Source organism: Hemitrygon akajei, unplaced genomic scaffold (genome assembly GCF_048418815.1).
Source record: "Hemitrygon akajei unplaced genomic scaffold, sHemAka1.3 Scf000092, whole genome shotgun sequence".
Classification (NCBI taxonomy): domain Eukaryota; kingdom Metazoa; phylum Chordata; class Chondrichthyes; order Myliobatiformes; family Dasyatidae; genus Hemitrygon; species Hemitrygon akajei.
Window position 1 is genome coordinate 34806 of NW_027331978.1, and position 144179 is coordinate 178984.

The 144179-nt window shown below is 44.1% G+C and overlaps 3 protein-coding genes and 2 long non-coding RNA genes across 6 annotated transcripts; 2 read left to right on the top strand and 3 right to left on the bottom strand.

Annotated features, from left to right (window-relative positions):
* Window positions 1-11832: 11832 nt before the first annotated feature.
* On the bottom strand, window positions 11833-22680 carry LOC140722866 (uncharacterized). The gene is made up of 2 exons (XM_073037505.1): window positions 22599-22680; window positions 11833-17246 (listed from the first exon to the last, which is right to left on the bottom strand). Exon 2 carries the CDS (start codon window positions 16841-16843, stop codon window positions 15737-15739), a length of 1107 nt encoding a protein of 368 aa, XP_072893606.1. The 5' UTR covers window positions 16844-17246; window positions 22599-22680; the 3' UTR covers window positions 11833-15736.
* A 19482-nt stretch (window positions 22681-42162) lies between these two features.
* On the top strand, window positions 42163-71595 carry LOC140722904 (uncharacterized). The gene is made up of 3 exons (XR_012097767.1): window positions 42163-42301; window positions 46027-46199; window positions 69221-71595. It is a non-coding gene; the product is annotated as an uncharacterized lncRNA (long non-coding RNA).
* Window positions 59844-62373, top strand: LOC140722906 (uncharacterized). Its single transcript, XR_012097770.1, has 2 exons — window positions 59844-60169; window positions 61735-62373. It is a non-coding gene; the product is annotated as an uncharacterized lncRNA (long non-coding RNA).
* A 6587-nt stretch (window positions 71596-78182) lies between the features above and the next one.
* LOC140722896 (uncharacterized) lies at window positions 78183-104294 on the bottom strand. Of its 2 annotated transcripts, none has more exons than XM_073037530.1 (4): window positions 104131-104294; window positions 100376-100548; window positions 99010-99182; window positions 78183-85294 (listed from the first exon to the last, which is right to left on the bottom strand). In XM_073037530.1, exon 4 carries the CDS (start codon window positions 84883-84885, stop codon window positions 83578-83580), a length of 1308 nt encoding a protein of 435 aa, XP_072893631.1. In that variant the 5' UTR covers window positions 84886-85294; window positions 99010-99182; window positions 100376-100548; window positions 104131-104294; the 3' UTR covers window positions 78183-83577. The 2 variants fall into 2 exon arrangements, with proteins under 2 accessions (XP_072893631.1, XP_072893630.1); XM_073037529.1 differs by having other exon boundaries at window positions 99010-99186.
* A 28587-nt stretch (window positions 104295-132881) lies between these two features.
* Window positions 132882-134039, bottom strand: LOC140722870 (N-acetyllactosaminide beta-1,3-N-acetylglucosaminyltransferase 3-like). Its single transcript, XM_073037507.1, has 2 exons — window positions 133647-134039; window positions 132882-133439 (listed from the first exon to the last, which is right to left on the bottom strand). Exons 1-2 carry the CDS (start codon window positions 134037-134039, stop codon window positions 132882-132884), a joined length of 951 nt encoding a protein of 316 aa, XP_072893608.1.
* Window positions 134040-144179: the final 10140 nt, after the last annotated feature.

Consider the following 144179-nt stretch of genomic DNA (forward strand, 5'->3'; position numbering starts at 1 on the left):
ATATCTCTTTATGTCATCAGGCACGCACCTTTTGAATTCTTCAATTAGAAGCAACACTTTCAAGCTGTTAAAATCATCATTTATATTTTTATATGTGCACCAGCGGTCAGAACACACAAACTTCTCATAAGCAAGTTCCATATAAGTTTGGTTCACAGCCTTCCTCAAATTTCTAAACTTTTGCCTGTATGATTCTGGGAAAAACTCGTAAGCTTTGAGCACAGCCTGTTTCACAATGTCATAATCAGCTGCTTCATCAACTGTCAAAGCAGAATAGGCTTGCTGAGCCTTCCCCTTAATTACACTTTGTAAGAGAATAGGCCAACCCTCTTTTGGCCACTTTAATCTCTGAGCAACCTTCTCAAAATGCTGGAAGTATTTATCAACCTCTGCTTCGTCAAATGGAGGTACCAACTTAACTTCCCGACTGGCCTTAAACTTATCACTAGAGTCTAACGCTCAACCCCTTAGCTGCAATCTCTCTGTCTTTTCCAGCTCGAACAGCCTCTGCCTTTCTGCTTCCTCCCTGTTTTCCTGCCTCTCTAGCCTCAAACTGCCTCTGCCTTTCCGCAGCCTCCGCATTTAATTTTCTCACTTGTACGGGAGCTCAAGCTCACGAGGTTTACTTTCAGGAAACACGTCTAACTCCTCCACTTTAAACACACCCTCAGATACATAATGTTCAGCTATTACACTCTGCATCTGTGCCCACCACATTGTCGTTTTCCCCTTAGCAAGTTTTAACCTTTTAGCAATACATAACAACTCAACCCTTCTGGCGTCCTCCAATGCCTGGCACTTCGAGACATCTATCAACATCCATTGCTACTGATTTTCCACACATAAATAAATCAAAAGGTATTTCCCCAATTAAATCGATAATTAATGACTACGCCGCCTAATCTGTTCGTATCCCAGACGCAGGCCCAAATTTTGTTATGAATTGTGACGCTTTAGAAACGACCAGCAGCAATAGGCTACACCTGGAGTCTGTTTTAATGTTAAAACTATCTTTATTAGAATCTACTTATAATATAGTAACTTAAACAAGAGAAACAAATGTGTTAAGTGTATATATGTGTGTACTTATAACTCCCAGACTATTGAGCTCGGGAGAAACAAGACTTGGAATCTTCAGATGGCAAAGTAGGAAAGTTCAGTTCAACCATGGAATAGGTGATGAGAGAGATATTTGTAATCCAGCGTAAATGTTGAGAGAAGGCAATTATGTCGAATTACACAGGTTTCATGGTGGTAAAACGAGACAACAGTTGCTGTAGATTTTATCCGTCATCATTCCAAATCCACATACGAATTATCACGGAAAGTGACTTGTCACAAGGGGTATCGTCTTCAAGTGAATTACCCCACCACACCCAGGCAAGGGTTAACACATCAGTGGTCTTCACAGGATACCCCAAGTCAGATCCACTCCTACGGATCAAACGAGGTGACAACCACACATTTGATCGATAATTAACCCACCCTTGGGGGCATAGGAAAGTTGCGATCAGTGACACTTGGTCACTAGTTCCCTGGTTGCCATCCTTTCATTTTTCCTCCTTCGTCTCCGTCTGACTCTGAGTGTCTGTGTCCTCGGTTAAAACTAAACAAGCTGCGAACGATGTAAAGAAGCTGCAAGTCAAACTGATTTAAATTTTTAATTTCACTCTCTTAAAATGACAGTCCACAGCAAACGAAATCTAGGGATTCATAACAACGGCAACTCCCCATTGTGAACTGACTGATGAGCCAGTACTTGGGATGACTGAGTGAATCCTTTCCCACATTCTGAGCAGGTGAACGTCCTCTCCCCAGTGTCAAATCGCTGGTGACTCTGTAGGTTGGCTGACCGAGTGAATCGCTTCCCTCATTCTGAGCAGGTGAACGGCTTCTCCTCGGTGTGAACTCGCAAGTGACTCTGTAGGTGGGATGACTGAGTGAATCCCTTCCCACAGACTGTGCAGGTGAATGGCTTCTCCCCGGTGTGAACTGGCTGATGTCTCTGTAGGTCGGATGACCGAGTGAATCGTTTCGCACATTCTGAGCAGGTGAACAGCCTTTCTCCTGTGTAAGATGACAGGCGTGCCAGTTGGTCAGTTGACCGAATGAATCCCTCCCCACAGTCTGAGTAGGAAGGATGGTCGATTGAGTCCCTCGCTCCACTTCTTAAATATCTAGACAGAGAGAGCAAAACTGGCGTGCTTTGTTTGAGATTCCTGGAGACAAATTCCTTCTAATTTTTAACCTGTAAAAAGATTTACAAAATTCGTCAATAACTGTAGGACAACATTTCAGATGAGATTACATGAGTTGCCAACGTTTGATTTGGTATCACATTGTTATATTGACGTTAATCCCAAGTTGGAAGAGAAACCATCTCCTGACTGGCAGAGTGCTGGTATCTGGAATGACCATCAATTCTCTGATACTCTTCCTGTCTCTATCAGAATGGGGCATTTCTGCCGTCTCCAATTTGAGCATTGTTTTGATCGGTGGCCTTCACAGGATACCCCAAATCAGATCCACTCCTACGGATCAAACGAGGTGACAACCACACTTTTCAGTACGCTGAATCGATAATTAACTCACCCTTGTGGGCATAGGAAAGTTGCGATCAGTGACCCTTGGCCACTAGTTCCCTTGTTTTGATCTTTCCATTTTTCCTCCTTCGTCTCCATCTGACTCTGAGTGTCTGTGTCCTCGGTTAAAACTAAACAAGCTGCGAGCGATGTAAACAAGCTACAAGTCAAACTGATTCGCCTTCTTAATCTCTCTTAAAATGACAGTCCACAGCAAGCGAAACCCAGGAATTCATAACAACGGCCACTCCCCATTGTGAACTGACTGATGTGCCAGTACTTGAGATGACTGAGTGAATCCTTTCCGTCATTCTGAGCAGGAGAACGGCTTCTCCCCAGTGTGAACTCGCTGATGAGTCTGTAGGTTGTCTGACCGAGTGAATCTCTCCCCGCAGACTGAGCAGGTGAATGGCTTCTCCCCACTGTGAACTCGCTGGTGTCTCTGTAGGTTGGAAGACTGAGTGAATCCCGCGCCACAAACTGAGCAGGTGAATGGCATCTCCCCAGTGTGAACTCGCAAGTGACTCTGTAGGTTGGCTGACTGACTGAATCCCTTCCCACAGACTGAGCAGGTGAATGGCTTCTCCCCGGTGTGAACTCGCTGATGACTCTGTAGGTGGGATGACTGAGTGAATCGCTTCCCACAGACTGAGCAAGTGAATGGCATCTCCCCGGTGTGAAGTCGCTGATGTACCTGTAGTAAGTCTGACCGAGTGAATCTCTCCTCACAGACTGAGCAGGTGAATGGCTTCTCCCCTGTGTGAACTCGCTGGTGTCTCTGCAGGTTGGAAGACCAAGTGAATCCCGCTCCACAGACTGAGCAGGTGAATAGCCTCTCCCCAGTGTGAACTCGCTGGTGTGACATTACGTCAGATGATTGAGTGAATCCTTTCCCACAAATTCAGCAGATCACCAGCCTTTACCCGATGTGAATTGACTGGTGTGTCGGCAGGTGGGAAGACCAATTGAATCCTTTCTCACACACAGAACAGGTGAATGGCCTTGCCCAGTGTGAACTTGCTGATGTACCTTCAGTTGAGAGGACCGAGTGAATCTATTCCCACTGTCTGAGTAGGTGAACGGCCTTTCTCCTGTGTAAAATGACGGCCAGTTGGTCAGATGACCGAATAAATCCTCCCCCCTCCCCACAGTCTGAGTAGGAAGGATAGTCGATTGAATCCTTCACTCCACTTCTTAAATATCTGGACAGAGACAGCAAAACTGGTGTGCTGTGTTTGAGATTTCTGGAGACAAATTCCTTCTTGTTTTAACCTGCGAAATGATTTACAAAGTCCATCAATGGCTGTCGGACAATATTTCAGATGAGATTGTTGGAATCGCCAAGTTTTGATCTGGCTGTTCCTCACTGTTACAATGAGGTTCAACCCAAGTTGAGAGAAATCATCTCCTGACTGGGCAGAGAGCTGGTATCTGGAATGACCATCAATTCCTTGATGCTCTTCCTGTCTCTATAAGAACGGGGCATTTCTGCCATCACCAATCTGTGCCTTGGCTCAGTTTGACTCTCTCCATTGATATTATTCCCTGTTTCTGCTGAGCTGCATGGGTCCTGGCCCCACAGTAACTGAAACACTCTCACACAAATAGTCTTTCTTGACGTGCATCTGGGATTTTCTTTGACGTATTATTACCTTAAAGTTCCACAATTTTAACGCCATATAAAAAATCCCTGCTGAGGTGAATGGTTGGTCTGCACAGCTGTTAAAAGGACTTTGAGTGAACTTCAGGTTCTTGTGGAAAATTACAATACAGAAACAGGTCATTTGGGCCATCTGGTTTGTGCTGAACTAATTAAACTGCCCACTCCCACATCCCTACCATCCAGGTACCTGCACGAACCGCTTAAATGTTGAAATTGAGCTCGCATGCACCACTTGTGCTGGCTGTTCATTCCACACCCGGATGACTGTCTGTGTGATGAAGTTTCCCCTCATGTTCACCTTAACATTTCAACATCCACCCTTAACCCATGGCCTCTGGTTGTAGTCCCTCACTATCTCAGTGGTAAAAGCCAGCTGAAGGGAGTAGGGGGCGACCGTGGATGACAAGGGAAGTCAAGGACAGTATAAAAATAAAAGAGATGTATAGCATAGCAAAGATGAGAGGGAAGCCAGAGGATTGGGAAACCTTTAAAGAGCAACAGAAGATAACTAAAAAGGCAATACGGGGAGAAAATACTAAATTCTAAATTCTCCTTCTAAATTCCTGTGTAAACAAGCCTGGCTTTCCCGGCTCCTGTTTAATTCTTACAGGGAGGGAGAGAGAGAGAGAGAGAAGAGAGAGAGAGAAGAGAGAGAGAGAGAGAGAGAGAGAGAGAGAGAGAGAGAGAGAGAGAGAGAGAGAGAGAGAGAGAGAGAGAGAGAGAGAGAGAGAGAGAGAGAGAGAGAGAGAGAGAGAGAGAGAGAGAGAGAACTATTTGACTATGCAGCGTGTTTACACTTGCTCGCAGCTTGTGTTTACATAGCTCACAGTTTGTTTTATTTAAGCAAGGACACACAGTCAACCGGAGAGAAAGAAAGAAGATGGAAAGTTCGAAACAAACGGCCTAGTGGCCAAAGGTCACTGTTTGGACTCTCCTGTGCCGACAAGGTGGGTTGACTATTGATGCAGCGTAAACCGAATGTGTGATTGTCACTTTGCTTGATCCATTGGAGTGGATCTGTTGGTTTGGGAGTATCCTGTGAGGACCACTTGTGCTAACCCTTGCCTGGGGGTGGTAATTCACTGGAAGAGGTACCCCTGTGACCAATCACTGTTGGTGATGATTCGTATAATCCATCTGGGGATTTTGTTGGAGTATCCCGTGGCTACCACTTTTGTTAACCCTTAGCTGGATTCGGGTGTGTTATGTGGTAAACACTTGTGAGAAGGGATATTCTGTTGAAATCACTGTCGGTAATACTTTGTGTGTTGGGTCTGGATTGGGAGTACCCTGCGGAATAAACCTGTATGTTAACCTTCTGAAGACAGTACTCCTGTGATAAGCTACTTCTGGTGATAATTCGTATGTGGATTTAGAACAACGACGGATAAGACCTACAGCGACTGTTATCCTGTTTTACCACTGTGGAATTTGTGGAATTCAACGTAATTGCCTTCTCTTGACATTCACCTTAGATTACAAATATCTCTCTCTCGTCATTGATTCCGTGGATGAACTGAATTTCATACTTTCCCATCTCAAGACTTTAAGCTTGGTATTCCCTGAGCTCAGTGGTTTGAGAGTTATATTTACACATATGTGTCCTCATAACACTTTTAGCTTTTGATTATTTTGCTTAATTTGTTATATTATAAGTAGATACGAATAAAGACAGTGGTTTCAACATCAAAAGCACACTCCAGGTGTGGTCTATTGCTGCTGATTCATTTAAACCGTTACAGGAATGTAACAGAGGTGTTCGTGTTTATGTCTTTCTGGGGGCCCCCATGTTAACACCTTTCTGTCTCTCTGTCACACCTTGTCAAACAGGTAGAACTAGGGGCCTGCTGGGTAAAACTATGATTCCAATGTCTGTAATCCTGCTAAACCAGATTGAGGAACTCTCAGCCTGGGCTTCCTCAAATAACACCTGGGGAAGAGAGTGAGTAACTGTGGTCCAGTCAGAGATGACTGTGGCTGTCGGTGTTTTGAGGGATGGTATCGCGGGCCCCCACCAAACTGAACTTCCTATACTGGGAAACATGCATCTTGGCCAGAACCGCAGGTGCCAACAACCGAGAGGAATAACTGAGACTGAGCGATTTTGGATGATCGCTTTTCTCTCCTATGGAGTAGCCAGGAATTCACGAGAGATAATCAATTTGGCTACAGCACTTGAGGAGCCGGCCACAATACTGCAGGGGCCCTGACAGAAACACAGTCCCAAGTATCAGAAACATCCACTGAAATGATTGCAATCTGGCAAACAGTCATGCAGAATTGTACGGCTTCAGATTTTGTCCCAGCGTTGAAAGGGAAACCTGTGCTATTACTGACACAGAATGCTGCACCTATATCCCTGAGAAGTCTACTAACGTTACATCCCTCTCCAAGCACAAGAGAGACTGTGACTGCATCAAGAGAGTAGGGCAGGATTTACACGGGTTCACCGAAGGATCGAAATTGTGATCTTCGAAGAACTGTCGGTAATATGTGGGGCATGATATTGCATTATGTCCAAATGGTTGTACATATCATTGTTATAATTACTGATGTATGCCGTTTTTACCCACTGAGAAGCCAATGCTATACTTGGTTGCTTTCTCTGTAAAAATTTACTGCTTTGGTGATCATGTAATGATCTAAAGGAGGGAATGATAAAGTATGTACAAGGGTTAACAATTCGTTAAACAATAGTTCTCTGTTTTTCTGATAGAAACTTCTGATGATCTAACAATGTGCTAAGCCATGCTGAGCCATATTTCTTCTTGAGGGTAGCTAGCTAGGGTTTCAGGATGCTTATCTCCTTGTGCACTCATGTGTAGAGATAGGACAGCTTCTGTCTGTTCTGTGTGTGTAAGCCATTATGACTATTTTGTAATTTGTCTTTAGGGTCTGTCATGTAGTAAATATTTTTGGCTCCAGTCTGTCTTGTGTGGGGTGTATCTGGACAGATATATCTGTGGTGTAAGGGGAATTGGTGAACTGGGTGAGAGCATTCACAGACTGTTCCTATCTGAGTGACTAACTAAGTAAGTCCCGCTCGGAGTGGATAGTTCAAAGGTTAATTTATTATTAAAGCAGGTATCCATAAATAACGCTGAGTGTTTTCTTCTTCTCCGGAGAACCAGGAAACAAATAAAACATGAAATCGTTCAGAGAGAAAAAAAAGAAACTCCCTCCCCACCCCCCGCATCAAAAAGGACAGCATCACGATCATCAACCCCCAAAACCCACCCCTCCCGCACAAAAGGGAAGAAAAATATCGACACCCGTTAAAAAACATTCTGACCCGGCACAACTGCGGAGGAGCCGGTGTCACCAGTGTGGAGGCGGCCGCATCGGGAGCAGCGGACACAACGGGCGACCTCGGAAGATTCACAGGTGAAGTGTCGCCTCAGCTGGAAGGATGTTTGGACAACGTAGAGAGTTCGGACCTCAGGCCCTTTCACTGTGACACCCCGAACACCACATGAAATCCGTCCAAACGAATCTGGGCGAACTTTAATGACCAATAAATCTAGACGATCAGCTGTCTGAATGATTCCCTGACTCTGAGAGGAAGGGGTATCTATGGTCCACACTGTCAGGGTGTTGAGTTTACCAGGAGACAAAGACTGCAGGGACGAGAGGTTTTCTATTGCCTAATACACTGTGTGTGGACCCCGCTGGCAATTCTGGTGTTGTGACCCGAATCGAGACAAACACCACGCTGCCCACTCCACCAACAACACGGCACTGCCGGACACATAACAGGGGACTTTACATCCCAGAACACTGGATTCAGTGATGAAACCCGTGATTAATGTTGTTATCCCACTGAAAAGTCCATTAACCCTAACCCTAAACCTGCAATATGGTGTAAAACCCCGCTCCCCATACTAACACGGGTTACACAGACCAAAGAACAAACTGCCGGAGGAACTCAGTGGGTCGGGCAGCATCTGTGGAGGGAAATAGACGGTCAACATTTCAGGCCGAGACCCTCCCTCTGAACTGAGTGTGGACGGGAAATAGTCAGAGAATAGGTGAGGGGCGGGGATGGGGCAAGAGCTGGGGAGTGAGAGGTGGATCCAGGTGAGGGGGAGGTGGGAAGTTGGAAATAGTGACGGGGTGGGAGGTGAGTGGTTGGGGCAACACGGGGCTGCAGAAGATGGAAATTAATTCCATAGGGTATTAACAAAGAGGTTAGAGAGCATTTGTTACAGAAAGTGCAATGAAGATTCAGCTGACTGATCCCTGGAGTGGTGGGGTCATTATATGAAGAAAGATCAAATGTGATAACCCTTTCATTTAGAGAATCGAGGACTGAGATGTGAACACATTGAAATGGACAACATCATTACCGGTTGAACCAGCGATCCCAGTCTCTGAAAAAGGGGGTGGGCTGTCCCGGACTGTGATGAGGGAAAAAGTCTCCATTCCGAGGGTGATGAATATCTGTAAATCCCCTCCACAGAGGGCGGTGAAGACTCGGTGATCATCCTGATGTAGCAAAGAGGCCGGCAGATGTGTGGAGACCGAAGGTATCGAGGAAACGTTGCTGAGATGGGAGAGCAGCCGCCATCTTGTTGATGGTTAGAGGGGCCGAATAGCCACCTCCTGCTGTTTCTCACTTGATGTTTCAGTGTTCTTGTCCACTGAAGCCGGAGGAATGTGAATAGAAATTAGTGTTTATAAACACAGAACTGATTTAAATGAAACGTGAACACGTCCTGTTTGGGCTTGAATTATGTTTCGGACCGGGATGGGAATCGAGCCCGTGACTCTGTGACCTGGGGGTGGAGGGAAATGGATCGGGGTAGATATGGTGTGGAAGAGCAGACATGTATCTGGTGTAAATATGGAATAATGTGGGGAATGCGGCGGATGGGTCGGACAGTGTGTGATGGGCGAGGAGCAGAGTCACCGGTTCAGGTGGGAGACCCTCCACCCGTCACCTGATCCCGTGTCCTGTTCACGTTTTTCTGCAGATCTGCAGCATCTGCGGGTCACTGCTCTACGTGTACGTGTAGCTTCACCTTTCCCCGTTCAGACAAGACAGTGAGATCCGGATCTGTCACGTCCTCTCATTGTGGGTGGACAATGTTTTTTTTTCCTGTAATATTTTCTGCATTTTTCATTCCACTGTTTCGACGTGCTGAAGTGCAGCCGATGTTTCTGGGTGTCTGACCCATTTATGTGAGAATTTAGCTTTTTGTATTTATTTGAGCTTCTCATAAATGTGTAAAGTTTAATTCAGCTTCACTTCAGAATTTCCGAAGCAACGACACAGTCAGTCAAATAGTTCCACACAATTAAAATAGTTTATTACATTTACACAATTAAAATAGCTTATTACATTATTATTTTTTATATTTTTGTACTATATACCTATACTTATTTTTAATCACAAATGTTAAAATCTACTGTTATGAATTAGGTTCTACTGCTACCGCAGAGACAACGAATTTCATGACATATGCCGGTGCTATTAAACCTGATTCTGATATTGATATGGGAGACCCGCCATCGGTCACCTGATCCCAGTTACCGCAGATCGTAATGTGAGATTGAAGCATTTTCCATATATTTGCTTTCCACAGAAATGACAACAGTTCAGTTTCCTTCTGTGGTTCCGCAGCAGAAGCTCAGTCTGTCTAATATTTCGACACAATTAAAATGGGGAAATTTGTTTATTATCATCACGTACTGAGCTACAGTGAAAATCTTGCCTGATGTACCATCCACACAGATCGATACATTACAACAGTACATTGAGCTGATATATAACAAAAAAAAATAAACTGTAAGTAAGCATTATGGCTGCACAGAAAGTGCAGTGCAGATAGACATATGTTGCAGGGTCACGTCGAGTTACATTGTGAGTTCGAGTCCATTTTATCATTCATTTGGCTTATAACTGCAGACAGGAAGCCATCCTTTAGCCTGGCGTTACGCACCTTACGGCTTTTGCATCTTTCCGCCAATGTGGGAGCGGATTTGCAGCAAGAATGTCCAGGTTATGAGCTTCTTTGTGTACATGGCCTGCTTTTCCGGGGGAGGGGAAGTGTAGGGAGAGTCCATGGAGTGGAGGCTTGTTTCCCTGATGTCCTCTGCTCTCCAAAGTTCTCTGCAGTTCCTTGCAGTCATGGGCAGAGCAGTAGCCATACAAAGGCGTGAAGTATCGACAAGGAGCTCAGAGACCTCGGCTTTCACCCTGCCTTGTGTAGCTGGCTCCTGGACTTCCTGTCATATCGCAGGCAGGTGGTAACAGTGGGCTCCATCTCCTCTGTCTCTCTGACCCTGAGGACACATAACCCACAGGGCCCTCTCTTTGCCCCTCTCCTTTACTTTCTGTGCACCCATGACGTGTTGCCACCCACAGCTCCAATCTGCTAATTAAATTTGCTGACAATACTACATTGATTGGCCTAATCTCAAATAATAACTTTCAACCAATCAATTGCCTCCTGAGAAGAATCGGTCCAAACAAACTTTTCACCCTTCTTCAGGAGATTAGTCGGAGGAAGGGCAACACCAGCAAAGTTCTTACAGAACTTACGATAATATCCATCCATTCCCAGAAACCTTCTAAGAGCCTTCTTAGCAGTCAGAATAGGAACTTAAGAAATTGTCTGGACTTCTGCCCGAACAGGAGCCAATTTGCCTTGACCTACAACATAGCCAAGACAGGTCACGGTGGCATGGCCAAATTCACTCTTAGCCAAGTTGGCCTGTCAAACAGCTTTTCTACTGCAGAGAAATGCTCTTCCCAAGTGTCACTCCCTGAGACTAAGTCATCAATATAGGCATCTGTGTGTTCTAACACTCGAATTACAGAATCATTCATTCTATGGAATGTTCCTGGAGCAACCCAGATGGTGTCACAAACTCAGAAATTTCTCTATGTCTGCCCGTCAATGGAACACACCAATACCCTGTCAACCGATCAATCTTTGTAAGAAATTTTGCTTCTCCAACCTTATTGATGCAATCATCCACCCTAGGGATAGGATAGGCATCTATTTTTGTTACTGCATTTACCTTCCTATAATCAGTGCAAAATCTAACACTACCATCAGGTTTGGGACAATAATGCAAGGTGATCTCCAATCTGATGCTGAATGACTAATAATACCATTCGTCAGCATATTTTCTATTTTTTGCTCAGCCAATTTACACTTTTCTACGCTCATGCGATATGGCTGTTGTTTAATCGGTTTTTCTTGACCAATATCTACGTCATGTACTGCGACCGTGGTTTGCTTGGGAACATCGGGAAATAAATCTTTAAACTTCAGAATTAATTCCTTCAGCTATTGTTGTTGCTTTGGCTGCATATGAGCCAACTTGTTATCAATATTTTCTAGAACAACCGAGTTCATTAGCTTAACTGGGACAATGTTTGGTTTGTGAAAAGTCTCAGACGAGTCAATTGTTTCATTCTCAGGGTTACCAGATTCATATGTTTTGACAACAACACTCACAGACGGTGCCTGCTTGTCAAAATAAGGCTTTATTATATTTATCTGTACCACCTGTGTTAGTTTACATCAGTCGGGTGTTTTGATAACATAATTCACATTATTAATTTGAACGACTATTTCATACGGTCCATTGAGTTTCGCATGAAGTGGATTTGTCAGCATTGGGGATAAGGTAATCACCTTATCCCCTACCTGGTATTTTCTTTCGCAAGACGACTTATCAAACGAACACTTCGTTTTGTTTTGACAAATCTTTAAGTTTTGTCTCGCTAGACTACAGGCCTGGAGTAGTTCATTGTTGAACTTCAAAACTTAGTCTAACAAGTTAACATGCACATCCCCATCAATTCACTGTTCCTTTAACAAGGTCAAAGCTCCCCTCACTCTATGACCAAATACAAATTCAAATGGACTAAAGCCCAGTGATTCCTGTACCAATGCTCGTACTGCGAAGAATAGTAAATATATTCCTTCATCCCAGTCTTTTCCATTTTCAATACAGTATGTGTTTTTTTGGCATGTGCGTCCGTGCGTCCGATGATGTATTTTTCAAGCCTTTACAGAGCACAGAGTGAGAGAGAGAGAGACATTGTGGAACACATTATGTCTTAATCATTGTTTTGAGGGTAGAATGAAATCTTTCGAGAACCCATCGTAATTCTGGATGGTACGCAGACAATTTAATTTGTTCAGCTCCCAGTTCATAAACTACCTGCTGGAATAATCCAGATGTAAAATTATTTCCTTGATCAGACAGGATTTCTTTACACAAACCAAATAAAGTAAAAAAACGTGGTAAGAGCCTTCGCCACAGATTTAGCTTTAATATTTCTGTGAGGTATTGCCTCTGGGAATCTGGATGCAGTACACATAATAGTTAGCAGATACTGATGGCCAGCTTTAGTCTTTGGCAATGGGCCAACACAGTCCACTATAATTTTGGAAAAGGGTTCACCAAATGCAGGTATATATAGACTGCAGTGGGGCACTGTGGAGACCTGATTAGTTTTACCCACAACTTGACCAATGTGACAGGTTCTGCAAAAGGTCACACCATCTTTCCTCAGATTAGGCCAGTAGAATTATTTCATAATCCTGTTTACAGTTTTATTCACTCCAAAATGGCCACCTGAGGGCAAAATGTCGGCCAAAGTTAAAATTTCAGTCCTATAAACTTTAGGAACTTTAGGAAATAGTTTTGGTGAACTATTGCCGATTCCTCACTCGCTGGTATAGTAGGTGGCCTCCACTTCCTCATTAACACTCCATCCTTGGGATAACACCCAACTGGCACTTTCTTAATCTCATCATCTGAGAAAGCTGTTTCTTTTAAAACTTCAATCTAAGGGTCTTGGTTCTGTTCTGCTATAAACTCGTCTGCATCGGCAGACATTTTAGCCATACTTCGAGTTACTGTGCAGGAAGGATAAATGTTAAAATCCATCTGTGGGTCATCAGTGGCTGGCTTAGTTGTCAACTGCACTGCAGGAACAACTTTACCATCTGCCAGGTCATTCCCTAACAGCAAAGTAACATCTCCAACCGGTAAACTGAAGCATAATCCAATCTCAACAGGTCCCGAAACCAACCCTGACAGTAAAGTAACCTTGTGCAATGGCACGGAAACCATGTCGCCCCCAATGCCTTTAATAAGATTTACCTCACCAGTGTTAGACTCATCAGCAAACTTTAGAACGCTGTCTGATATAAATGACTGAGGATCCCCAGTAACTCGAAGAATTTTCACTGGTAACGGGGTTGATCCTTCCTTTACTAATACAAACCCATCTGACATAAAATGATCGAATCCCTTCTTAACTCGGTCAGACCTCTCAGACCTTAACTGAGCCGCAAACAGAATGTTCAGAACCCTGTGGGTTGATAGGTGCTTCAACATACTGAACACAGGCATTCGGGACTGCCTCCTTTTCCTTTTTCTTCTTCAGGATGGAACAATTAGCCATCATATGATTAGCATTCTTACAATAGTAACAAGCAAGACCAGAATATTTCTCCTTCAACTGCTTCCCTTCATCCTTACTCTTGTCACTAGTCCCAGCTTTAATTTCTGGTTAACCCTGGTTATCCTTGCTACTATTTTGGAAGCTCTTATTTGGGATAAACTTAAACTTAAGAGTTAAAACAAACTCCTCTGGTAATCTAGTAGACTCCTGCAAAGTGGCAGCATCCTTTTCATCTAAATACGTCTTTATTTCATCAGGGACACACCTTTTGAATACTTCAATTAAAAACAACACTTTCAAGCTGTTAAAATTATCATTTATATTTTTACATGTGCACCAGCGGGTAAAACACACAAACTTCTCAAAAACAAATTCCATATAAGTCTGGTTCACAGATTTCCTCAAATTTCTAAACTTTTGCCTGTATGATTCTGAGACCAACTCGTAAGCTTTGAACACAGACGGTTTCACTATGTCATAATTAGCTGCTTCGTCAACTGTCAAAGCAGAATAGGCTTACTGAGACTTCCCCTTAATTACACCTTGTAAGAGAATAGGCTAACCCTCTTTTGGCCACTTTAAACTCTGAGCAACCATCTCAAAATGCTGAAAGTATTTATCAACCTCTGCCTCGTAAAATGGAGGTACCAATTTAACTTCCCGACTGGCCTCAAACTTATCACCAGAGTCCAACGCTAGATCCCTTTGCAGCAATCTATCTTTTCCAGCTCGAACAGCCTCTGTCTTTCTGCTCCCTCCCTCTGTTTTTCTGCCTCTCTAGCCTCAAACTGTATCTGCCTTCCCGCAGTCTCCATCTTTAATTTTTCTCACTTGTACTGGAGCTCAAGCTCACTAGGTTTACTTTCAGGAAACACCTCCAACTCCTCCACTTTAAACACACCCTGAGATACATAATGTTCAGCTATTATCCTCTGCATCTGTGCCCCCCTCATTGTCAATTTCACCTTAGCAAGTTTTAACCTTCTAGCAATACTCAACAACTCAATCCATCTGGCATCCTCTAATGCCTCAGAGGCTGGCGCTTCCAAACAATAATCAGCATCCATTGCTGCAAATTTTCCACACACAGATAAATCAGAAGGGATTTCCCAAATGAAATCGATAATTAATGAATACAAAAATCTGTTCATATCTCAGACGCAGGCCCCAATTTTGTTATGAACCGTAAAGCATTAGAAATAAATCAGCAGCAATTGGAGTCTGTTTTTGATGTTAAAACAGTCCTTATTAGAATATACTTATAATATAGCAACTTAAGCAAGATAAACAAAAGTTAACAGTGTTATGTGTATATATGTGAATAAATAAAACTCACAAACTATTGAGCTCAGGGGAAATAATTCTTGGAGTATTGAGATGGCAAAGTATGAAACTTCAGTTCAACCACGGAATAGGTAATGAGAGAGAGGTATTTGTAATCCAGGCTAAATGTCAAGAGAAGGCAATTATGTCAAATTCCACAGGTTCCATGGTGGTAAAACGAGAGAGAAGTTGCTGTAGATTTTATCTGCCGTCATTCCAAATCCACATATGAATTATCACCAAAAGTGACTTGTCACAAGGGGTATTGTCTTCAAGTTAATTACCACACCACACCCAGGCAAGGGTTAACACATCAGTGGTCTTCACAGTATACCCCAAATTAGATCCACACCTATGGATCAAACAAGGTGACAACCACACAATCGATGTACAGTGAATCGATAATTAACTCACCGTTGTGGGCATAGGAAAGTTCTAAACTGTGACCCTTGGCCATTACTTACCTTGTTTCGATCCTTCCATTTTTCCTCCTTCACCTCCATCTGACTATGAGTGTCTGTGTCCTTGGTTAAAACTAAACAAGCTGCCAGTCAGACTGATTCACCTTCTTAATCTATCTCTCTCTTAAAATGACAGTCCACAGCAAACGAAACCCAGGATTCATAACAACGGCCATTCCCTAGTGTGAACTGACTGTTGTGCCAGTAGTTGGGATGACTGAGTGAATCCTTTCCCACATTCTTAGCAGCTGAACGGCTTCTCCCCAGTGTGAACTCACGGATGTACCTTCAGTGTAGATGAGCAAGTGAATCCCTTCTCACAGACTGAGCAGGTGATCAGCTTCTCCTCAGTGTGAACTCGCTGATGTCTCTGTAGGTTGGATAAATGAGAGAAACCCTTCCCACATTCTGAGCAGGTGAACGGCTTCTCCCCAGTGTGAACTCGCTGATGACTCTGCAGGTTGGATGACTGAGTGAATCCCTTCCCACAGACTGAGCAGGTGAATGGCCGCTCCCCAGTGTGAACTCGTTGGTGAGCCATTAGGTCAAATGACCGAGTGAATCCCTTCCCACATTCTGAGCAGGTGAACGGCTTCTCCCCAGTGTGAACTCGCTGATGACTCTGTAGGTTGAAGGACTGAGTGAATCCCTTCCCACAGTCTGAACAGGTGAACGGCCTCTCCCCAGTATGAATTCGCTGATGTACCAGTAGGCGGGATGACTTAGTGAATCCCTTCCCACAGACTGAGCAGGTGAATGGCCTTTCCCCAGTGAGAACTCGTTGGTGACGCTGTAGGGTGGATGAATCAGTGAATCTCATACCGGAGACTGAGCAGATGAACGGCTTCTCCCCAGTGTGAACATGCGGATGTGTCAGTAGCTTAGATGACAAAGTGAATCCCTTCCCACAGTTCAAGCAGGTGAATGGCCGCTCCCCAGAGTGAACTTGTTGGTGAGCCATTAGGTCAAATGACCGAGTGAATCCCTTCCCACATTCTGAGCAGGTGAGTGGCTTCTCTCCAGTGTGAACTCGCTGGTGACGCTGTAGGTCAGATGACTGAGTAAATCTCTTCTCACAGACTGAGCAGGTGAACGGCTTCTCCCCAGTGTGAAATCGCTGATGAGTCTGCAGGGTAGAAGCGTGAGTGAATCTCTTGCCACATTCTGAGCAGGTAAACAGCTTCTCCCCAGTGTGAACTCGCTCATGACTATGCAGGTTGGCTGACTGAGTGAATCCCTTCCCACAGACTGAGCAGGTGAACGGCCTTTCCCCTGTATGAACTCGCTGATGTACCAGTAGGTGAGATGACCGAGTGAATCCCTTCCCACAGACTGAGCAAGTGAATGGCCTCTCTCCAGTGTGAACTCGCTGCTGAGCCATTAGGTCAGATGACCGAGTGAATCCTTCTCCACAAATTCAGCAAATGACCAACCTCTGCCCAATGTGATCTGACTGATATGTCCACAGGTGGGATGACTGACTGAATCCTTTCTCACACACAGAACAGGTGAATGTCCTTGACCAGTGTGAACTTGCTGATGAACCTTCAATTGTGATAACGAAGTGAATCCATTCCCACTGAGCAGGTGAACGGCCTTTCTCCTGTGTAAAATGATGGTCTTGCCAGTTGGTCAAATGACCGAGTGAATCCCTCCCCACAGTCTGAGCAGGAAGGATGGTCGATTGAATCCCTTACTCCACTTCCTATATATCGAGACACAGACAACAAAACAGGCGTGCCATTTTTGAGCTTCCTGGAGACAAATTCCTTCTCGTTTTTAACCTGTAAAAAGATTTACAAAATCCATCAATGGGCTTAGGACAACATTTCAGATGAGATGACATGAGTTGCCAAGGGTTGATTTGGTATCACAATGTTACAGTGAGGTTCAACCCATGAACAGAGAGAAAGCATCTCCTGACTGGGCAGAGTGCTGGTATCTGGAATGACCATCTATTCCCTGATGCTCTTCCTGTCTCCGTAAGAATGGGGCATTACTGCCATTTCTAATTTGTGCCCTGGCTCAGTTTGACTATCCATTGGTATTATTCCCTGTTCCTGCTGAGCTGCATGGGTGCCTGGCTCCACAGTAACTGAAACAGTATCACGCAAATAGTCTTTCTTGACGTGCAGCTGGGGAATCGTTTCATGTATTATTAACTTAAGGTGCCACAGTTTTAATACCATATTAAAAAATTCCAGCTGAGATGCATGGTTGGTCCACACAGTTGTTATATGGACAGAGTCAATTTTTGTATTATTTCAGGTTCTTGTAGAAAATTACAACACAGAAACAGGCCCTTTGAACCATCTAGTTTGTGCTGAACTATTTAAACTGCCCACTCCCATACCCCTACCATCCAGGTACACACACAAACCTCTTAAATGTTGAAATTGAGCTCGCATGCACGACTTGTGCAGGCTGCACATTCCACACCCGGATGACTGTCTGTGTGATGAAGTTTCCCTTCATGTTCCCCTTAACATTTCACCGTTCACCCTTAACCCATGGCCTCTAGTTGGAGTCCCAACCAATCTCAGTGGAGAAAGCCAGCTTGCATTTACACTATCTATTCCCCTCTATCACAATCAAATCTCCCCGCAATCTTCTACATTCCAAGGAATAAAGTCCTGATTTGTTCAATCTTTCCTTCTAACCCAAGTCCTCCAGACCTGGCAACATCCTTGCGAATTTTCTCTGAACTCTCTGAACCTCTTTTACATCTTTCCTGTAGGTAGGTGACCAAAACATCACACAATACTCCAAATTAGGCCTCTTTTACAAGTCAACATAATATCCATCCATTGTCAGTATTTGGTTCATGAAAGCCAATGGGCTAAAATCTATTTTTCCCGTCACTATCTAACTGTGATACCACTTTCAGTGAATTAAGGACTTGTATTCCCAGGTCCCTTTCTTCTACAACACTCCTCCATGCCCAACCAGTCACTGTGAAAGACCTCCCTTGGTAGGTCAGACCAAAGTGCAACAACTCACACTTGTCTGCATTATTCCATTTCTCAATCCATTTTTCCCGTCGGCCCAGATTGCACTGCAAGCCATGATAGTCTTCTCGCAGTCCGCTAAACCCCCAGTCTTGTTGTCATCCACAAATTTGCTGATCCAGTTAACCACACTATCATCCAGATTACTGATATAGATGACAAACAACAACAGATCCAGCACTGATCCTTATGGCACACCAGCAGTCACTGGCCTCTGGTTAGAGAGGCAACCATCTGCTGCCACACTCTGGCTTCTCTCAAAGCTGGTGTCTCATCCAATTTACTGTCTAATCTTGAATGCACAGTGACTGAACCTTCTTGACCAGCGTCCCATATGAGACTTTGTCAAGTGCCTTGCTAAAGTCCATGTAGACAACATCCACTGCCTTGCCTTCATCCACTTCCCTGATAACTTCCTCGAGAGACTCTATAAGACTGGTTAGACATGACCAGTCCTCATCTATCCAATACTTATATATCCAGTTCCTGCACATACGTTCCAATAACTTTCCCACTATTGATGTCAAGCTCACCAATGTACAATTTCCTAGTTTATTTTTAGATCCTTTCTTGAAACAGTGGAACAACATTGGTTGTCCTCCAATCCTCCAATAGCTCACCTGTCACTAAGGATGATTTGAATATCTGTGCTTGGGCCCCGATAATTTCTGCACTTGTCTTCCGCAGGGTCCTAGTGAACAACTTGTCAGGCCCTGGGGATTGATCCACACTAATTTGCCTCAAGACAGCAAACTCCTCCACCTCTGTAATCTGTACAGGGTCCATGAAGTTGATGCAGCTTTGCCTCACTTCTACAGTCTCTTTGTCCATCTCCTGTGTAAATCCGGATGCAAAAATAATCTCCCCAAATCTATGTTATCCCTTCATATGAATTACCATTCTGATCTTCCAGAGAATTAATTTTTACCCTTGCAGTCTTTTTGCTTGTAACATATCTGCAGAATCCGTGAGGATTCTCCTTCACCTTGTCTGCTGGGGCAACCTCATGCCTTCTTTTATTTCTTTCATAAGTGTTCACTTGAATTTCCTGTATTTCCTAAGTACCCCCATTTGTTCCTATCTGCCTGTACCTGGTATGCACCTCCTTTTTATTGATCTGGGAGAGGAAAGCCAAAGGGGTGATAGAGCTGCATGCTGGGAGGTGGGGTAACGGGGGTTAAACTAAAGTTGCAGGGGGATTGGGAGCCTTAATAACAGAACAGATAGTGGAGAGGTTTTGGAGACAGATGTTGTTCAGGCCTCAGACAAAGTCAGGAATGAAAAAGTTGATCATAGTGCAGTGAATATGCTGAGCCCTGTATATTTCAATACAAGGAGCAGCGTAGGAAAGGTGGATGTGTTCAGGGCATGGATCAACACCTGGAATCAACACTGGGATCTGGCAACTGTGGATTGGGACAGGCTGCTTTATGGCAAAGGTGTGCTTGGTAAATGGGAGGCCTTCAAAGCAAAATTTTTAAAGTACAAACTGGGTATGTGCATGTCAGAATAAAAGGTAAAGATAGAAACTGTAGGGAAGCTTGGTTTTCAAGAGATATTGAGACCCTGAAGCACAAAATGGAGTTGCATAACAAGGATAGGCAGGCAGTTTCTTATGGATTATAAGAAATGCAAGAGAACACATAAGAAATATATCAGGATGGCTAAAAGAAGGCATGGTTGCTGTCACAGAAAAGGTGAAGGATAATCCTCAGGGATTCTAGAAATAGGATTACAAGGCACAAAGTTGGTCCTCTGGAAGACAGGAATGGCAATCCACGTGTGGAACGAAAGCAGATGGAGGCAATCTTAAATAATTTTTCATCTCTCTATGGGAGAGTGGAAAAGAGGCATTAAAATCATGAACCCTGTACAGTTTAAAGAAGAGAAGTTACTTCACTGTTCAAAATAGAATGTAGAATTCGACAGCATATTCCAGGCCATTCAGACTAAAATGTTGTGCCAACCATGTAACCTACTCTAGTAACTGCCCAGAATTTCCCCAGCATACCAGCCTCTATTTTTCTAAGCTCCATGTACCTATCTAAGAGGCTGTTAAAAGACCCTGTTTTATCTGCCTGGACCACCGCAGCTGGCAGCGCATTCCACGCATTTCTGTGTAAAAAAAAACTTAACCCTGACATCCCTTCGGTATCTATTTCCAAGCACCTTAAAACTCTGCCCTCTCGTGTCAACCATTTCAACTCTGCGAAGAAACCTCTGGCCACCAACACGCTCAATACCCCTCATCATTTTATGCACCTAAAAATGTCTCTAAATATAAAGAAGGAAATTATCCATTGCACAATATACTTTCCACAATTCTGTACATTTACACAGACAGGTGTGTAAAAATGGCCCAAAGAATATCAGGGACAAACAGGCCCAATTCACCAGAACCACAAACTATTCCTGCTGCTACCATCCAGGAAATGGTACCACAGCAAAAGGATCAACAGGCTCCGGGTCATCATCTTCCACCAGGCCATCAGACTGATTAATTCATGCTGATACAATTGCATTTCGATGTTATATTGACCGTCCTATGTGCAAACTATCTACTATAAATTACACATTGCACATTTAGATGGAGATGTAATATAAAGATTTCTACTCCTCATGTTTATGAACTATGTATCTAATAAAGTCAATTCAATTCACCCTCTCCACTATCTGTTCTGTCATTCTAGCTCCCTTTCCCCCTACAACTTATTTTAACCACTTCACCCCCTCCCCTGCTCACTACCATTAGCAAGCCTTACCACTAGGATATTCGTCCCCTCTTGTTCTGTTCCTCTAACTAACGAATCCCCTATCAGCCTTTTGACTTTGCTCTGCCAGGTAATTCCCCCCAACAGCTTCTAAAGTGGTCCACCTGTTGTTGTGGGGGATGGCCACTAGAGTACTCTGCGATGGATATTTAACCTCATTCCCCTTCCTGATTCTCACCCAGTTTCCTGTGTCCTGCACCTTGGGTGTAACTCACCTCTCTTCATGTCATATCTATCACCCCCTCCAACTGCTGGATGATCTGGAATTCACCCATTTCAAGTTGCAGCTCATTGAAGTGCAGGGTTACAAGCTGCAGCTGGATGCACATCTTGTAGGGGAGGGCATCAGGGACACTGGAGGTCTCCCTTCCTTCCTTCCAATATCCCCTATAATTTGTAATAATCTCCCCTCTAATTTGTAATAACCAGTGTGCAGATAAATTTTGTACTGTGCATTTTTTACCCAGTGACAAGATGTGCACAGTGAATTTTATATAGAGAGGTATTCATTCTAACAGCTGGCAAATCACTGTCAATAGGAACTCTGATCTCCTCTGGGTTTGATCCAGTTCATCTGCACTCTCACACAACCTATGTAGCAGGCCTGGAAAGGGTAACGGAGGATTTTCTCACCAAAGCTTTTGCACATTGTCCATATGTGGTTTGCTTGCTAAACTATGCTTTAAAAAGTCAGATTTCCAAATATCACGCCACTTCTTCCCACTTGCAAATTCTCTAGTAACTTTTGTATCACCAAAATGCAAACAGGCATCACTAGTTTCTGTATTCTATATAAATATTCCCCCGAACCCTCCCAAATGACTGACGGTGGTGAACTCAGTGATGGCAATGCCAATGTCTATGAAGGGAAGGGCAGTAGTCTGTCTCACTGGAGTCTGGCACATTTGTGATGTGAAAGCTACTTGTTGTGTTGCAGGTAGAACAAGCAACACACACAAAATACTGGAGGAACTCAGCAGGCCAGGCAGCATCTATGGAAAAGAGTACGAATGCTGAGTTCCTCCGGCATTTTGTGTGTTGCTTGGATTTTCAGCAGCTGCAGATTTTCTCTTGCTGCGGTTGGAGGCAGAACAAAGGTGATTCTCTCAACAGCTGATAGAAAGATTTTGTTCTCTTTTTCCGAGTTCCTAATCTTTGCATTCAGATTGCTCGAGCTCAGCTCTGTCTGTGAGATCTATCTGCTCCCATTCCCTGATTAGCCGGAAGCTCTCCGGGGCCCGTATACGGATCGTGGGGCTCAGAGAGAGGAAAAAGACCTGCCTGTGCCGAGTTTGCGGGCCACAGTCTCCGGTTCTCACAGCAATCGTCACTCAATTAGAGTCGAAAAAGCCCTTACCTTTCCGCTCCTCCCGACATTTTGTATACTGCGCGCATGCGTAATTATCGGAGACGGCTGCAATCCTGACGCCTGCGCATTTAATCGGTGCTTCAAACGACTGCGAAATTTTAACCGCGGGGCGCTATGGGTAATCATGGTGCCATTAATAATTTCTGCAAGCATTGGTTCCATGTCCATATCTCAGGGTTTTTTGTGTGTAGAAAACTCAGCAGCTTTCTTAACGCAGAAAGCGGCTCCCATAAACGATACACTCATTATCAACATGCATTTCGTGTACCTAATGCCAAAGTACAATCCTCTTACAAATGCAGATGTAAAACAAAAGAGATTCTGCAGTTGCTGGAAATACAGACAGACAGACAGACAGACACACACACACACACACACACACACACACACACACACACACACACACACACACACACACACACACACACACACACACAATACTGGAGAAACTCTGCAGTTCAGGCGGCAACTAAGCAGAGGGGTACACAGTCTAGACATGCTGAAGGGGCTTGGCTTAAATGCTGCCCATTTATTTCTCTCCACATTTGCTGCCTGATCTGCTGATTACCTGCAATGTTTTGTAGAAATTAACCATTTTGTTTTTCAATTAACCAGTTTCCAAATGTTTCTCATCTTTCATTCATAGCCACATCCTGCTGGTCTGGTTCCTATTCCTCCTCCTGCTCGTAACCTCCAGACCCCATCTCTTTCCAGAGCCCCAAAGCCCTGATTGGTGCTGGTAACTCTTTGGTTTCTGACTCTGCTGCACTGAAGATTCACTCGCTAGTCTGCTGTCAGGCTTTAGAGGTGCATTGCAGCAACCCAACTGTCTGAGGCACAGTCCTTTGAAATTGGTGAAATATGACACAAAATTTGAAAAGAGCAGGGAAAAAGGAGTTTAACCACCTTAGTCCAGAGCCATGGGGAAGGTCAAATACTCACCGAGCTCATCGTGTTAATTAGCCTGGGGGAAATCATGCAGGAAATTCATGCAGGTGTACAAGACGATGAGAGGCATTGATCGTGTGAAAAGTCAGAGGCTTTCCCCCCCCCCCCCCCCCAGGGCTGAGATGGCTAACACGTGGGGGGCATAGTTAAGGTGCTTGGAAGTAGTTCAATGGAGGTGTCAGAGATATATTTTTTTATACAGATGGTGGTGGGTGTGTGGACTGCACTGCCAGCGACGGTGTACTGCGACTGCATAGACGGGTACAATTGAGTCTTTTAAGAGAATCTTAGATAGGTACATGGAGCTTAGGAAAATAGAGGGTTCTGTCGTAGGGTAATTCTAGGCATTTTCTAGAGTTGGTTGCTGTGGGCCGAAGGGCCTGTAATTTGCTGCAGATTTCTCTGATTCTAAGAAATTCAAGGGAAATCTCTTCTCCCACCGAATGGTGACAAGTTGCAACAGGGAGAGTGAGAGATAATTTTTAAAATACGGATATGGAACATAAACCTGGGCAGAGAGCAGATAGACCGAGTGGCCTTTCTGGTGTACATTGTGAGTTTGGCAGTGACAGTAAGTACCTGCGACATGGGATTTGATACAGAATTGATTTATCTTTCACAGATCCACAATATTAAACGCCAATGGGGCGCTGTCTTCTCCCGCATCTCTAACTCCACATTCAAGGATCGGTGGCATTCAAACGCTGGTAAAGGCAACACGTACAACACACTGGAGGAACTCAGCAGGTGGGGCAGCATCCATGAGAACGTTGTGTAGAGGGGGTTTCTTATTAATATAAGGGGGTTTCTTCTTTGTGAGGGTTTATTTTTCTTTTTTTGTGACTGCGTATGTTAATCAAATGGCTTCTTAGTTTTGTTAAAAGTAGGAATGCTTCTTTGTTGCAAGGGAGTGCTGGAAGCTTATTTGAGTTAAATTTACTGATAACGGGAATTGTATTCATTTGTTAACCAATTGGAATTAATGTTATTCTCTCTTCTGGGTCTGTAAGCTATTGTTGGCGGGCTTTTGGGGAGATCGCCGCGAGGGGGTGACAGAGAGAGAGGACGCGATGCTGTAAACTGGGTGAGGAACGGACCCCGAGTGGGGCTCCGAGGCCAGGATGTTCGGCGAGGAGAGAAGACGAAGATAGATGTGCTTGGTTGATCACTTCGGGTGGTCCTGAGCTACGAGTCGAGGAGTTCGGAGGGGATCAAATGGTGGCCAAAAGACTTTGTTAATTGAGCTCCAACGGTTGTACACGAAGTGGTTTGGACTTTGATAAGTCTTGGCGCCTTTTCTTTATTTTCTTTTCCTTTATATATATTGTATCATTATTAATCTCATAGTTCTAGTAATATCTATAAAGTGTTATCATTTAATCGCATATGGTGTACTGTCTATTATTATATATTAAACCCAGAGTTTCGAGCTGCTTGGGAGGACTTGTGTAATAGTCACGGGCCGGTACCGAATTCAAACGAGAGCCGGTGGTGGTACGGCCTGGGGCAAGTATCTGAGGGTGAGACCCTCTTAGTGGACGCTCCGAAATACCACGAGGGAGGGGGAGTTGACCGCTGAAGATACCTCGGTGAGAGAGAGAGGTCGCGGCGACTGGGCCCTGAAGCCGTGGGAGACGTAGGCAGCGTGAGTGTGGAGTATAGTGCGCTGAAGAGGCGCAATGTCAGTGACCAGAATACGGCCCTGAGGGCCGAAGAGGCGATGGCCTGTCTGAGTGGTGCGAAGTGGTTCAAGGTGCTGGATCTGAGGAGTGGATGTTGCCAGATCCCGATGAGCAAGGCCGACAAGGAGAAGACGGCCGTTATAGGTCCCCTAGGATTCTTCCCGTCCGGAAAGATGCCACAGGGCATATCCGGAGCCCTTGCAACCTTCCCGCGGGGCATGTGGAAGACCATGGGGGATGTGGAGGTGTCTGGAGTTTTGGCGTATGTGGATGTTCTCCTGGCATTTGGATTTGCCTCGGGAGAATCTGAAGCGAGACTGTTGCAGGAGCGACTGAGAACTAAAGAGCTGAAGCTTTCTCTGGTCACGTGTCAGGTCTGGCGAAGGTCGCAGCTCGTGAGTGACTGTCTCTACGGAATCAAGTTTGATGTGGAGATGCAGAGGCCGAATTCTCAGCAGAGACCGGAGAAAGTGATCCGGTATCAGTTGGGAGAACAAGAAAGTTATCTGATTAAGAGTAACAGCAAACCGAGAGCCCGGAGAGGGGAGTTTGAGGAGGTGAAGCAATTGCGGACAGATCTTGGAAGAGGGAAGCGGAAGCTTGAAGCGAACGTGAAGATGACCATCGACAGTCCAAATGAAGTGGAAACCCTGAAGGTTGACCTTGAAGAAGTCATCAGGAAGGAAAAGCTGGAGATAAGTGCAGTGAATACAGAATTGTTGAGACTGTGGCGGGAGTCGGAGGAGCCAGAGAGGAAGCTGATGTTTCGATTGCGGGAGGTTGAAGAGGCTGGGGGAGCAGTGCAGGCCACGTGCTTCCGTTTGGAGAAGATCAAACAGCAGCTACCGATCGCAGAAGTGAGGAAGAATACGGATTCGAAGGATGATGCGCTGGATTTGTGGTACATGCTGCCGTTTGCCAACTTCCCCTCGATTGAGGAAGAGACCTTTGGCCCTTCTACCACTGAGTCAGGTGTAGCGGGGAGGGTTAGCCGTGGACAGCAGGCGGATCAGAGTTGCAAGGGGTTATGAGTGAGAGATTGAGAGAGGAGTTGGCAAGCGAACCCGAGGTATCCCCGGTTGTGTCCGAGCCTGGATGGTTTCGGGGAGGGGTTACGAGGTCTCGGAGGGTTAAGGAACTCCCAGATAAGTTGACCTATATAGCGCCTGAGGAACAGGGCGTGAGGTCTACTGTTTGGGGAGCAATGTCACTGTTTGTGCCTGGGTTAGGATGTGTATTGGCAGGAATGGTTGGGGAGTTATTTAGAAGTCATGAGGACATGACTTTTATCTGGAAGCTTGTTTGGGTTAAAATTTACTGATAGCGAGAATTGCATTCATTTGTTAACCAATTGGGATTAATGTTATTCTCTCTTCTGGGTCTGTAAGCTAGTTTTGGCGGGCTTTTGGGGAGTCGGCCCGAGGGGATGAAGGAGAGAGGACGCGATGCTGTAATCTGGGTGACGGAACCGAGGCCAGGTTGTAGATGTACATCTGTACAAAAATGACAGGAAAAATATAAATGGACCGTGAGCAATGGCTACAACCGCGACAGCGCAGGGATCTACCTGCAAATTAACTGTGATTGTGCAGGTAGCTCATTGCATTAGTTTCCATTCAATAGTACCGATTACAGAAACAACATACCAACTCGATTTCAGACAAAACCTAGGTTCAGCAGCAGATTCTATTGGTGCCAGATATTGTTACAATCAGAAACCATTTCTGCCCAATCAATTCTAAGTGCTGACTATAGACAGCGCAATGCGACAGATTATGTGACCACAGGACAGGGCCTTTCTGTGAAGTTTCTGTCCATATTCTACTTCAATCGACCGGTTAAACGTCGAAGTTTTGCAATTCCCGCGATGTGCTCTTCGGTGAGATTAAAGAATGTTTCAGTGTCGTCAGGGACAGTGAATATGGAGCACAGAAACAGGTATAACGGGAGGTCTGAAATTATTTATTTATAAGTGAATTTGCCAGATATTTAAAATATCCATTTTAGTAAGACAGTGAATAATGTTCCATGTTTGCCAGCGCATAGAGAGCAGGTGTTACTGAGGTTAAAGTAATGGAGAGCCCTGTCTGTTTACCTATGTCAGTAACCGAGGGATATACTGTGCCCATGATTGTAAGCAGGTTCCTCAAAGTCGTTCTGCACAGCAGCCGCTTCATGTGACGTCACCGCCGACTGTGCGGTGAAGCTCCTGAAGTTTTGAGAGGTAGTTATGTCTCTCAGAATGCAGAATTCTGAGCAGCTCCAGTGTGACCACGGAGTTAATGTTACCATCCGCAGCCGCTTGCCATACTACAATTACCTATCATGGAGCATGAGAGTCTGTGAAACGCTCTGCTACAGTCTGCGGTGGAGGACAAGTCTTGCTTACATCTCAAGCGCAAGTCTATCGTTTCCTGAACGGTCAGGGCATCAAAGGATATAGTGTGAAGACAGGTGTATGGGGTTGTGTGGAATCCGGGATCAGCCATGAACTGGCGGAGCAGACTCGATGGGCTGAATGGCCCAATTCTGACATTTCGTCTTCTGATCTTATGGTCCTCTGGAGCTAGAACTGGAATATGGAGAGTCCTCCATATCCCTCCCGTCCATGTGTATTTGGTATTAGATTAATAAATCGGGAAGATGGGGAGTTAGAATCTCTGCTGAAATTAGAGAAAACACGTTCGGTAATTAACTCCCACTCAACAGGAACAAATGTTGGCAATTATTTTCTCAGTGATTCTAGAACTAAAGGAGTCTATTCACGTTCATTATTTAACACTAACATTAAGAGATTATTGCCATACCATCCGGGCAACTGCTGTCGCAAGAAACCCCCTCCTCCACGGTAAACAGCGGGTTTTATTTCACAAGCAGGGGTTGTTGACCCCACCCAACCGGAATCATCTGTGGAATTTGTCTCCCTGAAAGTCCACAAGACAAAATGACCATAAGACATCGGTGCAGAATCAGCCCATCAGATCCATCGAGTCTGCGCCGCCATTTCATCATGACTGATTCCGTTTCCGTCTGAGCCCCAGTCTCCTGCCTTCTCCGTGCATCCATTCATGCCCTGACCAATCAAGAGACGATCAAACTCTTCCTTAAATATACATAAAGATTTGGCCTCCACAGCAGCCTGTAACAAAGAATTCTACACATTCACCGCTTCCTGGCAAAATAAATGCCTTCCAGAAGGACGCCTCTCCATTGTGAGGTTGTGCCCTCTGGTCTCAGACTCTCCCACCAGAGGAAACATCCTCTCCACATCCACTCCGTCAAACTCTTCGGTCAGGCTGCAAAGACGTCACCTCTTATCCTTCTGAAATCCAGTGAATACAGGCCCAGAGTCAAACACTTTTCATATGACAAGCCGTTCAATCGCAGAATCGTTTTCGTCCACTTCGTCTGAACTCCTTCCAGGTTCACAGCACTTTTTCTAAGGTAATGGCCTGAACTGCTGACAGTGTGGCCTCACCAGTGCTTTACAAAGTCTCAACAGGACATCTTTGCTTTTATATTCTATTCCTCTTGAAATGAATGCTAATATTGCACCTGCCTTCCTCACCACGGACTCACCCGGAAACTCACCTTTAGGGAATCCTACACAAGGACTCCCAAGTGCATTGGCGCCCTCGTGTTTTTTCGTAATTTCCCTCCGTTTCGAAAATACCCAATCCTTCCACTTCTTCAACCAAAGTGCCTGACAGTACATTTGCAGACACCGTGTTCCAACTACCATTTCTTTGTCCACTCTCCTAATCTGGCTGTCCGTCCCCCCGTACCTCCTCTACTTCCTCAAAACTACCTGTCCCTCCACCCTTCTTCATATCACCTAAAACTTTTCAACAAGGTAATCAGTTACATCATCCAAATTCTGGCATACAACGCAAAAAGCAGTCCCAACACCTGTCCCTGTGGAACACCACTGGCCATCGCCAGCTAACCAGAATAGGCTCGATTTATTCCCGCTCTTTGCCGCCTACCAATCTGCCACTGATTTATCTATGCCAGAATCTTTCCTGTAATACCACGAGTTCGTAACTTGTTAAGCAGCCTCACTATAGGAAGGATGTGGAAGCATTCGAAAGAGTACAGAGGAGATTTACCAGGATGCTGCCTGTTTCAGAGAGTATGGATGATGATCAGAGATTAAGGGAGCTAGGGCTTTACTCTTTGGAGAGAAGGAGGATGAGAGGAGACATGATAGAGGTGTACAAGATATTAAGAGGAATAGATAGAGTGGATAGCCAGCGCCTCTCCCCCAGGGCACCACTGCTCAGTACAAGAGGACATGGCTTTAAGGTAAGGGGAGGGAAGTTCAAGGGGGATATTAGAGGAAGGTTTTTCACTCAGAGAGTGGTTGCTGCGTGGAATGCACTGCCTGAGTAAGTGGTGGAGGCAGATCCACTAGTGAAGTTTAAGAGACTACTAGACAGGTATATGGAGGAATTTAAGGTGGGGGTTATATAGGAGGCAGGGTTTGAGGGTCAGCACAACATTCTGGGCCGAAAGGCCTGTAATGTGCTGTACTATTCTATGTTCTATGTATGGAATCTTGTCAAAGGCCTTCTGAAAATCCGAGTACACAGTTTCGATCGATTCTCCTTTACCTCTCCTGCTTGTTATGTCTTCAGATAATTCCAACAGATTTATCAGTCGAGATTGTCCTTTGAGGAAACCATGCTGACGACGGCTTATCTTACCATGTGATTCCAAGTACCGTCAGAGCTACTTAATAATAGACTCCAACACCTTTCCAACCCGAGATCAGCCTAACTGGCCTACAATTTCCCTTCTGGAAGAGTGGAGTGACACATGCAAAATTCCAGTGTTCCAGAAACTTTCCAGAACCCAGTGCTTCTTGAATGATCATTACTAATGCTTCCACAATCTCTTCAGACACCTCTTTCAGAATCCTGGGATCTACACCATCTGGTCCAAGTGACTTATCTTCCTTCAGACCTTTTAGTTCCCCAACAACCTTCGCTCTAATGATGGTAACTTCACACACTTCATGAACCATGACACCCGGAAATTCCACCATATTGCTCGTGTCGTCCACAGTGAAGACTGATGCAAAACACTCAATCAGTTCGTCCGCCATTTCCTTTCCCCATTACTATCTCTCCAGCGTCTTTTCCCAGCGTCCGACACCTAGTCTCGCATTTTGTTTTCGACTGTACGTATCGAAAGAAACTTTCGATGTCCTCTTGGAATGTCGCTTATTCCAAAGGGCCGGATGATTTAACACGGGAAAGAGTGATGGGCTGATCCAAAATGGGAACCATGGAGGGAGTGAGGCAAGAACTTCAGTAAAAAATTGTTGTCAGAATGTCGTCTGGGAGGGAGAGATGCATTCACTGAAAATTTTCACCTGTGTTAAAATGCCCGAAGGGAGTTTATGACGACCTGATTGACAATCAGAGAAGGAGTGAGCCGCGGATTGAAAATGGCCACCTGTGATGAAATGCACTGACCTCTTCAGGCTGTAGAGCGGGGAAGGTGTCTTCAATGGATTTCTGTGCCAACTGGAGGCGAGGTTTAAAGGTGCGAGTTGGTTAACGTCAATCAAGACCACCTTCTGCAGGGGACATGGAGAGCGGGAGAGGGTGATGGGAAGAGATTGGGGAAGAGAGTGGGGAAAGCGAAGTGTAGAAGAGGAAAGATGAGTGAAACCATCATCACCCCTGTGTGCTCCAACTCCACTTACCCTTCACATTTCTGTCCCTCTCTCCACCAGTCTTTCCACTCACTCTGCACTCTCTCAACCCCCTCGCTCTCCGTCCACACTTTCGCCTCTAGCTCTGCACCGCTCCGTCAGCACCCCCCTCACCACCACTATACTCTCCTCTGCACATCCTTTGCCCTTCATTCCCCTTTCCCCCGGTCTATCCCTCTCTTCCCATCCCTCCGTTCCATTAACCCTACCTGTAAGCCTCATAATTTGTATAATCTCTATCAAATGTCCCGGAAATCTACATTCCAAGGAATAAAGTCCTAACCTATTCAATCTTTCCTTATAACGTAGGTCCTCCAATCGCGGCATCATCCTTGTAAATTCTCAAAGTATTCTTACAAACCTATTTACATATTTCATGCAGTTAAGTGACCAAAACTGCAGACAATACTCTACATTAGACCTCACCAACTTCAACATAACATCCCATCTCCTGCACCCAGTACATGAAGTCCAATGCGTCAAAACATTTCCTTACGACCCTATCCACATTGGACGCCAGTTCCAACGTATTCCCCGAACCCATTGTTGTACACATCATCAGTGTCCTACTTTTAATCTGTAAACCCTAGCCTCGTGGTTCCTACCGAAGGTCCATTTGCTATTTATCCAGCTGATCCAAATCCCTCTGCAAGATATGATGGCCTCCTTCGCTGTCCAATATACACTCACTCGGTGTACATACAGAAACTTGGTTAAGTACATGGATGGGTGGGCATGATCTGACGGATTTACAGTTCGACACAGTGATCGGGAGCAGTGCATGGAAATCGTAATACCCCCAACCCCCGCCTCACCCCACAACGCCCCCTATCCCACCCCAGCGTCGGGTTGCAGAACCGGGGCCATGTGCGGTAAAAGTTTCGCTGTGGGATTCCGAGACGAGGGCCACAATCTCAACCATGACTAACATATTCGCCACTGTGGATAAATAACTGGTTAGTTTAATCGTTCTGACCAGACGCACCGCCTCTCACTCATCCATGACTCCTCACTGCCGCTCCCCTTCGCAGTGGACTCTTCTTCCAGCCTCTCCCTCTTACCTTCCAAATCGCTCCACTCTCCTCGCCACCCGAAACACTGAACCCTCCTTTCTATGAACCCGGGCAGTTTACCACACCCTCCACACTGTACTTATTCACTCATTTACGCTGCAAACTTGTCTCCCGCTCTCCTTTCTCTTGACACCATTTTCACTCACTTCACCTTCCTCGCCACCCCTATAGCTCACCCCCACCACCTCGGTATCCTGCACACCCATCCTTCCTCACCCCTTTCTGTAGCCCACCACGTCGCCTCCCCCCCCCCCCCACCAATTCCACCTTTCCATCCCAGTCTCCGTAAAAAAAACCTCCCACTCCCTTTCTTTTAGCCCTCTATCCCTTTCTCTCTACCTCGCTCTCCTCACTCTCCAGCTCTCTCCCCTTGGTCCAACCATCTCTAAATCCCCCTCTCTATATCCCCCGTGACTGTCCACTCTCAACATCATACATTGCCAGGTATGATGATGCGGCCATCACTGAATCGTGGCTGAAGGATGATTGCAGCTGGGAGCTGAATGCCCAAGGTTACATGTTATATCAGAGGGATAGGAAGGCAGGCAGAGTGGGTAGTGCGGCTCTACTGGTAAAGGCAGGGAGATGTTACATAGGACTGGAAGATGTTGAATCCTTGTGGATTGAGTTAAGAAACAGCAAGTGTAAAAAGACGCTGATGGCAGTTATATAGAGGCCTCTAACAGTGGCTGGGAGGTGGACCACAGGTTACAACAGGTAATAGAAAAGGCGAGTCAAAAGGGCAATGTTATGGCAGTCATGGGACATGTTAACATGAAGGTCAACTGGGAAAATCAAGTTAGTAATGGATCTCAAGGGAGTGAGTTTGTTGAATGCCCGAGGGATAGCCTTTCAGAACAGTTTGTCGTTGAGCCTACTACGGAATCAGCTGTACTGGATTGGGTGCTATACAATGAACGGGAGGCGATTAGGGAGCTTAAAGTAGAAGAACCTTTGGAAAATGTGATCGCAACACGAGTGCGAGCAACTAAAATCATTAGAAGGGAAAAGATGAAATATGAAAGCAAGCTGAGAAATAATATCAAAGTAGAATATAAAAGTTTTTCCCCAAGTGTATATTAAAAAATAAAAGAGAAATTGGAGTGGATCAAGGACCGCTAGAAAACGAGGCAGGAGAAATAATAACCGGGTACAATGAGATGGCTGATGAAACTAATTGAGTATTTTGCATCATTCTTCACTGTGGAAGACACTAACAACACGCCTGATGTTGTGGTGTGTGAAGGAAGAGAAGTGGGTGCAGTTACTATTACAAGAGAGAAGGTGCTCAAAATACTGAAAGACCTAAAGGTACACAAGTCACCGTGACCAGAAGAACTGCACCCTGGGGTGCTGAAAGAGGTAGCGTTAGAGATTCTGCTGGCATTAGAAATTACCTTTCAAAATTCATTAGACTCCAGCATGGTGTCGGAGGACTGGAAAACTGCAGATGCCACTCCACTCTTTAAGAAAGGAGGAAGGCAGCAGAAAGGCAACTATAGACCAGTTAGCCTGACCTCAGTTGTTGGGAAGATGTTAGAATCAATTGTTAAGAGTGAGGTGATGCAGTACCTGGTGACACAGGACAAGATAATACAAAGTCAGCATGGTTTCCTTCAGGGAAAATCCTGCCTGACGACTCTTTTGGAATTCCTCAAGGAGATTACAAGTAGATTAGATAAAGGTGATGAATTGGATGCTGTACATTTGGAACCCCAGAAGCCCTTTGACCAGGTGCACACACATGAACTGCTTACCAAGTGAAGAGTCCATGGTATTACAGGAAATTCACTAAAGTGGTTAGAGCATTGGCTGATTGGCAGGATGCAGGGAGTTAAAATAAAAAGGACCCTTTTCTGGTTGTTTGCCAGTCACTAGTTCCGCAGGGGTCAGTAATGGGACCGCTTCTTTTTATGCTTTATATAAATGATTTAGATGATGAAATAGATTGTTTTGCTGCCAAGTTTTCAGATGATGCGAAGGTTGGTGAAGGGGCAATAGTGTTGAGGAAACAGGATGGATGAAGAATGATTTAGTTTAGGAGAATGGGGAAGAAAGTGGCAAATGAAGTACAATGTGGGAAAATGCACGGTCCTGCAACTTGGTAGCAGAAACAAATGGGCGGACTATTTTTTAAACTGTGAGAAATTCCAGCAATCTAGAATGCAGGGGGAGATTGGAGTCCTTGTGCAGAACACCATGAAGGTTATCTTACAGTCTTAGTCGGTGGTGAGGAAGGCAAATGCCATGTTAGCATTCATTTCAAGAAGTCTAGCATACAAGAGCAAGGATCAGATGCTGAGGCCTTATAAGGCACTGGTGAGGCCTCACCTTGAGTATTTTGAACAGTTTTGAGACCGCACATCTTAGAAAAGATGTGCTGCCATTGGAGAGGGTCCAGAGGAGGTTCACAAGGATGATTCCAGGAATGAAAGGGTTATCACACGAGGAGCGTTACATGGCTCTGGTGCTGTACTCGCTGGAATTCAGAAGGATGAGGGGGAATCTCATTGAAACCTTTCGAATATTGAAAGGCCTGGGCAGAGTGAGTGTGGAAAGGATGTTTCCATCGTGGGACAGTCTAGGACAAGAGAGCACAGCCTCAGGATAGAGGGGCGCCCTTTCAAAACAGATCCGGAAAAATTTCCCGAGCCAAAGTATGTTGAATGTGTGGAATTCGTTGCCACATACAGCGGTGGTGGCCAGATCGTTGGGTATGTTTAAGGCAGAGATTGTCAAGCTCTTGATTAGACATGACAATGAACATTACGGGGAGAAGAGCGGGAACTGGGATTAAGGAGGAGGGAAAAGGTTTAGTCATGATTAAATGGCGGAGCAGACTCGATAGGCCAGATGGCCTCAATCTACTCCCGTGTCTTATGGTCTGTCTTTCTCCTCCTCTCTCTTCCCCCCATCTCTCCACACACTCACTTTCATCTGCAGCTACCCGCTCTCCACTTTCCACACACAACTTTCTCAACACCTCACTCTCCTCCCATTCCTCAGCAATGGAGGGAGGTAGCGTTCTACCTCTACCTCCACCCTCATATAAAGATCACTTAACAAGTCAGTAGCTCTGTAACCGCGAACGCTGCAGATTCCAGATTCTCGGTAATGTTCGTTATATTGAGGAAATCACAGTTAGGAACGCCACGGGCTGGTTTATGTATGTTGCCGGGGGTGGGGGGGGGGGGGTGCTGGTAGCGGATCCAAATGCAAGACACAGACACTGAAGTACTGGGAGCAGGGCTAAGATTATCATGAAAGCAAGGGAAGTCAGGAGGAAAGAACGCTGGACATGGATACAAGCCCTGGACGAGACACGCACACTGAGCCTGGTCTAGGACTCAGACTGTGAAAGCGGGACCTGGATGAGGAACTTGGAACTAGATGTCTGGACTAGGACTCCGAGTCAGAGACTGGACAGGGACCCGGGACATGGGTCTTGACTCGGGCTCGGAACCCGGATGCAGTCGAGGACTCGGGACTAGGAACAGACTAGACACAAGATAGCACTGGGATCACAGGGACGTGGCTTGGACTAGACCAGGATCTTGGATGTGGCTAGGACTGGGCGAGGAATCTCCAGCACCAGGCTGGGCGAGGTACTCCTGGGCTCAGTGAGGCACCAGAACTGGATGAGGACACGAAGCTCAGACTTGGACGGGGCTGGAACATGGCGCCCTGACTTGATCTTGGAACACAGAGCCTTGGTGTTGGAGTACAGGGTCACAGAGTCGGGACCCCTCCTTTGGAACAGGTCTGAGAGTCGGGGTTCTACACAGAACACAGAACCAGGACCCCTCCTTGGGAACAGGTCTGAGAGCCGGCGTTCTACACAGAACACAGAACCAGGACCCCTCCTTGGGAACAGGACTTAGGGCCGGGGATCTATACAGAGTCAGGACCCCTCCTAAGGCCGGGACTCTTCCCTTGACGGACACTAAACACAGGGACACAAAGAGACAGATCCAAACTCAGCAATAGATACATCCATATCTTGGCATGGCGAGGCTCCAGCCTCACTCCGGCGGTTGAACTTGACGGCGATACAGGCAAGGACGCAGGCGAGGTTACAGGCAAGGTAGCAGGCGAAGGAAACTGACGAAGGTTAGTGCCAAAATAACTGTTTTTTAAAAAACTTTTTTTTATTGTGTTTTCAGATAATTACAGAAAGAAGAAAAAAAATACCCTTCCCCCTCCCCTTAGCCCCTCCCCCCTATCATCCCTATAGAAAAAGCAAGAAAGAAAGAAAGAAAGAAAGAAAGAAAGAAAGAAAGAAAGAAAGAAAGAAAGGAAGAAAGGAAGGAAGGAAGGAAGGAAGGAAGGAAGGAAGGAAGGAAGGAAGGAAGGAAGGAAGGAAGGAAGGAAGGAAGGAAGGAAGGAAGGAAGGAAGGAAGGAAGAAAGAAAGAAAGAGTGCCTGGATATCAGAAGATCCCCACATGCTTCACGGAGTTCGTAATAACTTTAGTATGTATATTTCTTTCTTTCCCCAAATAGCCAATTACTTTATCTTCAGAGCACCTATATATTTAATCCTGTCTTTTGTAAATGAGGGCGCCAAACGTTCAAAAATGTTTCATATTTATCTCTTAGATTATAAGTAATTTTTTCAAGTGGAATACAGCTGGAAATTTCATTCTTCCAACGATCTATACTGAAGTATGCATCCGATTTCCAAGTAAATGCAATAGCCTTTTTGGCTATTGCCATTCCATTTTCATAAATTCTTTCTGATATTTATTCAATTTGGGTTTCGATTTTATCCCTTCAATATCGCCTAATAAAAATAATATTGGATTATGTGGAAGTTGTGTTCCAGTAATTTGGTCCAATAAAACTCTTAAATTTGTTCAAAAAGGTTGAATTTTAGAACAAGACCAAGTAGAATGTAAAAAAGTACCAATTTCTTGGTTACATCGGAAACACTGATCAGATAAATTTGGGTTTAATTTATTTATTTTTTGTGGTGTAATATATAATTGATGTAAAAAATTATATTGCACTAATCTTAACCGGACATTTATTGTATTTGTCATACTATCAAAACATAGTCTTGACCAAGTTGTTTCTTCAATTTTAATGTTCAAGTCACTTTCCCATTTTTGTCTTCACTTATGGACTCCTTGTTTAAATGCCTGTTTTTGAATCAAGCTATACATACAAGAAATAAATTTTTTAGTTTTTCCTTTCTGAATTAAAGTTTCTATTTTATTTAGATTTCGGCAATAACATTGTTTGACCTAATTTTTCTCTTAAATAAGCCCTTAATTGGAAGTAACAAAAAAGAGTGTTGTTTGATACTTTATATTTATTCTTTAATTGATCAAATGACATTAATATACCTCCTTCAAAACAATCTCATATATATCTAATCCCTTTTTGAAACCAATTATATAAAAGTTGATCATCGATTGTAAAAGGAATAAGTCTATCTTGAATTAAAGATCTCTTTGCTAATAAAGATTTCTTTGTCTCATCATCAACATTTATCTTATTCCATTAGTCAATCAAATGTTTTAATATAGATTCTTTCTTTTCCCGTATCCATTTAGATTCCCATTTGTATATAAAATCTTCTGGTGTATTTTCTCCTATTTTATCTAGTTCTATTCTAATCCATGCCAGTCTATCTTTCTCCAAAAAAGATGCAATAAATCTAAGTTGATTTGCATTATAATAATTCTTAAAATTTGGAAGTTGTAACCCTCCTAGATCAAGTTTCCACGTCAATTTTTCCAACGATATTCTTGACAGCTTACCTTTCCAAAGAAACTTCCTCACATATTTATTTAACTCTTGAAAAAACTTCTGGGTTAATTGTATTGGTAGTGATTGAAATAAGTATTGTAGTCTAGGGAATATATTCATTTTTACGGTATTTACTCTACCTACTAATGTTATTGGTAATATCATCCATTTATCAAGATCTTCTTGAATTTTTTTCAATAATGGTAAGTAATTTAATTTGTATAAGTTCTTTATATCATTATCAACTGTTATACCTAAATATTTTATACCATTTGCCGGCCATCTAAATTGAGTTATTAATCGACATTGACTATAATCTCCTTTAGTAAGAGGTAAAATTTCACTTTTGTCCCAATTTATTTTGTAACCTGATATTTTCCCATATTCTTCAAATCTATAGGATAATTTACGCAACGAGTGCAATGGGTTTGTTAAATAAAGCAGAACATCATCAGCAAATAAGATAATCTTGTATTCTTCCTGATTAACTCTGAAACGCTTAATATCTGGGTCCATTCTAATTAATTCAGCTAATGGTTCTGTCGCCAACACAAATAAAGCAGGTGATAATGGACAACCTTGCCCTTGTTAACTGAAATGGTGTTGAAATTTGACCATTTGTCACTACTTTACAGATATTATGAACTAGGTGAAAGATGACGTAAGGTCCTTGCATGGCAGTTAAAAACAGACCAGACTTCTAAAACGATAAATGCAATTCGAACAAGAGTAAATAAAATTACTTATAAACCTTTAGAAATTAATGAAACATTCAAGAATTTTTATTCTGAATTGTATGAATCAGAATCACAAAATGATAATGTCAAGATAGAAAGGTTTTTATCACAAATAACTCTTCCAAAATTAAATACGGAAGAACAGAATGCAGTAGATATGCTTTTTACATTAAAAGAGGTTGAAGAAGCTCTAGGATCATTTCAAAGCAATAAATCTCCAGGAGAAGATGGTTTTCAACCTGAATTTTATAAAAAGTTTAAAGATTTATTAATTCCTCCTTTTGTGGAGTTAATACATCAAGCGGAAAGAACTCATAAACTTCCAGAATCTTTTTCGACAGCTATTTTAATGGTATTGCCAAAGAAAGATAGAGATCTTTTAAAGCCAACATCATATAGACCTATTTCTTTGTTAAATACTGATTATAAAATAATAGCAAAAATCTTATCCAACAGACTATCTAAATACTTACCAATATTAATACAGATGGATCAAACAGGATTTATTAAAAATAGACAATCGGCAGATAATGTAACTCAGTTATTTAGCATAATTCATTTGGCTCAAAAGAGGGAGGAAATTAGTGTGGCAGTTGCTTTAGATGCAGGAAAAGCATTTGATAGATTGGAATGGGATTTTTTTTATTTAAGGTATTGGAAAAATATGGATTAGGGGTATCTTTTATAAAATGGATTAAAATAACTGTTGAGATAAGCTGCCGAACTAACTGCCAAGGATTCAGAAGTGCGGGAACAGGAAGAAAGGAGAGAACAGTCCAGCAGACTGAAGATGAATCCCGAAGCTATTTATGGAGCTAGCCCAAAACGAGAATCAGGTGCCTCAATTAAGGCAGCCACTGGACCCAGGGAAAACAGAAAATCCCGGAATGAGGATCGATGAACCGGACCGTAAACCGGAATGCGGATTTCACGGACCGGACCATGACACTCACTCCAGTACAATCGCATGTTTATTGTGATTGTTTTTTATCTGTTAATGTGAGAGGGGGTAAGTTCAAAGGAGATGTGAGAGGCAAGTTCATTCACACAGAGATTGGTGGGTGTCTGGAATGCCTGGGGTGATGGTAGAGGCAAATATATTAGAGACTTTTAAGAGACGCTGAGACAGGCACATAAATGTGAAGAACATGGAGGGAGATGGACATTGCGCAGGCACAAGGAATCAGTTTAGTGGCCACTTGGTTGCTAATTTATTTGGCTGAGCTCAACATTATGGGCCGAACTTTGTTGACGTACTTTGTTACGTCAGCAATATTTCAATGTTATTTTCAGTTCGGTGCATTGTTTTACCATACCGAGCTGCAGAAATCCTTTCAGCATTTTGTCCAACTTTGCAAACTCATTCCTGATTCCCACATCACTCTCTGGGACTGGGAGCCTTTCCCCATCACCAGGTCTGAGGAAAAGCGGGGAATCCTCTGTCATGGTTTCCTTCTCTGTGAGTTCTGTGATTTCCTGTAAACATGGAAGGTGTTGAGTGATGGACTGAGTGAAAGAGAATGGAGAAGATATTATCTGCTCAATGATGAAACGTCTCAGTGACTTTGATCACAGGAACAGTCACTGCGCAGCCTGGCCACCCATACTGTATATTACTGGGTTCGGTAATTAGCAGCAAAGCACTGACATGTGGAAATTACAAATCAGAATATTATTAGAGGCACAGAGCCCAGCAGCACGGGAACAGGCTTTTCGGCCCTTCTAGTCAATGCGGACCCGTTTTTGTTTTTACTGCCAACAACCTGCATACACTTCCCATCCATGCCCTTACCCAAATTTATCTTTAGTGTCTAACTCGAACCCACATCCACCACTTCCACTGGCAGCTCATTCCACACTCTCACCAAACTCTGAGTGAAGAACTCCCCTTCAGATTCCCCAAAAATATTTCACCTTTCACCCTGAAATATCAAGTGTGACAGTGGGAGAGTGGGTATGGAACCGAAGGAAATAGCAGAGGTACTTAATGAATACTTTACTTCAGTATTCACTATGGAAAAGGATCTTAGTGATTGTACTGATGACTTGCAGCAGACTGAAAAGCTTGAGCATGGAGATATTGAGAAAGTGGATGTGCTGCAGCTTTTGGAAAACATCAAGTTGGATAAGTCGCTATGGATATGAACATTTGGAGAAGTATAATATGATTAGTAATAGTTAGCATGACATTGTGAAGGACAGGTCGTCCCTTACGAGCCCGATTGAATTTTTTGATGATGTGACTAAACAAATTGATGAAGAAAGAGCAGAAGATGTAGTGTATATGGATTTCAGCAAGGCAATTGATAAGGTAACCCATGTAAGGCTTATTGAGAAAGTAAGGAGGCATGGGATCCAAGGGGACATTATTTGTGGATCCAGAACTGGCTTGCCCACTGAAGGCAAAGAGTGGTTGTAGACGGGTCATATTCTGCATGGAGGCCGGTGACCAGTGGAGTGCCTCAGGGATCTGTTCTGGGACCCTTACTCTTTGTGTTTTTTATAAATGACCTGGATGAGGAAGTGGAGGGATGGGTTGGTAAGTTTGCTGATGACACAAAGGTTGGATGTTTTGTGGATAGTGTGGATGGCTGTCAGAGTTTACTGCGGGACATTGATAGGATGCAGAAAAGGGCTGACAAGTGGCAGATGGAGTTCAGTCCAGGTAAGTGTGAAGTGGTTCATTTTAGTAGGTCAAATATGATGGCAGTGAAAATGTTGGGACTGAGATGAGGGGAAATGTCTCCACGCCGAGGGTGGTGAATGTCTGTAAATCCCCACCACAGAGGGTATTGAAGACTCGGTGATCGTCCTCACATAAAACAGAGGCTGGCAGATTTGTGGAGACCCAAGGGATCGAGAAAATGAGGATCGGTAGAAGCATGAAGCTGAGATGGGAGAGTAGCCTCCATCTTGCTCATGGTTAAAGGGGCCGAATGGCCTCCTCCTGTTGTTTCTCACTTAATGTTTCAGTGTTCCTGTCCAGTGAGGCTAGAGGAATGTGAATAGAAATGAGTGTTTATAAACATAGACATTTAAATGACAAACACGAGGAAATCTGCAGATGCTGGAAATTCAAGCAACACACACAAAATGCCGGTGGAACGCAGCAGGTTAGGCAGCATCTATAGGGAGAAGCGCTGTCCACGTTTCGGAACGTTTCAGGACTGACGAAGGGTCTCGGCCCGAAGCGTCGACAGCGCTTCTCCCTATAGATGCTGCCCGACCTGCTGCGTTCCACCAGCATTTTGTGTGTGTTGACTGATTTAAAAGAAACCAGCTCATTTTCTGTGTGGGTCTGAATTGTGTGTCGGGATGGGAAGTGAATCAAAATTATAACTCTGTGACGTGGGGCTGGAGCGAAAGGGATCGGGGAAGATATGGAGGGAAAATCTAAATACGTATGGAAATTATATAGGGAAATAATGAAATAATGTGGGAAATGCGGCGGTGGGTAGGGCAGTATGTTAAGGGCGAGGAACAGTCACCGGTCACATGGGAGACCCTCCAGCGTCACGTGATCATGTTTTACCGCAGATCGGCAGCATTTGCGGGTTTGTTTCCGTGGCCCCGCCCACCGCCTGTGACGCAAAATGAAGCACATTGCGCATGCTCACAGGCCCGAGCCAGGCAGTGATGTTTTTTTCGTTCTTTGTGGAAGTGGGTCACCGGCGGGTCCGGGTTCGGGATCGGGATCGGGCGGGGGTCCTCGCCCCCTTGGACTGCGAGCCGGAGACGGATTATTCTCTGCGGGGCAACACCAACAATTTTCCTTCGGTGAGTATTGAAGCCGGTCTCGATCGGGGAGGTCTGACGTTGAGCGGTGAGTTAACTTTCCCGAACTCAAACAAGAGAAAATCTGCAGCTGCTGGAAATGCGAGCAACGCGCACAAAATGCTGGAGGAACTCAGCAGGCCGGGCAGCATCTAGGAGAAGAATACAGTCGACATTACCGGCCGAAACCCTTCGGCAGGACTGGAGAATAAAAGGTGGGGGTGGGGAGGGAGAGAGAAACACAGGGTGATCGGTGAAACCTGAAGGGGGAGGGGATGAACTTTCCCGAACTGGCGGCCTCGCCTCGCTTCCTTCACAGAATCTGCCGGGGTCAATCCGGGTTGTGAGACCTTCACACCGAACCGTCTGAGATGAGCCGCCGCTCAGCCCCTGTTGTTCTGGTCCTATTAGCAGGATGAAGTAAAACATGTTTCTATCTTGTTACTGACGGAGAATTGTATAACTTGTGTCCCGTGTGTTATCTGAATGTACTTGCCTGTGATGCTGCTACAAGTCAGTGTTTCTCTGTACCTGTACCTTCCCGTACTTGTGCACTTGGCAATAAATTCAACAGGACCTGAGAAATCTCAGTGAGATTTGATTAGTGATGATCATCTTGGCAGCTCGGTAGGTCGAATGTATGAGACAGTACACTGTTAAATGCAAAACCCTGAACAGTGTTGATGATCAGAGGGATCTTAGACTCCAAGTTCATCGCTCCCTGAAAGAGACTGCACAGATTGATCGGGTGGTTAAGAAGGCAAATGGCACGGTTGTCTTTATCAGTTGATGCATTGAGTTCAAAAGTCGGGAAGTTGTGTTGCAGCTTTATAAAACTAGTTAGACCACATCTGGAGTGTTTCATACAGTTCTGGTCGCCCCCATTCTCGGAAGGATGTCGGGGCTTTGGAGTGGGCGCAGAAAAGGTTTACCAGGATATTGCCTGGATTAGAGGGCCTGAGCTTTAACGGGAGGTTGGACAAAATTGTGTCGTTTTCTCCGGAGCCGTGCCGGCTGGGGAGAGACTGGATAGACGTTTATAAGATTACCAGAGGATTAGAAGCAGTGTCTCAGAAAGGCAGCGTCCATTATCAAGGACCTCCAGCACCCAGGGCATGTGGTTTTCTCAATGTTACCAGCAGGTAAGGAGGTTCAGAAGTCTGAAGGCTCTCACTCAGTGATTCAGGAACAGTTTCTTCCCCTCTGCCATCCGATTGCTAAATGGACATTGAACCCTTGAACACTACCTCACATTTAAAATATATAGTATTTCTGTTTGTTGCACGATTTTTAATTTATTCACAGAAACATAGAAAACCTACAGCACAATACAAGCCCTTCGGCCCACAAAGTTGTGCCGACATGTCCCTACCTTAGGAATTACTATGGTTACACATAGCACTCTATTTTTCTAAGCTAGTATTACTTTGTTTTTCTCCAGTGTCTCCAGGTACCTATCCAAAAGACCATATTCTACCCACCTCCACCACCTTTGCTGGTAGCCAATTCCACACACTCACCAACCACTCCCTGAGTAAAAACACTTATCCGTAACATTTCCTCTGCAACTACTCCCCAGCACCTTAAACCTGTGCTGTCTTTTCATAACCATTTCAGACCTGGGAAAAAGTCTCTGACTATCCACACGATCAGTGCCTCTCATCATCTTATACACCTCTATCAGGTCACCTCTCATCCTCCGTTGCTCCAAGTAGAAAAGGCCGAATTCACTCAAACTATTCTAATAAGGCACGCTCCCCAATCCAGGCAACATCTGTGTAAATATCCTCTGCACCATTTCTATGGTTTCCACACGCTTCGTGTAGTGAGGCAACCAGAATTGAGCACAGTGGGGTGTGACCAGCGTCACATATAGCTGCAACATTACCTCTCGGCTCCTAAATTCAATCCCACAATTAATGAAGGTCAATGCATCATATGCCTTCTTAACCACAGAGTCAACCTGCGAGTGTCCTTTGAGTGTCCTATGGACTGGGACCCCAGGATCCCTCTGATCCTCCACACTGCCAAGAGTCTTACCATTAATGTTATATTCTGCCATCATGTTTGACCTAACAAAATGAACCACTTCACACTTATCTTGTTTGAACTACATCTGCCACTTTTCAGCCCATTTTTGCATCCTATCAATGTCCCACTGAAACCTCTGACAGCCCTCCACACTATCCACAACTCCCGCAACCTTTATGTCATCAGCAAACTTGCTAACCCATCCCTCCACTTCCTCATCCAGGTCATTTATCAAAATCACAAAGAGTAAGGGTCCTAGATATACTGTAAATGATTCAGTTGTTTATTTTTATTATTTTATTTGTTTTTTTTCCTTCTATAATATGTATTGCATTGAACTGCTGCTGCACAGTTTTCAAATTTCATGACACACACCGGTAATAATAAACCTGATTCTGATTCTGAGTGGACAGACAATCTATTTTTCCTGGGGGTTGAAATGTCTAATATATTTAAGGTGAGAGGAGATGTAAGCAGGAAGTTTGTTTCTTTACACAGAGTGGTGGGTAGCTGGAAAACTCTGCCTGGGGTGGGAGACCTGACTGGTCACGTGATCCCGTTTGCCCCTCCCATTTAACAGCAGATGGGCAGCACCTGTGCATCTGTTTCCGAGGCCCTGCCCTCTGGATGATGTGACACTCACTTCACGCATGTTCACTGTCTCCGGCCGGGCGGTGTTTTCTTTTCCGCTCAGTGCTGAAGTGCATCATCTGTGGGATCGAGGGAAGGGTCCTCACCTCCTGGGTGGGGGAGCCAGGGGTCGGGATCACTGTCTGTGGGCCGAAGATATTGCGTTCCCATCGGTGAGTATTGAGACCGATCCCAAGCTGGGAGATCCGATGTTGGCGGTGAGCCCAGAACTGAGGACCAATTACTCATTTATTTTCCGATTATCCGTGCTGGTCAAAAATGTGTCGACTTCACTTAATCTGCATTGAAACCTGGAGCCCAGGCAGTCTATTTCCGCAGAGTTGAAATGGGAGACCCACCAACAGGTCACGTGAGGCTGTTTACTGTTGATCTGCCCTGCCCTTCACTTTGTGATGCAAGATGACGTGGTGTGTGCTCAGAGTCCCCGGATGGGTCAGGATGCTTCCTTTATGTTGTGTTGGGGGATCTGACATTGGTCACTGAGTCCCGTTAACTTCCCCCAACTCGCCTCGTTTCCTGAGGCTGCTCACATTTGTCCTTGAGCTTTCTGGCTGTTGTGTCTTCTCCCGGACTGGGGTGGGTGAGAAAGGAGAACGTCCCAGGTTGTGGGGATCTTTGATTTCACTGCCTGCTTTACCGAGGGACTGGGAAGTCTAGGGGGGAGAGTGGTTTCTGTGATGTGCACGTGGCCAAGTGGTTAAGCAATCTGAAGGTCATGAGTTTGAGCCTCAGGCCAGGCAGTGCGTTGTATCCTTGAGCATGGCACTTAACCACACATTGCTCCTGCACGTTTATAGCCCAGATGGATCAAATCACCTAACCCTGTTCCTGTGTCTTATGTATTACCATGACAGAATGATGGCTCCTTCTTATCCCATATTGTTTTGTGATGTGTGAGGGACAATAAAAGATTGTTCACTGAGATTATTATATTTGGCTTCAACGTTTAAATTTCAGTGAGTTTTGTTCTTAGTAACATTAAGCAGAAATGTTTGGTTCTCCTTTTCATTGTTAATGTGCTTCATTATCTCTCTGGTTAATGTTAGACCTGCGGTGAGAGGTTTATTGGAAGAAAAACCCCAACTGGAAGCAAACCACGGCTAAAGATGTGGGAATAGCAACAAGTGAACTGGCCCGAGGACTGAGAGCATCAACTGGAGAGAACACCTCTGAATCAGCTGACTTGGAGTTCCCAGTGAGTCAGTGAGGAGGAAGTTTGGTGAGTCTCATTTACTCGAACACTGGTCCTTTATACATTACATACCTGTACAATAGAAGGTGGGAAATAGTTGGTGAGACTGAATGTGCCCAGAAGAACCATTTATGCCTCTGTCAGACCCAGTTGCAATCACTCCAGGTCTGGTAATGTGCTTCCAGCAGCCCAGCCCTTTAAAACCACTCCCACTCTGTGGAAGTCGAATCTGGATAAAGTCACTCTGAGACCATACGGTACAAACTCTTTATTCCAAGCACCCGGGGCTTACTTAGTTAGTCGCTCAAACAGGAACAATCTGTGACTGTTCCCACCCAATCCACTAACTGAATAACAATTCCCCTTACACCACAGATATATCCATCCAGATACCCCCACACAAGACAGGCTGGAGCCAAAGATATTTACTACATGACAGGCTGTAGCCCCTAAAGACAAACTACAAAATAGTCATAATGGTTTACACACACAGAACAGACTGAAGCTATCCTATCTCTACATGTGAATGTGCAAGGAGATAAGCATCTTGAAACTCTAGCTAGCTACCCACAAGAAGAAACATGGCTCAGCACATCGGTTGATCATCAGCAGTTTCTTTCAGAAAAACAGGCTGCAAATGTTTAACGAAGTGTTAACCATTTTACAGACTTTATCCTTCCCTCCTTTTGATCATTACATTATCAACAACACAGTAACTTCTTACAGAGATAGCAACTGATGACAGCATTGACTTATCAGTGGGTAAAGACAGGGTACAACAGTAATTGTAACAAAGATATGTACAACTGTTAGGACATAATGCAGTATCATGCCCCACATATTACCAAACAGGCCTTCAAAGATCACCATTTCGACCCTTCGGTGAACCCGTGTAAATCCTGCCCTACTTTCTTGATGCTGTCAATCTCCTTTGCAGTGTGCTCGGAGAGGGGTGTAATGTTAGTAGATTCATCAGGGATATACGTGCAGCATTCTGTGTCAATAACAGCACAGGTTCCCTCTTTCTCAGCTGGGATAAACTCTAAAGCTGTATGATTCTGTATGACTGTTTGCCAGATTGCAATCATTTCAGTGGAGATTTCTGTTACTTGGGCCTGTGTTTCTGTCAGGGCCCCTGCAGTATTGTGGCCAGCTCCTCAAGTGCTGTATCCAAATTGATTATCTCTCATGAATTCCTGGCTACTCCATAGGAGAGAAAAGTAATCATCCAAAATCAATCAGTCTCAATTGTTCCTCTCGGCTGCTGGGCACCTGCAAGTATGGCCAGGATGCATGTTTCCCAGTATTGGAAGTTCCGTTTGATGGGGGCCTGAGACACCATCCCTCAAAACACTGACAGCCACAGTCATCTCTGACTGGACCACAGGACCTCATCTCACTTCCCCGGATGTTATTTGAGAAAGCCCAGGCTGAGAGTTCCTCACTCTGGTTGAGCAAGATTACTGACATTGGAACCTTAGTTTTACCATGCTGTGGAATTTCAGCACAAACCCAGCAGGCCCCTAGTTCTACCTGTTTGGCATAGGTATGACAGAAAAACAGAAATGTGTTAACATGGGGGCCCCCGGATTCTGGGGTGAGCCCTCTCAAAGACATAAATATGAACACCCCTAACAACCAATACATTTTCCATTAGTCCGAGAGAGACCTTCTATTCAGTTCCTTCAGTAACAAGTTTGGCGCCTAATGATGTATCCACCGAGATTGCCCCTTCAGTTTCACAGCCGTGGGACTGGTCGGTAACACCTGATCTGGTCCTCTCCACCGCAGTCCGAGTTTCCCTCAATCCTAGTTCTTCATCAGGAAAAAAAATCCCAGGTTCCATGGTGCGGAGTAGTTCTCTTCCTTGTAAGCCTGTCATACCTGTGAATGTATGCTTGGAAAATTTTGGTTAGTTGGCATATATATTTCCCCATGTCTTCCCCTCGGGTATGAATATCCAATTTTGCTGGTAGACTTTCTGGGAGCAATGGTACACAAGGTCTTAGTCCCCAGGGTGTCTTCATGGGCCGTCCATAAATGATTTCAGCTGGTGACAACCTGTTTTCTCCTGTGGGGTAACCCTCATGTGGAACTGGGTAACGGTAGGACCATCAACCATGTGAGTCCAGTCTCCACTGTTAGTCTGGCCAGTTTTCTCTTCAGAGTGCCATTGGCTCTCTCCACTCTGCCAGCGGCCCGTGGGAGGTGTACACAGTGGAATTGTTGCTGGATAGCTAGTTCCTTACGTATGCCTTTGTTTACTTTCATCACGAAGTGTGGGTCATTGTCAGAGCTCAGCATCTCTGCCAGGCCGTACCTGGGAAGTATTTCCCGTAATAATACCCTCACAACAGTCATAACAGTATTATTGGTAGTTGGAACAGCTTCAACCCATCTACTAAACACATCTATAATATCTAAGCAGCATCTATAGCAATGTACTCTAGGTAATTCAATAAAATCAACTTGTAGACACAAAAAGGTCCACCTGGCAAGGGAGTCGTACCCGGTGTGCAGGGTACAGGTTACCAACCATTACCTCCTTTCCCAGGTGTGTACAATTATGTATATAATCGGCCAATATTGGTAAAAACTGTGTAGGAACACAAACCTGTTCCACTGGGGTGATCCAAAAACCTATGTGTTGGGGTCTTTCTGGCACCCCATCTGGGACCACAGTTTTCACTCCTCCTCAGAGGCGCCCCCTGAGAAGAACAAAACTCGAGATAACTGTACAGCAGTGAGTAAGTTGTTTACAAAGGTGGCATTACTAATGGGGTGGCCAGAGGAAGTTAGGAATCCCCACGTTCCCAGAGAGCCTCATAGTCATGTACAATTCCAAATGCATAACGGGAGTCTGTGTAAACGTTCCCACTTTAGTCTGTTGCTGGGATACAGGCACAAGTCAGAGCAAACAGCTCAGCCTTCTGGGCGGAGACAGCTGCTTCAAAAGATGTCTGCTTAATTACTTCACCGTCCATCATTATTGCATAGTCAGAATATTGTTATCCTGCTGGATCCACAAAAGAGCTTCCATCCTCATAAAACGTTGCCTCGGGATTGAGGGGATATTGCTAAATGGATGGGAGCGTCTGTCCTTCTTTCGTGGTGATCCGGACAGGGGGGCAGTTGGTGCAACAGACTTCTTGGCCTGAAATTGCACAGAGATGGGGTACAGCGTCTTGGGATCGGTCAATATTAAAAGGTTGTCTTACCAGATATCCCGTCTTCACCTCAGACTCCTTCCCATATTGGACTAGACCCGTGGCCAAGTCTTGCCAGTTTCCCTCGGTGCTGGAGGCTTGTTTCGTTAGGGTGTAGGCCAGGAACCCTGGGCTCTTTGGCTTGAACCTAGTGCAAACCCTAATGGTGATATGGAGAGCTACCAGTTCTGTCTGTCGCCAAAGGAAATCTGGAAATTCGGCCAGTAATGCAATACCGTCTTCCTTTAACCTGTCTAATCACCGTGACTGGGAACTTCTGTCCATCGAGGGGTGCATAATATTGGCTTTCCTCAGTGGCACACCCCGTAGGGTCAAGGCACAGAGTCACATGAGGGTCGGCTGCTGGCAGAAGGAGTGGAGTCCAAATTAAGTGCCCTCCACTTGGGGGTCGGAAACTGGGGAAGCTGTCGGTTGTTCACCTGTCGGTTGTTCACCTGTCAAGGGTGACAGCATTGTCTGTGCAAAGAATCTCGACTTCCAACAGACAGAGCAAGTCTCTCCCTGCAAGATTACACCCCCGTCTGGTGGTGACTGTAAATGAAACCTCACCCTGGTTCCCCTGGAATTCCACCTGCAGTGGCTGGGTACGTGAATACGTACGTTCCATGCCTTCGAACCCAGACAGAGTGATTGTAGCATCTGATAGCTGGAATCACTTTTCCGATACTATTTCCTGATCGAGACTGGTTGTGGTTGCCCTCATATCAATCATAAATGGAACTGGATTTCCAGCAACTTGCAATATTACATTGGGCTCTTCCTGAGGGTTGGCACTCATGGTTGGAAGCATCTTCTTGTCAATTTCTAAACGGGTTGTTGTCCCCACCTGTCCATTGGTAGGTTTTTGTTCCCATTTCTGTTCCTCAGATATAGCCCGCTCGCGTCCTTCTTCCCGCTGACCATATTCACCTTTAATATTAGTTCCCTGCAGGGATGATAGGGATTCGAAAGTTGGGTCCTAATGATATGTCAAAGCTTGTCACATTCGATTTCGGTCATTGTCAGGCCAATCCATATTATTTGTTTTAATCATGTTGGCTAACTTAGTTGGTAAGCATTGGAGCAGTAGGGCATTGAACTGGGGGGTCAGATTCCCATCATTAAAGGCTTGGTCTCCTGCGAAGGTGCCGTAGCAGGCCACAAATCGCTCTCAATAGTCTGGTCCCGATTCCCCAGGCTTAGGTTTGCATTCAGGTACTTTAGTGATGTTTACAGGTTGCTGGAGAGCCCTTTCCAAGGCTTGAATGATCTGGTCCATCTGTTCATTCTCATTATGTTTTCCCATCTGTAACTCCTGATAGGTTTGGTATCTCAATTCTGCCTTCCATTTCTGCCCCTCATCAGCTGAGAGAATCATGCAGGAGAGACCGAATAAATCTTGCAGAGTCGCATTAAACATTTGTATAGTACTGTGGACACACTGAGCAAACTGTGCTGGTTTTTCTTTTCTATCTGGGGCCTGATTCATGATCATTATCATTTCTTGAGGCTTCCAGGGAGCATACACAGGATTCACTGAGGGCTGTCCCTCCTCCTAGTCCTAGGGGGAGCATTTGCAACTGCTGTTCAGGAGGATTTAAACTAATGTGGCAGGGGGATAGGAACAAGTGCAGAGAGACAGAGGGGTGCAAAATGAGAGCAGAAGCAAAAAGTAGTAAGGTGAAAAGTAAAAGTGGCAGGCAGTCAAATCCAGGGCAAAAATCAAAAAGGGCCACTTTTCAACATAATTGTATAAGGGCTAAGAGTGTTGTAAAAACAAGCCTGAAGGCTTTGTGTGTCAATGCAAGGAGCATTCGTAATAAGATGGATGAATTGAATGTGCAGATAGTTATTAATGAATATGATATAGTTGGAATCACAGAGACATGGCTCCAGGGTGACCAAGGATAGGAGCTCAACATCCAGGGATATTCAATATTCAGGAGGGATAGACAGGAAAGAAAAGGAGGTAGGGTAGCTTTGCTGGTTAGAGAAGAGATTAACGCAATAGAAAGGAAGGACATTAGCCTGGAGGATGTGCAATCGATATGGGTAGAGCTGCGTAACACTAAGGGGCATAAAACGCTGGTGGGAGTTGTGTACAGGCCACCTAACAGTAGTAGTGAAGTTGGGGATGGCATTAAACAGGAAATTAGAAATGCGTGCAAAAAAGAAACATCAGTTATAATGGGTGACTTCAATCTACATATAGATTGGGTGAACCAAATTGGTAAGGGTGCTGAGGAAGAGGATTTCTTAGAATGTGTGCGGGATGGTTTTCTGAACCAACATGTCGAGGAACCAACTAGAGAGCAGGCCATTCTAGACTGGGTATTGAGCAATGAGGAAGGGTTAATTAGCAATCTTGTCATGCGAGGCCTCTTGTGTAAGAGTGACCATAATATGGTGGAATATTTCATTTAGATGGTGAGTGACATAGTTAATTCAGAACCAAATGTTCTGAACTTAAAGAAGGGCAACTTTGAAGATATGAGACGTGAATTAGCTAAGACAGACTGGCAAATGATATTTAAAGGGTTGACGGTGGATAGAAGCATAGAAAATAGGTGTAGTAGGCCATTCGGGCCTTCGAGTCTGCACCGCCATTCAGTATGATCATGGCTGATCATCCAACTCAGAACCCTGTACCTGCTTTCTCTCCATACCCCCGATCCCTTTAGCCACAAGGGCCATATCTAAATACAGCCAATGAACTGGCCTCAACCGTTTCCTGTAGCAGAGAATTCCACAGATTCTCCACTCTCTGTGTGAAGAAGTTTTTCCTCATCTCGGTCCTAAAAGTCTTCCCCTTTAACCTTAAACTGTGACCCCTCGTTCTGGACTTCTCCAACATTGGAAACAATCTTCCTGCATCTAGCCTATCCAATCCCTTTAGAATTGTATACGTTTCAATAAGATCCCCCATCAATCTTCAAAATTCCAGTGAGTATAAGCCTAGTCGATCCAGTCTTTCTTCATGTGAAAGTCCTGCCATTCCAGGAGTCAATTTGGTGAACCTTCTTTGTACTCCCTCTATGGCAATAATGTCTTTCGTCAGTTTAGGGGACCAAAACTGCACACTAGGTGCGGTCTCACCAAGGCCTTCTACAACTGCAGTAGAACCGCCCTGCTCCTGTACTCAAATCCTTTTGCTATGAATGCTAGCATACCTTTCGCCTTTTTGACCGCCTGCTGTACCTGCATGCCTCCCTTCAATGACTGGTGTACAATGACACCTAGGTCTCATTGCACCTCCCCTTTTCCTAATCGGCCACCGTTCAGATAATAATCTGTTTTCCTGTCCTTGCAACCAAAGTGAATAACCTTACATTTATCCACATTAAATTGCATCTGCCATGAATTTGCCCACTCACCTAAGCTATCCAAGTCACCCTGCATCCTCTTAGCATCCTCCTCACAGCTAACACCGCCGCCCAGCTTCGTGTCATCCGCAAACTTGGAGATGCTGCATTTAATTCCCTCATCTAAATCATTTATTATATATTGTAAACAACTGGGGTCCCAGCACTGAGCCTTGCGGTACCCCACTAGTCACTGCCTGCCATTCTGAAAAGGTCCCGTTTACTCCCACTCTTTGCTTCCTGTCTGCCAACTAATTCTCTATCCACATCAATACCATACCCCCAATACCGTGTGCTTTAAGTTTACACACTAATCTCCTGTGTGGGACCTTGTCAAAAGCCTTTTGAAAATCTAAATATACCACATCTACTGGCTCTCCCCTATGCACTCTACTAGTTACATCTTCAAAAAATTCTATAAGATTCGTCAGACATGACTTTCCTTTCACAAATCCATGCTGACTTTGTCCGATGATTTCACCTCTTTCCAAATGTGCTGTTATCACATCTTTGATAACCGACTCTAGCATTTTCCCCACCACCAACATCAGACTAACCAGTCTATAAATTCCCGGTTTTTCTCTCCCTCCTTTTTTAAAAAGTGGGGTTCCATTAGCCACCCTCCAATCCTCAGGAACTAATCCAGAATCTAAGGAGTTTTGAAAAATTATCACTAATGCATCCACTATTTATTGGGCTACTCTGGGATGCAGACCATCTGGCCCTGGGGATTTATCTGCCTTTAATCCCTTCAATTTACCTAACACCACTTCCCTACTAACATGTATTTCCCTCAGTTCCTCCATCTCACTAGACCCTTGGTCCCTTACTATTTCCGGAGGATTATTTATGTCCTCCTTAGTGAAGACAGAACCAAAGTAGTTATTCAGTTGGTCTGCCATGTCTTTGTTCCCTATGATCAATTCACCTGTTTCTGACTGGAAAGGTCCTTACATTTGACTTGACCAATCTTTCTCTTTTCACATATCTGTAAAAGCTTTTACAGTCAGTTTTTATGTTCCCTGCCAGCTTTCTCTCATAATCTTTTTTCCCTTTCCTATTTAAGCCCTTTGTCCTCCTGTACTGGTCTCTTAATTTCGCCCAGTCCTCAGGTGTGCTGCTTTTTTTTGCTAATTTATATGTTTCTTCTTTGGACTTGATACTATCTCTAATTTCCCTTGTCAGCCACGGGTGCACTACCTTCCCTGGTTTATTCTTTTGCCAAACTGGGATGAACATTTGTTGTAGTTCATCCATGCGATCTTTAAATGCTTGCCATTGCATATCCACCATCAACCCTTTAAGTATCATTTGGCAGTCTATCTTAGCTAATTCACGTCTCATACCTTCAAAGTTACCCTTCTTTAAGTTCAGAACCTTTGTTTCTGAATTAACTATGTCACTCTCCATCTTAATGAAGAATCCCACCATATTACCCTTACCCAAGCCTCGCACGACAAGATTGCTAACAAATCCTTCCTCATTGCTCAATACCCAATGTGGAATGGCCTGCTCTCTAGTTGGTTCCTCAACATTCATATGCAATGGCAAGCATTTACAGATTGCATGGATGAACTACAACAAATGTTCATCCCAGTTTGGCAAAAGAATAAACCAGGGAAGGTAGTGCACCCGTGGCTGACAGGGGAAATTAGGGATAGTATCAAGTCCAAAGAAGAAACATACAAATTAGCCAGAAAAAGTGGCACACCTGAGGACTGGGAGAAATTCAGAGTCTAGCAGAGGAGGACAATGGGAAAGGGAAAAAAGATTATGAGAGAAAGCTGGCAGGGAACATAAAAACTGACTGTAAAAGCTTTTATAGATAAGTGAAAAGAAAACGATTGGTTAAGACAAATGTAGGTCCCTTACAGTTATAAACAGGTGAATTGGTCATAGGGAACAAGGACATGGCAGACCAATTCAATAACTACTTTAGTTCTGTCTTCACTAAGGAGGACATAAATAATCTTCCGGAAATATAGAGGACCGAGGGTCTAGTGAGATGGAGGAACTGAGGGAAATACATGTTAGTAGGGAAGTTAGTAGGGAATTGAAGGGATTAAAGGCAGAGAAATCCCCAGGGTAAGATGGTCTGCATCCCAGAGTGCTTAAGAAATTAGCCCAAGAATTAGTGATAATTTTTCAAAACTCCTTAGATTCTGGATTAGTTCCTGAGGATTGGAGGGTGGCTAATGTGACCTCACTTTTTTTAAAAATGAGGGAGAGAGAAACCGGGGAATTATAGACTGGTTAGCCTGACATCGGTGGTGGGGAAAATGCTAGAGTTGGTTGTGAAAATGTGATAACAGCACATTTGGAAAGAGGTGAAATAATCGGACAACGTCAGCATGGATTTGTGAAAGGAAAATCATGTCTGGCGAATCTTATAGAATTTTTTGAGGATGTAACTAGTCGAATGGATAAGGGAGAACAAGTGGATGTGGTATATTTGGATTTTCAAAAGGCTCTTGACAAGGTCCCACACAGGTGATTAGTGTGGAAACTTAAAGCACACAGTATTGGGGGTATGTTATTGATGTGGATAGAGAATTGGTTGGCAAACAGGAAGCAAAGAGTGGGAATAAATGGGACCTTTTCAGATTGGCAGGCAGTCATTAGTGGGGTACTGCAAGGCTCAGTGCTGGGATCCCAGTTGTTTACAATATATATTAATGACTTAGACGAGGGAATTAAATGCAGCATCTCCAAGTTTGCGGATGACACCAAGCTGGGCGGCAGTGTTAGCTGTGAGGATGCTAAGAGGATGCAGGGTGACTTGGATAGGTTAGGTGAGTAGGCATATTCATGGCAGATGCAACTTAATGTGGATAAATGTGAGGTTATTCACTTTGTTTGCAAGAACAGGAAAACAGATTATTATCTGAATGGCAGATTAGGAAAAGGGGAGGTGTTACGAGACCTGGGTGTCATTGTACACCAGTCATTGAAAGTGGGCATGCAGGTACAGCAGGCGGTGAAAAAGGCAAATGGTATGTTGGCATTCGTAGCAAGAGGATTTGAGTGCAGGAGCAGGGAGGTTCTACTGCTGTTGTACGAGGCCCAGGTGAGGCCACAGCCAGAGTACTGTATGCAGTTTTGGTTCCCTAATCTGAGGAAAGACATTCTTGCCATAGAGGGAGTACAAAGAAGGTTCAACAGATTGATTCCTGGAATGGCAGGACTTTCATATGAAGAAAGACTGGATCGACAAGGCTTATATTCGCTGGAATTTAGAAGACTGAGGGGGGATCTTATTGAAATGTATAAAATTCTAAAGGGATTGGACAGGCTAGATGCAGGAAGATTGTTTCCGATGTTGGGGGAGTCCAGAGCGAGGGGTCACAGTTTAAGGATAAAGGGGAAGCCTTTTAGGGCCAAGATGAGGAAAAACTTCTTCACACACAGAGTGGTGAATCTGTGGAATTCTCTGCCACAGGAAACAGTTGAGGCCGGTTCATTGGCTATATTTAAGAGGGAGTTAGATATGGCCCTTGTGGCTAAAGGGATCAGGGGTATGGAGTGAAAGCAGGTACAGGGTTCTGAGTTGGATGATCAGGCATGATCATACTGAATGGCGGTGCAGGCTCGAAGGGCCGAGTGGCCTACTCCTGCACTTATTTTCTATGTTTTTATGTGTAGAAAATTAAAATCTCCCACAATCACAACCTTGTGCTTACTACAAATATCTGCTATCTCCTTACAAATTTCCTTCTCCAATTCTCGCTCCCAATCAGGTGGTTTATAATACACCCCTATAAGTGTTACTATACCTTCCCCATTCCTCAATTCCACACAAATAGGCTCCCTAAATGAGCCCTGTCATCTATCCTGTCAAAGCACCGCTGTAATATTTTCTCAGAAAAGCATTGCAATACCTCCCCCTCTTGCCCTTCTGATTCTATCACACCAGAAGCAACGAAATCCAGGAATATTTAGTTGCCAATCACACCCCTCCTGCAACCATGTTTCACTAATAGATACAACATCATATTTCCAGTTATCAATCCATACTCTAAGCTCATCCACCTTTCTTACAATGCTCCTAGCATTAAAATAGATGCATTCAAGAAACTTTCCACCTCTTCCTATCTGTTTATCCCTAACGGTGCAAATAACTTTATTATCTCTTTTTTTCCCTTCTCCCCTACATCTTCGGTCTGAGCGCTCCTACATCAGGGAGGGAGTTCAAATCATCTGTGTGTTAAAAGTTTAGCCATCATGGTGACTGAAGGCAGCTGCAGGTTCATGAGGGACTGTTACTGTCAGATTCTGCAGTTCTTGCGGCTGCTCATCGCACCCAGGACTGAACCCTGGTCACTGAGCATTGGAGGAGTCTGTTCTGCTGATGTTAGCCTTAAACTAGACTGGCATTTAATATTGTGGATCTGTGAAAGATAAATCAGTTCTGTATCAAATCCCATGAATCAGGTACTTACTGTCTCTACCACACTCACAATGTACACTAGAAAGGCCACTCGGCCCATCTGGTTCCTGCCCAAGTTTCTGTTCCATATCAGTATATCAAAATCTCTCCCTGCCATTCCCCTCTCACTCTCCCTGAGATGACAGGTTGTAGCTAGTCACCACTCCGTGGGATAGGAGATTTCCCATGAATTTCATGGAAACATATAAATAAACAACACATTACAGATGCTTTGTCCCACATTGCCGTGCCGACCATGTATCTTACTCTAGAAACTGCTCAGAATTACTCTACCACATAGCCACCCATTTTCCTAAGCTCCATGTACCTATCTGAGAGTCTCTTAAAAGACCCTATTGTATCCGCCTCCACCACTGTTGCTGGTGGTGCTTTCCACACACACACCACTCTTTGCTTAAAAAAGTTAGCTCTGACATCTCCTCTGTACTTACTTCCAGGCAGCTTAAACCTATTCCCCCTCGTGTTAGCCATTTCAGCCCTGGGGGAAAAGCCTCTGACTATCCACACGACCAATGCCTCTCATCATCTTAGACACCCGCATGATTTTCTCCAGGGTGAATAAGACGATGAGCTGACTGTGGTTTTGACGTTCTCTCTCTCTCCCTCTCTCTCTCTCCTTGTGTCTGACGTCACAGCCCCGCCTCACTCAGGCACTTAAAGCGACACTCACAGTAAATGAACCCGCGGTCTCGCAACACAATGCGCATCTAAAGCCTGACAGCAGACCAGTGAGTAAATCTTTGATGGTGCAGAGTCAAAAACCAAAAAGTTGCCAGCCTGAGTCAGGGCTTTGGGGCTCCAGAGAGAGATGGGGTCTAGAGTTTATGAGGAGGAGGAGGAATCAGACCAGCAGGATGTGGCTACAAAAGGAAGGTCAGAAACATTTGTAAACTGGTTGACTGAAAAAAAGGTGGTTAATTTCAGGCAGCAAATGTGGAGAGGAATAAAAAGATAATGTTTAGGCCGAGCCCCTTCAGCATGCCTAGACTGTGTACTCCGATGCTTAGTTGCTCTCTGAATTGCAGAGTTCCTCCAGCGTTTTGTGTGTGTGCGTCTCTGTATTTCCAGCAACTGCAGAATCTCCTGTGTTTTATAACTGCATTTTACTTTGGCATTAGATACACGTTGATATTGAGTATATTGTTTATGGGAGCCGCTTTCTGCATTAAAACAGCTGTAATTTTTTTCTATACACACTATTAAAAAAATGAGGTATGGACATTGAACCAGTGCTTGCAGAAATGGTTAATGGCACCGTGTTTACCCATAAGGCCATGCGTTAAAAATTTCGCCAGTGCTGAAGCGCCAATGAAATGCGCAGCCGTCAGCCTGAGGACGTCCCCGAGTATCACGCATGCACGCAGTACACAGAAGGCCTTGAAAATGTCGGGTGCAGGTAAGAGCGATTCTCCATGTTTTTATCTTAAACACCAATTTCACAACAATTCCTGTGAAATCCGGACACCGTGGCCAACAATTCCGGGACAGTCCTGCCCTCTTCCCTCTCTCTCAGCCCCACGATCCGTACACACGCCCCGGGGAGCTTCCGGCTGATGAGGGAATGGGATCCGATGGATCTTTCAGACAGAGCTGAGCTCCAGCTATCTAAATGCAAGGATTAGGAACTCAGAGAAAGGGAACAAAATCTTTTACATCAGCAATTGAGAAAATCACCTTTGTTCTACCTCCAATAACAAATAAGAGAAAATCTGAAGATTCTGGAAATCCAAGTAACACTCACACAAAATGCCGGCAAAATTCAGCATTAGTACTCTTTTCCGTAGATGCTGCCTGGCCTGCTGAGTTCCTCCAGCATTTTGTGTGTGTTGCTTGTTCTACCTCCTCTTGTTCTGGACTTTTCTACCCGTGAGAGCATGTTTTGTCCCATTCTCTCTGAGTACATAATGATATCAAACACCTTTGTCTGGGGAAGCAAGTAGCTTTCACATCACAAATGTGCCAGACTCCAGTGAGACAGACTACTGCCCTTCCCTTCATATTCATTGGCATTGCCATCACTGAGCTCACCACTGTCAGTCATTGGGGGAGGCTTCAGGGGAGTACAGAAACTGGTGATACTTGTGTGTATTCTGATGTTGCAAAAGTTGCTGGAAAATTTGCAAGTGGGAAGAAGTGGAGTGATATTTGGAAATCTGACTTTTTAAAGTGTAACTTAGCAAGCAAACCACATATGGACAATATGCAAAAACTTTGGTGAGAAAATCCTTCATTACCCATTACAGTCCTGCTACATAGGTTGTGAGAGAGTGCAGATGAACTGGATCGAACCCAGAGGAGATCAAAGTTCCTATTGACAGTGATTTGCTAGCTGTGAAAATGAAAACCTCTCTATAAAAAAATTCACTGTGCACATCTTGTCACTGGGTAAAAAAAATGCACAGTGCAAGTCTTATGTACACACTGGTTATTACAAATTAGTGTGGGTATTGGAGGGAAGATGGGGAGACCTGTAGTGTCCCTGATGCCCTCACTTACAAGAAATGCATCCAGCTGCAGCTTGTAACCCTGCACTTTAAGGAGTTGGAACTTGAAACGCATATGGGAATTGATGGTCATTTCAGATACCAGCACTCTGCCCAGTCAGGAGATGATTTCTCTTCCAACTTGGGTTTAACCTCACTGTAACAGTGTGATACCAAATCAAAACTTGGCAACTCAAGTAATCTCATCTGAAATGTTGTCCTACACCCATTGATGGATTTTGTAAATCTTCTACAGGTTAAAAACGAGAAGGAATTTGTCTCCAGGGATCCCAAACACAGCACGCCAGTTTTGTTGTCTCTGTCTAGATATTTAAGAAGTGGAGCAAGGGATTCAATCGACCATCCTTCCTGCTCAGACTGTGGGGAGGGATTCACTCGGTCATCTGAGCAAGTAGCAAGCCCGGCATTTTACACAGGAGAAAGGCCGTTCACCTGCTCAGACAGTGGGAATGGATTCACTCTGTCATTTCAACTGAAGGTACATCAGCAAGTTCACACTGGGCGAGGCCATTCATCTGTTCTGTGTGTGAGAAAGGATTCTGCCGGGTATCCCACCTGTGGACCCAAGAGTCAGATCACACTGGGCAGAGGCTGGTCATCTGCTGAATTTCGGGAAAGGGATTCTCTCGGTCATCTGACCTAATGGCACAACAACGTGTTCACACCAGGGGGCAGCCATTCACCTGCACAGTCTGCGGGAAGGGATTCACTCAGTCATCCACCCTACTGGAACATCAGCGAGTTCACACTGGGGAGAAGCCATTCACCTGCTCAGAATGTGGGAAGAGATTCACTCAGTCATCCACCCTACAGATTCATCAGCGAGTTCACACTGGGGAGAAGCCGTTCACCTGCTCAGTCTGTGGGAAGAGATTCACTCAGTCCTCCCACCTACTGAGTCATCAGCGAGTTCACACTGGGGAGAGGCCATTCACCTGCTCAGAATGTGGGAAGGGATTCAATCATTCATCCCACCTACTGAGTCATCAGCGAGTTCACACTGGGGAGAAGCCGTTCACCTGCTCAAAATGTGGGAAGAGATTCACTCAGTCATCCCACCTACTGAGTCATCAGCGAGTTCACACTGGGGAGAAGCCGTTCACCTGCTCAGAATGTGGGAAGAGATTCACTCGGTTAGCTAACCTACAGAGTCACCAGCGAGTTCACACTGGGGAGAGGCCATTCACCTGCTCAGAATGTGGGAAGGGATTCACTCATTCATCCACCCTACTGAGTCATCAGCGAGTTCACACTGGGGAGAAGCCGTTCACCTGCTCAGAATGTGGGAAGAGATTCACTCAGTCATCCACCCTACAGATTCATCAGCGAGTTCACACTGGGGAGAAGCCGTTCACCTGCTCAGTCTGTGGGAAGGGATTCACTCGGTTAGCTAACTTACAGAGTCACCAGCGAGTTCACACTGGGGAGAGGCCGTTCAGCTGCTCAGAATGTGGGAAGAGATTCACTCAGTCATCCCACCTACAGAATCATCAGCGAGTTCACACTGGGGAGAGGCCGTTCACCTGCTCAGAATGTGGGAAGGGATTCACTCAGTCATCCAACCTACTGGTACATCAGCGAGTTCACACTGGGGAGAAGCCATTCACATGCTCAGAATGTGGGAAGGGATTCATACTGTCATTCTACCTACAGAGACACCAGCGAGTTCACACTGGGGAGAGGCCATTCACCTGCTCAGTCTGTGGGAAGGGATTCACTTAGTTATCTAACCTACCGGTACATCAGCGAGTTCACACTGGGGAGAAGCCGTTCACCTGTTCAGTCTGTGGGAAGCGATTCACTCAGTCACACCATCTGCAGAATCATCAGTTAGTTCACACTGGGGAGAAGCCGTTCACCTGCTTGGACTGTGGGATAGGATTCACTCAGTCATCACAACTACTGGCACACCAGTCAGTTCACAGTGGGGACTGGCCGTTGTTATGAATCCCTGGGTTTCGTTTGCTGTGGACTGTCATTTTAAGAGAGAGAGATTAAGAAGGTGAATCAGTCTGACTTGCAGCTTGTTTACATCGCTTGCAGCTTGTTTAGTTTTAACCGAGGACACAGACACTCAGAGTCAGATGGAGACGAAGGAGGAAAAACTGAAGGATCGACACCAGGGAACGAGTGGCCAAGGGTCACTGTTTGGAACTTTCCTATCCCCACAAGGTGGGTTAATTATCGATTCACCGTACATCGAATGTGTGGTTGTCACCTTGTTTGATCCATAGGAGTGGATCGGATTTGGCGCATCCTGTGGAGACCACTTATGTGTTAACCCTTGCCTGGCTGTGGTGTTGTAGTTCACTTGGAGACGATACACCTTGTGACAAGTCACTTTCGGTGATAATTTGTATGTGGATTTGGAACGATGATGGATAAAATCTACAGCGACTGTTCTCTCGTTTTACCACCGTAGAACCTGTGGAATTCTACATATTTGCGTTCTCTCACCATTTACCATGGATTACAAATCTCTCTCTCATCGCCTATTCTGTAGTTGAACGGAACTTTCATACTTTACCATCTCAAGACTCCAAGCCTTGTTTCCCCCGAGCTCAATAGTTTGGGAGTTACATTTACACACATTTATAAACTTAACACTGTTAACTTCTGTTTATCTTGTTTAAGTTGCAATATTACAAGTAGATTCTAATAAAGATAGATTTAACATCAAAACCAGACTCCAGGTGTAGTCTATTGCTGCTGGTTTGTTTCTAAAGCATTATGGTTTGTAAAAAATTTGGGGTGTGGGTCTGGGATATGAACAAATTTGGGGGCTATTGATCGATGAATTATCGATTTGATTGGGGAAATCCCTTTTGATTTATTTGTGTGGAAATCAGCAGCAGTGGATATTTATAAATTTCTGGAAGTGCCAACCCCTGAGGCATTAGGAAAAGCCAAAAGGAATGAATTGCTGACTGTTGCTAATGGGCTGAATCTTAAGCAGGTAAGGGGGTGTGAAAGACCAGGGAAGCATAAAACTGGGAGAGGAGGTAAAGGTAAAACAATAGGGGTTATATTATAAAATATAGGCATCCACCCCCTTTTTCAGAGACTGGGATCCCTGTTTCAACCGGTAATGATGTGTATTTCAATGTGTTCATCTCTCAGTCCTCGATTCTCTAAATGAAAGGGTTATCACATTTGATTTTTCTTCATATGATGACCCAACCATTTCAGGGATCGGTCTATTAAAACTTCATTGCACACTCTATAACAAATACTCTCTAACCACTTTGTTAATCCTCTGTGCAAAAAATGTCCATCTTCCGCAGCCCCGTGTTGCCCCAAACACTCACCTACTACCCCTGTCATTGGCCCCACTTGCAGGTCAACCGTCTGCTGGTGTTTCGCCCCCAACGTGAATCCCTCTGCTCGACACCAGCGTGGGCTCAGACATTTCCACAGATTTCCACCGGGACAAACATCCTGTCCGCCCCCTCTCACACCATCTTTTTCTTTTCAATAAAATCCCTCCTCTCCCTCCCCAGGGAACTGGCATCAAACCGACGGGCCGAGCGGTCTCCTCCTACCTCTCGGCGACACATCAGTCTCCGGCCACAGAAGACGCTTCACAAACCCCCCAACTTTCCTTGGAGGAAAATGGAAATAAATCAAAAAACGGACATTTACTCCGCTGTGATGTGGAGTTTGAGGTCGGAGCGGGAGGCGAACTCAGCGGGGGTAACGCCCTCTGGACTTGTCCACCTCTGCGACTAGTGGTAACAAGTGATTGACATCGCTTTGCACCAATGGGAATAGTGCAGCCCCTGAATCCTCTGTTGACAGCGGTGGGGGAGGGCTGGTCACGTGATTATTAGCCCAGCTATTAAACTGGTAAAGCCCGAGCTCACCAGCGCATGGATGACGTGAGACGCTGTGCACGTAAGGGCAGATCCCCGTGTGGGAAGCCGATGCGTGACGTCAGGCGCGAGGGGGTCTGTGTGACATCACCTGCGGGGATGCGCTCGCATTTAAATGCACCTTAATGTGTGTTTCTTATGATTTGAGAGGGACAACAACATTAATCACGGGTTTCATTACTGAATCCAGTGTTGTGAGATGTAAAGTCCCCTGTTATGTGTCCGGCTGTGCCGTGTTGTTTGGGGGCTGATCGATTAATTATCGATTTGATTGGGCATATCCCTTTTGATTTATTTGTGTGTGGAAATCAGCAACAGTGGATATTGATAAATTTCTGTGGGTTGGATGACTGAGTGAATCCCTTCCCACGTACTTCCTCATCCAGGGCATCCACTCTTGGTCTTCCTGGAATCATTCTTTGACACTTCTCCGGACCCACTCCAATACGAGCACATCTTTTGCTCAGATAATAAGTCGGAAGTACAGGTCGGAATCTGCTCACCATACACCAACAGTGATCTGCCCAATGCGTTATAAAGCTATAGTATCACATCCTTGCTCTTATATTGCTAACTTTGCAGTTGTCATCCTTAATCAACTCAATCTGCAAGCAAACCTTTAGGGCCTCTTGCTCAAGGACTCACAAGCACTTATGCACCTCTAATTTTTTCAAGTTTCTCCCATTTATTTTTTTCTACACCCAATTACTTCTACCAAATGTACATGACTTGCATACACTGTATTTCAACTGCTACTTTGCTGGCATTCTCCAGACCTATCGAAGTCCTTCTGCAGACTCCCGCTTTGCTCTAAACTACCTATCCCCTACCTATCTTTGTATCAACTGCAATGTTCATCACCAAGGTATCAATTCCGTCATCCGTATCATTCAGATTTAACATGAAACGATGCGGTCTCAATACTGACCCCTGCAGAACAGCATTAGTTACCGACAGCAAAACAGAATTGCCCACATTATTCTGACTCTTTCTCCCTTGTCAGTACAAGTTTCTTTCCTGTAATTCCATGAGCTGTGATCCTGTTCAGCAGCCTCACGTGCAGCACCTTAGAAACATAGAAAACCTGCAGCACGTTACAGGCCCTTTGGCTCACAAAGCGATGCCGAACATGTCCTTGCTCTAGAAATGCCAAGGGTTACCTACAGTTCTCTATTTTTCTCAGCTCCGTGTACCTATCCAGGAGTCTCTTAAAAGACCCTGTCGTGTCCGCCTCCACCACCATTGCCGGCAGCCCATTCCAAGCACTCACCACTCTCTGTGTAAAAAAACTTACCCCTGACATCTCCTCTGTACCTACTTCCAAGCATCTTCAAACTAATCCCTCTCGTGCTAGCAATTTCAGCCCTGGGAAAAAGCCTCTGACTATCCACACGATCAATGTCTCTCATTTTCTTGTACACCTCCATCAGGTCACCTCTCATCCTCCATCACTCCAAGGAGAAAAGACTGAGTTCACTCAACCTGTTCTCAAAAGGCATGCTCCCCTATCCAAACAACATCCTCGTAAATCTCCTCAGCACCCTTTCTATGGCTTCCACATCCTTCCTGTAGTTTGGCGACCAGAACTGAGCACAGTATTCCAAGTGGTGTCTGACCAAAGTCCTATATATCTGCAACATTACATCTCAGCTTTTAAACTCAAGCCTGCGGTTGATTAAGGCCAATGCACAGTATGGCTTCTTAACCACAGAGTCAACCTACATAGCAGTTTTGACTGTCCTATGGACTCCGTCCCCAAGATCCCTCTGTTCCTCCACACTGCCAAGAGGCTTACCATTAATACTATATTCTATCATATTTGACCGAAGAAAATGAACCACATCACACTTCTTTGGGTTGAACTCCATTTGCCACTTCTCAGCCCAGGTTTGCAGACTATCAATATCCCCCTGCAACCTAACCCAACCTTTGTGTTATCAGCAAATTTACTAACCCATACCTCCACTTCCTCATCCAGGTCATTTATAAAAGTCACTAAGGGTAGGGGTCCCAGAACAGATCCCTGAGGCAGACCACTGGTCACCGACCTCCATGCAGAATATGACCAGTCTACAACCACTCTTTGTCTTCTGTGAGCAAGCCAGTTCTGGATGCACAAACCAATGTGCACTTGGATCCCATGCCTCCTTACTTTCTCAATAAGCCTTGCATGGGGTACCTTGTTGAAGATGATCTGAAAATCCGAGCAAACAACATACACTGCCTCTGCTTTATCTATCTTGCCTGTTATTTCCGCAAAGTATTCCAAGAGATTTGTCAGTCAAGATTTCCTCGAAAGAATCCGGTTGACTTTGGCCTACTTCATCATGGTTCCCCAATTACAGCACCCAAAAAACACACTCTTAGTACACTCTACCATCTTCCTGACCACTACGGTCAGACTAACTGTCCAATAATTTTCTTTCTTCTGCCCTCTCTCTTCTTAAAGAGTGGAGTGACATTTGCAAATTTCTGGTCCACCAGAACCGTTCCAAAATCTAGTGATTTCTGATAGATCATTACTCATCACTTGAAGAGAAAACTAAGGGGGAACTTCTTCATTCAGAGGCAGGGAGAGTGTGCACCGAGCTGCCAGAGCAAGTGGCAGGGACGATTGTAATCTTTAAGAGAAGTTTGTTTAGGTCACTGGATGAGAAGCATATGGAGGGCTATGGTCCAGGTGGAAGTTGTTGGAACTCGGAAGATGAATGCTTTAGCATGGACTAGACTGGCCGAATGGCATTTTCCCGTGTTGTAGTGTTTTATGACTCTAATGCCTTCACAATCTCTTCAGCTACCTCTTTCTGAACTCTGCGGTGTCTTATCTACCTTCAGGCCTTTCAGCTTCAAAAACACCTTCTCTCCTTGGTAAAAGCATGTATCCTCACTTCTGCCCCAGGTACTGCTGAATGTTTGGCATTTATGTAATAAATTTAATGACACAACTGTAGTGGGTGACTTCAATCTGCAGGAGGATTGGGAAAGTCAGATAGGTGTGAGATCGCAAAAGAGGGGATGTATTGAATGCAAACAAAATGGCTTTTTAGAGCAGCTGATGGTTGAGCCTACTCGGGGAACTGCTATCTTAGATTGGGTGTTGTGTAATAACCCAGATCTTATTAGGGAGGTTAATGTAAAGGAGCCATTAGAAAGCAGTGATCATAATATGATTGAATTCCTACTGCAATTTGTGAGGGAGAAGCACAGGTCACATGCATAGTATCGCAATGGAATGGAAGGGAATTACAGAGGCGTGAGAGAGGTGATTCCCCGGGTGGATTGGAGGATGCTGGTGGAGATGACGCCAGAGCAGAAATGGCTGACGTTTCTGGGAATAGTTCATAATGTGCAGGATAGATATGTCCCACAGACGCAGTTCTCAAACAGCGGGGCTAGGCTGTCGTGGCTGACAAAGGAAGTTAAGGACTGTATAAAAGCATATAAGGTAGCAAAAGTGAGTAGTAGGTTGGATAATTGGGTAGCTTTTAACATCCAACAACAGGCAATTTTAAAATAAAAGCTATAAGGGGAAAGGTGAAATAAGACAGCAAACTATACAATAATATAAACCAGTTATAAAATATACGAAAGGGAGGCGAGAGTTGATATTGGACCACTGGAAAATGATACTCATGGGGTACAAATGGGGAAGAGAAGGTAGATGAACTTGATAGGTACTTTGCATCCGTCTTGTCTGTGGAAGACACCACCAGTGTGCCAGAGATCCGTGAGTGTCAGGGAGCAGGAGTGAGTGCCATTGCTATTACAAAGGAAAACGTTCTAGGCCAATTCAGGTTCTTAAAGTGGATAAGTCACCTGGACCAGATGGACTACATCCCAGAGTCCTGAGAGAGGTTGCTGGAGAGATAACAGATGCATTGGTCATGACACGTTAAGAATCACTTGATAGCAGATGAGGTTTTGTGGTACTAGGAGACTAATGATATAATAAGTCAAAGCCAGCATAGGTTCTGTACAGGGAAATCTTGCCTGACAAGTCTGTTACAGATCTTCGAGGAAGTCATAAGCAGGATGGACAAATGAGAGGCGGTGGATATCATTTACTTGGATTTTCAGAAGGCATCTGATAAGGTGTCACACATGAAACTGCTTAACAGGACAAAATCAGAAGTAATACTGGCATGGATAGAGGAAGGCTGGCAGCCAAGAGGCAGCAAGTGGGAATAAAGGGGGCCTTTTCTGGTTGGCCAGCAGTGACTTGTGGTCTTCAGGGGTCAGTATACGGTCTGCTACTTCTCACATGATTTGTCAGTGATCTGGATAATGGAACTGATGGGGTTGTGTGGCTCAGACTGTGGGAAGAGATTCACCATATCATCTCACCTACTGACTCACCAGTCAGTTCACACTGCAGTGAGGGACTTCACCTGTTCAGTCTGTGGGAAGAGATTCACTCAGTCATCTAACCTACAGAGACACCAGCAAGTTCACACTGGGGAGAAGCTGTTCACCTGCTCAGACTGTGGGAATGGATTCACTCAATCATTCAACCTACAGAGTCACCAGCGAGTTCACACTGGGGAGAGGCTGTTCACCTACTCAGACTGTGGAAAGGGATTCACCAAATCATCTCACCTAGTGACTCACCAGTCAGTTCACACAGCAGAGAGGGATTTCACCCGCTCAGATTGTGAGAAGTGATTCACTCAGTCATCTGATCTGCTGGCACACCAGTGAGTTCCACTGGGGAGAAGCCATAGACCTGTGAATGTGGGAAGGCATTCACACGATCATCTCATCTATTAAAACACCAGGGAGTTCACACCACTTAGAGGCCGATCGTCCGCTCAGACTTTGGGAAGAGATTCTCTCAACCGTCTCCACCAAGGCTGCATCATTGTGTTCCACTGGGGAGAGGCCATTCACCTGCTGTGAATATGGGAAGGGATTCACTCAGTAATCTAACCTTGTAACACACGACCGGGTTCACATTGGGGAGAAAGTTTCAATAAGCTGTAGGCTGGATGTTTGTCCATCCCCGTTGCTGAATGCAATTTCAAGAGTGACTGGGGGAGTCTAGTACAAGGTTTGCAGGGCGCCCATTCAGAACAGAGATGCGAAGAATTTTTTTGAGTCAGAGGGTGGTGAATCTGTGGAATTTGTTGCCATGGGTAACAGTGGAGGCCAAGTCATTGGGTGTGTTTAAGGCAGAGATTGATAGGTATCTGAGTAGTCAGGACATCAAAGGTTATGGTGAGAAGGCGGGGGAATGGGACTAAAGGGCAGATTGGATCGGCTCATGATGAAATGGTGGGGCAGACTCGATGGGCCAAATGGCCGATTCTGCTCCTTTGTGTTATGGTCTTATGTGATTCATTTTCTCATGTCTGTTATTCCTCTTCCTCCTTCTGTCCAAGGTAGTGTTAATCTCAGTGGGTTTGAGTGTAAATAGTCTTTTCTAAACTTGTCATTTCAGTTCTTACTTATCTTTGTAAATTTTACTGATCGAAATGGGACTAAGATATTTTCATTAAAAAAAGTCAATGTCGGTATTGATGGAAGTGTTTATTGCCTTTGTTGTATTTGTTAACTATTGAGCTCTGTTCGGCAGTTTTTTAAAGCCTTGAAATAAATTTTGTCAAAGGTTTTCCCAATATTGCACTACTTTCTGTTGTTTTTGCTTGTTGATTTTCCAGATACGTTGTTATCACAAGTCCCGGTGAAGGGTCATGGCCGGAAATGTTGTTTCCCATCCATAGATGCTGCCTGACCTGCTGAGCTTCTCCAGCACTTCGTGTGAATTTCTCTCGATTTCTTGCATCTGCAGGTCCTCCTGTTACAAGCCGGTCGTGGGGTTGTGTGGCTCTGTTGGTGAAATATTAAATAAAATCATTAAATAAGAGGTGGCATAGGGTTGGGCGGTGTAGAATCTGTGGGTAGTATTAAGGAATAGCAAATGTACAAATAGACCCTGATGGGAATTGTATAGTGACCCCAAAACAGTAGTAAGTATGTGGTCCACAAATTTCAATGAGAGATAGAAAATGTGTGCCAAAAGGGCAATGTTACAGTAGTCATGGGGGATTGTCATGCAGGTGATTAGGAAAATCAGGACGGTGTTGGTCTCAAGAGGAGGAATTCCTAGAATGCCTACAAGATGCATTTTTAGAGCAGCTCGTGGTTGAGCCCACTTGGGGATCAGCTATTCTGGATTGGGTGCTGTAATGAACCGGAATTAATTAGGTCACTTGAGTTCAAGGAAACCTTCGGGACAAGTGATCTTAATATGATCAAATTCACCCCGACATTAGAGAAGGAGAAACTAAAGTCAGATATGAATAAAAAGAGAATTATAGAGGCCTGAGAGAAAAATTGGTCAAAATTGATTTGGAAAGAACACGGGCAGGGATGAAAACAGAGCAGCAATGGCTGGAATTTCTGGAAGCAATCTGGAAGTGACGGGATATACACATCACAAAGAGGAAGTAGTATTCTAAAGGTAATGTGACAAAACCGTAGCTGCTAAGAGAAACCAAAGACAACATAAAGACCAAAGGGGGCACAGAACAAAAATTACTAGGCAGTTAGAGAATTGGGAAGTTTTAAAAATGAACAGAATGCAACCAAAACCATTAAGAAGGAATAGATTAGCTAGCCAGTAATATTAAAGAGGATACCATTTTTAATTTCAGGTACATATTGTGTAAAAGAGAGACAGAAATGGATACCAAACCACTGGAGAATGATGCTGGAGAGGGAATAATGGGGTGAGGGTGAAAGGTGATGGCTGATGAACTGAATAAGTATTGTACTCACTCTTATCTGTGGAAGGCACTGGCAGGAATATGAAAGTCCCAAATGTCAGTGGTCAGAATGTGTAAAGTTACGTTATTCGGGAGTAAGTAGAAGGAAAGGCAATGGGCTGTGATTTTTTTTTACTGGAAGGAGAAATCGATATTCATGCCTTCAGGTTGGAGCTACGTAGGTGGAATATGATTTGTTTCTCTTCAACCCTGAGGCTGTCAAGTGGAGCAACTCCAGCCATTGCTATTCTGCCATCATCCCTGCTAGTGTCCCCTTCCAATCAACTTTGGTAAGCTCTTCTCCAGTGCCTCCGTAGTTCCCCTCACTCCACTAATAATGATGCATCTTGTTTTACCTTTCCCCTCTCAAAGTGAAGGGTGAATTCAGTCATGTTATTATCACTGTATCCACATGCTCCCTTTTCCAAAAGCTCCCCAATCAAATTTGGTCCATTCCAGAATTAACTTTTCCCTAGTGGGCACAATTGCAAAGGGAAGGTAGGTCACATCCGGAATTTTCAACTTAGCGGGCGATTTCCTCTGACGTATTGGGAAATCGTGTGCGAGGCTAGTTACAGCAATGGCTTGCCATTGTTGTATTTGCCTTCTGCCGGGTGAGATTTTTTTTTAAGAGATCACCAGCTCTTAACCCAGCACAGATGGGTGCCGGCTGGATTCAAACTCAGGACCTCCCGCCACTGATGCCACTACGCCACCAGCCGGCTACACAATTCCAAGCTGATCTAAAAGGCATCTCATTGGTATTTTCCAAATTCCCTCTCTTGAGATCAAGCACCAACCTAATTTTCACAATCTACCTTCACCCATCACACTCATGGACTATTTGTCTCACTCCCATCGGGGGTAGATACGCAGCGTCCTCACCAGGACTACCAGCCTCTGGGACAGCTACTTTTCCCAAGCAGTAAAGCTGATAAATATCTCTGCCCACTAACCCATACTTCCACAACACCAAACACCTCTACTTTATCATTTCCTGTCTGTCATCTTATATGCAGGCATCCTATGCCGAGCGTCACTTTATGAACATGCAATCAATCCATGCACAGTATATAAGCTGTGGATATATGTTGTTACTGTTGTGTTGTGTTGTATTGGAGCCGGAGTAATAATTATTTCGACCTCATTTACACGTGTCTGCTGGAAATGGAATTAAACAACCCTGAATCTTGAAGAAACATTTCAGCAGGCTGCAGCGTCACATTTCTGTTTCTCAGCGTTATTGCGACCTGGTGACAATGGAGTCCACAAATCAGGGGGTCCTGTTATTGTGGTAAATCACCATCAAGTGGCAGTGTTGTCCACAAAAGGGAGAGGTTTACAGCGATAAGAAGGGGTGTAGGGGCTGGAAGCCAACTGCAAGTGGATGAAGTGCCAGAGATGCCCCAAACCACTCTCCTCACCACTAGTCAGGGTCCTAAACAGTCCTTCCATATGAGGCAACTTTTCAACATCGTGCTTGTTGGGGTTATCTACTGTTTTCAGTTTTCCAGGTGTGGCCTCCTCGACATTAGTGAGACCCGATGTTCTCTCTGCATTCTGCACTCTGTCCCGATGCGATTCTGCAGATGTTGGAGATGCAGAGTAACAGACACAAAATGTTGGAGGAAGTCAGGAGGTCAGGTAGCTTCTATAGAGGGGATAAAGCAAAACAGAGATTTCCTGCCAAGACCCTTCATCAGGACTGGAAGTGGGATAAGCCGGAATAAGATGGTGCGGGGTGTGGAAAGAGTCCAAGCTGGTAGGTGATAGGTGAAGCCAGATAAGAGTGAAGGTGAGTGGGTGGGCGAGGTGGGAGATGAAGTGAGAGGCTGTGAGGTGGTAGGTGGAAAATGCAAAGGACTGAAAAGAAGGAATCTGATACGATAAGAGAGCGGGCCATGGGACAAAAGGAAGTAAAAGAGGAACCAGAGGGAGACGATCCGCAGTGGGGAAGAGAGAAGTGTGGAGACAGAATGGAGGAGACGGGCCTGTGGGTTGATGAAAAAAAAGGTAGAGGTAGAAGTTAAAGATGTCGATGTTCATGTCATCAGGTTGTAAACTACCCGGATGTAATATGAGTTGTTGCTCCTCCAACCTGACAGTGCCCTCATCATGTTAGTTAAACAATGAACCGGAAGTGAGTGGATTAATAATTGTCCCCCGGGATCACTATTAAATCAATCCTCTCTCACCTTAAACCGGTGCCCTCTGGTTGTTGATTCCACAAAAATGGGGTAAAAGAAAAGTAAACATATAAAACGTACAGCACAATACAGGTCCTTCAGCCCACAAAATTGTGAGGAACATGTCCCGACATTAGAAATTACTGGGCTTACCCATAGCCCTCTATTTTTCTAAGCTCCACGTACCTATCCAGTAGTTTCTTAAAAGACCCTATTGTAGCCGCCTCCACCATCGTTGCCGGCAGCCCATTCCACGCACTCACCACTCTCTGTGTAAAAAACTTACCCTTGACATCTCCTTTGTACCTACTCCCCAGCAACTTAAACCTGTGTCCTCTTGTGGCAACCATTTCAGCCCTGGGAAAAAGCCTCTGACTATCCACACGATCAATGTCTCTCATCATCTTATACACGTCTATCAGGTCACCTCTCATCCTCAGTCGCTCCAAGGAGAAAAGGCCGAGATCACTCAACTGCGCACATTCCCCATTTATGTACACTCATAGTGTGGAACACCTGCATAATGTCACCTCAATCTCCAGCACTTCAAGGTGTGAAGTCCCAACCTGCCCAACCTCTCTCCAGAACTCAGTGCCTCGAGTATCGGCAGCATTCTCGTAAATCTTTTCTGCACTTATTCCAGCTTAGCGTCCTCTTTCCTATAACTGAATACAATAATCCAGACGTGGATACCCTAACAAAATCCTAACCCTAATGCAACCTCACCGGCCTCTTCTTCAGACCATGAGCCATGAGATATCAGACAGGGGCTGGTCAGTCAATCGAGTCTCCTCCGCCATTCGTTCCTGTCCAATTGATTATCTCTCAACCCCATTCTCCTGCCTTCTCCCCATAATCTTTCAACATCCATTTAAAATACACTCAATGACTTGGCCTCTACTCCGTCCGTGGCAATAAATTCTAAAGATTTACCACTCCCTGATTAAAGAAAATCCTCCTCATCTCTGCTCTCAGTGGATGTCCGATACATTGAGGTTGTGACCTGTGGTCCCAGACTCACACAGTATAGTGTTCATCTTCTTCAGAGCCACGCTGTCGAGGCCTTTCAATATTTAATAGGTTTCAATGAGATCCCCTCTCTTTCTTCTATACCAGCGAGTGCAGGGTCAAAGCTATCTAACGCTCCTCATTCGTTAGCCCTTTCGTTGCTGGAATCATTCCCGTAAACGTTCTCCGGACCCGCTCCAGTATGAGCACATCTGTTTTTGCAGGTTGTAAACTGTTCACAATACACGAAGAGCGATCTGACCAATACGTTTTAAAGCCACAGTATCACATCATTGTTCTTATATGCTAACATTACAGTTGTCATCCTTCATCAACACAATCTGCAAGCAAACCTTTAGGGACTCCTGCTCAAGGATTCCCAAGTACTTATGCACCTCTGATTTTTGAATTTTCTCCCATTTATTTATTTTTTCTCTACGCCCTTATTCCTTCCACAATTGTACATGACCGTACATTTGCATACACTGTACATTTCCGTACATTTCATCCACGACTTCGTTGTCCGTTCACCAAACCTATCGAAGTCATTTTGCAGACTGCAGCTTTACTCCAAACTATCTGTCTCTTATCTGTATCAACTGCAACGTTCTGTGGATGCTGGGAATCCAAGCAACACAAACACAAAATGCTGGAGGAACCTAGGAGGCCAGGCAGCTTATATGGGAAATAGTAAACAGTCGACGTTTCGGGCCCAGACCCTTCATCAGGACTGGGGGGAAGAAAAGATGAGACGTCAGAGGAAGAAGTGTGGGGGTGAAAAGGGTAGAAGAAGTGGTCGGTGATAGGTGAAACTGCGAGAGGGGGAGTAGTGAAGGGAAAACTAACTTAGGATTTTAGTTCCTTAACGATACTCGAAAAATCATTGCTAACGCCTCCACATCTCTTCAGCCACCTCTTTCAGATCTCTGTGGTGTATACCATCTGATCCAGGGAACCTATTTACTTTCAGACCATCTCTGTTTCCAAAGAACCTTCTCCCGAGTAACGTAACTTCACACATTCAGTCCACTGACATCTGGTACTTCCATATTCCTGCCGGGGTCTTCGAGAGATATTCAGTTCATCTGCCATCACCTTGCACCCCCAGCCCATTACTACCTCTCCATCATCACTTTTCAGTGGTTCGATATCCGCTTCCGCCTTTCTTTTACAGTACAATTACCTGAAGAAACATTTGGTATCCTCTTTAATATTACCGGCTAGCTCACTTAAGTGTTCCATCATTTCCTTCTTAATTATTTTAGTTGCATTCTGTTGGTTTTTAAAATCTTCCCAATCCTCCAACATACTAGTGATTTTTGCTCTATGCCCTCTCTTTGGTTTTTATGTTTTCTTTGGTTTTTCTTATCAGCCACGGTTTTGTCACCTGAGCTTTAGAATACTACTTCGTCTTTGTGATGCATAGAGATTTGAGGGGCGAAGAACATCTCAGACAGAACTACAGTCAGCTCGACTTCTTCGCACTGCAGAGAATTCAAGGGAAACCTCTTCGCCCACAGAGTGGTGACTATTTGGAACTCATTCACAGGGACAGTGAGAGGTGAACAACAGGGGAGGATTTGAAAGATCTGCTGTGGAACAAAATCACAGGCAGTGTCCAGCCAGCCTGAGTTGACTCTCTGCTGTATACTAGTTGTGTTATAAATTCACTAAGTACCGGAGACAGCGTTTAATATAGAACTGATTTATTTGTCACAGATCTAGGCCCATTAAAGGTGAATGTGCAGCAGAAGAAACTCCTCCCATGCCCAGTGACCAGGGTGCAGAACTGGATGTGGTGAGCAGCAGCAATAATTGCAGAGTTCAGCACCGGCAGTCACTCTCGAAATTGCATTCAGCAACGTTGATGGACAAATATCCAGCATGCAGCTTATTGAAACTTTCTCCCCTGTGTGAACCCGGTAGTGTGTCACAAGTGTAACACGCTGTAAGGTTTCACTGCTGAAGTAGCGGCCTCTCTGTAATGTTTCGCTGCTGAGGTAATGGTTTCTCTGTAGCAGCAATGTTTAGGTTACGACTAGAGGAAATAGGGTTTTCCAGTGTGGGGCTGTGCAATGACAGAAATATTCTTTCTTGTGAGTTTGGAAGAGAGATTTTCACGGTTTTTTGCTGGGAAGACGTGAATAGAGAGAGTGGGCTCTTTTTTATTTTTTTTCAGTTTCTTTACTAACCCTATAGTCAAAGGTAAGAATTATAGAGCTGAATCGTTTAATTGCATATTGTGTATCGTTTGTAATATACTGATCTGTAACATGGGACACATCACACAGCATCCACCCAAATGAGATTTCTGAAGTTTGGTCGGGTTGGCTGGGAGCTATCAGCCCGTATATTAAACTGCCAGCTGAAGTGAAAGTTACGTAAGGTTAGATGACTGAGTGGATCGCTTCCCTCATTCACAGCAGATGAACAACCTCTCCACAGTGTGAACTCAATGATGCACTTTTGGTTGATTTGGCTGTGAAAATCTCCTCCTAAAGTCTGCGCAGGTGATCAGTCTCTACCCAGTGTGAATTCGCTGGTGTCTCTGTAGTTGAGAGGACCAAGTGAATCCCTTCCCACACACTGAAGCCTGAATTATTCTTCTCCGTCGAGGCTACGCCGTAGGCTCTACGTAGCCGCGTACCCGACGCTGCACCCTAGGCTGTACCGTATGCCGTAGCCTAATGCGCACATTCCTAAAAATGCAACTACGCATCGCAGCGACGCAGACTGCAAGAACTGTGATTGGTCCACTTGGTAGCAGCCAGTTTCCTTTTATTTTTCAATCTTTTTATTAAGTTTCAAATTTAATAAGCATAGCAATAATATAATGTTACAAAGAGATCGGAATTACATTAATAACGGTTAACATGTAAAAGTACAGATTCCAAATGACAAATATAGTTTAACCTCTCAATCTCATAGCAACTAAGCATGAAAGAGATATTATATAAGGAGAAAAAAATCGTAAATTAGAAAAAACACTAAACCAAAAAAAAACCAGACAAAATTAGGCTGTCATATTACAACGGCTGAAATTATTTGGCGTTAACTCCGCTCGTCTATACATGAACAAAAACTTATTACACAATATTCGTAAAGGATCAACTTAATCATATGAAAATATTGAATAAATGGCCTATAAGTCTCTTCAGATTCAACCGAAGGATCCACAGTACCACTCCTAATTTTTTCCAAGTTTAGACATGCTATGATTTGGGAAAACCATTCAAATGTAGTAGGGAGATAGGAATCTTTCCATTTAAGTAGATCTGATGGCTATTAATGTAACAAATGCAATTAGACGACAAGTTGACGAGGATAAATGACTAGAGTCTATCACCGGTCCTCCAAAAATTGCGGTAATAGGATGTGGTTGTAAATCAATAAGCAGAACTACTGAGATAATATCTCAGAATATACTTCCAATTTTTTTTTAGAAGAGGACAAGACCAGAACATATGTGTGAAGGAAGCTACCTCGGAATTACATCTATCACAGACAGGATTTATATGGCAGTAAAACTGTGCTAACTTATCCTTGGACATATGAGCCCGATGAACCACCTTAAATTGTATGATGGCATGTCTGACACACACTGAAGAGGTATTTTCTAGTTCAAGAATTTTCTCCCATTTCTGTATAGGTAAAGGTATCCGAAGTTCTCTTTTCCACTCATTCTTAATTTTATCAGAAGTATCTAAGCGTATTTTCATAATTAAATCATAAATAAATGATATTAAACTCTTCTGATATGGATTTAATCTTATTTCTTTTCCGTAACTTCAATTCGATGTGATATCGGAACGGACGGTAAAATTACATTCAACGGTTTCTAATCTGTAAATACCTGAAAAAGTGTGATCCAGGCAAATTATATTTATTAGAAAACTGTTCAAAAGCCATAAAAGATCATCCATAAATAAATCACGAAAACATGATATTCCCTTTGTTTTCCATAAAAGAAAAGCTTGATCAATTCTAAATGTTTGAAAGAAAAAAAAACAGATGTCATAGAACTTGACAGTATATATTTATTTGGACAAAAAATTACCAAAATTGAAACCATATTCCTATTGTATGTTTAATTGGAATTACCATTTGCTTAATAAATTTAGTAAGTGCAAAGGGAAGCACAGCCCCTAAAATAGAAGCCAATGAAAACCCCTGTTGAGACTCCCACTCAAGGTTCATCCAACTCTTGTGTCCAAAACGTTAAATATCGAATATTAATGCCCAATAATAAAATCTAGGATCCGCCAAAACCAAGCCGCCTTCCTTTGTTTGATTTCTGTAAATATTTCTAATATAACCTGGGATTTCTATTCTGCCACATATATGCAGAAATTTTAGAATCAATAATATATAAAAAAAGTTAGAGATAAAAATTGATACCGCCTGAAATAGGTACTGATATTTAGGTAAAATGATCATCTTAATAGCATTAATGGAACCAATCAAGGATAAGGATAATGGGGACCATTTAGTAAACAATTGTTTAGCATGATCAATTAAGGGTAAACATTAACTTTAAATAAATCGTTGTGCTTCTTAGTAATTTTAACAACCATATAAATAAAATAATCAGCAAGCAATCTAAATGGTAACTGTCTATAAATTGAGACTTGCATATTTAATGGAGAAAGCACACTTTTATTGAGATTCAGTTTATAAGCAGAAAAACTACTAAACTGAGCAAGTTGTGTTATTACTGCAGGAATGCATTTCTCTGGATTAGAAATGTATAGCGAAAGGTCATCTGCATATAGTGATACTTTACGCGTCCCATTCCCATGAGTAACACCAAATATACTGGGTGAATCACGAATAGCAATTGCCAAGGTCTCCAGGCTAATATCTGATAGTAAGGGGCTCAAAGGACAGCCTTGTCTAGTACCTTGGAAAAGCCTAAAGAAAGGGGATCTCTGATCATTAGTGAAACAGAAGCCAAAGGTATATGTTATATCAATTGGATCCAAGATATAAATTTTGGACTAAAATTAAGTTTCTCAAGAATTTTAAACAAATATTCCCATTCAAATGTATCAAACGCCTTCTCGGCATCGAGCGAGAAAACACGTTCTGGAGTCTTAGATAAAGTAGTCTATACAATGTTCATTAACCTCCAAACATTAAAATGTGTATAATGATTTTTAATAAATCCTGTCTGATGCTCGGAGACAATTTGTGGCAATATCTTCACCTATCTAATTGCTAATATTTGAGAAAGGAGTTTAGATTCAACATTCACAAAGATATCACAAATCTGATGCACATTCAGTGAGATTTTTATCATTTTTAGGAATTAAATAAATAGATGCTTCATAAAACGTTTGTGGTAACTTACATACAAATAGATAGATAGATAGATACTTTATTCATCCCCATGGGGAAATTCAACATTTTTTCCAATGTCCCATACACTTATTGTAGCAAAGCTAATTACATATAATACAACTATTTAAATAAATTGAATGGTAACTTAAGCTCAGTCCTAACCCCAGCACTTTAATATATCCTACCCCTGGCGGTTGAATTGTAAAGCCGAATGGCATTGGGGAGTACTGATCTCTTCATCCTGTCTGAGGAGCATTGCATCGATAGCAACCTGTCACTGAAACTGCTTCTCTGTCTCTGGATGGTGCTATGCAGAGAATGTTCAGGGTTTTCCATGATTGACCGTAGCCTACTCAGCGCCCTTCGCTCTGCTACCGATGTTATACTCTCCAGTTCTGTGCCCAGGACAGAGCCCGCCTTCCTTACCAGCTTATTAAGACGTGAGACATCCCTCTTCTTAATGCTGCCTCCCCAACACGCCACCACAAAGAAGAGGGCGCTCTCCACAACTGACCTATAGAACATCTTCAGCATCTCACTACAAACATTGAATGACGCCAACCTTCTAAGGAAGTACAGTCGACTCTGTGCCTTCCTGCACAAGGCATCTGTGTTGGTAACCAGGGAGAAAGTAAATCGGAAAAAGATTTTAAAAATTCAGCTGTATACTCATCCCGACCACGTGCTTTACCAGAATTCAATGAATAAATTGCATTCTTTATTTCCTCTTCAGTAATGGGTGTGTCTAATACTAAACGTTCATCAACTGATAATTTCAGAATATTTAATTTCCTTAAAAATTCATGCATTATGGTAGAATCATCAGGAAATTCTGATTGGTATAAATTGGTATAAAATTCTTGAAAAAAATTGTTAATTTCATCATGGCCAACCGTCAAAGTACCATCAGTTTACGAACCCTATTAATCTGAAGTTTTGCCAAAGCAGCTTTTAATTGGTTAGCCAATAATTTACCCAATTTATCACCAAATATATAAAATGACCCTTAGTTTTAAGTAACTGATTTTCAATCGGGGATGTTAATAACAAATGATGTTGCATCTGAAGTTCAACTCTCTCTTTATAAAGCTTCAAATTGGGAGCAATAGAATATTTTCTATCAATTTCTTTAATCCTATCAACCAATGTACGTATTTCATTATTAATTTGATTCTTCAATCCAGCAGAGTGTGAAATAATTTACCCTCGGATATATGTTTTAAAGGCATCACGTGATATCCCACTGAAAATTTCTTCCGTTGAGTTAGTTGAAAAGAAAAAGGCAATCTGTCCTTTAATGAAATTAATAAAATTTAAGCCCTGAAGTAAAATAGAGTTGAACCGCCATTGTTTAGTACCAAAGGTTACATCAGTTAACTTAACTGATAATTTCAAAGGTGCATGATCGGAAATGGCAATTGTATCATATTCACAGGCAGTGACAAATGAAACTAACTGATAATCAATAAAGATGTAAAGGAATCTAGAGTAATTATGATATACATGAGAAAAAAGAGAACTCTTTTTCATTAGGATGTAAAAACCTCCTAATATCTAAAATTCCAGAGTCAACTAAGGAGGAATTAATAAAAATAGCAGATTGGTTTGTAAGTACCTGATTAGGCACAGACTTATCCATCATATGTTTCAGCCAACAATTAAAATCTCCACCCATTATTACCATATATTCATTTAAATTGGGAAGAAATGCAAAAAAGTGCTTAAAGAGTTCAGGATAGTCAGTATTTAGTGCATAAATATTAACCAAAACTAATTTATTGTTATAAAGTTAACCAGTGTTTAATAGAAGTTTATCATATTGGTCTGAAATTGTATCATAGTGAACAAATGAAATCTAGGCGTCTATAAAAAAAAGAAACACCTTTCACCTTAGTCAATGAGTTAGAGTGAAACTGTTGGCTTTTCCAAAAACTAAAGAAGCACTGATTATCCTCCTTACTCATATGTCTTCTGCGCAAAAATAATCTGAGCATTCAGTCTATGAAAAACTCTAAAAATCTTCTTCTATTTAATTGGATGATTCAAACCGTTCGTATTCCATGAAACAAAATTAATAATGACAAAATTAATTAATAATATCCATTTTCCTTAAATAAACAATGTAGTATGTAAAGGGTTAACCACATTGCATAGGAAACTCATGAATCAGGAGGAGGGAAAATAGTTTAAAGAGGAAACGGAAGTTACGACAATACAGACATTTTTGTAGTTTCAATTCAGCCCAAAAGAAAAATACTAGACTAAAAATAGCTCTACCACCCCACCCACAAAGACCGAACACCTGGCCAATAGACAGCCAGACAACTATCTAAGAACCTCCCTACCCCCATCTCCCTTGAGGCAAATCTCCAAATTTAAAAAAATAAAAAACAAACCACCCATAGTCAAAACATTACGAGAGGAATGTCAAGCAGATGTTAGAGAAAAACAGCCAATTGCAGACCATTTTAAAAGAAAAGGTCTTTAAAAATGACACAAAATACAATCTTAATAATATTTCAAGAAAAAGGAAATAATCAGCAGATCAAATTCTTAATGATTTTCAAAAGCAAACAATTAAAAATAAAAAAGTAAAACAATGAAGGAAAAAGAAAGAAACTTTAACATGGAAACATAATAAACATCCGAATGTCAAAACACAGTACGACTGTAATCAACCCAAGGGCAAAGTTCTAAAGTGTCCAAATCTATAAGCTGGCTGTTAACTAATAAACCAGATACACACAGACATAAAGGAATGGTAAATTTCAGAGACATCCAAGCTCAAATGTTGATCTTCAAAATATTAGACATCTGCGTTCAAGCTTAGCTCTTTGAGAAATTGTTTTGCTTCATTCACGGATTTAAAGCATTTGAATGATTTATTGGGCAGAGCAACCCTTAGGTGAAAGGGATATAACAAAGCTGGACAAAGATTCCTCTGATATAATTCTGACATCACCATTTTAAAATGCAATCTTTCTTGCATAACCTCAGGACAAAAATCTTCAACAAAATGAAACTTAAGATTCTCATGCTCAGTAACTCCTTTCTGATGAGCAATCCGAATGAAGTTCTTCTTAGTATTCACATTGTGACATGACGTGGTTTTAACCCTTTCGATGGTTTTGGTTTCAGCGCCCGATGTGTGCGGTCGAGTGCAAGAAGGGAAGAAAATACGTCCGAGCCAAAGACCTCCATTAAGAATTTTTAAGATAGTACACAGGGCCCATATGTCCAAAGATAAATTGGCACATATTTTTTCCTAATATAAGCCCTATTTGTGACAGATGTAACGCAGAAGTGGCTACTCTGACTCAAATGTTTTGTTCTTGTGTTAAGTTTAAATAATTTTTGGTGGGATGTGTTTGGAATATTATCTAAAGTTATAGATGCGGATGTTCAACGTAATCCACTTACAGCAATTTTTGGGATTATTCCAGAGGAAGCATTTTATCTATTTGATTTTGACATTATATGCTGTTTATATGTTTTTTTTTATATTATCTACTTGTTAAACTCCTCTTCCAATTTGTATATTCTTTATTTGGAAACCAATAAAAAAGATTGAAAAATGAGATGAAGAATTGAGAAAAAAACTGAGTAAGATCCCGGCTCTCAACGTCCTCACTAGTCTACTATTCACAAATTCAGTCTGTGGCTTCGACTCTCCAAATCAGTAATCTTGATTTTGTTCTGCTCCAGGGTTTGAGTGGTTGAACTTCATTTCATATCCAAAGAATTCAATTTGCGATCTCTCTGTTTCCCAGCTTTAATAAACTCTGAAATTTGCCGCTACTGTTTTTCGTTCTTCTTTTCAAGTGTTGCCAATGTACCTTCGCTCTCCTTTAACCATAATTCCAAGGTAATAAATCTTTCATCAAGTTCTTCATCCAAAAGATTCTAGATAGCCAGTAAAGTAAGTTGAAACTTTTTAGGCTGTTCAAAGACATCGTCTTTCTTTCCATTTTCACTGCCGGTTCCCTTGCCTTCGGTTAATGACTTTCTTCCTCTGTAAGCCATTTCAGTCGATTAAAATTCAAATATATAAAAGTGTTATAAACACTTTGATAAAGATATTAAAGGGGTGGTAAGTAAATTTAAAATGAACGGAGCAAAGCCAGAATGCAACCTACTCCATGTAGCGCCTCCATGAGAGTCCTTCGCCTAATGTAGCCTAACGCGCACATTCCCAAAAATGTAGCTACACGTCACGGCAACACAGACTGCAAGAACTGTGATTGGTCCACTTGGCAGCAGCCAGTTTCCTCCTATGCATTTCCTGTCGCTTCGAAGTTGGAAGGTGGACCACATCAAGGAGAGGTTAGGTGAGGTAGTCAGAAAATATGTACATGTGCACGACTCTTCATTGGCAGACAATAAAAACTTGAAAATGGCATCAAAATCGTGCAAAGAAATTTCCACCAACATTGCTTTGGACATCGCGGACTGCACAAAGTAATGGGAAAACTTGTCATTTTTCTGCGTTGCAGTAATTTCAAAAGAAGTAACACTTCTGCAACATTGATTAGCTCCAACTCCAACAAGACGTAGTCAGCAGTCGCCATTGTTCCCAACTCAACACGAGTCAAATCAACACAGTAGCACAGAACCCCAACACCAACTAGCGTTTTGGCAGAGCGACGCAGACACACGAACTCACAAGTAGAAATGCTCACAATGGCATAGCGTCTACGCAGAGGTATAATTCAGGCTTCAGCAGGTGAACGGCTTCTCCCCAGTATGAACTGACAGGTGTGCTTGTAGGTGGGAGGACTGAGTGAATCCCTTCCCACAGTCTGAGCAGGTGAACGGTCTTTCCCCAGTGTGAACTCGCTGATGTACCTTCAGAGTGCATGATTGAATGAATCCCTTCCCACATTCTGAGCAGATGAACGGCCGCTCCCCAGTGTGAACTCTCCAATGTACCTTCAGTTCAGATGACCGAGTGAATCCCTTCCCACAGTCTGAGCAGGTGAACGGTCGTTCCCCAGTGTGAACTCGCTGATGTACCTTCAGATTGCATGATTGAATGAATCCCTTCCCACATTCTGAGCAGATGAAAGGCCGCTCCCCAGTGTGAACTCTCCAATGTACCTTCAGTTCAGATGAGCAAGTGAATCCCTTCCCACAGTCTGAGCAGGTGAATGGCCTCTCTCCAGTGTGAACTCTCTGATGTAACTTCAGTTTAGATGACTGAGTGAATCCCTTCCCACAGTCCGAACAGGTGAACGGCCGCTCCCCGGTGTGAAGGCGCTGGTGAACCAGTAGGGTGTATGACTGAGTGAATCCCTTCCCACAGTCTGAGCAGGTGAATGGCCTCTCCCCAGTGTGAACTGACTGGTGGCTCAGTAGCTGAGATGACAAAATGAATCCCTCCCCACAGTATGAACAGGTAAATGGCCTCTCCCCAGTGTGAACTGACCTGTGTGCTCGTAGGTGGGCTAACTGTGTGAATCTCTTCCCACAATCTGAGCAGGTGAATGGTCGCTCTCCAGTGTGAACTCGCTGATGTATTTTCAGTTTAAATGACTGAGTGAATCCTTTCCCACAGTCTGAGCAGGTGAACGGCCTCTCTCCAGTGTGAACTCGCTGATGTACCTTCAGTTCAGATGACAGAATGAATCCCTTCCCACAGTCTGAGCAGGTGAATGGCCGCTCCCCAGTGTGAACTTTCTGATGTACCTTCAGAAAAGATGACCGAGTGAATCCCTTCCCACAGTCTGAGCAGGTGAATGGCCTCTCCCCAGTGTGAACTCGCTGATGTTTCTTCAGATCAGATGAGCAAGTGAATCCCTTCCCACAGTCTGAGCAGGTGAATGGCCTCTCCCCAGTGTGAACTCGCTGATGACTCTGTAGGTGGGATGACTGAGTGAATCCCTTCCCACAGTCTGAGCAGGTGAACGGCCTCTCCCCAGTGTGAACTCGCTGATGTACCTTCAGATGAGATGACTGATTGAACCCCTTCCCACATTCTGAGCAGGTGAACGGCCGCTCCCCGGTGTGAACTCGCTGATGAGCCATTAGGTCATATGACCGAGTGAATCCTTCCCCACAAATTCAGCAGATGACCAGCCTCTGCCCAGTGTGAACTGACTGGTGTGTCCACAGGTGGAAAGACCGACTGAATCCCTTCCCACACACAGGATAGGTGAATGGCCTTGCCCCAGTGTCAACTTGGTGATGTCCCTTCAGATGAAATGTCCAACTGTATCCATTCCCACTTTCTGAGCAGATGAATGGGTTCCCCACCTGTTTGAAATGATGGGCGTGCCAGTCGGTCAGATGATCGAGTGAATCCCTCTCCGCAGTCTGAGCAGGAAGGATGATTGTGTGAATCGCTTGCTCCTCTTCTTAAGTATCTGGACAGAGACAGCAAAACTGGTGTGTTGTGTTCGGGATTCCCGTAGACAAATTCGTTGTCATTTTTAACCTGTAAAAAGATTTACAAAATCCATCAATGGGTTTAGGACAACATTTCAGATGAGATCACTTGAGTTGTCAAGGTGTGATCTGACATTACACTGTTACAGTGAGGTTGAACCCAAGTTGGTGAGAGAAATCATCTCCTGACTGGGCACAGTGCTGGTATCTGGAATGATCATCAAACTGTCTGATGTTCTTCCTGTCTCTATAAGAATGGGGCATTTCTGCCATCGCCAATCTGTGACTTGGCTCAGTTTGACTCTCTCCATTGGTATTATTCCCTGTTCCCACTGAGCTGCCTGGCCCCACAGTAACTGAAACACGCTCACCGAAAAAGCCGGCAGTGCATTCCATGCACCCACCAGTCTCTGTGTAGAAAACTTACCCCGACATCCCCTTGGTATCTATTTCCAAGCACCTGAAAACTCTGCTCCCTCGTGTTAGACATTTCAGCCCTGGGAAAAATCCTCTGGCTATCCACACGATCAATACCCCTCATCATCTTATACACCTAAAAAAGTTCTAAACATAAACACGGAAATTATACATTGCTTTGAGAATTTGTCAGACGTATACAAAATGATGAGGGAGAAGATTGGGTAAATAAATACAAGCAGCTTTTTCCACTGAGGTTGGGTGGGATGACAACCAGAGGTCAGGGGTAAGCGGGGAAGGTGAAAATTTAATGGGAACATGTGGAAAAGCTCTTTACTGAAATGGTTGTGAGAGTGTGGAATGAGATGCCAGCACAAGTGGTGAATATGAGCTCGGTTTCACCATTTAAAAGAAGTTTGGATGGGAGCCTGGATGGTAGGGGTATGGATTTGTGTAAAAAGGGCCCAAAGGATATCGGGGACCAAATTCACCACAACCACAAACTGTTCCTGCTGCTACCATCCAGGAAACGGTACCACAGCAAAAGGACCAACAGTCTCCAGGACATCATCTTCCACCAGGCCATCAGACTGATTGATTGATTTCTATGTTTTCTAGACTGTCCTATTTACAAACTAATTATTATAAATCAATTTCAATTACACATTGCACATTTAGACAGTAATGTTACGTAAATATTTCTACTCCTCATCCATATGAAGGATGTGTATAATAAAGTCAATTCAATTCACCATCTCCACTATCTGTTCTGTCTTTCTGGCTCCCATTCCCCCTACAACTTACTTTAATCATATCAGCCCCAACCCCCACTACCTCTAGTAAGCCTTACCACTAAGATATTAGTTGCTTCTTGTTCTGTTCCCCTAACTAACAAATCCACTTATCAGCCCTTTGACTTTCCTCTCCCCAACAGTTTCTAAAGTGTTCCACTTGTTGTTGTGCGGGCATGGCCACTGGAGTACTCTGCGATGGCTATTTAACCTCATTCTCCTTCCTGACTCTCACCCAGTTTCCTGTGTCCTACACCTTGGGTGTAACTCACCTCTCTTCATGTCATGTCTTTCACCCTCTCCTACTGCTGGATCATCTGGAATTCACCCATTTCAGGATCCAACACCTTAAAGTGCAGGGTTACAAGCTGCAGCTGAATGCACATCTTGTAGGTGAGGGCATCAGGGACACTGGAGGTCTCCCCTCCTTCCCTGCAATATTCCCTCTAATTTGTAATAACCAGTGTGCACATGAATCTGTACTGTGCATTTTTTACCCAGTGTCAAGATGTGCACAGTGAATTTTATATAGAGATGTATTCATTCTCACAGCTGGCAAATCACTGTCGATAGGAACTTTGATCTCCTCTGGGTTCAATCCAGTTCATCTGCACTCTCACACAACCTATGTAGCAGGCCTGTAACAGGAAATGGAGGATTTTCTCACCAAAGCTTTTGCACATTGTCCATATGTGTTTTGCTTGCTAAATTATGCTTTAAAAAGTCAGATTTCCAAATATCACTTCACTTCTTCCCACCTGCAAATTCTCCAGCAACTTTAGCACCACCACATGCACACAGGTATCACCAATTTCTGGACTCTACATAAATATTTCCCCTGAACCCTCCCCCAAATGACTGACCATGGTGAACTCAGTGATGGTAATGCCAATGAATATAAAGGAAAGGGCAATAGTCTGTCTCACTGGAGTCTGGCATATTTGTGATGTGAAACCACTTGTTGCCCAAGCCAAAGGTGTTTGATATCATAATGTACCCAGAGAGAATGGGACAAAACATGTTCTCACCGGTAGAAAAGTCCAGAGCAAGAGGAGGTAGAACAAGCAACACACACAAACTGCTGGAGGAACCTAGCAGGTCGGGCAGCATCTATGGAAAAGGGTACTAATGATGAGTTCCTCCGGCATTTTGTGTGTGTTGCTTGGAATTCCAGCATCTGCAGATTTTCTCTTGTTTGTTATTGGAGGTAAAACAAAAGCAATTTTCTCAATTGCTGATGTAAAACATTTTGATCCCTTTCTCCCAGTTCCTAATCCTTGCATTTAGATAGCTGGAGCTCAGCTCTGTCTGAGAGATCCATTGGTTCCCATTCCCTGATCAGCCGGAAGCTCCCCAGGGCCTGTGTACAGATCGTGGGACTGAGAGAGAGGGGAGAGAGCAGGACTGTCCAGGATTGCGGGTCACAGTGTCCGAAATTCACAGGAATTATCCCGAAGTTGGTGTTTAAGATAAAAACACAGAAAATCGCTGTTATCTATACCCGACATTTTCAAGGCCTTCTGTGTATCCTTCTGCGTGATACTCGGGGATGTCCTCAGCCTGACGCCTGCGCATTTCATCGGTGCTTCAGCACCGGCGAAGTTTTTAACACAGGGCCTTATGGGTAATCACGGTGCCCTTAAAGATTTCTGCAAGCACCGGTTCAATGTTCATACCTCATTTTTTTTCATATGTATAGAAAAATCTGCAGCTGTTTTAACGCGGAAAGCGGCTCCTATAAGCAATATATTCAATATCAACGTGTATCTAATGCCAAAGTAAAATCCAGTTATAAAACACAGGAGATTCTGCAGTTGCTGGAAATACAGAGACGCACACACACAAAATGCTGGAGGAACTCTGCAGTTCAGGCAGCAACTAAGCAGTGGAGTACACAGGCTAGGCATGCTGAAGGGGCTCAGCCTAAACGTTGTCTATTTATTCCACTCCACAATTGTTGCCTGACTGTTGATTTCCATCAGTATTTTGCAGAAATTAACCACCTTTTTTTTTGATCAACCAGTTTCCAAATGCTTCTAATCTTTCTTTTGTAGCCACATCCTTCTGGTCTGATTCCTCCTCCTCCTCCTGTTAAACTCTGGACCCCATCTCTGTCTGGAGCCCCAAAGCCCTGACTCAGGCTGGCAACACTTTAGTTTCTGACTCTGCACCATTGAAGATTCACTCGCTAGTCTGCTGTCAGACTTTAGAGGTGCATTGTGTTGCGAGACCGCAGGTTCTTTTACTGAGAGAGATCGAGAGAGAGAGAACGTCAAAACCTCAGTGAGCTTATCGTCTTATTCACCCTAGAGAAATTCATGCAGATGTATAAGATGATGAGAGGCATTGGTTGTGTGGATAGCCACAGGCTTTTCCCCAGGGCTGAAATGTCTAACACGAGGGGGAATAGGTCTAAACTGCTTGGAAGTAGGTACAGAGGAGATGTCAGAGCTAAGTTTTTTAAACAAAGTGGTGTTTGTGTGGAATGCACAGCCAGCGACTGTGGTAGAAGCGGATACAATAGGGTCTTTTAAGAGATTCTTAGATAGGTACATGGAGCTTAGGAAAATGGGTGGCTATGCGGTAGGGTAATTCTAAGCAGTTTCTAGAGTAAGTTACATGGTCGGCACAGCAATGTCGGCCAAAGTATCTGCAACGTGCTGTAGATTTCTATGTTTCTATGAAATTTATGGGAAATCTCCTATCCCATGGAGAGGAGACTAGTTACAACCTGTCATCTCAGGGAGAGTGAGAGGGGAACGGCAGGGATAGATTTTCATGAACTGATATGGAACAGAAACATGGGCAGGAACAAGATGGGCCGAGTGGCGTTTCTTTTGTACATTGAGTGTGGTAGAGACTGTAAGTACCTGAGACATGGGATTTGACACAGAACTGATTTATCTTTCACAGATACACAATATTAAACTGCAGTCTAGTTTAAGGCTAACATCAGCAGAACGGACTCCTCCAATGCTCAGTGACCAGGGTTCAGTCCTGGGTGCGATGAGCAGCCGCAAGAACTGCAGAATCTGACAGTAACAGTCCCTCATGAACCTGCAGCTGCCTTCAGTCACCGTGATGGTTAAACATTTAACACGGAGATCATTTGAACTTCCTCCCTGATGTAGGAGCGCTCAGACTGAAGGTGTGGGGGAGAAGGAAAAAAAAAGATAATAAAGTTGTTTGCACAGTTAGGGATAAACAGAGAGGAAGAGGTGGAGAGTTTCTTAAATGCATCTATTTTAATGCTAGGAGCATTGTAAGAAAGGTAGATGAGCTTAGAGCATGGATTGATAACTGGAAATATGATGTTGTATTTATTAGAGAAACATGGTAGCAGGAGGGGTGTGATTGGCAACTAAATATTCCTGGATTTCGTTGCTTCAGGTGTGATAGAATTGGAGGGGCAGGAGTTGCATTGCTTGTCTGAGAAAATATTACAGCATAGACATTGACAGGATAGATTACAGGGCTCGTCTAGGGAGCCTTTTTTGGTGGAATTGAGGAATGGGAAAGGTGTAGTGACACTTATAGGGTGGTATCATAGACCACCTAATCGGGAGCGAGAATTGGAGCAGCAAATTTGTAAGGAGATAGCAGATACTTGTAGTAAGCACAAGTTTGTGATTGTGGGAGATTTTAATATTCCACACATAGAAACATAAAAAATAGATGCAGGAGTAGGCCAAAGTGAATAATGTCACATTTATCCACATTAAATTGCATCTGCCTTGAATTTGCCCACTCACCTAACCTAGTCAAGTCACCCTGCATCCTCTTAGCATCCTCCTCACAGCTAACACTGCCGCCCAGCTTTGTGTCATCCGCAGTCTAGGAGATCCTGCATTTAATTGCCTCGTCTAAATCATTAATATATATTGTAAACAACTAGGGTCCCAGCACTGAGCCTTGCAGTACCCCACTGCTGACTGCCTGCCAATCTGAAAAGGTCCCGTTTATTCCCACTCTTTGCTTCCTGTTTGCCAACCAATTCTCTATCCACATCAATACCATACCCCCAATACCGTGTGCTTAAGTTTGCACACTAATCTCCTGTGTGGGACCTTGTCAAAAGCCTTTTGAAAATCCAAATATACCACATCCACTGGTTCTCCCCATCCACTCTACTAGTTACATCTTCAAAAAATTCTATAAGAATCATCAGACATGATTTTCTTTTCACATTTTCCTTTCCTTTCATCTGACTTTGTCGGATGATTTCACCTCTTTCCAAATGTGCTATTATCACATCTTTGATAACTGACTCTAGCACTTTCCCCACAGCCGATGTCAGGCTAACCCATCTATAATTCCCCAGTTTCTCTCTCCCTCCTTTTTTAAAAAGTGGGGTCACATTAGCCACCTTCCAATCCTCAGGAACTAATCCAGAATCTAAGGAGTTTTGAAAAATTATCAGTAATGCATCCACTATTTCTTGAACTACTTCCTTAAGCACTCTGGGATGAAGACCATCTTGCCCTGGGGATTTATCTGCCTTTAATCCCTTCAATTTACCTAACACCACTTCCCTACTAACATGTATTTCCCTCAGTTCCTCCATCTCAGTCCCCTACTATTTCCAGAAGATTATTTATGTCCTCCTTAGTGAAGACAGAACCAAAGTAGTTATTCACTTGGTTTGCTATATCCTTGTCCCCCATGATAAATTCACCTGTTTCCTACTGTAAGCGACCTACATTTGTCTTAACCAATCTTTTTCTTTTCACATATCTATAAAAGATTTACAGTCAGTTTTTATGTTCTCTGCCAGCTTTCTTTTATAATCTTTTTTCCCTTTCCTAATTAGGCCCTTTGACCTCCTCTGCTGGACTCTGAATTTCTCCCAGTTCTCAGTTATGCCACTTTTTCTGGCTAATTTACTATCCCTAATTTCCCTTGTCAGCAACGGGTGCACTACCTTCCCTGGTTTATTCTTTTGCCAAACTGGGATGAACACTTCTTGTAGTTCATCCATGCAACCTTTAAATGCTTGCCATTGCATATCCACCGTCAACCCTTTAAGCATCATTTGCCAGTCTATCTTAGCTAATTCACTTCTCATACCTTCAAAGTTACCCTTCTTTAAGTTCAGAACCTTTGTTTCTGAATTAACTACCGTAGATGTCAGATTATAAGCTGCTACTTTTTTCCCACATTTTGAACAGCTTTGAACACTGCGGTCTTTACTACGGTGCGGCTAATGCATGATTTTTTTTCATGCCGCCAAAAACATTTTGCCTCGTAACAGTAGACCAATAAAATTGATGAGTAGTTCACAGAGGTCCAATGAAATTGTACGATAAATCAAGCACACTTTCACAATTAAATTATTGTAAATCAGTCATTTGTACTCACCCTCATCAACATGGAAAACACTCTAAGAAAAGCATTGTGCTGCCTTTATGGCAGTTATTTAGTTTATAATATTTTCGCTTAGTAATTCATTTGTTAGTAATTTCTAAGTTAGAAGTGTTTTAACTATATTTGTTTTCTGTACTACATCCCGGTTTGCTATGACGTCACACCCGGTTTCGCCGCGTCTTGTGGGAAATATACCAGTTTGTGATAAACGGGAAGGCGGGGGGCGAGCGGCGGAGCCAAAACGCTGCTTTTAAGTTAAAGGCGATCAATAACTTTTCCTGGTAGGCTGCAGTATATATATTTTTTACCAGTCAATAGGAGATATTGGAATGTTGTTCAGTAAAAAAGTATACGCAACGTATATTTAAAAGTAGCCGCGTTACAGGCACGGTTCGAAAAAAAGCATTTGCAATATGTATTTGTTTATGTTACCATATGGATTTAATTAAAAGTTAAAAAATCCTCACGTGTAATATCTTTCTGTGTAAATATCTCATATTACAACGTGGGACACCTGCGGCCGAAAATCCGGTGCGGCCTAAAATCCGGTGCGGCTTGTACAAGTACAAAATTGATTTTATTTCTAAAATTAGAGCCAGCGGCTTTTAATCAGGTGCGCTCTGTAGTGCGAAATCTACGGTATGTCACTCTCCATCTTAATGAAGAATTCCACCATATTATGGTCACTCTTACCCAAGGGGCCTCGCACGACAAGATTGCTAATTAACCCTTCCTCATTGCTCAAACCCAGTCTAGAATGGCCTGCTCTCTAGTTGGTTCCTCGACATGTTGGTTCAGAAAACCATCCCGCACCCATTCTAAGAAATCCTCTTCCTCAGCACCCTTACCAATTTGTTTCACCCAATCTATATGTAGATTGAAGTCACCCATTTATAACTGCTGTTCTTTTTTTTGCACGCATTTCTAATTTCCTGTTTAATGCCATCCCCAACTTCACTACTACTGTTAGGTGGCCTGGACACAAATCCCACCAGCGTTTTATGCCCCTTAGTGTTACGCAGCTCTACCCATATCGATTGCACATCCTCCAGGCTAATGTCCTTCCTTTCTATTGCGTTAATCTCTTCTCTAACCAGCAACGCTACCCCACCTCCTTTTCTTTCCCGTCTATCTCTCCTGAATATTGAATATCCCTGGATGTTGAGCTCCTATCCTTGGTCACCCTGGAGCCATGTCTCTGTGATTCCAACTATATCATATTCATTAATAACTATCTGCACATTCAATTCATCCACCTTATTACAAATGCTCCTTGCATTGACACACAAAGCCTTGTTTTTACAACACTCTTAGCCCTTATACAATTATGTTGAAAAGTGGCCCTTTTTGATTTTTGCCCTGGATTTGCCTGCCTGCCATTTTTACTTTTCACCTTACTACTTTTTGCTTCTACTCTCATTTTGCACCCCTCTGTCTCTCTGCACTTGTTCCTATCCCCCTGCCACATTAGTTTAAATCCTCCTGAACAGCAGCAGCAAATGCTCCCCCTAGGACTAGCAGGAGGGACAGCCCTCAGTGATTCCTGTGTATGCTCCCTGGAATCCTCAAGAAATGATAATGATCATGAATCGGGCACCAGATAGAAAAGAAAAACCAGCACAGTTTGCTCAGTGTGTCCACAGTACTACACAAATGTTTAATGTGACTCCGCAAGATTTATTCGGTCTCTGCTGCCTGATTCTCTCAGCTGTTAAGGGCAGAAATGGAAGACAGAATTGAGATACCAAACCTATCAGGAGTTACAGGCGGGAAACCATAATGAGAATGAACAGACAGACCAGATCATTCAACCCTTGGAAAGGGCTCTCCAGCAACCTGTAAACATCACTAAAGTACCTGAATTCAAACCTAAGCCTGGGGAATCGGGACCAGACTATTGAGAGCGATTTGTGGCCTGCTACGGCACCTTCGCAGGAGACCAAGACTTTAATGATGGGAATCTGTCCCCCCAGTTCAATGCCCTACTGCTCCAATGCTTACCAACTAAGTTAGCCAACATGATTAAAACAAATAATATGGATTGGCCTGACAATGACCGAAATCTAATGTGATGAGCTTTGACATATCATTAGGACCCAACTTTTGAATCTCGATCAACCCCGAAGGGAACTAATATTAAAGGTGAATATGCTCAGCGGGAAGAAGGACACGAGCGGGCTATATCTGAGGAACAGAAATGGGAGCAAAAACCTACCAAGGGGCAGGTGGGGACAACAACCCATTTAGAAATTGACAAGAAGATGCTTCCAACCATGAGTGCCAACCCTCAGGAAGAGCCTAATGTGATATTGAAAGTTGCTGGAATTCCAGTTCCGTTTACGATTGATATGAGGGCAACCACAACAACTCTTGATCAGGAAATAGTATCGGAAAAGGGATTCCAGCTATCAGACGCTACAATCACTCTGTCAGGGTTCGAAGTCACGGAACGTACATATTCACGTACCCAGCCACTGCAGGTGGAATTCCAGGGGAGCCAGTGTGAGGTTTCATTTACAGTCACCACCAGACGGGGGTGTAATCTAGCAGGGAGAGACATGCTCTGTTTGTTGGAAATCGAGATTCTTTGCACAGACAATGCTGTCACCCTTGACAGGTGAACAACCGACAGCTTCCCCAGTTTCCGATCCCCAAGTGGAGGGCACTTAATTTAGACTCCACTCCTTCTGCCAGCAGCCGACCCTCATGTGACTCTGTGCCTGGACCCTACGGGGTGTGCCACTGAGGAAAGCCAATATTATGCACCCCTCGACGGACAGAAGTTCCCAGTCACGGTGATTAGAGAGGTTAAAGGAAGAGACGGTATTGCATTACTGGCCGAATTACCGGATTTCCTTTGGCGACAGACAGAACTGGTAGTTCCCCATACCACCATTAGGGTTTGCACTGGGTTCAAGCCAAAGAGCCCAGGGTTCCTGGACTACACCCTAACGAAACAAGCCTCCAGCACCGAGGGAGACGGGCAAGACATGGCCGCGGGTCTAGTCCAATACGGGAAGGAGTCTGAGGTGAAGACGGGATATCTGGTAAGACAACCTTTTAATATTGACCGATCCCAAGATGCTGTACCCCACCTCTGTGCAATTTTAGGCCAAGAAGTCTGTCGCACCAACTGCCCCCGTCTGGATCACTGTGATAGAAGGACAGACTCTCCCATCCATTTAGCAATATCCCCTCAATCCCGAGGCAACGTTTTCTGAGGATGGAAGCTCTTTTGTGGATCCGGCAGGAAAACGATGCGATAGTGACGGACAGTGAAGTAATTGAGCAGGCCTCTTTTGAAGCAGCTGTCTCCGACCAGAAGGCTGAGCTGTTTGCTCTGACTCATGCCTGTATCCCAGCAAAAAACTAAAGTGGGAACATTTACACAGACTCCCGTTATGCATTTGGAATTGTACATGACTACGGGGATCTCTGGGAACATGGGGATTCCTGACTTCCTCTGGCCATCCCATTAGTAATGCCACCATTGTAAACAACTTACTCACCGCTCTACAGCTACCTCGAGTTTTGTTCTTCTCAGGGGGACGCCTCTGAGGAGGAGTGAAAACTGTGGTCCCAGATGGGGTGCCAGAAAGAGCCCAACATAGGTTTTTGGATCACCCCAGTGGGACAGGTTTGTGTTCCTACACAGTTTTTACCAATATTGGTCGATTATATACATAATTGTACACACCTGGGAAAGGAGGGAATGGTTGGTAACCTGTACCCTGCACACCGGGTACAAGTCCCTTGCCAGGTGGACCTTTTTGTGTCTACAAGTTGATTTTATTGAATTGCCTAGAGTACATTGCTATAGATACTGCTTAGTTATTATAGATGTGTTTAGTAGATGGGTTGAGGCTGTTCCAACTACCAATAATACTGTTATGACATCAGACTTCCAATATAACTCAGAGTCCTGCCATGTGCAGAAGTTCGCTGATGACACGGCCATAGTGGGGTGTGTCAGGAATGGACAGGAGGAGGAGTATAGGAAACTGATACAGGACTTTGTGATATGGTGCAACTCAAACTACCTGCGTCTCAATATCACCAAGACCAAGGAGATGGTGGTGGACTTTAGGAGATCTAGGCCCCATATGGAGCCAGTGATCATTAATGGAGAACGTGTGGAGCAGGTTAAGACCTACAAGTATCTGGGAGTACAGTTAGACCAGAAGCTTGACTGGACTGCCAACACAGATGCCTTGTGCAGGAAGGCACAGAGTCGAATGTACTTCCTAAGAAGGTTGGCGTCATTCAATGTCTGTAGTGAGATGCTGAAGATGTTCTATAGGTCAGTTGTGGAGAGCGCCCTCTTCTTTGTGGTGGCGTGTTGGGGAGGAAGCATTAAGAAGAGGGACGCCTCACGTCTTAATAAGCTGGTAAGGAAGGCGGGCTCTGTCGTGGGCAAAGTACTGGAGAGTTTAACATCGGTAGCTGAGCGAAGGGCGCTGAGTAGGCTACGGTCAATTATGGATAACTCTGAACATCCTCTACATAGCACCATCCAGAGACAGAGAAGCAGTTTCAGTGAAAGGTTACTATCGATGCAATGCTCCTCAGACAGGATGAAGAGGTCAATACTCCCCAATGCCATTAGGCTTTACAATTCTACCACCAGGACTTAAGAACTTTTTTAAAGCTATTAATGCTTTTTGAGACGGTGATTTAGATGCATATCATATTTTTTTTACTGAGTTAAGTATTGTATGTAATTAGTTTTGCTACAACAAGTGTATGGGACATTGGAAAAAAAAGTTGAATTTCCCCATGGGGATGAATAAAGTATCTATCTATCTATCTATCTATCTATCTATCTATCTATCTATCATGACTGTTGTGAAGGTATTATTATGGGAAATACTTCCCAGGTACGGCCTGGCTGAGATGCTGAGCTCTGACAATGACCCACACTTCGTGATGAAAGTAAACAAAGGCATACGTAACGAACTAGCTCTCAAGCAACAATTCCACTGTGTACACCACCCATGGGCCGCTGGCACAGTGGAGAGAGCCAATGGCACTCTGAAGAGTAAATTGGCCAAACTAACAGTGGAGACTGGACTCGGTTGAAAGTCCTACCGTCACCCAGTTCCATATGAGGGTTACCCCACAGGGGAAAGCAGGTTTGTCATCAGCGGAAATCATTTATGGATGGCCCATGAAGACACCCTGGGGACTAAGACCTTGTGTACTATTGCTCCCAGAAAGTCTACCAGCAAAATTGGATATTCATACCCGAGGGGGAGACATGGGGACATATATATGCCAACTAACCAAAATTTTCCAAGCATACATTCACAGGTACGACAGGCTTACAAGGAAGAGAACTACTCTGCAGAGAGGGGTGATTATCCCACCATGGAACCTGGGATATTTTTTTTCCTGACAAACAACTGGGATTGAGGGAATCTTGGACCTCGGTGGAGAGGACCATATTAGGTGTGCCGACCACTCACATGGGTGTGAAACTGAAGGGGCAATCTCGGTGGATACATCATTAGGTGCCAAACATGTTACTGAAGGAACTGTGTAGAAGGTCTCTCTCGGACTAACGGGAATGTATTGGTTGTTAGTGGTGTTCATGTTTATGTCTTTGAGATGGCTCACCCCAGCATCCGGGGGCCCCCATGTTAACACATTTCTGTCTTTCTGTCATACCTATGCCAAACAGGCAGAACTAGGGGCCTGCTGGGTTTGTGCTGAAATTCCACAGCATGGTAAAACTATGGTTCCAATGTCTGTAATCCTGCTCAACCAGAGTGAGGAACTCTCAGCCTGGGCTTCCTCAAATAACACCTGGGGAAGTGAGATGAGGACCTGCTGTCCAGTCATAGATGACTGTGGCTGTCAGTGTTTTGAGGAATGGTGTCTCAGGCCCCCATCAAACGGAACTTCCAATACTGGGAAACATGCATCCTGGCCATACTTGCAGGTGCCCAGCAGCAGAGAGGAACAACTGAGACTGATTGATTTTGGATGATTACTTTTCTCTGCTATGGAGTAGCCAGGAATTCATGAGAGATTATCAATTTGGATACAGCACTTGAGGAGCTGGTCACAATACTGCAGGGGCCCTGACAGTAACACAGGCCAAAGTAACAGAAATATCCACTGAAATTATTGCAATCTGGCAAGCAGTCCTACAGAATCGTATGGCTTTAGATTTTATCCCAGCTGAGAAAGGGGGAACCTGTGCTATTATTGACACAGAATGTTGAACCTATATCCCTGATGAATCTGCTAACGTTACATCCCTCTCCGAGCACACTGCAAAGGAGATTGACAACATCAAGAAAGTAGGGCAGGATTTACATGGGTTCACCGAAGGATCGAAACAGTGATCTTCGAAGGCCTATCTGGTAATATGTGGGGCATGATACTGCATTATGGCCTAATAGTTGTACATATCTTTGTTATAATTACTGTTGTGCACTGTCTTTACCCACTGAGAAGTCAAAGCTGTACTCGGTTGCTTTCTCTGTAAAAAGTTACTGCTTTGTTGATCATGTAATGATCTAAAGGAGGGAATGATAAAGTATGTAAAAGGGTTAACACTTCGTTAAACAATAGCAACCTGTTTTTCTGAAAGAAACTGCTGATGATCAACAGATGTGCTAAACCATGCTGAGCCATATTTCTTCTTGAGGGTAGCTAGCTAGGGTTTCAGGATGCTTATCTCCATGTGCACTCATGCGAAGAGATAGGACAGCTTCAGTCTGTTCTGTGTCTGGAAGCCATTATGACTGTTCTGTAATTTGTCTATAGGGTCTGTCATGTAGTAAATATCTTTGGCTCCACCCTGTGTTGTGTGGGGAGTATCTGGATGGATATATCTGTGGTGTAAGGGGAATTGTTAGTCAGTTAGTGGATTGGGTGGGGACAGTCATCGACTGTGCCTGTCTGAGTGACTAACTGAGTAAGACTCAGGTGCTTGGAACAAAGCGTTTGTACTTATACAGTCTCTGAGCGACTTTCTCCAGATTCGACTTCCACAGAATAGGAGTGGTTTTAAAGCGCTGGAAGCTGGAAGCTCATTACCAGACCTGGAGTGATTGCAACTGGGTCTGACACAGGCATAAATGGTTCTTCTGGGCACATTCAGTCTCACTCCAACTATATCCCACCTTCCCTTATACAGGTATGTAATGTCTAAAGGATCAGTGTTTGAGTAAATGAGACTCACCAAACTTTCTCCTGACTGAATAAATGGAATCTCCGAGTCTCTTGAGGCAGAGCTGTTCTCTCCAGTTAATGCTCTCAGTCCTGAGGCTGGTTCACTTGTTGCTGTTCCCTCGTCTTCAGCCGTGGTTTGCTTCTAGTTGGAGTTTTTCTTCCAATAAACCTCTCACCGCAGGTCTAACTTTAACCAGAGAGATAATGAAGCACAATAACAATAAAAAGGAGAACCAAACATTTCTGTTTAATGTTACTAAGAACAAAACGTTGAAGGCTGATATAATGATCTCAGTAAACATTTTTTTATTGTCATTCACACATCAAAAATGATACGGGATAAGGAGGAGCCATCATTCCGTCAGGAACAGAATTAGATGATTCGATCCATCTGGACTGCCCCACCATTTAACCACAGCTGATTTTCATTCCAACACCATATTCCTGCCTTCCTCCTGTAACCCTGAGCTACTCAGCAATCAGGAATATGTTAATCTCTGTCATAAATATACCCAAATGGCAGCTTCAACCAGCCTCTGTGGCAACCAATTCCACAGATCAGACATCTTCTGGCCAAAAAATTCTTCTCCTCTCAGTTTTGAAGGGAAGCTTCTTTATTCCGAGACTGTGCTGTCAGATCACAGTCTAATTGAAACATCCTCTCCATGTCCACTGTATCCAGGCTTTTCAGCAGTTGGTAGGTTTACTTAACCAAACATCCCCCACCACCCCTCTGAACTCCATTGAGCACAGGTCCAGAACCATCAAATGCTCCTCAAACATAACGCCGAACATCCCTGAGATTATTCTTGTAATCCTTGTTCGCAACAACTGTACTGAACACATTTCTAGGAATAACAAACTAATTGGTACCAGGGTAATTTGCAGGGGAAAGTTGTGGTTACTTTACTGTTCTTCTATCACAGAGTGAGCCATTTCCATGTCCATATTAAAACCGGTACATTTCAGGAAACATAAACCTATCCAGAGTGAATGTAATAAAAAGAAATTGGAATTACCAAACTGCTCAGCATGTAAGGAACAGCTGTGGGGAGAGGAACAATCTTTACAATTCAGGTTAAAAACATTTTGTCACAATGACTTCATTTTCAGTTTTTAGTGCAGATCTCCAGCAACTTGAGATTCTGCCCGATTTCCACCACTTTATCCAGATCTGACTTCCACAAAATGCGAGTGATTTTAAAGGGCTGGGCTGCTGGAAGCACATTACCAGACCTGGTGTGATTGCAACTGTGTCTGACAGAGGCATAACTGGTTCCTCTGGGCACATTCAGTCTCACTCCAACTATTTCCCACCTTCTATTGTACAGGTATGTAATGTATAAAGGACCAGTGTTTGAGTAAATGAGACTCACCAAACTTCCTCCTCACTGACTCACTGGGAACTCCAAGTCAGCTGATTCAGAGTTGTTCTCTCCAGTTGATGCTCTCAGTCCTCGGGCTGGTTCACTTGTTGCTATTCCCACATCTTCAGCCGTGGTTTGCTTCCAGTTGGGGTTTTTCTTCCAATAAACCTCTCACCACAGGTCTAACATTAACCAGAGAGATAATGAAGCACATTAACAATGAAAAGGAGAACCAAACATTTCTGCTTAATGTTACTAAGAATAAAACTCACTGAAATTTAAACGTTGAAGCCAAATATAATAATTTCAGTGAACAATCTTTTATTGTCCCTCACACATCACAAAACAATATAGGATAAGAAGGAGCCATCATTCTGTCATGGTAATACATAAGACACAGGAACAGGATTAGGTGATTTGATCCATCTGGGCTATAAACGTGCAGGAGCAATGTGTGGTTAAGTGCCATGCTGAAGGATACAAAGCACTGCCTGGCCTGAGGCTCAGGCTCATGACCTTCAGATTGCTTAACCACTCGGCCACGTGCACATCACAGAAACCACTCTCCCCCCCCCTAGACTTCCCAGTCCCTCGGTAAAGCAGGCAGTGAAATCAAAGATCCCCAAAACCTGGGACGTTCTCCATTCTCACCCACCCCAGTCCGGGAGAAGACACAACAGCCAGAAAGCTCAAGGACAAATGTGAGCAGCCTCAGGAAGTGAGGCGAGTTGGGGGAAGTTAACGGGACTCAGTGACCAACGTCAGATCCCCCACACAACATAGAGGAAGCATCCTGACCCATCCGGGGACTCTGAGCACACACCACGTCATCTTGCATCACAAAGTGAAGGGTAGGGCAGATCTGCAGTAAACAGCCTCACGTGATCTGTTGGTGGGTCTGCCATTTCAACTTTGCGGAAATTGACAGCCTGGGTTCCAGGTTTGGATCGTTAAATGCAGATTAACTGAAGTCGACACATTTTTGACCAGCCCAGATAATCGGAAAATAAATGAGTAATTGGTCCTCAGTTCGGGGCTCACGGCCAACATCGGATCTCCCCGCTTGGGATTGGTCACAATACTCACCGATGGGAAAGCAATATCTTCAGCCTACAGACAGTGATCCCGACCCCTGGCTCCCCCACCCAGGAGGTGAGGACCCTTCCCTCGATCCCACAGATGATGCACTTCAGCACTGAGCGGAAAAGAAAACACCGCCCGGCCGGAGACAGTGAACATGCGCGAAGTGAGTGTCACATCATCCGGAGGGCAGGGCCTCGGAAACAGATGCACAGGTGCTGCCCAACTGCTGTTAAATGGGAGGGGCAAACGGGATCACGTGACCAGTCGGGTCTCCCACCCCAGGCAGAGTTTTCCAGCTACCCACCACTCTGTGTAAAGAAACAAACATGCTGCTTACATCTCCTCTCACCATAAATATATTAGACATTTCAACCCCCAGGAAAAATAGATTGTCTGTCCACTCAGAATCAGAATCAGGTTTATTATCACCGGTGTGTGTCATGAAATTTGAAAACTGTGCAGCAACAGTTCAATGCAATACATATTATAGAAGGGAAAAAAAAAACCAAAATAAAATAATAAAAATAAACAACTAAATCATTTACAGTATATCTGGGACCCTTACTCTTTGTGATTTTGATAAATGACCTGGATGAGGAAGTGGAGGGATGGGTTAGCAAGTTTGCTGATGACACAAAGGTTGGGGGAGTTGTGGATAGTGTCAGAGGTTACAGTGGGACATTGATAGGTTGCAAAAATGGGCTGAAAAGTGGCAGATGGCATTCAACCAGGATAAGTGTGAAGTGGTTCATTTTGTTAGGTCATACATGCTGGTAGAATATAACATTGATGGTAAGACTCTTGGCAGTGTGGAGGATCAGAGGGATCCTGGGGTCCCAGTCCATAGGACACTCAAAGCTGCTACGCAGGTTGACTCTGTGGTTAAGAAGGCATATGATGCATTGACCTTCATCAATCGTGGGATTGAATTTAGGAGTCGAGAGGTAATATTGCAGCTATATCTGACGCTGATCACACCCCACTATGCTCAATTCTGGTTGCCTCACTACACGAAGCATGTGGAAACCATAGAAATGATGCAGAGGATATTTACACAGATGTTGCCTGGATTGGGGAGCATGCCTTATTAGAAAAGTTTGAGTGAACTCGGCCTTTTCTACTTGGAGCAACAGAGGATGAGAGGTGGCCTGATAAAGGTGTATAAGATGATGAGAGGCATTGATCGTGTGGATAGTCTTTTTCCCAGGTCTGAAATGGTTATGACAAGACAGCACAATAGGTACCTGGAGAAAAATAAAGAAATACTAGCTTAGAAAAATAGAGGGTATGGGTAACCATAGTAATTCCTAAGGTAGGGACATGTTGGCACAACTTTGTGGGCCGAAGGGCTTGTATTGTGCTATAGGTTTTCTATGTTTCTATGAATAAATTAAAAATCGTGCAACAAACAGAAATACTATATATTTTAAATGTGAGGTAGTGTTCAAGGGTTCAATACCCATTTAGCAATCGGATGGCAGAGGGGAAGAGACTGTTCCTGAATCACTGAGTGTGAGCCTTCAGACTTCTGTACCTCCTTACCTGCTGGTAACATTGAGAAAACCACATGCCCTGGGTGCTGGAGGTCCTTGCTAATGGACGCTGCCTTTCTGAGACATGGCTTCTGATCCTCTGTTAATCTTATAAACGTCTATCCAGTCTCATCCCAGCTGGCACGGCTCCAGAGAAAACAACACAATTTTGTCCAACCTCCCGTTAAAGCTCAGGCCCTCTAATCCAGGCAATATCCTGGTAAACCTTTTCTGCGCCCACTCCAAAGCCCCGACATCCTTCCGAGAATGGGAGCGACCAGAACTGTATGAAACACTCCAGATGTGGTCTAACTAGTTTTATAAAGCTGCAACACAACTTCCCGACTTTTGAACTCAATGCTTCAACTGATAAAGACAACCATGCCATTTGCCTTCTTAACCACCCGATCAATCTGTGCAGTCTCTTTCAGGGAGCGATGAACCTGGAGTCTAAGATCCCTCTGATCATCAACACTGTTCAGGGTTTTGCATTTAACAGTGTACTGTCTCATACATTCGACCTACCGAGCTGCCAAGATGATCATCACTAATCAAATCTCACTGAGATTTCTCAGGTCCTGTTGAATTTATTGCCAAGTGCACAAGTACGGGAAGGTACAGGGACAGAGAAACACTGACTTGTAGCAGCATCACAGGCAAGTACATTCAGATAACACACGGAACACAAATTATACGATTCTCCGTCAGTAACAAGATAGAAACATGTTTTACGTCATCCTGCTAATAAGACCAGAACAACAGGGGCTGAGCGGCGGCTCATCTCAGACGGTTCGGTGTGAAGGTCTCACAACCCGGACCGACCCCGGCAGATTCTGTGAAGGAAGCGAGGCGAGGCCGCCAGTTCGGGAAACTTCATCCCCTCCCCCTTCAGGTTTCACCGATCACCTTGTGTTTCTCTCTCCCTCCCCACCCCCACCTTTTATTCTCCAGTCCTGCCGAAGAGTTTCGGCCGGTAATGTCGACTGTATTCCTCCCCTAGATGCTGCCCGGCCTGCTGAGTTCCTCCAGCATTTTGTGCGCGTTGCTCGCATTTCCAGCATCTGCAGATTTTCTCTTGTTTGAGTTCGGGAAAGTTAACTCACCACTCAACGTCAGACCTCCCCGCTCGGGACCGGCTTCAATACTCACCGAAGGGAAATCGTTGGTGTTGCCCCACAGAGAATAATCCGTCTCCGGCACCCCGTCCAAGGGGGCGAGGACCCCCTCCCGATCCCGATCCCGAACGCGGACCCGGACCCGGACCCGCCGCTGACCCACTTCCTCAAAGAACGAAAAAAACACTGCCTGGCGGCTCGGGCCTGTGAGCATGCGCAATGTGATTCTTATTGCGTCACAGGCGGTGGGCGGGGCCACGGAAACAAACCTGCAAATGCTGCCGATCTGCGGTAAAACATGATCACGTTTCGCTGGAGGGTCTCCCATGTGACCGGTGACTGTTCCTCGCCCTTTACATACTGCCCTACCCACCGCCGCATTTCCCACATTATTTCATTATTTCCCTATATCATTTCCATACGTATTTAGATTTTCCCTCCATATTTTCCCCGATCCCTTTCCCTCCAGCCCCAGGTCACAGAGTTATAGTTTTGATTCACTTCCCATCCCGACACACAATTCAGACCCACACAGAAAATGAGCTGGTTTCTTTTAAATCCGTCAACACACACAAAATGCTGGTGGAACGCAGCAGGTCAGGCAGCATCTATAGGAAGAAGCGCTGCCGACGCTTCGGGCCGAGACCCTTCGTCGGTCCTGAAATGTTCCGAAACGTGGACAGCGCTTCTCCCTATAGATGCTGCCTAACCTGTTGCGTTCCGCCAGCATTTTGTGTGTGTTGACTGATTTATAAACACTCATTTCTATTCACATTCCTCTGGCCTCACTGGACAGGAACACTGAAACATTAAGTGAGAAACAACAGGAGGAGGCCATTCGGCCTCTTTAACCATCAGCAAGATGGAGGCTACTCTCCCATCTCAGCCACATGCTTTTGCGATCCTCATTTTCTCGATCCCTTGGGTCTCCACGCATCTGCCAGCCTCTGTTTTATGTGAGGACGATCACCGAGTCTTCACCGCCCTCTGTGGTGGGGAATTACAGACATTCACCACCCTCGGCGTGGAGACATTTCCTCATCTCAGTCCCGACATTTTCACTGCCATCATATTTGACTTACTAAAATGAACCACTTCACACCTACCTGGGCTGAACTCCATCTGCCACTTCTCAGCCCTGTTCTGCATCCTATCAATGTTCCGCAGTAAACTCTGACAGCCATCCACACTATCCACAAAACATCCAACCTTTGTGTCATCAGCAAACTTACCAACCCATCCCTCCACTTTCTCATCCAGGTCATTTATAGAAAAACACAAAGAGTAAGGGTCCCAGAACAGATCCTTGAGGCACTCCACTGGTCACCGGCCTCCATGCAGAATATGACCCATCTACAACCACTCTTTGCCTTCAGTGGGCAAACCAGTTCTGGATCCACAAAGCAATGTCCCCTTGGATCCCATGCCTCCTTACTTTCTCAATAAGCCTTACATGGGCTACCTTATCAAATGCCTTGCTGAAATCCATATACACTACATCTACTGCTCTTCCTTCATCAATGTGTTTAGTCACATCATCAAAAAATTCAATCGGGCTCGTAAGGCACGACCTGTCCTTCACAAAGTCATGCTGACTATTACTAATCATATTATACCTCTCCAAATGTTCAGATCCATAGCGACTTATCCAACTTGATGCTTTCCAAAAGCTGCAGCACATCCTCTTTCTCAATATCTCCATGCTCAAGCTTTTCAGTCTGCTGCAAATCATCAGTACAATCACTAAGATCCTTTTCCATAGTGAATACTGAAGTAAAGTATTCATTAAGTACCTCTGCTATTTCCTCCGGTTCCATACCCACTCTCCCACTGTCACACTTGATATCTCAGGGTGAAAGATGAAATATTTTCGGGGAATCTGAAGGGGGATTCTTCACTCAGAGGTTGGTGAGAGTGTGGAATGAGCTGCCAGTGGAAGTGGTGGATGTGGGTTCGAGTTAGACACTAAAGAGAAATTTGGGTAAGGACATGGATGGGAAGTGTATGCAGGTAGTTGGCAGTAAAAACACAAACGGATCGGTATTGACTAGAAGGGCAGAAATGCCTGTTTCAGTGCTGCTGGGCTCTGTGACTCTAATAATATTCTGATATGTAATTTCCACAGTCGTGTGCTTTGCTGCTAATTATCGAACCCAGTAATTTACAGCATGGGTGTAGAGGCTGCCCAGTGACTGTTCCTGTGATCAAAGTCACTGGGACGTCTCATCATTGAGCAGATAATATCTTCTCCATTCTCTTTCACTCAGTCCGTCACTCAACACGTTCCATGTTTACAGGAAATCCAGAACTCACAGAGAAGGAAACCGTGACAGAGGATTCCCCGCTTTTCCTCAGACCTGGTGATGGGGAAAGGCTGCCAGTCCCAGAGAGTGATGTGGGAATCAGGAATGAGATTGCAAAGTTGGACAAAAGGCTGAAAGAATTTCTGCAGCTCGGTTTGGTAAAACAATGCACCGAACTGAAAATAACATTGAAATATTGCTGAAGTAACAAAGTACGTCAACAAAGTTCGGCCCATCATGTTGAGCTCAACCAAATAAATTAGCAACCAAATGGCCACTAAACTGATTCCTTGTGCCTGCACAATGTCCATCTCCCTCCATGTTCTTCACATTTATGTGCCTGTCTCAGCGTCTTTTAAAAGTCTCTAATATATCTGCCTCTACCATCACCCCAGGCATTCCAGACACCCACCAATCTCTGTGTGAATGAATTTGCCTCTCACATCTCCTTTGAACTTACTCCCTCTCACATTAACTGATAAAAACAATCACAGTAAACATGCGATTGTACTGGAGTGAGTGTCATGGTCCGGTCCGTGAAATCCGCATTCCGGTTTACGGTCCGGTTCATCGATCCTCATTCCGGGATTTCCTGTTTTCCCTGGGTCCAGTGGCTGCCTTAATTGAGGCACCTGATTCTCGTTTTGGGCTGGCTCCATAAATCGTTTCGGGATTCAGCTTCAATCTGCTGGACCGTTCTCTCCTTTCTTCCTGTTCCCGCACTTCTGAATCCTTGGCAGTTAGTTCGGCAGCTTATCTCAACAGTTATTTTAATCCATTTTATAAAAGATACCCCTAATCCATATTTTTCCAATACCTTAAATAAAAAATCCCATTCAATCTATCAAATGCTTTTTCTGCATCTAAAGCAACTGCCACACTAATTTCCTCCCTCTTTTGAGCCAAATGAATTATACTAAATAACCGAGTTACATTATCTGCCGATTGTCTATTTTTAATAAATTCTGTTTGATCCATATGTATTAATTTTGGTAAGTATTTAGATAGTCTGTTAGATAAGATTTTTGCTATTATTTTATAATCAGTGTTTAACAAAGAAATAGGTCTATATGATGTTGGCTTTAAAAGATCTCTATCTTTCTTTGGCAATACTATTAAAATAGCTGTCAAAAAAGATTCTGGAAGTTTATGAGTTCTTTACGCTTGATGTATTAACTCCACAAAAGGAGGAATTAATAAATCTTTAAACTTTTTATAAAATTCAGGTTGAAATCTCCTGGAGATTTATTGCTTTGAAATGATCCCAGAGCTTCTTCAACCTCTTTTAATGTAAAAAGCATATCTAATCCCTTCTGTTCTTCCGTATTTAATTTTGGAAGAGTTATTTGTGATAAAAACCTTTCTATCTTGACATTATCATTTTGTGATTCTGATTGATACAATTCAGAATAAAAATTCTTGAAAGTTTCATTAATTTCTAAAGGTTTATAAGTAATTTTATTTACTCTTGTTCGAATTGCATTTATCGTTTTAGAAGTCTGGTCTGTTTTTAACTGCCATGCAAGGACCTTATGTCATCTTTCACCTAGTTCATAATATCTCTAAAGTAGTGACAAATGGTCAAATTTCAACACCATTTCAGTTAACAAGGGCAAGGTTGTCCATTATCACCTGCTTTATTTGTGTTGGCGATAGAACCATTAGCTGAATTAATTAGAATGGACCCAGATATTAAGGGTTTCAGAGTTAATCAGGAAGAATACAAGATTATCTTATTTGTTGATGATGTTCTGCTTTATTTAACAAACCCATTGCACTCGTTGCGTAAATTATCCTATAGATTTGAAGAATATGGGAAAATATCAGGTTACAAAATAAATTGGGATAAAAGTGAAATTTTACCTCTTACTAAAGGAGATTATAGTCAATGTCGATTAATAACTCAATTTAGATGGCCGGCAAATGGTATAAAATATTTAGGTATAAGAGTTGATAATGATATAAAGAACTTATACAAATTAAATTACTTACCATTATTGAAAAAAATTCAAGAAGATCTTGATAAATGGATGATATTACCAATAACATTAGTAGGTAGAGTAAATACCGTAAAAATGAATATATTCCCTAGACTACAATACTTATTTCAATCACTACCAATACAATTACCCCAGAAGTTTTTTCAAGAGTTAAATAAATATGTGAGGAAGTTTCTTTGGAAAGGTAAGATGTCAAGAATATCGTTGGAAAAATTGACATGACAACTTGATCTAGGAGGGTTACAACTTCCAAATTTTAAGAATTATTATAATGCAAATCAACTTGCATCTTTTTTTGAGAAAGATAGACCGGCATGGATTAGAATAGAACTAGATAAAATAGGAGAAAATACACCAGAAGATTTTATATATAAATGGGAATCTAAATGGATACGGGAAAAGAAATAATCTCCTATATTAAAACATTTGATTGACTAATGGAATAAGATAAATGTTGATGATGAGACAAAGAAATCTTTATTAGCAAAGAGATCTTTAATTCAAGATAGACTTATTCCTTTTACAATCGATGATCAACTTTTATATAATTGCTTTCAAAAAGGGATTAGATATATAGGAGATTGTTTTGAAGGAGGTATATTAATGTCATTTGATCAATTAAGGAATAAATATAAAGTATCAAACAACACTCTTTTTTGTTACTTCAAATTAAGGGCTTATTTAAGAGAAAAATTAGGTCAAACAATGTTATTGCCGAAATCTAAATAAAATAGAAACTTTAATTCAAAAAGGAAAAACTAAAAAATTTATTTCTTGTATGTATAGCTTGATTCAAAAACAGGCATTTAAACAAGGAGTCCATAAGTCAAGACAAAAATGGGAAAGTGACTTGAATATTAAAAGTGAAGAAACAACTTGGTCAAGACTATGTTTTGATAGTATGACAAATACAATAAATGTCCGGTTAAGATTAGTGCAATATAATTTGTTACATCAATTATATATTACACCACAAAAAATAAATAAATTAAACCCGAATTTATCTGATCAGTGTTTCCAATGTAATCAAGAAATTGGTACTTTTTTACATTCTACTTGGTCTTGTTCTAAAATTCAACCTTTTTGAACAAATTTAAGAGTTTTATTGGACCAAATTATTGGAACACAACTTCCACATAATCCAATATTATTTTTATTAGGCGATATTGAAGGGATAAAATCGAAACCCAAATTGAATAAATATCAGAAAGAATTTATGAAAATGGAATGGCAGTAGCCAAAAAGGCTATTGCATTTACTTGGAAATCGGATGCATACATAAGTATAGATCGTTGGAAGAATGAAATTTCCAGCTGTATTCCACTTGAAAAAATTACTTATAATCTAAGAGATAAATTTGAAACATTTTTGAACATTTGGCGCCCTTATTTACAAAAGACGGGATTAAATATATAGGTGCTCTGAAGATAAAATATTGGCTATTTGGGGAAAGAAAGAAATATATATACTAAAGTTATTACGAACTCCGTGAAGCATGTGGGGATCTTCCGATATCCAGGCACTCTTTCTTTCTTTCTTTCTTTCTTTCTTTCTTTCTTTCTTTCTTTCTTTCTTTCTTTCTTTCTTTCTTTCTTTCTTTCTTTCTTTCTTTCTTTCTTTCTTTCGTTTTCTATTGGGATGATAGGGGGGAGGGGCTAAGGGGAGGGGGAAGAGTATTTTTTTTCTTCTTTCTGTAATTATCTGAAAACTCAATAAAAAAAAGTTTTTAAAGAAACAGTTATTTTGGCACTAACCTTCGTCAGTTTCCTTCGCCTGCTACCTTGCCTGTAACCTCGCCTGCGTCCTTGCCTGTATCGCCGTCAAGTTCAACCGCCGGAGTGAGACTGGAGCCTCGCCATGCCAAGATATGGAGGTATCTATTACTGAGTTTGGATCTGTCCCTTTGTGTCCCTGTGTTTAGTGTCCGTCAAGGAAAGAGTCCCGGCCTTAGGAGGGTCCTGACTCTGTATAGATCCCCGGCCCTAAGTCCTGTTCCCAAGGAGGGGTCCTGGTTCAGTGTTCTGTGTAGAACCCCGGCTCTCAGACCTGTTCCCAGGGAGGGATAGCGGCTCTGTGACCCTGTACTCCAACACCAAGGCTCTGTGTTCCAAGATCAAGTCAGGGCGCCGTGTTCCAGCCCCGACCAAGTCCGAGCTTCGTGTCCTCATCCAGTTCTGGTGCCTCACTGAGCCCAGGAGAACCTCGCCCAGCCTGGTCCTGGGGATTCCTCGTCCAGCCCTAGCCACGTCCAAGATCCTGGTCTAGTCCAAGCCACGTCCCTGTGATCCCAGTGTTATCTTGTGTCTAGTCTGTTCCTAGTCCCGAGCCCTCGACTGGATCCAGGTTCCGAGCCCGAGTCAAGACCCATGTTCCGGGTCCCTGTCCAGTCTCTGGCTCGGAGTCCTAGTCCAGACATCTAGTTCCAAGTTCCTCATCCAGGTCCCGCTTTCACAGTCTGAGTCCTAGCCCAGGCTCGGTGTGCTTGTCTCGTCCAGGGCCTGTATCCATGTCCAGCGTAATTTCTTCCCCACTTCCCTTGCTTTCTTGACACACCTAGTCCTGTTCCCAGTACTTCAGTGTCTGTGTCTTGCATTTGGATCGGCTATAGGAGCTCCCCCCCCCCCCCCCGCTTGCAACATACATAAACCAGCCCGTGGCGTTCCTAACTGTGATTTCCTCAATATAACGGACAATACCGAGAATCTGGAATCTGCAGCGTTCGCGGTTACAGAGCTACTGACTTGTTAAATGATCTTGATATGAGGGTGGAGGTAGAGATAGAATGCTACCTCCCTCCATTGCTGAGGAATGGGAGGAGAGTGAGTTGTTGAGGAAGTTGTGTGTGGAAAGTGGAGAGCGGGTAGCTGCAGATGAAAGTGAGTGTGTGGAGAGATGGTGGGGAAAAGAGAGGAGGAGAAAGAGAGACCATAAGACATGGGAGCAGAATGAGGCCATCTGGCCTATCGAGTCTGCTCCGCCATTTAATCATGACTAAACCTTTTCCCCTCCTCCTCAATCCCAGTTCCCGCTCTTCTCCCCGTAATGTTCATTGCCATGTCTAATCAAGAACTTGTCAATCTCTGCCTTAAACATACCCAATGATCTGGCCACCACCGCTGCATGTAGCAACGAATTCCACACATTCAACATACTTTAGCTTGGGAAATTTTTCCGGATCTGTTTTGAAAGGGCGCCCCTCTATCCTGAGGCTGTGCTCTCTTGTCCTAGACTGTCCCACGATGGAAAACATCCTTTCCACACTCACTCTGCCCAGGCCTTTCGAAAGGTTTCAATGAGATTCCCCCTCATCCTTCTGAATTCCAGCGAGTACAGACTCAGAGCCATGTAACGCTCCTCGTGTGATAACCCTTTCATTCCTGGAATCATCCTTGTGAACCTCCTCTGGACCCTCTCCAATGGCAGCACATCTTTTCCCAGATGACGGGGTCAAAGCTGTTCAAAATACTCAAGGTGAGGCCTCACCAGTGCCTTATAAGGCCTCAGCATCACATCCTTGCTCTTGTATGCTAGACCTCTTGAAATGAATGCTAACATGGCATTTGCCTTCCTCACCACCGACTGAGCCTGTAAGATAACCTTCATGGTGTTTTGCACAAGGACTCCCATCTCCCCCTGCATCTTAGATTCCTGGAATTTCTCCCAGTTTAAAAAATAGTCCGCACATTTGTTTCTGCTACCAAATTGCATGACCGTGCATTTTCCCACATTGTACTTCATTTGCCACTTTCTTCCCCATTCTCCTAAACTAAATCATTCTTCATCCATCCTGTTTCCTCAACACTATTGCCCCTTCACCAACCTTCGCATCATCTGAAAACTTGGCAGCAAAACAATCTATTTCATCATCTAAATCATTTATATAAAGCATAAAAAGAAGCGGTCCCATTACTGACCCCTGCGGAACTAGTGACTGGCAAACAACCAGAAAAGGGTCCTTTTTATTTTAACTCCCTGCGTCCTGCCAATCAGCCAATGCTCTAACCACTTTAGTGAATTTCCTGTAATACCATGGACTCTTCACTTGGTAAGCAGTTCATGTGTGTGCACCTGGTCAAAGGGCTTCTGGGGTTCCAAATGTACAGCATCCAATTCATCACCTTTATCTAATCTACTTGTAATCTCCTTGAGGAATTCCAAAAGAGTCGTCAGGCAGGATTTTCCCTGAAGGAAACCATGCTGACTTTGTATTATCTTGTCCTGTGTCACCAGGTACTGCATCACCTCACTCTTAACAATTGATTCTAACATCTTCCCAACAACTGAGGTCAGGCTAACTGGTCTATAGTTGCCTTTCTGCTGCCTTCCTCCTTTCTTAAAGAGTGGAGTGGCATCTGCAGTTTTCCAGTCCTCCGACACCATGCTGGAGTCTAATGAATTTTGAAAGGTAATTTCTAATGCCAGCAGAATCTCTAACGCTACCTCTTTCAGCACCCCAGGGTGCAGTTCTTCTGGTCACGGTGACTTGTGTACCTTTAGGTCTTTCAGTATTTTGAGCACCTTCTCTCTTGTAATAGTAACTGCACCCACTTCTCTTCCTTCACACACCACAACATCAGGCGTGTTGTTAGTGTCTTCCACAGTGAAGAATGATGCAAAATACTCAATTAGTTTCATCAGCCATCTCATTGTACCCGGTTATTATTTCTCCTGCCTCGTTTTCTAGCGGTCCTTGATCCACTCCAATTTCTCTTTTATTTTTTAATATACACTTGGGGAAAAACTTTTATATTCTACTTTGATATTATTTCTCAGCTTGCTTTCATATTTCATCTTTTCCCTTCTAATGATTTTAGTTGCTCGCACTCGTGTTGCGATCACATTTTCCAAAGGTTCTTCTACTTTAAGCTCCCTAATCGCCTCCCGTTCATTGTATAGCACCCAATCCAGTACAGCTGATTCCGTAGTAGGCTCAACGACAAACTGTTCTGAAAGGCTATCCCTCGGGCATTCAACAAACTCACTCCCTTGAGATCCATTACTAACTTGATTTTCCCAGTTGACCTTCATGTTAACATGTCCCATGACTGCCATAACATTGCCCTTTTGACTCGCCTTTTCTATTACCTGTTGTAACCTGTGGTCCACCTCCCAGCCACTGTTAGAGGCCTCTATATAACTGCCATCAGCGTCTTTTTACACTTGCTGTTTCTTAACTCAATCCACAAGGATTCAACATCTTCCAGTCCTATGTAACATCTCCCTGCCTTTACCAGTAGAGCCGCACTACCCACTCTGCCTGCCTTCCTATCCCTCTGATATAACATGTAACCTTGGGCATTCAGCTCCCAGCTGCAATCATCCTTCAGCCACGATTCAGTGATGGCCGCATCATCATACCTGGCAATGTATGATGTTGAGAGTGGACAGTCACGGGGGATATAGAGAGGGGGATTTAGAGATGGTTGGACCAAGGGGAGAGAGCTGGAGAGTGAGGAGAGCGAGGTAGAGAGAAAGGGATAGAGGGCTAAAAGAAAGGGAGTGGGAGGTTTTTTTTACGGAGACTGGGATGGAAAGGTGGAATTGGTGGGGGGGGGTAGGCGACGTGGTGGGCTACAGAAAGGGGTGAGGATGGATGGGTGTGCAGGATACCGAGGTGGTGGGGGTGAGCTATAGGGGTGGCGAGGAAGGTGAAGTGAGTGAAAATGGCGTCAAGAGAAAGGAGAAGGGGAGACGAGTTTGCAGCGTAAATGAGTGAATGAGTGCAGTGTGGAGGGTGTGGTAAACTGACCGGGTTCATAGAAAGGAGGGTTCAGTGTTTTGGGTGGCGAGGAGAGTGAAGCGATTTGGAAGGGAAGAGGGAGTCCACTGTGAAGGGGAGCGGCAGTGAGGAGTCATGGATGAGTGAGAGGCGGTGCGTCTGGTCAGAATGATTAAACTAACCAGTTATTTATCCACAGTGGCGAATATGTTAGACATGGTTGAGATTGTGGCCCTCGTCTCGGAATCCCACAGCGAAACTTTTACCGCACATGGCCCCGGTTCTGCAACCCGACGCTGGGGTGGAGTAGGGGGTGTTGTGGGGTGAGGCGGGGGTTGGGGGTATTGCGATTTCCACGCACTGCTCCCGATCACTGTGTCGAACTGTAAATCCGTCAGATCATGCCGTCCCATCCATGTACTTAACCAAGTTTCTGTATGTACACCAAGTGAGTGTATATTGGACAGTGAAGGAGGCTATCATATCTTGCAGAGGGATTTGGATCAGCTGGATAAATAGCAAATGGACCTTCGGTAGGAACCAGGAGGCTAGGGTTTACAGATTAAAAGTAGGACACTGATGAGTGTGTACAACAATGGGTTCGGGGAATACAAGGTCACAATGCGTTGGAAATGGCGTCCTATGTGGATAGGGTCGTAAGGAAATGTTTTGACGCATTGGACTTCATGTACGGGGTGCAGGAGATGGGATGTTATGTTGAAGTTGGTGAGGCCTAATGTACAGTATTGTCTGCAGTTTTGGTCACTTAACTGCATGAAATATGTAAATAGGTTTGTAAGAATATATTGAAAATTTACAAGGATGATGCCGCGATTGGAGAACCTACGTTATAAGGAAAGATTGAATAGGTTAGGACTTTATTCCTTGGAATGTAGATTTCCAGGACATTTGATAGAGATTATACAAATTATGAGGCTTACAGGTAGGGTTAATGGAGCGGAGGGATGGGAAGAGAGGGATAGACCGGGGGAAAGGGGAATGAAGGACAAAAGATGTGCAGAGGAGAGTATAGTGGTGGTGAGGGGGGTGCTGACGGAGCGGTGCAGAGCTAGAGGCGAGAGTGTGGGCGGAGAGCGAGGGGGTTGAGAGAGTGCAGAGTGAGTGGAAAGACTGGTGGAGAGAGGGACAGAAATGTGAAGGGTAAGTGGAGATGGAGCACACAGGGGTGATGATGGTTTCACTCATCTTTCCTCCTCTTCTACACTTCGCTTTCCCCACTCTCTTCCCCAATCTCTTCCCATCCCCTCTCCCGCTTTCCATGTCCCCTGTAGAAGATGGTCTTGATTGACGCTAACCAACTCGCACCTTTAAACCTCGCCTCCAGTTGGCACAGAAATCCATTGAAGACACCTTCCCCGGTCTACAGCCTGAAGAGGTCAGTGCATTTCATCACGGGTGGCCATTTTCAATCCGCGGCTCACTCCTTCGCTGATTGTCAATCAGGTCGTCATACCCTCCCTTCGGGCATTTTAACACAGGTGAAAATTTTCAGTGAATGCATCTCTCCCTCCCAGACGACATTCTGACAACAATTTTTTACTGAAGTTCTTCCCTCACTCCCTCCATGGTTCCCATTTTGGATCAGCCCATCACTCTTTCCCGTGTTAAATCATTTGGCCCTTTGGAATAAGCGACATCCCAAGAGGACATCGAAAGCTTCTTTCGAAACGTACAGTCGAAAACAAAGTGCGAGACTGGATGTCGGACGCTGGTAAAAGATGCTGAAGAGATAGTAATGGGAAAGGAAATGGCAGACAAACTGATTGAGTATTTTGCATCAGTCTTCACTGTGACGACACGAGCAATATGGTGGAATTTTCCGGTTGTCATGGTTCATGAAGTGTGTGAAGTTACCATCATTAGAGCGAAGGTTGTTGGGGAACTAAAAGGTCTGAAGGAAGATAAGTCACCTGGACCAGATGGTGTAGATCCTAGGATTCTGAAAGAGGTGTCTGAAGAGATTGTGGAAGCATTAGTAATGATCATTCAAGAAGCACTGGGTTCTGGAAAGTTTCCGGAACACTGGAATTTTGCCTGTGTCACACCACTCTTCCAGAAGGGAAAGAGTCAGAAGAAAGGAAATTGTAGGCCAGTTAGGCTGACCTCGGATTGGAAAGGTGTTGGAGTCTATTGTTAAGTAGCTCTGACGGTACTTGGAATCACATGATAAGATAAGCCGTCGTCAGCATGGTTTCCTCAAAGGACAATCTCGACTGATAAATCTGTTGGAATTATCTGAAGATATAACAAGCAGGAGAGGCAAAGGAGAATCGATCGAAACTGTGTACTCGGATTTTCAGAAGGCCTTTGACAAGATTCCATACATAGAACATAGAATAGTACAGCACATTACAGGCCCTTCGGCCCAGAATGTTGTGTCGACCCGGCCTCCCATATAACTCCCCACCTTAAATTCCTCCATATATCTGTCTAGTAGTCTCCTAAACTTCACTTGTGTATCTGCCTGCACCACTGACTCAGGCAGTGCATTCCACGCACCAACCACTCTGAGTAGAAAACCTTCCTCTAATATCTCCCTTGAACATGCCGCACCTTACCTTAAAGCCATGTCCTCTTGTATTAAGCAGTGGTGCACTGGGGTAGAGGCGCTGGCTGTCCACTCTATCTATTCCTCTTAATATCTTGTACACCTCTGGCATGTCTCCTCTCATCCTCCTTCTCTCCAAAGAGTAAAGCCCTGGCTCCCTTAATCTCTAATCATCATCCATACTCTCTAAACCGGGCAGCATCCTGGTAAACCTCCTCTGTACTCTTTCGAATGCTTCCATATCCTTCCTATAGTGAGGCTGCTTAACAAGTTACGAACTCGTGGTATTACAGGAAAGATTCTGGCATAGATAAATCAGTGGCTGATTGGCAGGCGGCAAAGAGCGGGAATAAATCGAGCCTGTTCTGGTTAGCTGGCAATGGCCAGTGGTGTTCTACAGGGACATGTGCTGGGACTGCTTCTTTTTGCGTTGTATGCCAGAATTTGGATGATGTAACTGATTACCTTGTTGAAAATTTTCAGGTGAGGTGAAGAAGGGTGGCGGGACAGGTAGTTTTGAGGAAGTTGAGGAGGTACAGGGAGACAGCCAGATTAGGAGAATGGACAAAGAAGTGGCTGTTGGAATACAGCATATATGTCAAACTCAAGGCCCGCGGGCCAAATCCGGCCCGCGGTGGAATTATCTTTGGCCCGCGAAATAATATCTAATTACTATTAAAGCCGGCCCCAGTAATCGAAGCGCCTATGGCGTATGATATGGCTAATGCTGAGTTTATTCAGGTACCAGGTTTTCAGGGTTTTTAGTGTTTATTCGGTTTCCCTGGTTTATTTCCTGAATATCATAAATGATTTTTTTTTCTATTAGAGCTGGCCCGCCGGTATATTGCATGCACCACTAATACTACAAATCCCACAATGCACTGCCAGTGAATTGCTCAAGCTTGCCTTACTCTCTCATCAGCATCCTTATGGCGCTAGTCACGTGTGGTCAACTTTCAGCTATCCCTAACCCCAAAAATGGCTGAACGAAAGGTGGACTTTGAAAACAGGGGTTTTCAAGGCAGGTCGGAGGCAGAGTATATGTTCGCAGATATAAAGGGCAAACCTGTTTGTCTTTTGTGTGGAGACGGTGTGGCTGTAATTAAAGAATATAACGTACGACGACACTATGAAACGAAACACCACGACAAATACAAGCATCTGGACAAGAAACAGAAGCTCCAGAAGGTAGAAGAGTTGAAAAGAAGTCTGGCTCACAGCAGGCTATGTTCACAAAAGCCAAAACACAAAGTGAGGCTGCTGTAAAGGCTAGTTTTATTGTGGCAGCAGAGATCGCTAAATCAGCCCGGCCCATTACCGAGGGAGAATTTGTTAAAAACTGCATGATGAAAGTTTGCGACGTCGTGTGCCCAGATAAAAGGCAAGCATTTTCAAATGTGAGCCTGAGCAGAAACACCGTTGCTGACCGTGTACGTGAGCTTGCCACCAATCTACAACAACAGCTGGTGGGGAAGGGAAGAGATTTCATCGCATATTCCCTTGCTGTGGATGAGAGCAGGGACACTTCTGATACTGCCCAATTGTCAATTTTCATTCGTGGAGTGGACCCAAGTCTGTGTGTAACAGAGGAACTTTTGGGATTAAGATCAATGCATGGCACAACTACTGGAAAAAGATCTCTTTGAAGAGGTATCCAGATGTGTAAATATAATGAGGCTGCCTTGGGATAAACTTGTGGGACTGACGACAGATGGAGCGCCCGCGATGTGCGGTCAAAAGAGTGGATTGGTGGGCAGGATCCGGGAGAAGATGCGGGAAGAAAATGGCGCAGGTGAGCTGACAGCTTATCACTGCATCATACACCAGGAGTCGTTGTGTGGCAAAGCCTTGAAAATGGAACATATAATGAGCACCATAAGACGAGCAGTTAACTTCATAAGAGGCAAAGGTTTGAATCACCGCGAGTTCAAGACGTTTCTGGAGGAGTTGGGTTCAGAATATAATGACTTGCCCTATCACACAGAGGTGCGATGGTTAAGCCAAGGAAAAGTGCTGAAAAGATGTTTCGAGTTGCGTGAGGAGATCTGTCAGTTCATGGAAAGCAAAGGGAAAGACACAACAGAGCTCCGGGGTAAAAAGTTACTTTGTGAAATGGCGTTTCTGTGTGACATCACGAGCCATCTCAATGCGCTCAACCTGCAGCTTCAGGGGCGGGGTCGTGTGATCACAGACATGTACGCTGCAGTGAGGGCTTTTAAAACCAAGCTGCGCCTGTGGGAGACGCAGATGCAGCAAGAAAACTTGAGCCATTTTCCGTGTTGCCAAACTATGAAAGAGCAGGTTTCTACCGCAGTGTTCCCACGTGCAAAGTTTGCTGAAAAACTTAGCATACTTGGTGCCGACTTCACACGGCGATTTGCCGACTTTGAAGCCCAAAAAAGCAGGTTTGAACTGCTCAGTAATCCATTTGCAGCTGACGGGGAAAGCGCACCAACCAACATACAAATGGAGCTGATTGAACTCCAATGTAGTGACACACTCAAGGCAAAGTATGACTCGGTGGGCGCTGCACAGTTTCTACGTTTCATTCCCGACACAATGCCCCAGCTGCGTACCCAAGCTGCTCAAATGCACTTGGCAGCACATATCTGTGTGAACAACTGTTCTCTTTGATGAAAATAAACACAACATCACACAGGAGTCGTCTTTCTGATGAACACCATCACTCAATTCTGAGGATTTCCTCAGCTCAAAGCCTGACTCCAAACATTGATGAACTTGCATCCAAGATGAGATGCCAAGTATCTGGCTTAGACTAGTGTGAATCACAGAGTGTTGGCCTGTGGAAAAATGTTTTCATTAGAAATTACTCCGGAAAAGCTGCAGATAAAGCCAGAAGAAATAAATGCAACTGAATTTTTATTTATTTGATGTTCAATGTTGTTTTTGTAGGCAATAACCCAAGCTTTGTTAGTTCCAGATTAATATGTGTAATAAATTCATTTCAATAAGTTTTGCAATAAACGCTGAACCAGTCCGGCCCTCGACTTGTACCGATTTTTAAAATTTTGGCCCACTGTGTATTTGAGTTTGACACCCCTGGTATAGAGGTTTGTCACAGATTACAACAGGACAGTGACAGGACGCAGAGCATCGCCGGAAAGTTACAGATGGAGTTCAACCCGGAAAGGCACGAAGTGATTCTCTTTGGGAGAATGGATTTGAAGGCAGAGGTATTACTTGCTCGAGTCAACCGAGGGCCGCACATTAGTACGAGGTTCCACAATGGAAACAGAGTGGTGAGACTTTCTCCAATATGCCGAGGCCCGTTCATCGGTACGAGAACCACAATCAGCACGGAGCGGTGCACTGTAGGAGCAGAAGGAAGTGTGATTGACAGGTGAGCTTGAACACATCCGCTGTTTTGAACATACTCACAGTGGCGATTACCTTATGAAAACAGTTGAGTGAACTTGGCCTTTTCTCCTAGGAGCGACGGAAGATGAGAGGTGACCTGATAGACTTGTATACGATGATGAGAAGCATTGATCGTGTGGATAGTCAGAGGCTTTTTCCCATGGCTGAAATGGTTGCCAAAGAGGACACAAGGATTAAGGTGCTTGGGAGTAGCTACAGATGAGATGTCGGGGGTAGGTCTTCCTCGCAGAGAGTGGTGAGTGCGTGGAATGGGCTGCCAGCAACGGTGCTGGAGGTGGATACGATAGGGTCTTTTAAGAGACTTTTGGATAGGTACATGGCGCTTAGAAAAATAGAGAGCTATGTGTAACGCCAGTGATTGCTTAGGTAGGGGCATGTTCGGCACAACTTTGTGGGCCGAAAGGCCTATATTGTGCTGTAGGTTTTCTATGTTTCTACGTTTGTATGAACGACAATATACCTGAAAGCAAATCAGGAGAAAAACAGACAACCTCGTGACAAACAATATCCTGAAAACCTGCTTGTTACTTTTGTTCAAACATAAAATGAATGGCGAAATACCGGTAGAATTGTAGCTGTTTTGAGAATATCTTTAAAGTTAAACAGACTGCATCGCAGGTCACGGGTATGGGGTGTCAAGTCCTTCACTGGAAGAGGTCAGATTCCTGCCAAACGGCCCATGTGTGCGCTGGAAAACATTGTTCTTCAAACTGTCCACAGCCCTCGCTAATCTCCCGAGGTCACTCTCCCTTTTTGATCACAGGTCTCTGGAATATCGCTGTGGATCTTCTAAATTGTTTGGAGGAATGTAAGTGCAGTGTTATTGTAACACATGTCAGCTGTCATGTCTATTCCATCACTCAATCCGCCCGGAATGACTGGAACGAACGAACGAAAAGAATGAACGAATGTTCCCCTTTAATAAAGAAGTGCTCTCCATTGCACCCGCCAGAACAAACTCCTTCCCTCAATTTCAGAAGCGAATGTGCTCCGTCAAATGTTACAAGGTAAATCGACTTCAATATGCATGCCGACATTAAAAGCAACACAGATATAAAAATATCCAATTTTAATTGCTAAAGCCAGGTATCATGGAAAATAACATGGAAAATTCACATCATACTTTGTTTTAAAGTAAATAGATTGCAATATCCCTTGAGGAGTCAAATTAATGACACGGGAACAGTGAGTGAAAATAGTTTAACGTAATTGTTTGTGCAATCGGTTGTCACTAATGTCCCTGACGTGACAACCACGCTAATTGTCTCAGTGGAATTGCTCTCACCTCAATAAAAGTCTGCTAAACCGATCACCAGTCCATCTGAGCAGCTGAAACTCTCCGCACAACTGAACACTGCTTCTGACGGAATATGGGATATGCGGCGATTTACTACATCGCGGCCATTTTCTATCCCACAATTGTAGCGGTTGGTGTCCCCGGTAAGATACCGGAGCTGGTCACTTTATGTATGGTGCTTTTGATACTCTGCTGCGGTATCCGCACTGTTACTGAACACAGATGCTACCGTCGGCTGAAACGTGTTTCCGGAATGGAGGATTCAGGCATCTAATGGTTTTATTTCCATTTTCAGTACGATGATGGCAGTGTTCTCTTCTTTTGTCAATTAAGCTGGTGTGAATATTGTCGTTCTTTTATAATTTCACCTCGCTAGGCTTTCTGAAGTGATGCTGGTCTCTGCTTTTCTAGGTCCGATTCTCTGTCAGTGCAGAAACTTCGATTTTATAACAACGTGGCTGTTTATTTAAATGACGGCCCAGTCTATTTTCAACACATAGGTCTGTTCTTCTATGTCAGTAAATGAGAACTCGTGATGTATATCTCATTGACTCCACTACAAACAATCGCTTCAGCTATTTCGCCTCTAATAATGGAAACGGTGTTGTTTACTGTGGCGATCGATTGTTCTTCCGCACGTGAGTCGTGGAACTTGGATGCCTCGCTCTAAACTGTGGGCAGGTCGCCAATCCACTGACACTCACATCCGGCATTGTCCTCCAGCCGGAGTGCAGCGACGGAGACCGCACACACTGGATTCCCACTTTCCACTTCCAAACAGACCATACCCTGCATAGCATCTGTAGAATGTGGGTAGTCAGGGAGCTGAGGATATTTCTATTTTGTTTCCAAATTTCTTGCAGTTAACTTAACGGCGATTGTGATCCTATCTCGGGGAAAATGCGGACTCTCCAAATGCATCACCCGTTACCTGGTTGGAATGGCAACGGCAGATCTGATGGTAGTTATCGTTGTTGCTTTAGTGGATCAGACCAACAATATCTACATTTATTCCAGATACCTGCTCATCACTCCTGTATGCGCTCTGACACTTATATTTCGGACTGTAACGACGGACTGTTCTGTTTGGTTTACGGTCAGTTTTACCTTCGATCGCTTCATCGCAATATGTTGCCGAAGGCTGCGTGAGCGATACTGCATCGAGAGAACAGCAATGGTGGTTATCGTGATCGTGGTTATAGTGAGCTGCGGGAGATGTGCCCCGGCTTACTTTGCCCTTGAACCTTACGTCATCATTGACAACATGCCGTGGCGGTGCACCACCACATATGAATACGCTAATTCACCCGTGTGGAGAGCATACCAATTACTGGACAGTATCTTAACACCATTGCTACCCATCGGCTTAATCCTGGTATTTAACGGGTTAACCGTAAGACATATCGTTGTGGCAAATAGAGTCCGCAGAAGGCTTCGGCACAGCAGCGACAATCAGAAAGATGCCGAGGTGGAAAACCGCAGAAAATCGATTGTTTTGTTGTTTTCTATATCAGCTAATTTCATATTATTTTGGATGCCCTATTTAGCCCATTCCCTGAAATGGCAAGTTCAAAACTATTTTTTCGAGGACAGATATTTGAGTTCCCCGGTATACATCCTACAGCAATTTGGGTTCATGTTGCAAGTACTCAGCATGTGCACCAATACTTGTATCTATACACTGACACAGAGGAAATTCAGAGAAGAGCTGAGGAATGGAATGAAGTATGTGTTTACATTAAATGGCCATTTGTGTAGATAACACCCGTGTCTAATCGTAAGTGGCGGAGTTTTCAAATAAAGCCGTTTTACAGTGAACAGGTTTGGCAAATATGTCATAAATTCAAACATTCATATGCCTGGTCATCCGCGATTTTCAGAATTGGCGGAAGATTGCTGACTTCATACAGTTCAGGTCGGTAGCAATACAATCGCTCAATACTGCTGGCGTGATTGTCACTTTGGTTGAAGTATGTTCCAAACTATCACAGACACTCGACTGTCACAAGGGCAGTAATGGCTTCAGGACGTCCCGGGTTTTAGATTTTTCAAAATGGACAGGGTCGGGTAACAGAGTGTAAAGTGAGTGTGATGGGAAACCAGGGATAGTATCACAGCTGCAGAAAGGGAGGACAACGTGGAGCGTTCGTTTGTTAATAGTCTGTGAGACGACCACAGAAACATGAAGGGCGCGAACACCCTGTATGGAGTGCTCTGTACACCCGCCCACCAGTTTAACGAAGAGACTGCAACGGGAACAGTGAGGAACCGATCGGGAGCGGATCTTGGACATGTACCATGTTATTTGCATCTCCACCAGGGTAAAAGGTTTAGGTATGGCATAATTTCTCAGTTGTGTCCAGGAAGAAATGTCACTATATGAAGAAAGGCAGACTGGTGAACTGTCCAGTCCGGATTTAATATTAGAAAAGGGAACGGATCAGGTGACAGATCTCTCGGTGGGTCAGCGTTTCAGAACGATAGGGCAGAACTTCCGACATTTACCTAGCAAAATGTTAGAACCAGGGAGCATGGGATGTATTTAACTGGGGTTCTGCGAATTATGGTGCTAACTGGCAGGAACTTGGGAACGTACATTGGGAAATGATGTACTCAGGGAAATGCGCCACAGATATGTGGAGATTGTTTAGGGAGCACTGACATGGGGTTTAGTATAGGCTTGTCTCAGTCAGGCAGGGAAAGAATGACAGTGTAATGTAACCCTGAGTGACAAGAAAATTGGAACGGGTCAAGAGGAAGAAAGAAAGATACTTAAGATTTTTGAAGAAAGGCTCAGGTAGGGACATGGATAGTCAAAATGTAGACAGGAAAGAATTTAATAATGGGCTTAGAGGACTTAGAAGGAGACTTGAGAAGTCCTTGGCGAATTGCACTGTGAAGAACAGGAGGAGACTGGAGAGAGATTGGGCAGATCAGAGGTAAAAGAGGAAACCTTGTGTCTGGAGTCCAAGGAGGCGGTGAAGCTGCTCACTGAATACATTGATCACTGTGAACACCGCGTAAAATGGCAGATATGCTCGATCATGCCGACGCTGAGAAAGAGGATGCGCTGGAAACTTGGAAAACATTATGATAGATGATTGCCCGGTGCCGAAAGGGATATAGTCCAGGTAATAGATGATTCCCCGATACCGGAAGAGATATAGTCCAGGTGATTTCGGAACGCGAGAGAAGAGATTACTGAGATTTTATACAGGATATTTGGGTCTTCACTGGCTACGGAAGTAGAACTAGAAGACTGGAGTGTGGCAAATGTTATTCCTTTGTTGACGAAAGATAATAGGGATACTCCTTTGAATTATAGACCAGGGAGTCTTCCGTCAGTAATAGGAACACTATTGGAGAAGATTATTGTAGACGGAACTTATGAGCATTTGGAGAATCGTAAACTGGTTAAGGAGATTCAACAAGTGTTTTTTAGGGGCATGTTGTACTTTATTAGCTAGATTTAATTATTTGTAACAGTGAAAAACAAACAGAAGTATCAGAACGGTCGATGTGGGTGCATTAATTTTGGTCAGGCGTTTCTCCATAATAGACTCATTCAGAAAGTCAGGAGGCATGGGATCGAGGGAAACCTGGCTGCGTTGAATCAGAAGTGTCTTCCTAACAGAAGATAGATGATGTAGATAGTGTGAATTCTGGATGGAAGACAGCGGGCAGCCATTTTCCGCACCGAGGATCAAAATTTCGGCACACTTTACTACGATATTTGGAGTCTGCATTTCCGAGTAACAGGGCTGAGGGAAATAACCGATTTAATCTGATCACGCAGCAGCACCTGGATAATTTATGGTATTAGGGCTGATGACGTAAGCAAATCACTGAGCTATTGACTGCACTGCCTCGTTATCTAAATTGACCTGCTATTTACATATTGCAGGGCATATTTTAATTTATGGAATAAGGGCTGAGGATGCAAGCAAATCTCTGAGCTGTTGACTGCACAGCCACGTTATCTAAACTGACCTGCCATTTACATATTATAGGACAGATGCTACAATGAACGCAAAGCAATCTTTTCCAATGGGTCCCTGCAACTTATAACCAGCATTTCAAAGTGTTCAGCAGCAGCTTTTGCTGCTCATTAAAATCTCCATCCTTCCAAACTGCCAATCCCAAATTCCCAATTCAAGTACACACCAGATTATCCCAATACTAGTTTACTTTTGAATCGTGGTTTTATCATATCAGGTGTAGATGCGCTCATATATCGATCTATTTAACCCTGAATCCACATGGCCGGTATGAAATCCGAGTCTTCCTCTGAAATCAATAATAAATGAAACATACGAAACGACACAAACTGAAAACGCGGCGAGAGCAAAGCGAATATCTGGGCTCACACTTGACTTCCTTCAAAACCATCGCAGGCAAGTGGAGAATACAGAATAAACAACTTCCAAAGCAAAAGGCCTCAGCACGTATTCTACAGAACTTAGGAGAGTGAAATGTGGAGGACTGAGGCTCACATACACTAACGCTTCATAGAATTCCGGAAAGATACACAGCCTTCGAATTTCGCATCAGTTCGTGGAAATCACTTCCCGCAAGGTGACGCAAACTTTGTGTCACATGTATGGTGAAGAAGAAGATTAATTCAATCGTCCCCCAACACAAACTAAAGAACACACGACTCACATAAAGCCATTTATGGCCGTAATCTTTCGCTCTCTCTTTCAATTGCACTCACTTATGTCCAAACCGTATGCTATAATTTAAATCCGCAATGCATTCATATTTGCAAAATATCGCAGAAAATGGCATGCCCTTGTTTGTTCAATAGTTAACAAACATCTGTAATAGCAACCATACAACATTTAATAAAGCCTTTCGACTTCAAGACAAAGAGACGCCGAAAGCAATGTATTGTATTCAATTAATATTCGACACAATTGAAATATTCGTCTCCACAACTCCAAGCACCCAACGACTGTCAAAATTTCCCACCTCCAATTTCTTTAAGGATAGGATTCGGATGAAATGACCACTTCGTTGTATAGTATAGTATAGTATCGGGACGAATGATCCCCATTACCACAGCCGAAGCAACAGATTTATTCACTGTACCGGACCACTGTCACACCCACCTCCAGCCCGGAACTACTGTCTTTACTGAAGGAGTGAAGGTAAATTCCTGTAGGGTGATACTCCCTTTATCATCTCACATCTGCACTTCCATCTGTTCACGCTGTACCCATCCATTTTACTCAGTCTACATGCTTCAGTGTGTGCGAGGACAGAGGGATCGAACAGTATCAACGACTTTCTAGATTGGTCGGTGCTAGAAAACACTAACGTTGCAACCCGGACATGTAGTCACTCAGGTACAGGGAACCACTGCACAGAAACGGGGTCTCCAGACCGTCAGGTCTGTGAAGAATTATTTACACTGCCTACTCCCATCGACCTGCACCCAGACCCTGACCATCCATGTCCCTCTAATCGCTGTACTTCTCCAAGCATCTCTTAAACATTGACATCGGAATTTTAATAACCACTTGCGTTGGCAGCACTGTCTACACTCTGACCACCCTCTGGCTGAAGGAGTTTCCCCTCATGATTCCCTTAAACATTTCACATTTCACAATTTACCCATGATCTCTAGTTGTATTCTTGCCCGGCATCAGTGGATAAATCCTGCTTGCATTTACACTCTCTATACGCCTCATAATGTTGTATACCTCTATCAATTCTCCACTCAGTGCCCTACCCGCTCGGGAATAAAGTGTTAACATATGTAATATTTCCTTCTAATTCAAAACGTCCAGTCCCGGCAATAGCCGGCAGTTGAGCAAAACAGTACACATTTTCTTTCCAAATTAGGCCTCAATAAAGTTGTAAATAGCATCAACATAACATCCCAACTCCTGTACTCAGTACTTTGCTCTATGAAGGACAAAGTGCAAAAAGCTGTTTTCACGACCCTGTCTAACTGTGGCGCAACTTTCATTGAATTATGGACCTGAATTTCCAGATTCATTTGTTCTATCGTACTCCACAGTGCCCTGTTTCTCATTGGGTCAGACCAACCCTGGCTGGTCCTCCCAAAGTGCGACATCTAACACTCGACTGCTTTAAATCCGATCCGCTTTTTTTCAGCCCATTGTTCCAGCTGCTCCAGATCCCGTTTCTGGTACCATGCTCTGGGACTCTTCCTCGCTGTCAACTACACAGGTAATGCTGCTGTCATCGGCAGTCTGCTGATCCAATTAAAGTTATCATTATCCAGATCGTTGATATAGATGACAAACAACAAACAACGATGACAGCAACGATCCGTGCGGCACTTCACTCGTCACAGGTCCCCAATCTGAGAGACAATCATTTATTATCACACTCCAGCTTCCCCAACGTAGACAATGAGGACTACACTTTAATAGTTCATCATGAAAGCCAATCATGACTGTTACAATTTAATAGTTCATTGCGAAAGCCAAGCGACTGAACCTTCTCGAGCATCCTCCCATACGGAACCTTGAGAAATTCCTGGCTGAAGTCCCTGTTAGACGATATCCACTGTCTTGCCTTCCACACCATTCCTGGTGACTACCTGGTAAAGCTCTGTGAGATTGGTTAGACATGACCTACTACGCACTGGCCCATAATGACTATCGTTAATGTTCCTGTTTGTCCAGATACTTCCCTTCATACCCCATGACCAGGGTAGTCTGAACACCGAGGACAATTCATCAGTACATAATACTGGATGAGTCCCTTCCAAGCAAAGCTATCGAGGTCATCAAGCGGTAGGCACTGATATTTATGGCCTTTTGTTTTTTTTTTAATTCTCCTGCACTTTATTATCCGACGCATTGAGAGTAGTCTGGAAAAGCAAGACGTCATAGCTTTAAATAATTAATCGATTTACTTAACAATATCAAGATATGGTACGCTCGATCGAGCACAGAACATAGAATATTACAGCACAGTACATGAGGTTCTGATAGGCTTTCAACTAATTTAAGTTCGATTTAACACATCTCCCCTGCATCTGAATCAGAATCAAAGGTTTCAAAGGTACATTTAAAGAATCAGAACCAGATTTAATATCACAGAAATACGTCGCGAAATTGTTAACTTTACAGTAGCAGTACAATGAAATACAGGATAAATAAATATAGACAAAGCAAAACTGAGATACAGGTGGCAGCGGGGATAAAAGCTGTTCCTGAATCGCTGAGCCTGAGCTTTCAGGTTTCTGTATCTCCTTCCCGACGGTAACACTGTTGATGCACCATCAATAACTCACGCTGAGACTCACTGTGTAGAGGGCACGTCCTGTTAGTGGGCAACGTTAATGATGGACGCCACTGTGACAAGAATCATCCCTTGAAACAATGATCAATGAGATGCAGAGAATCTGTATTTACCAACAAGTATTATTTATTATTTCTACTAAAAGCACATAGATTTACACACTGTCTTCCTGCGTGCACCCAACTGGAAACCCTGACACTCCATGAACAGTCAATGAAGAGAATCGGTATTATCCAGGAAAAGAGTCTACGCTGGCAAAGCATTCCATAGAAACATAGAAAACAGAAAATCTACAGCACAATACAGGGCCTTCGGCCCACAAAGTTGTGCCGAACATGTCCCTACCTTAGAAATGACTAGGCTTACATATAGCCCTCTATTTTTCTAAGCTGCATATACCTATCCAAAAGTCTCTTGAAAAGACCCAATCGTATCCGCCTCCACCACTGTTGCCGGCAGCTTATTCCACGCACTCACTACTCTCTGAGTAAAAAAAAACTTACCCCTGACATCTCCTCTGTCCCGACTCCCCAGCACCTTCAACCTGTGTCTTCTTGTGGCAACCATTTCAGCCCTGGGAAAAAGCCTCTGAATATCCACACGGTCAATGCCTCTCATCATCTTCCGATCCTCATGTTCCCGATCTCCACGTGTCCGTGTGGTCCTACTTTTCGACAATGGTTGGTCTCTGGCCGCTGGAGAGTTATCACCCCGGCATATCTGAAACTCCGGAATCTTATATTGTTCCTCATCAGTTGAACCACTGGATCCCCAAACCATTGGCTCAAGGTCACCTGAGCTACCTGGGTCACATGGTTACTGATCATTGTACAGAGCTACAACCAACATATTTTACGTGGCTCTGCCAACCCCAGCTTTGTGTATTCGTATCTTTACACCCTGACTGGTCCAAACCAGTTAAATGAGGCAACCCAGACAGAGTCTAACGAGACTACAGATTGCTTCTTTGATATGTCTGGCATTTTACACAACAAGTAGCTGCTCCCCTGAGCATGGTCTCAGGTTTATTGCTCTGATTAGATTGTCCCAGAGTCAGGAATCAGTTCGGAGTCCACGCCCTTCACATAACAAATGGCGACTTGTTTGAGAATGGGCTCAGGTTTAGCAGATCATTACCTGAAGCTTCCTGTGTCCACATTCAGTTCCTCTGATTGAATTATTCCAGTGCAAGAATCAATTCATAGTCCACAAAATGGGGGAAAACAGAGAAAGCTGGTTTGTCTGCTTCCCCTGTCCTTGATCAGACTGTAAGTTCTTCTGGCCAACAGTGTTTTATGAGCCATTCAATCTGACACGACGGTATCTTTCTCGGGTCTGCTGCCGTCTGAATGCACCAGGGTGGATGATGGAGGTTTTGCAGAGATGCCGAGCGCTGTAGGGGTCGAAGGGGTTTACAGAAATGCGGTGTGATGTAGGGTTTGGAACGGTTTTGTTACGTACCCCGTAACGGGTTAAAATAATCAGCATAAATGGAACACACCTGGAGTCTGGTATTGCTACAAACAAAACTCTATTAGTATCTACGTAATATAGTAATATAAAACCAGATAAATCAAGCAGGTTAGCAGAGTTTATGCATATATAAGTGTGTAAATATAAAACCCCAAACTTCTTCAAGCTTATGTGGTAAATGATACAGTCTTACAATGGTATAGGAATGACGTCAGTTCAGTTCGTGATATTAAGTTGAGAAAAATTGAGGAGAGAGTGAGAGAGAGAGAGAGAGAGAGAGAGAGAGAGAGAGAGAGAGAGAGAGAGAGAGAGAGAGAGAGAGAGAGAGAGAGAGAGAGGTGATTTGTTTTCCAAGTAAGCTGATTTCGTCGATCTTTCCGTTGTCTTCCGAAGTCCTGTTAAAGTTTTGTGATCTCACAAAAGAGTACCGCCTTCATGCAGTAAAGCTATCAAAGGTTCAACACACCGATAACATTCCACCGGTCACCCCTTTCCCACACTGCGGATCAAAACCCCCCCTTTCGTGGGCTCTGAAAGTTCATCCAGTGTCTATTTCTTCTGCATTTCTGTCCGTGTCTTCCGTGTGCCTGTGTGTCTGTCTGAAAAGCCAGCTGACCTTGTATATATCCCAAACATGTTGAACGCCAGCTGTCCATTATATAGCCCCGCCCTTCCGTAACCATGGAGACTCATGAGCTGCTCTGTGCTCTCTCTCTCTGAATCGGTGTACACCAACTCTCTCTCTTTTTAAAGGCACAGTCCATATTGAATACACCTTAGCATCTCGTCACAGTTTTTACAGATAGCGAGGGCTGTCAGCACACTTCTCCACCAATGTGGAAATGCAGTTTACTTGTAGTACCAAACTGGCATTTCTGTCTGTAACAAAATGAAACCCGTCTTGTGTCGGAGTGTTTTGCTAATAATGTTCGTGCAACATTATGCTGAGTGATCCTGAGTACCTGACTGCAGACCGCAGTCCCTACACTATAATGGCAGAATATGGCATTAAAGGCAAAACTTTTGACAGTGCGGAGGATCAGAGGGATCTTGGGGTCCGAGTCCCCAGAACACACAAAGCTGCTACACAGGTTGACTCTGTGGTTAAGATGGCATATAGTGCATTGGCCTTCACCAATTGTGGGATTGAGTTTAAGAGCTGAGAGGTAATGTTGCAGCTATATAGGACACTGGTCGGATCCCACTTGGAGTACTGTGCTCAGTTATAGTTGCCTCACTACAGGAAGGACATGGAAACCATAGAAAGGGTGCAGAGGAGATTTACAAGGATGTTGTCTGAATTCGGGAGCATGCCTTATGAGAATAGGTTGAGTGACCTCGGCCTTCTTCTCCTTGGAGCGATGGAGGATGAGAGGTCTCCTGATAGAGGTGAACAAGATAATGAGAGGCATTGATCGTGTGGACAGTCAGAGGCTTTCCCCAGGGCTGAAATGGCTAGCACGAGATGGCATAGTTTAAGGTGCTTGGAAGTAGGTACAGAGGAGATGTCAGGGGTAAGTTTTTTTTTTACACAGAGACAGGTGAGTTTGTGGAATGTGCTGCTGGCGGAGGTGGTGGAGGCGGAAACGATACGGTCTGTTAAGATACTCCTGGATGGATACATGGAGCTTAGAAAAAGACGGCTATGGGTAAAGCCTAGGTAGGTCTAAGGTAGGGACATGTTCGGCACAGCTCTGTGGGCCGAGAGGCCCATATTGTGCTGTAGGTTTTCTATGTTTCAACTCAGAAGACGGCCACTGGGATTGTCCAACCTTCCTTTAATTTGCTCTTACTAATCAATCCCAAATGCCGATTGGCCACTAGTTGATTGGTCACCGATTGCTCTATTGCACTGCCGTGAGCTGCCCCTCGGACAATGAGCCTTGTTGAAGTCCCCTCCTCTCCAGATTTCCGATGTCCAGGTTGGCCACTAGTCAAAGCTACCGGACTTACCTCTCAGTGATGACCGTGTCAATAGCAGCAACATGACACTGGCAACCGAGTACATTATCTTAGACAAGACACCTGCCAAATCTAATGCCACTCCCCTTCGCACTACATATGGACTGCTGCCTATGTGTGCATATTGATCTGTTGTCCCCACATGTTCATTGATCTCTTTCCCTCTCTGCAATGTGAATACTCCAGTTAAAGCCATCTCCTGCGTGTGTGCTTCTATTTGATATGTAGTTACACAGACACACTGCAGGTTGACATTTGAGTACAGAAGTGATGACCATAAGTTTCTCTATTCCTCCAACCCTTAGACAATTCTAGATCTAGATTCTTTGTTGTCCTCACAGTTCCAGTCCAAGAAATACATTTGTCTCTTTCATATTTTGCAAGGGACAAGTAAGAAACGGCAAGAAGAAAATACACAGATATAACTGTTAGTAAAAATTTTATTGGTGGCTTATTATACAAATGCGCCAAGTAAAGATGCTGTACCTATCTGCACGCAATGCAACAAGGACTGCTCACTTGGAATAACTTTACAATTGACTTAAATTGTGATGCTCCTGTCAATATTGTAATGTCATTATGGGTGCAGTAAGAATTAGGCTGAGTGATGACACCTGACAGCTTTTCAAACATTTGTGGAATGTAGAAAGGCACCAACTCTATGAATTAATGTATCCTCCAATATAATTTAGGAATTAACCATCTTACATTGCATAAACAACTGATTAACACATGTGCACAAACTGCATTACATTCCAACAGTTGCTACATTCTCTCATGACTCATGCGGTCCTTTTCGTGGATGCAGACTTCTGGGAAGCATGAGCACAATTCAGATTAGCATCATGCACCGCATCCCACATCAATAGCAGTTCGAAAGGCCGAAAACGGTGCACTAGCAGCAACTCACGGTAATAGCAAGGATTGAAAGAGTCATCTTGGGTTGAAGGAACCCTGATTCCAGCTGTCCTGAATCCGCTATGGGAATGTGGGGCTAGTCCAGCCTTGGCCAGACACATCCCCAAAAATACATCATCAATGGGGTATAGTTCAAGGTCTTGGGCTATGTGGTAAATGATGTGAGCTGTATACACAGACATAAGTATGCCCGCTCCACTAACATATGGTGGGTACGACTTGATGGTGGTCACTATTTCTGGCACATAATACTTGCTCGACTTCTGGCGATTGGGCCCAAACCCATAAACGAGATGGCCCACAAATAGGTGTTGGTGAACCTTCATGCCTAGCAAGTAATCAACCATGTTATCGGTGTTGGCAAAGACATCATCATCTCCATTGAAGATGAATTTAGCACTGGGGCAAAATTCACTGATCCACTGCAGCAACTTGTATTGTTTGAGGGTGAGGTTGAAAAAGGTATCCAAGAAATCCCATTGTAGGACATCTCTGTGTTCTATGTTTTCCATGGCTAACAGCTGATTCAATTTCCTACTTTCTTTTTGGTCAGGAGAGACACCAGAGATAAAGACTCTCTTAATTTGGACCCCATTGAATTCACGTTCTCTGCCCCAGGTCTTCCTTACCATTTCCCGCCGATCCTGGTTGAAAGGGTCAGATTTGATCACCAGGAGCAGGAAGACATTCTGAGATCCTTCTCGACCACCACATTTGTCTGGGACGTTTTGAATCATGTTAAATTCTCGACAGTGTTTATACATCAAGAAGTTTTTTATGTGCTCTTTCTCTTGATGAAATGAGGACAGGTGCAGCAATGTCCTGTTCGCGTGGCACTTTGGCTTGAGCACTGATTCAGTTGCATCAGCAGTAACAACCTTGGGCAGGTCTTTGCGATGAACAGTTTCTGCAACATCATCAGTCTCTCGACGTTGGTCATTATCCCAGAACATGAAGAACAATCCCAGAGTAATCAAAACACCCAGCACTACTTTCTCATTGAATCGCCGACGTCCTCCCATCTTTCACCTGAAATAGAGAAAACAATATGGATTAATTCAAAGAAAACTTTACATTTACATGATGCTTGAGAAGAATGGGAAGTTTAAACTGTAATGAGTTTCACTAATGCTTTGTAATATTGACCTCAAAATGGTGATAAGGTAAGGAATAGGCAGGGCCCTACATACTGTTGAAAGTTTAATTAACCTGAAGCATTCCATCCCAGCAGAAAAAGAAATCTACCTATAGGATACCATCTCTGTCATTAAACTGAAAATCGCATAGTTTTTTTTCTGGGCCTTAAAGGTATATGATTCCAAAGGGTTTATTCCACCTCGCTTCACAGGTCTCATCACTCCTCCCGGGGCTTAAACTGAACTGAGACAAAGAGCAATATAGCACAATGCAGACATTTTGGCCCATGATGTTGCACCGAACTTTTAATCTGCTCCAAGATCAATTGATCCCTACTCTCTCAAATAGCTGTCCATTTTTCTTTCATCCATGTGTCTATCTAAAAGCCTCTTAAATCTCACTGATGCATCTACCCTTATCACTACCCAGGCTGTGCATTCCATACAGCCACCATTTTCTTTTTAAAAAAAAATACTACTTCTGACAAACCCCTATACTTTTCTCTAATCACCTTAACATTATGCCCCCTCATATTAGTCATTTCTACCCTGGGAAAATGTTGTTGGCTCTCCATTCTTCCTAAGCCTCTTACCAGCTTATACGCCTCTATCAAATCACCTCGCCCACCTCCCCACCCCCAACTTTGCTCTAAAGAGGAAGGTCCCAGCTCGCTCACCATTCAGGTTGAGTTCACAGGTTACTGATACTATGGAAGATGATGTGTTATTGACCATTGATTAGTAACTGAATGTATGGCAGTGCAGGGAAGGTAACGTGTTAGCATAGCTACTGAAAACATCTGATTTTCATGGCATTTCAACCTGGTCTATGTATGCCTACAATAGGAGAAACAAAGTGAAGTATACTCAAGGACCTTGGCTTTTTGCTTCTATTTTAACCAGAGAATTGTTTTCAAAGTTAAATTAGCAGTGGCCCACCCACCCTGCCATCCATTGGTCAAGCCACTTTATGAAAGGCTGCAACTAAGGCATAACTAGTTCCAAAGGCAAGGCTAATTCCACTCAGATATTCAGTAGTAAGCAATTGTGACAAGACAGCGAAGCCATCGCAAGCCCACATCTATTGAAGGAAAATGGCACCAGCATCACCGATGGCAGGAATTTACGCTTCATGAAGAGCAGTGAACCTTGGACTCCAGGAGCCCAGAGAAAGCACAGATAACTGATAGCAGAACAGGGCAGATAGTTAGCATGATCAACAATGTGTGTGAGTAAAACCTTGGATGCCAGGAGCCCTGAAAAGACGCCAGTGACTGATAGCAGAACGATGTGTACAAGTAAAACTATTTGCACTGGGATGCAACTTGTGTCACTTTAGAATTATGGAATCCTAGAGTAATGCGATCTAAACAGGTCCTTCGGCCCAACTGGTCCATACCAACCACAGCATCCTCCCTGCTAGTCCCAGTTGTCTAGTTTGGCCCATAACTCTCCAAGTCTCTCCCTTCCATGTACCCGTCCGAATGCCTGTTAAATGTTGCAGTTGAACCCACTTCAACCACTTCCACTGGTAGCTACTTCCGGGTACTCACTGTCCTCCGTGTGCAGAAGTTATCACCAAGGTCTGTTTTCAATTTTTCCCCTCTTCTCTTCTATTTGTGACCTCTCATGTTGGACTCTCCAACTTTCCAATAATGATAATCCACCTTATCAATACCCCTTATGATTTTAAACTTCTGAGGTCACCTCTCATTCTCCAAGGAATAAAGGTCCAGCATGGCCAGCCTCTCTGTAACTCACGCCCTCTAGTCCAAAAAACATCCTCGTAAATCCCGTCTGCACCCTCTCCAACTTGGCGGCGTCTTTCCTATAACAGGGTAACCAAAATTGAAGATAATATTTCAAAAGTGGTCTCAACAAAAACTTATGTAACTGCAAATAATGCCCCGCCCTTAAACTCTACACCATAACTGATGAAGGCTAGCATGCTAAACGCTATTTTTCACCATCTTGCTTTTCAGTGAACTATGCATTTGTTCGTGCCTTGCCATTCACTGTACAAATCCTACTCCATTTGAATGTCTGTCATCCCACATATCACCATATAACAATTACAGCACGGAAACAGGCCATCTCAGCCCTTCTACTCCGTGTCGAATGCTTGCTCTCACCTAGTCCCACGGGCCCGCACTCAGCCCACAACCCTCCATTCCTTTCCTGCCCATATACCTATCCAATTTTACTTTAAATGATAAAGTTGTACCTGTCTCTACTACTTCTACTGGAACCTTGTTCCACACAGCTACAACTCTCCGAGTAAAGAAGTTCCCCCTCCTGTTACCATTAAGCTTTTACCCCCTAACTCTAAACTCATGTCCTTTACCTTGAATCTCCCATACTCTCAATGGAAAAAGCCTATCCACGTCAACCCTATCTATCCCCCTCGTAATTTTAAATACCTCAATTAAGTCCCCACTCAAGCTTCTAAGCTCCAAAGAATAAAGATCTAACTTGTTCAACTTTTCTCTGTAACTTAGGAGCTGAAACCCAGGGAACATTCTAATAAATCTCATCTGTACCCTCTCTATTTTGTTGACAACTTCCCTAAAATTCGGTGACCAGAAAAGTACACGGTATTCCAAATTTGGCCTCAACAATATCTTGTACAATTTAAACATTACATCCCAATTCCTATACTCAATGCTCTGATTTATAAAGGCCAGCAAACCAAAAGCTTTGTTCACCACCATATCCACGAGATTCCACCGTCAGAGAACTATGCGCCATTATTCCTAGATCACACTGTTCTACTGCATTCTTCAATGCCCTACCATTTACCATGTATGTTCTATTTTGATTAGTCCTACCAAAAAGTAGCACCTCACACTTATCAGCATTAAACTCCATCTGCCATCGTTCAGCCCACTCTTCTAACTGGCCTAAATCTCTCTGTAAGCTTTGAAGATCTACTTCATTACTTCATTATCCACAACGCCACCTACCTTCGTATCATCTGCATGCTTACTAATCCAATTTACCACCCCATCATCCAGATCATTGATGCATATGACAAGCAATATTGGACCAAGTACAGATCCCTGAGGCACACCACTAGTCACCGGCCTCCACCCTGACAGTTATCCACCACTACACTCTGGCATCTCCCATCTAGCCAATGTTGAATCCATTTTACTATTCAATATTAATACCTGACGATTGAACCTTCCTAACTAACCTTCCGTGTGGAACCTTGTCAAAGGCCTCACTGAAGTCCATATAGACAACATCCACTGCTTTACCCTCGTCAACATTCCCTTTAACCTCTTCAAAAAATTGAATGTTCTGTCAAACATGAGCTTCCAGGCACAAGTCCATGCTGACTGCTCCTAATCAGACCCTGTCTATCCACATAATTATATATACCATATCTAAGATTACTTTCCATTAATTTACCCACCACTGACGTTACAATTACAGGCCTATAATTTCTAGGTTTACTCTTAGAACCTTTTTTCAACAATGGAACCACATGAGATATACGCCAATCCTCCGGCACCACCACCTATTCTAATGATATTTGAAATATTTCTGTCAGAGCCCCTGCTATTTCTACACTAACTTCCCTTAAGGTCCTAACGAATAACCTGTCAGTTCCCGGAGACTTATCTACTTGTATAACCCTTAATAGAGCCAGTACTTCCTCTTCTTTAAACAGCTCAGGTATTTGTAAAGTAAAGGTGATAGCGGAGTAACACACCGACGGGAGTAACGTGAATAGACCCGTTAGTCAGGAAAGTCATCTGATTGATAAGGTTATTTATTTCCAATAAGTCAACACGAATCTGATGGTGAAATATGTTGTACTCTTTTGGACGTGGTTATGTCCAGTTTGTAATCTCCACATAGTTGTTGTCCTTCATTGTAATGGCCCAATTGTGGACAAATATTTAAGATTGCAGTGTGGAGTTAAATCTGGCGAAAGGGAATGTCCTGTGTTCAAAAGAAAAGATTATTCCAAAATCATAACTTTTCACCAGAGTTCACATGTCCCATCCTGCTACTGTGTCTTTCCTATAAGCCCACAGCGATTTCCGCCCTCAGCTGTCACTGAAGTTTATAGTCTGACAGTAAATTGGTCCCAAAGTAAAAAATAATTTCATGCGATGACATCACACGATCTGAACCAGGATGCAGGTCGCGGTTGCTTCCTGGAGCAGATCGATTTGTCGTGAGATACTGTATGTAATCATTGTCACCGTCTACTGAGGTACAAAATTAAGCCTGGATCGAACAGCACATCAGAACCATTGGCTCGAAGGAGTTTTTGTGTCGTTTAGTTCCTGCGCTGTGGAGCAGGGTCTGGAGTTACGTGCTGATGAGTGTGAGTGCAGGCTTATGTGTGTGTTGTCAACTGAACATTACTCTGATTGTGTTCACTTACTGTTTGGTCCCACGGAATTCCGGTGCTCGGATTCGCTGCTAACAGAATCAGGAGCTCAGCACAGAGTAAACACAGAGACTGTACTGGGTGGGCGACGTTATGATGAGTTAATACGTCCATTTGTGACGGCAGGTTTTCTAGTGTTTCTTCTTATGGTCCGGGCCCCCCATTCCGGGTCTTGATCTGGACCGCGGACTCCGGACTCCGGGTCTTGTAGCCGTCCTTCCTTTCACCCTTTGAGTCAATAAGTCACACCTGTGGATCATTGTGGCTTGTTTGGACTCAAGGAGGTGCACCTGATGCCGATCGGCTGGTTGGTGGATAGAAGGGGCTGTGAGACTGAGTCTAGTTGGGGTGCGATACAGAGAGAGATGATGAGAATTAATCTAAGGGAACTGCAGGTGCAGGAATTCACATTAAAGTGTTGCTGGGCATGGGTGAGAGAACATAGGTCAGGGTAATTTTAGCTTAAGGGGTACAGGGTTTTTTTATAGGATATGATGGATAAACAGAAATAGGGTACTAGGATGGGGAGGATAAAGTGTAGGTTAGGGTATGTGTATGTGTGCGATTGGGTGAAGGGATTTAGAATGCGAGTCCATCGCATACTCCGGAACAGAAGGAGGCGGCAATGCACCATTAAGTTGGGTGCCAACCCGCGTAAAAGAAGACAGAGAGAGAGAGCGAGAGGGAGAGTTTAGATGGGGGTCGTCCTGCTCTGAACCTGTTTTGTCCTGCTTCCCTGGTAGGCGCTGGTCCCGCGGTTCCGTCCGGTTTGCCCAGCTGGCGCTGTCGCGCTGTCCGACTGCCAATCCCGTATTGACCTCCTCGTCCTGTGTTGCGCTGGTCGCCCTGTTTTCCCTGTGCAGACCCGTGCGCCATGTTTGTCCTGCTGGTGCTGTTCGGCCGATCTTCGTTCCTGTTCGCCTTGTCTTGGAGTACCCACCGCTAATCAACTAGTTCTGTGAGTCAGTCTCGGAGTCATCCTGGACTTAGTCCCCTTCCTATCCCTTGCTTCCGTCGGGTAGGTCAGGCCAGATTGCCGTTACCTGGCGGAGGGCTCTGCCCCTTTTCCTACCCCTCCCACCCCTCGTCGGGGTCAGGCCGGATTGCCGTTACCTGGCGGAGGGCTCTGCCCCTTTTCCTACCCCTCCCGCCCCTCGTCGGGGTCAGGCCGGATTGCCGTTACCTGGCGGAGGGCTCTGCCCCTTTTCCTACCCCTCCCACCCCTCGTCGGGGTCAGGCCGGATTGCCGTTACCTGGCGGAGGACTCTGCCTGTTTCCTACCCCTCGCTCCCGACGGGTGGTACCCCGCACCTGCCCAGTTTTACCGCGTCTTGCCCAGGCCTCTGTGTTCACGCCTGGGAGGCGGAAGGGCCAAGGAGTCATGCGGCCCGTCCGAAGGTCTCTGCTCCTTTCCTACCCCTCGCCTCCGTCAGGTAAGTCAGGCCAGATTGCCGTTACCTGGCGGAGGACCCTGCCTTGCCATGAACTCCAAGACCCTGCTTTGCCTGAACTATCTCTGAACCCCAGGAGCACCTTTGAATGCCACGTTCCTCCCGCCATGGTCACTCCACCTTGTTCTATCCTTTAGTTGTCCCTGTCCTGCCCCTAGTACTTCAGTGCCTGCGTCCTGCATTTGGGTCCATTCCATGTCCCCTTATGACATTTCTACCATTTCAATACTGATTTTAACATTGTGTGGTTTTGCGGATCCCACTGATTTTTTTTTTTGCAGGAGTGAGTGTGCTATTTTAGCAAAGACAACAAGTATGTGTCAGTGATATTGAAAATTAAACTTTATGAGTTAAATCTCATTGTTGATAACAAATATCGATGTGCACTGTGTTATGCTCCTCCGGTACCTATTAATACGGCCTCTGATTGTATGTCCGTGGTCTTCTACTGCCGTTGCCCATTCAGTCCAATGTTCGACATGTTTCGCGTCCAGTGATACCTCTCTGCACAGTGCAGTAGTTCGTGATTATTTGAGTTACTGTCGTCTTCCTGGCAGATTGAATCAGTCCGCCTTTACCCACCGATCTCTCTCATTACCAAGACGATTTTTATCTCTCAGAATTGCCGCTACCTGATTTTAATCACAGCATAATTCTCCATAAACTGAGACTGTTAAACTTGACAATCCCAGGAGTTCAGCAGTTCCTGCGATATTCAAACTGCACCCTCTGGCACCGACAAACATTCCACTCTCAAAATCACTGAGATCACATTTCATCTCCATGGTGATGTTTGTTTGGAGTCAGAACGTACCCTGTGCTAAGGAACAGGTCACGGAGTGACCCGCTGGTAACGCTGTGGGTTTAGTTAATAATTACCACCAGGAGCTGACTGAACATTAACCAGCGTGTGTTCATTACTTACAGAACCCGTAACACAGCCTTACTGGGACAGGGTGGTAACAGAACCTGGAGCCGCGGTACACGGTAAGAAGCTCTATATACTGAAATATAAACATCACAAAGGCAGTCAGACACTTTTATGAACACGAATGGAATTGATAACGTTGATCGACATTAGAACTGTAGCGAATCGCTTTTAAGTGAATTAATAATTCCCTTCATCGAATTGAACGCATCGACTTCCTGTGCAGGTCCCGCGGGGAACCGGGGCAGCTGATAGTGCTATTGGAATCGCCGCACTTTCAACCCAGCTCCGAATCATCAGCAAAGGCTCGGGAGGTGCGAGCTTCCCGCATCTCGGAACTGTCCCCGGGCTACTGCTTGCAGTAACAGGAAGCCGATCAGCCCACACTCGGGGCTTTACCGATCCCCGACCGAGGGAACTGAGGATTCGCTTTGTTTATTCCTTCACTGGCGGGATTGATACTATCTGTCCATCCTAGACGGCATTTCGGTTGGTGGTCAGAAGTATGGAACCACCCACATTGGAGATTACAGCCGGGGCGGGGGGTGGTCGTGGGGGAAGGCGGTGTAAGGAGTTGATGGCTCCATTATATAGTTGGTTGGTGAGACCTGTTGTGGATCACCGCCTGCAGTGTTGTTTCCTTTCTGTCAGATAAGAGTGGGTAGGTGGGAAACCAGAGGAAGGTTTACCAGACAGATATCTGCCCCTGCAAGTTTTTCTATGAGGAATCTGTTGTGATCTTGACAACAGGGGAGACCTGCTTATATACAGTACAGTTTTTTTAAAAAAATAACAATGCACTGGATTGTATCCGCGGATATTTAATTTAATTGGCATCCCGTATTCACTGTGCCCAATGCAGATCTGACTGTGATCTCGGCTCATCACTCCTGCATCTCACCTGTAAAATCTCACTCATTTGTGTATCACTACACTGCAGGATTGCAATATTAACTGAAAGACTCTCCTTCTGCTGAATATTGAGGACGATCATTCCCATGACACACGAGACCCAGAGAGGGAGAGAGAAAAACATCTCGGCTGTCTTCAGCTGGCGGTGCTTGGTTTCAGACCCTCACACAACAGGAACTATCAAACTGTCAACTGTCAAACTCCGCGGCATACTTTATGTCTCATCGAAGTTCCCCCTCATTTTACCAAATTTCCGCGGATACAATCAAGTGCACTGTTATAAAAAAATGTATACAAGCAGGTATACATTCCATCACCAACTACTGCTCTATACATGCTGGAATCTTTCCCGTCATACCCTGGGCTCGTAGCTTGTAACTCTTACCTCACCAGGTGCTGCATTCAACTAAACCTCTGGTAGTTCTAACTAACAAAAACAAAAAAAACGATTCCTGGAAGACTCACAATGATGTCAAATGTTACAAGGAAACTTTACTGATGTACTGTACATCATTGAGGTGGGTACACACGGGCTGGAGAGAGGTTGCACAAGATGTGAGTGAATGAGGAGATGGAACCATATGGGTGAGGGATCAAGGACAGTCACTGGTGGTCATTCAGCAATACACGGGCACTGAACAAAACGTTATAAAAAGATTCTAAAATGACAAGCCTAGATCAAACAACAATAACTTTGGCTTAGGCACATTGCCCCACCCCAAACCTTATCAAAGCGCCACAGAAAGTATCCCATCCGGATACATAACGCCTTCATAAGGCTACCGCTCTACCCTTGACTGCAAGGAACTGCAGAAAACTGTGGGCACAGCTGAGGACATGACAGAAACCAGACTCCCCTCCCTGGACTGTGACTGCACTTCCCATTGCATCAGTAAAGCAGGCAGCATCAAAGATCCTCATAACCCTCGCTATTCTCTCTTCTCAGCCGGGTCGGAGATTTAAAATAACATTGAAAACACAGAGCACCAGGCTCCAGGAAACCTTCCAGGCTGCTGTTGTAAGCACATTGAATGTTCCCCACGTGATAAGTTGGACTCTTGATCTCCCAGTCTAACTCGATATACACTGCACTCTATCTGTAACCATAAGGATTTGTAACAATATATTATCACCTCAATGTGCTGTTGTAATGTGCTGTACAAGTTTGAGAAACCCAGATCACAGGAAAAGGCTTATTTCTTGCATTTATTGGGGTTATAAAACCGGAATTATTGGCTGCGCTTCAGCAAGTCGGAACAGTGGCATGGATTCAACAAAGATAAACACAACGATGGCCACCCAAAACGAGAGGCCGTGAGAGATCTGGATCTCACTGCCTTGTCTGAATGGGCGAAAGATGGATCTACTCAGACAGATGGAGCAGTGTCCCGAAGGGGCGATTACTCGGTTTAACTTCTATGTCTGGAAGAACACAACAGGTGGAAGGGCCGCTTCCCGCGCCCTGGAATGATGTAAAACAATTGTAGACACTGGCTATCGATCCAGGTGAAGTTTGGACCCGATGTGGGGCCGGGTGATGAAGGTAAAGCTCCCGGGATAAACCTCAATGAATGAGTACAGCCTCGATATCACCACCCTATCACGGTCCTAGGACCAGGGCAAGAGGGGCCGAGCGGTGGATCATCTCAGTCGGTACGTTGTGACCGACCCCGGCAGGTTCTGTCCAGCAAGCGCAGGGAGGCCACCAGATCGGGGAAGTTAACCTGGTGCATTACCTTACATCAGACGTCCACACTCGGGACTCACCGATGAGAACTTGTTTTCACGCCCGGACGGTGAACCCTCCCCCGGATTCCCGACTCTGGGGGTGATGGTCGTCTCCCAATCCGGATCCTACAGACGATCCGCCGCCGCCGCCGACCCGCTTCAACACAGAACTGAAGGAAGGCAGGACTGTAATTCATGTCATCAGAGCTGGGGGCGGAGCCTCGGAAACAAGGCAGATCTGCGGTAAAATGGGAGCGGGGAAAAGGTTCACGTGACTTACACATGCATGTACGTCCATGAAATGTTGCAAGGTTTTGAAATTTCCGCCATCAGCTGAGATTCAATCAATAAAGCTTTCTTAAAAATATGCGAATATATCACAGATCTTGTAGCTATGTTTAGATTGTGACGAGATCCGAAAGATTATTGTAAAGTGGACTGTTCCTTTAAAAGAGAGAGGGGGGAGCGAACAGCTTGTGTGCTAAATCAGCAGCAGGGAGACAGAAAGTCTGTGAGTTGCCTTGGAAACTGAAAGGCGGAACTATGTGATGGACAGCTCGTGTTCAGTACTTGGAGATATATACAAGGTCAGTTGACTT

What these genes read in the sequence shown, in the direction of transcription:
- LOC140722866 (XM_073037505.1), bottom strand. Translation starts at nt 16,843, where the DNA reads ATGGCTCAGCAGCGAGTTCACACTGGAGAGAGGCCATTCACTTGCTCA.
- LOC140722870 (XM_073037507.1), bottom strand. Translation starts at nt 134,039, where the DNA reads ATGGGAGGACGTCGGCGATTCAATGAGAAAGTAGTGCTGGGTGTTTTG. An exon ending in ACCAGGATCGGCGGGAAATG is followed by an intron (nt 133,440 to 133,646) that starts GTAAGGAAGACC and finishes AAGTTGCTGCAG; the next exon opens with TGGATCAGTGAATTTTGCCC.
- LOC140722896 (XM_073037530.1), bottom strand. Translation starts at nt 84,885, where the DNA reads ATGGCTCATCAGCGAGTTCACACCGGGGAGCGGCCGTTCACCTGCTCA.